The sequence below is a fragment of the Melanotaenia boesemani genome, chromosome 4 (assembly GCF_017639745.1).
Source record: "Melanotaenia boesemani isolate fMelBoe1 chromosome 4, fMelBoe1.pri, whole genome shotgun sequence".
Lineage (NCBI taxonomy): Eukaryota > Metazoa > Chordata > Actinopteri > Atheriniformes > Melanotaeniidae > Melanotaenia > Melanotaenia boesemani.
Genome location: NC_055685.1, coordinates 38,353,456 through 38,468,641, shown reverse-complemented (window position 1 = coordinate 38,468,641; position 115,186 = coordinate 38,353,456). Strand labels below are relative to the sequence as shown.

Sequence of the window (115,186 nt, the reverse complement as noted above, 5' to 3'; positions counted from 1 at the left end):
CGCCACAATTAGTAAAAAATAGTGGCAGTAGTAGAATTTTAATTTGTTTATCCATTTTTCCTTCACTGTTTGCTTTAAGTGTTTTGTTATAATTTCACTATATATATATATATATATATATATGTATATGTGTGTGTGTGTGTGTGTGTGTGTGTGTGTGTAACTTGTAGAAGTTATTATGGAAATTATTGAGGTTAATAATCAATTTATAATCAGTAAATTTGTCCATCACGTAAATACAACTGATCGGATCATTTTATCCTGTGTACATGTAAACATGTCAGCTGGACTCTCTGATCAGATTGAGTTCAGTCGGATAGATGGGATATTTGTCCATGTAAACAAAAATAATGTCAGGATGTGAAAGAACAGAAAAGGAACCGTATATTAGTTCATAGGAACATATTCATGAACCACTACAGTCTTTAAGTTGTTCTCCACAACGTCCATGGTGACTGATGCGTCTTCAAACCTGTGGAGTTGATCATTTGGAAAAGTTACTCGCAATACGTTGAATAGAAAAGACCAAATTTAACACCTGGGCATGAGTGAAGATCTTTCTTGACGTTGGCTAAAGCAGCTGGATTTTTGGCTCCTGCAGCTGTAAAGTCTGAAAAGACTGAAATCCTTTTCCCTCTGTAGAGGTGAGGAGCTAACGCTGCACCTTTACGCAGGACTTTGCTGAGTTGTTGGAACACTGAAAGGAACAACAAAGGGGCGGAGAGGCTCCCAGGACGGAGGGTCTGATGATCCCGATCCAGTGTAGGATTCTTGTCTGGGCTGAGTAAATCCTGTACCAGTGTGGCCACAATGGACGGGGTCCCTCAGAACCCTCAGGCACCCCAACGTACATTATGGAGTCTAGAGCGTCCCTGCAGGTCTTCACATTTTTTGGATACTGAATCAGCCAGACCTGCTAGCATAACAAAGGTAGCTTCCAGGCTAGTTAGCTTGCTATCGTGACCTTTAGCCTAGCGCTGAATACCCATCTGGTGTCACATGACTTAAGAAATGGAGCAATTTCAAAGTTTTTAATAAGTTTTAACGTCACATTCCTTCGGAGCTCCTGCAGGCACGTCCTACATGCTCAACAGCGCCCTCCTCATGATGTACATTTTTACAATGGATTTGTGATTTTCTAGTTTTATACGGCTTTGTAGACGCTAACAAATTAGCTGTTTTGAGGGCGATGATGCAGCTGCAGCGCCAGCTTCCTGGAAGTGGCATCACCTACTCTCTGCCACTCGGAATTATGGGACGACCATCAAGTTCTCTCAAATGTCACGAGATTGCTGCTACTGTGGTTGCCATGGGGATATGTGTAAACCACATTCCAAACCTGTGCTGGTCTGTCTGCCGGCTGCGGTACATTTCAAATTAGCTACCGCCTGACAGCGTGTGGAGTTTTTTAATAATAATAATAATAAATCTTTGCTTGTATAGATCCTGAGGATCTAAGGCTGCTTGGAGGTTCGTAGGGTGTCAGTAAGTCCGTAATGTAGCTGGGTGCCAACCCTAAACAAGATTTAAAAGTAATCAGTAAAACCTTAAAATCAACCCTAAAACGCACAGGGAGCCAGTGCAGCGAGGCTAAAACGGGGGTAATATGTTGTCTTCTATTGCCACCAATGAGAACCCTAGCTGCTGCATTTTGAACAAGTTGGAGGCAAGAGAGGGATTTATTTTCGAGACCGGAGAGGAGGGAGTTGCAGTAATCAAATCTGGAGAAGATGAGTGCATTGATGACTTTTTCTAGATCAGGTCGGGAGAGTACAGGTTTGATTTTACTGATTGTACGCAGGTGAAGGAAACAGGACTGGATGACTTTATTAATGTGAAGGTGAAAATTAAAACTGGAATCAAATGTTACACCTAGGTTTCTGGCAGATGGTGTGATGTTAGTGGAAAGAGACTGTCTACAATATGGGCGGTGGAGTGTGGAGGGTTGATTAAGATAATTTCAGATTTAGAACTGTTGAGCTGAAGAAAGTTTTGTGCCATCCAACTGTTCACATTGTTAAAACACTCTAACACAGCAGCTAGGCCTCCAGTGTCATCCGCATAACAGTGGAAGGACACGTTATGTCGGGCTATAACGTGTCCTAGAGAGAGCATATAAAGTGAAAACAGAATGGGACCTAAAAAAGAGCCCAGCGGTACACCACAGGCAATGTGGGCAGAGGAGGAAGTATAATTACCTATGGCGACCGCAAAGGTTCTATCTAAAAGATAAGAGTCAAACCAATCAAGCGCAGTGTCTGTGATGCCAACCCAGGTTTTAAGACGATCGATTAAAATAGCGTGATCAACAGTGTCAAATGCAGCACTCAAATCTAAATGAATTAAAATGCTGCTCTCTCCTCTATCTGAGGCTAAAAGAAACTCATTAGAGACTTTGAGGACAGCTGTTTCAGTGCTGTGTAGTGCTTTAAAACCAGACTGAAATTTCTCCTCATTTCCATTTATAAAACCTAAAATCTGACTAAAAACAACCATCTCTAAAACTTTGGATGAAAAGGGAAGCTTTGAGATCGGTCTAAAGTTGTTAAAATAACTGATGCTTAAATAAGGCTTTTTTAAAAGAGGTTGGACCACAGCAGGTTTAAAACAGGAGGGGACAACACCTTCTGACAAGGACAGGTTAATGATGGATAAAATGCTGGGCCCAACTGTTATAAAAACCTTTAAGGAATTTGGTGGGTATGATATCAAGACTGCACGTGGTTGTTTTCATGTGAGATAAAACATCAGCTAAAGAGGAGAGAGATAAACGAGTAAAATTAGTAAAACGATTAAAACACTCTGGAAATTCTCTTCTTACAGTGATGGTGTGACTCAGAGCAATTATTTGATTTCTTATGTCATTGACCTTTTTAACAAAGTGATTTAAAAACAGTTCACACAGTTCTGTAGATGCAGCATTAAAATGACAGGGCTTAGGGTTGCTGATTGAGTCTAAAACCTTAAAAAAAACTCTAGGATTGGATTAATTTTGTGTAATAATGTTAGAATAAAAAGCTGTCCTCACTTCTTTGACTGCTTGTTGATAGGATTTAAGACTTTCTTTCCATGTGAGCTAAAATACATTTAGCCTGGACTTTTACCATCTTCTCTCATTTTGCCTACAAATCCTTTTTAACAGTTGGGTGTGTTCATTGAGTCCGGGTTGGGAAATTAAGTTAGGCTTTCTCTCTTTAAAAGGAGCAACAATATTTAAAATAGAGTTTGAGACTTGATAAAAATAAGAGACCAGCTCTTCCAGGCTAAAATCTGTATTAAGAGCAGTCGAGGAGGCTGAGGTAAAAAGTTGAGAAAACCTAGAGGCACAGGATGAGTTAAAAACACGAGATCGGAAAGGTAAACCCTGGGAAATAGATTTATGAGATAAAATGACATTAAATAAAACAGCATTGGGATCAGACACACAGATATCCTTAGTAGAGAAATTTCCTGGGCTGAGACCAGAGGATAAAACCAAGTCCAGTGTATGGCCCTTAGAGTGAGTGGGAAAGTGAACTGCTTGCATTAAATTAAAAGAGTCAATAATTTCAATAAAATCAGAGGTAAAAGATTGCAAAGGGCAACAGACGTGAATATTAAAATCACCAAGAATCAACACTTTGTTGTAAAGGGCCATACACTGGGACAGCAAGTCAGGGAATTCTTGAATAAAAGCATTTTTAGGTTTCGGGGGTCTATAAATAACTAAAACGAACACAGGCTCTTTACATGATATGATAAAACACAGCTGCTCAAATGAGCTAAAACGGTTGTAAGTACCAGGACTACATTTAAAGTTGTCCTTAAAAATGGCAGCAACCCCCCTCCTTTTCCAGACAGGTTTTGTCTTTGTCATTTTTATATTTACATAAATATATGAGACAAATGTAAATATGTAAATATTCATGTAAATAGACAATCCTCAATATTGTCCACAAACTGCACATCAGCAGCTGCCTCCAACACATTTTAAAGTTTATGTGCAGATAAATTTCCACATGTTGAGCTTCCCTCTGCGTGAGAGTTGAAAATGTTAAAGTTGTGCAGAACGTTGTGAGAGAAGCTTCCTGTGGTTGCTTTCTGTGGAAATGAAAGCGGGTTTAAAGCACCGCGGTGATCTGCTGCTGTTGCTGCTGAACAACTCTTTCCTACATAACTCCATGAAGTGAGTCAGGTTGCGTTGTGGTTAATGGGACACAAACTAAACTAGTCTTCTTTTACCAGCCCTCTAGATTTAACTGGAAAAAGGCTCACCATCGCAAACAAAGGTGCATTAAAAGCACAAATACAACAAAAATACACTAAAACAGCTAAAAGTGCGACATTAAGAGGTGAAGTAAAACAGTTTACCTGTTTATTATTTACTGGAAAGTAAAGCTGCGTTCAGTTGGTTGAGCTGGTTATAGGACGGCCCCTCTTCATGGAGGCGGGTTATGAGCTCATTTCAGGCCGTTTCATGTCATTCTCAGCTGTTTGTCGGCTCTAACGCATGATTTCTTTTTTATCTGGAGATGAGGATAACCGCGTTCTTCTTCGGTGAGTTCTGCAATCGTCCTGTTTGCTGTGAGAGACGAAAAGTTTGGAAACAAAATAGTTTTCATCATCGGTCACTTCAGACTTTTTAATTCACAGGTTAAAAAAGAAAAATCAGATTAGATATGAGATCATTTTAGTGACTGAAATGCAGTCATTTAAAAGAATCTGTGCTTAAAAATAGAACTATGAAGATAAATGTAGAAGACTGGAATAATTTGCTATGTTTTTAGCTGTTTTTATCTTTAAACTGCAGAATTTTACGGCGCCCATCAGATTCTTTTAAAAAAAAAATGTTTATTTCTGTTTTAAATATTTCAGAAACTGTACAAGAACCGTAAGTTGTCATTAGAGAAGTTCGTACGAGTCATTGCAGCAGCTGGACCTCATGCTTCAGTCTAACAGGCCGCAGCAGATTTATTACTCCATTATTACTCGTTTATAACGGAGGCAATAAAGTACAGTGACAACATCACAGACAACACAAAACAGCAGTTAGCTTGATAAGATGAATGTTTTTCCTCATTAAAATAAGAATTTCCCACATAACTTCTTAAAGGTGGCATATTTACCTTTCTAGAATAAAGCTAGTTTTTTTAGGCTGCGAGGAAGAGCTGCCGGGCGGGAAGACATCAAAAGTTACGTAATAGTTTGGTTCAGGTCCAAAGTGTTAAAGCTGCATCGTTTCTTTAAGTTCCTGAACTAGACCGGAACTAGACCAGAACCAGACCTGAACCAGACCTGAACTAGACCAGAACCAGACCTGAACCAGACCTGAACCAGACCACAACCAGACCTGAACTCGACCTGAACCAGACCTGAACCAGACCTGAACCAGACCACAACCAGACCTGAACTCGACCTAAACCAGACCTGAACCAGACCTGAACTAGACCAGAACCAGACCTGAACAAGACCTAAACCAGACCTGAACCAGACCAGAACCAGACCTGAACTTGACCTTAACCAGACCTGAACCAGACCTGAACTAGACCTAAACCAGACCACAACCAGACCTGAACTCGACCTAAACCAGACCTGAACCAGACCAGAACCAGACCTGAACTAGATCTAAACCAGACCTGAACCAGACCAGAACCAGACCTGAACTTGACCTTAACCACACTTGAACCAGACCTGAACCAGACCCGAACCAGACCTGAACTCGACCTGAACCAGACCTAAACCAGACCTGAACCAGACCTGAACTAGACCAGAACCAGACCTGAACCAGACCTGAACTTGACCTGAACCAGACCTGAACCAGACCTGAACTTGACCTGAACCAGACCACAACCAGACCTGAACTCGACCTAAACCAGACCTGAACCAGACCTGAACTAGACCAGAACCAGACCTGAACTACACCTAAACCAGACCAGAACCAGACCTGAACTAGACCAGAACCAGACCTGAACCAGACCTGAACTAGACCAGAACCAGACCTGAACTAGACCTGAACCAGACCAGAACCAGACCAGAACCAGACCTGAACTAGACCTAAACCAGACCTGAACCAGACCTGAACTAGACCAGAACCAGACCTGAACCAGACCTGAACCAGACCTGAACCAGACCAGAACCAGACCTGAACCAGACCTGAACCAGACCAGAACCAGACCTGAACTAGACCTGAACCAGACCTGAACTAGACCAGAACCAGACCTGAACTAGACCTGAACCAGACCTGAACCAGACCTGAACTAGACCAGAACCAGACCTGAACCAGACCAGAACCAGACCTGAACTCGACCTGAACCAGACCTGAACTAGACCTAAACCAGACCTGAACCAGACCTGAACCAGACCTGAACCAGACCTGAACTAGACCTAAACCAGACCTGAACCAGACCTGAGCCAGACCAGAACCAGACCTGAACTCAACCTGAACTAGACCTGAACTAGACCAGAACCAGACCTGAACCAGACCTGAACCAGACCAGAACCAGACCAGAACCAGACCAGAACCAGACCTGAACTCAACCTGAACTAGACCAGAACCAGACCTGAACCAGACCAGAACCAGACCTGAACCAGACCTGAACCAGACCAGAACCAGACCTGAACCAGACCTGAACTAGACCTGAACCAGACCTGAACCAGACCAGAACCAGACCTGAACTCAACCTGAACTAGACCTGAACTAGACCAGAACCAGACCTGAACCAGACCTGAACCAGACCAGAACCAGACCAGAACCAGACCTGAACCAGACCAGAACCAGACCTGAACCAGACCTGAACTAGACCTGAACCAGACCTGAACCAGACCTGAGCCAGACCAGAACCAGACCTGAACTCAACCTGAACTAGACCTGAACTAGACCAGAACCAGACCTGAACCAGACCTGAACCAGACCAGAACCAGACCAGAACCAGACCTGAACCAGACCAGAACCAGACCTGAACTCAACCTGAACTAGACCTGAACTAGACCAAAACCAGACCTGAACCAGACCTGAACCAGACCAGAACCAGACCTGAACCAGACCTGAACCAGACCAGAACCAGACCTGAACCAGACCTGAACTAGACCTGAACCAGACCTGAACCAGACCAGAACCAGACCTGAACTCAACCTGAACTAGACCTGAACTAGACCAGAACCAGACCTGAACCAGACCTGAACCAGACCAGAACCAGACCAGAACCAGACCTGAACCAGACCTGAACCAGACCAGAACCAGACCTGAACCAGACCCGAACCAGACCAGAACCAGACCTGAGCCAGACCTGAACCAGACCAACGCTGGTTCATGCTAACCTGGTTTGAATCTTCGTGTAACACCAGCAGAGTGACGGCTGCACCATGATACAGTTTAGACTCATGAAACTAGAACTGATTGAAAGTTGCTGCATAATTAATGAAGATCAGTCTGAGTGAAACTGGTGCAGCTTAATATTATTAATCAAAGCTGTTTGCATCTTGTTGGTGGCGTTGAGGTTTTTTTTCCAGGAAGTCCTGCTTCTTACTCATGTGTTTTTCACACCTGAGCATCTCAGTTTCCTGTTTTTTACCAGTTTGCTCCTTTTTCACATCCTTTCTGCTCAGCTTTAGTAAAGTGGTCCAGCTGGTTCGGATCATGTGACTGAGTTCTTGTTTGACCCTGTTTCTAAAACCTGCTGGCATGATGGAGCTTAGATAAATTCCTGGTACTTTCTGGCTTCCAGTATTCAGCCTTCATCTGGAGATAAACTAATGAAATAAACGATATATTTAGCTTGTAACGAGCGACTGTTGTTTCTCTGGATGTTTTACAGGGATGATTCTATCTGCTGCTGAAGGCGTGCAGAACCTGGCGGGTGTTGTTGGAGGAAACATCACTCTGCCCGGCGCTCTGACAGAGACAGGATTTCTTTTACTGGGCAGTAAGAACATTGCTATGGTGGATAAAAGGGAACTGGAGATACTAGAGGAAATCTACACCAACAAACTTCTCTGGGACAAAAGAACTGGACTCTTTACCATCACCAACCTGCAGAAGAACGACTCAGGAGTTTATATTTTTGACTCTAAAAAAGGAAATGTTTTGAAACCAGCTAATCTTACCGTGTACGTACGGTGAGTCACATGTTTCCCTTCAGGTTAAAGATGGAGACGGAACAGCAGCATGTGTCCCTGTTACATCAGCTGGTTGCTGTTCGTCCATCATGGTTTTGGATTTACTGTTTTATTTTGTGCACTGACGTCTCGTTTCAGGCGTCTTCACTTCCCGTCTCCTGTAATCAGCACCTGCAACCCTGTGATGTCTTCCACCTGCGTCTCATTGTCTTTTCCTGTCTGAGTGTCTACATAGAGTCCTTCCCTGTCAGTTTAGTCTCAGTCCAGGTCCTCAGGACCCCCGCCCCGCCCGGCTTAGCTGTGATCCTGCTCCAACACACTTGATTCAGATAAAGAAGATGAACCAGGTGTTTTAAAGTAGGTTTACCTCTAAAACATGCAGGGCAGGGGGTCCTGAGGACCTGGACTGATCAACCCTGCCTGGTGTTCCAGCATTTTCTCCTGTCTTGCTTCTACTGTTAGGACCCTGCATGCTTTGTGTTATTGGCCTTCTGCCGCCTGGATATGTTTGCAGGCCTGTTTTTAACACTTGGGTCCCACGTTTTGGTGAATTTTACGCTTCTGTTGAGGAGTTTCGTTTGAGTTTCCTCCCTGAAACCGTTTTGTGGCTGAAACAAAGCTCGATGCTTCCTGCATTTCATTCTGCATCACCATGAAGAAAAATATACAAGCATGTAAATAACGTCTCTGTAGTCTGTTCCTGTGAAAGTTTGCTTGTTTTTCTGTTTGTTTAACTTGGTGGGATCTGTTGGGTCTTATTTCCCTCCATCCATTTTCTCCTGCAGACGCTGCTCCACCTCCTGCAGTGAGGAGACTGAACAGCTCTGACGGATGCTTGTTGGAGTGTTGGGTGAAGGAAAAGACGGAGCTGTCGTGGTACAAAGACGAGCAGATCCTGAAGCAGAGCAGCTCTGGTCTCTCTCTGCTTCTCACTGTGCAGGAACAGGACTTCAGCTCCTCTTATAGATGTGTTGCTGCAAACCCTGCAGAAAGTAAAACTCTTCCAGTCGACGCTGAGACATCCTGCAGAGAAGAAAACAAAGCTGGAAGTCTGGGAGGGACCGTCCCAGCACACGGTCAGATCATGATTATTACATGACAATGATTTTCATTATAAAATTTATTAGAACTCATGTTTTATTTCTAAAGTGCTGAATGGACCTGCAGCCCCACCTTCATTCAGTTATTAGACGTAATTATATGTTGCTGTCCCTTAATAATAATAATAATAATAATAATAATAATAATAATAATAATAATAATAATAATTTTTATTTCTGGGCAACTTTCCAGACACTGAAGGTCACTTTACAGTAAAAGATACATAAAATTAAATAAAATACGGTAAAATTTATTAGGTTAAAAGAACAAGAGAAAACAATAAAAGTGAAAATAAGGACACAGGAGACGTAGGAGATGATGTAATTATTCATCATCTGATCTGATGTCGTCGACCTGCCGAGGGACCAAAGATGGAAATTATTGGTTTTAATCTGCATATTTAGGTGAAAACGTGCGTTAATATGCTGGTCCTGGTATTAAATACATAAAATGGAACTGAAATTATTTTGATGTTTTATATTTTACACACAGCTCTTGTTGGGTGGCATCATTCGTGTTTTCTTCCACAGATCGTTTTGCTGTTGTAACTGGAATTTCCATCAAACTCGTGCTGGCTGTTGCACTGACTGCCTGGATGGTTCAGAGGGAACGTTTGGGATAAAAGTGAGTATCCGACAAACACAAGGCAGGTTTGTTTTCATCCTCAGAGCCTAATAACGTTCATCTTACCCTTATCACGTTAATATGAACAATTTATCAGCAGCATGATCAGTTTTTCTCTGACTTTGTAACAAAGGTTGGTTCTGATTTTAAAGCAGTAATTACATTAAATCCACAGCTGGGGTACTTAAACCACTGGTGGTTCTCAACCTCCGTCACGGGTTCTTAGGCTGATAATTCATGGAATAAAATCAGGCTCCTACAAGAACACATTTAGAAGCTCAAGTTGGGCTTATCAACACAATCTGCAGGAAGAAATGAGAGACTTGGAAAAAGATTGAAGTCTGATCAATAAAATGATGCAGTGATAAATTAATGAAAAATAATTGAAGGTTTAAATAAACTGTAAATAAATGTATGGTTTTAGAAAGATTTAGTTCTAGTTTTACTAACATTTTGCCTTCATTTTTTAATTTGTAATACTTCATAACTTTTGCTACAAGCTAGCAGCTAGCTGAGAGTCTGCTGCTTATTGGAGTTTGTTGGACAACTAGTTGAGCCAAAGGACGGATCCCTGTACCTGCCCAAACCCTACCTAACCCTAACACATCACCATCAGACTTCTCAGGTCTTGTGTCGGCACCTTTCAGCTGATTCCTGTGGATTCTGAGCGTGTGGATGGTGCACGCATGAAAACAGATGGAAACGGTCTAATGTAGCCCTCACACCAACGAGATGGGTTCTGCAGAGTCTTCACAGAGAATTCTTACTGGGAACTTACCATTAGCATTGTTAGATAACATGTATTTATATGAATATAAATATAAATAAAATTGTCATTTTTGTGTCTGTTTGTGTAAAAATGTTCAATTACAAGTAAAATTGTAAAAAAGAAAATTGGAATAGTTTGAATCAGAATGTCATTAAATGAAATAAAATTCAGAAATCAATTTTCAACCTGGGATAAAATTCTGTGAACTAACATTTCATATGTAAATAGTTTAAGTCAAAAGGTCAAGCAGCCCCCCCCACATCACCCATATTAATAAAAAATGTTGTCAGATGTTTGTGCTGCTAGTTTAAATATAAAGTTTGAAAGTTAATAGCTCAAAGATGTTCATTATGTCTTCTTACCACAGTCTTACACACCCATGGGGGAGCCTTGTCCTTAAAAACAGTTTGGTGGATTTAAAACCATTAACCAGCACTTACTGGCCTGTTGTGTAGAAAGCTGTTAATCCACAGGACCAGTGCTGAACATGTAGCTCCACAAGTCAGTGCATTAACATGTTTGGGGTTTACGCTAACGAAGTTCATGAATAGTCGACTAATCGATTAGTCTAAATGACACACAAAGTTGACAGCTTCTTTTAAAAGTAGACATTTTTTTAGCATTATGTGTCATTGTGTAGAAATGTGGTGGTGTTTACAGCGCTGTTTAAAAAAAACCAAAACATCGTGGCCCCTTTAAGCGCTACAGAGGAGGAGATGCACAACCCAGGGGAGGGAGGAAAGTCAGAGCAGTAGAAGTCTCTATAAGGAACTTACTGTTTAGCGATGAATGTTTTGCTACAAGCTTTACGAATAAACACCACCCAGCTCTGCTTGTTCTAGCAGAGTCCCTTGTCTGCTTCACTGCTGGGTAAAGTGAAAGGAGCTAACCCTGAAGCTAGCTGCTGCTAACCTAAAACTAGCTGCTGGGTAAAGTGAAGGGAGCTAACCCTGAAGCTAACTGCTGCTAACCTTAAGCTAGCTGCTGCTAACCTAAAGCTAGCTGCTGGGTAAAGTGAAGGGAGCTAACCCTGAAGCTAACTGCTGCTAACCTGAAGCTAGCTGCTGGGTAAAGTGAAGGGAGCTAACCCTGAAGCTAACTGCTGCTGACCTGAAGCTAGCTGCTGCTAACCTGAAGCTAGCTGCTATTAGCTGCTGGGTAAAGTGAAGGGAGCTAACCCTGAAGCTAGCTGCTGCTAACCTAAAGCTAGCTGCTGGGTAAAGTGAAGGGAGCTAACCCTGAAGCTAACTGCTGCTAACCTGAAGCTAGCTGCTGGGTAAAGTGAAGGGAGCTAACCCTGAAGCTAACTGCTGCTGACCTGAAGCTAGCTGCTGCTAACCTGAAGCTAGCTGCTATTAGCTGCTGGGTAAAGTGAAGGGAGCTAACCCTGAAGCTAACTGCTGCTAACCAGAAGCTAGCTGCTGGGTAAAGTGAAGGGAGCTAACCCTGAAGCTAACTGCTGCTGACCTAAAGCTAGCTGCTGCTAACCTGAAGCTAGCTGCTATTAGCTGCTGGGTAAAGTGAAGGGAGCTAACCCTGAAGCTAGCTGCTGCTAACCTAAAGCTAGCTGCTGGGTAAAGTGAAGGGAGCTAACCCTGAAGCTAACTGCTGCTAACCTGAAGCTAGCTGCTGGGTAAAGTGAAGGGAGCTAACCCTGAAGCTAACTGCTGCTGACCTGAAGCTAGCTGCTGCTAACCTGAAGCTAGCTGCTATTAGGTAGCTTGAAACACCTCTTGATTGAGGGACCAAGATGGCGCCTGTGCCTGGCTACGCCTTTGTTGCTGGTCTCCTTTGTCGACTTTTATTCATTATTTTTACTTTATGTACGGTCCTATCAGTCCGTTTTCCCAACGGATACGTTTCTGCTGTTTGGAGCTACGATCGCGGTGCTCTTTTGAGCATAAGAAAATCTATGGAGTCCTTATGTAATGACTGGGGAAAGTACAGGCAAACTTTTCCACCACCCTTCGTTTGCTCGACCGACTCTCCAGAGTTCTTGCTGCTGATTCGTGTCCCCGACAAAAAGAGGAGACAGAGGAAGCGTGGCTGTAGGTCCGGCATCCAAGCTAAGCGAAAGCGAATCTCGCGTCGTCAGGTTGACATCCCGGATCACATGGACAGGTGCTTGCGGATTGTTCCCCTCATCGACGTGTGCTCAGGTTTTGGTGTTCCCTCTTCGCTCCCCTTTTCCGATCCCTCGTCAGATGTCTGGGAGTTGGTGAAACGTCGGAATTGGGGCTACCAGGATGTTTTGCCACCGCTCGTTTCCATGTTTACATCTGACAATCTACGTGTGGCACCCCGACCCAGCTGGAGATCACGTGACCGCACTGCGTGCCTTCGGCAAATTCCGTTGAGCCGAGCTGATGTGAAGACTGTGACGTCATCCTCGTCTCGGGTCGGTCTATTGAATGTACGCTCAATTTCAAATAAATCTTTCTCATTGAATGACTTTTTTATCAGGCGCAACTTGGATTTCCTGTTCCTCACTGAAACATGGCAGAGTGAAGGGGAGTTTATTCACTTAAATGAACTTTGCCCTGATGACTGCTCGGTTTTCGGGATACCCCGCCCCTCTCGTCGTGGAGGAGGTCTTGCAGTGGTATTCAAGGATAAATTTACTTGTAAAATGATTAATTCTCAAACCTACCTTTCATTTGAATCTCAGATGTTTAAGATTGGTTCTTCTGATGTCTTTTATTGTGTGCTGGTTTACCGCCCACCAGGTCATGCTGCTGCCTTTTTAAAGGATTTTAGTGATTTTTTATCATTTATTATTAAGTTGGAAAAAGTTTTACTAGTTGGTGATTTTAATATTCATGTCGATGACCGAAATTCCTGTGCTGCAAGGGATCTTTTAACATTGACTGAAACTTTTGATTTGGAGCAACACGTTTCTGGACCCACTCACCATAAGGGTCATACCCTCGATTTAGTCTTTTCTCTTGGCATTAACGTGGCTGACCTCTGTGTAGAAGATGTCCACATTAGTGATCATTACTGTGTTTTATTTGATCTGCACCTCACTCCTAAACCTGAGCCCTCTGCGACTAGGGCCGCAAGGCGCATTATCACTGAGAATACAGCAGCTCATTTCTCTGCCTTGTATGACTCTAATGTGTTTAAGGATTGTTATGATGTGGACAGCCTCACCGTTAGTTTTAATAGTCTCTGTAAATCCATTCTGGATCAGGTTGCTCCGGTTAAATCCAATCTGGTGACCAAGAAGACCACCCGTCCATGGATAAATCATGATATTCAGGACTTTAGGCGCCTGTGTCGAAAAACGGAGCGCTTGTGGAAGTCTACTAAACTTGAAGTACATAGATTGCATCTTAGGGAACTTATGTCCTCATTAAATGAAATGATTAGAAACGCCAGATCTGAATACTTTCGTCAGCTGATCACATCGAATAAGAAGAACCCCCAGGTTGTGTTTGACACCATCAGTTCTATTGTATGTCCTGTTGATCCCCTTATACCTGTTTCTTGTAAAACCGACAGTAATGTATTCTTGAAATATTTCATTAGCAAAATTGAGGATATTAAGGCTAAGCTTCCTCTGCGCTCATTCTGTAACCCAATTGTTATTGATGAGCCTGTACTTCATAGGTGGTCATCTTTTAATCAGGTGACCCAAGCGTATATCTCAGACTTAGTAACTAAAATGAAGCCCTCATCTTGCCCTTCTGATGCACTCCCTTGTAAACTCCTTTTAAAAGTGTTAGATGTCATCGGACCCTGGGTTACCAATCTGGTTAACACCTCACTGTCTTCTGGCGTTTTCCCCAGTTCTTTTAAACATGCTTTTGTGGAACCTCTTCTTAAAAAATCTAACATGGATCCAAACGAACCAAATAGTTTCAGGCCCATATCGAAGCTACCCTTCCTGTCCAAAGTTTTGGAGAAAGTTGTTTCGGAACAATTGATTTCCTTTATGGAGAATTTTAACATCTTTGATCCTTTTCAGTCCGGTTTCCGTAGGCATCACTCAACAGAAACTGCTTTGCTCAAAGTGTCCAGTGACATTTTGATGTCTGCGGACTATGGGAAATGTACTGTTTTAGTCCTGTTGGATCTCTCCTCGGCATTTGACACTGTTGATCATGACAGCTTGCTAACCAGATTGCGCGATCAAATAGGAATGTCAGGCCCCGTTTTATCATGGTTCACTTCGTATTTGTCAGGTAGGAGTTTTTGTGTATCAGCTAACCAGATCCTGTCTGACTCAGCTGATTTGCGGTGTGGAGTACCTCAGGGTTCTGTGTTAGGTCCTTTATTGTTTTTATTGTATGTTCTTCCACTGGGAAAGATAATCAAGGACTTTGATGATGTTTCTTACCACATTTATGCTGATGACATTCAGCTGTACTGTTCTTTTAAGACTTCTGAGATCCATAAATTGGACTCCCTAATGAGCTGCCTAAAGCAAATTAAACAATGGTTGGGTGCTAATTCACTGCAGTTAAACTCAGACAAAACTGAGGTGCTGGTGATCGCCCCTGATGATGCCAGCCCATGTATTAAACAGTACCTGGGTGTTTTGAATGAGTCATCTAAATCCCACCTTAGAAACCTCGGTGTCATCTTTGACAAAGATATGTCCTTAGAACACCACTCTAAGCAGCTAACTAGGAACTGTTTCCATCAGCTAAGGAATATCTCTAAACTGAGAACTGTTGTTTCAAATAAGGACCTTGAATTGGTAATTCATGCATTTGTATCGTCTCGTTTGGACTACTGCAACAGCCTATTTACTTGTCTAAATAAAAAGGAATTGTCCCGTCTGCAGCACGTCCAAAATTCTGCAGCCAGGCTCCTGACTCGCACGAACAGATGGGCACATATTACGCCAATTTTAAAGTCTCTTCACTGGCTTCCAGTCTCCGTTCGTTTTGCTTTTAAAATCATGGTGCTGACTTTTAGAGCCCTACATGGCCAGGCTCCTTCCTATATTAGAGACTTATTTTGTCCCTACACTCCCTCTCGGAAGTTGAGGTCTTCGGACCAAAATCTTCTAATGATCCCTCGTACTCATTATAAGTCCCGGGGTGACCGCTCCTTCCAGGCCTTTGCGCCGAGGCTATGGAATGACCTCCCGCCATCCCTGCGTTCCCTCGACTCTATAGATGTTTTTAAGAGTAAACTTAAAACTCACCTGTTTTCTCAGGCTTTTAATAATTGACGTGCGAGGGCTGTGTTATGCTTATTATGTCTTTCAGATCTTAATGTATTTTGCTTTTTATTTTAACGTATTTTATTTGTATTTTATTACTTGTTGTGTTTAATTTATTTGTATTGATGTAAAGCACCTTGTGATGTTCATTGTCTGTGAAAGGTGCTATAGAAATAAACTTTACTTACTTACTTACTTACTTAGCTGCTGGGTAAAGTGAAGGGAGCTAACCCTGAAGCTAGCTGCTGCTAACCTAAAGCTAGCTGCTGGGTAAAGTGAAGGGAGCTAACCATGAAGCTAACTGCTGCTAACCTGAAGCTAGCTGCTGGGTAAAGTGAAGGGAGCTAACCCTGAAGCTAACTGCTGCTAACCTGAAGCTAGCTGCTGGGTAAAGTGAAGGGAGCTAACCCTGAAGCTAACTGCTGCTGACCTGAAGCTAGCTGCTGCTAACCTGAAGCTAGCTGCTATTAGCTGCTGTGTAAAGTGAAGGGAGCTAACCCTGAAGCTAGCTGCTAACCTGAAGCTAGCTGCTATTAGCTGCTGGGTAAAGTGAAGGGAGCTAACCCTGAAGCTAACTGCTGCTAACCCTGAAGCTAGCTGCTGCTAACCTGAAGCTAGCTGCTATTAGCTGCTGGGTAAAGTAAAGGGAGCTAACCCTGAAGCTAACTGCTGATAACCCTGAAGCTAGCTGCTGCTAACCTGAAGCTAGCTGCTATTAGCTGCTGGGTAAAGTGAAGGAAGCTAACCCTGAAGCTAGCTGCAGCTTCACCCATAAGTAATCGCCTTTCCTCAGCCTCCCAACATTGGTGTGGAGGCAGAAAGTTAACCAGCTGTTTCTGTCGGTAGGGCTGTGTAATACCACAAATTTTGGTTTGATCTGAAATCGAGTGAATCTAGACTCACTCCTGCTTTTTTACTTCACAATAATTTCATGATTTTGCCTTTACTCATCGATCATTATTTTTTATAATAAAACACAGTATGAAGATAAAAAAAAATAAAAATATAACATTTATAGAAAATAAAACATTTTATTAAACTGAATGGCACAATTAAAAAAACTTTATTTTTTCGTTTGTTAACTATTTAAAATAACATTACCAATGTAAAAAAAAAATTAAATAAAAATAAGTTTTTCCATTTTATTACACAGTTGTTGGCTCATTCACAATCTTTGGCTTCCCCCCCCCCCCCAAAGTCCTCTGTAGAAAAATATCGATCTCATCACGCTGGTATCGATCGATCCGCCGAAGTCTATCAGCTGGAGTTTTCATAGACAGTGGAGGCAACAGACCAGACCAGCATTACTAAATAAAGGGGTAAAGAAGGGCAGAAATAGATAAGGTTTTTAATTTTGGACTCTATAGCAACTGTGTTTTTTTTTTGTTTTTTTTTTAACCTCTTAAGCCCGACGGACCCACCGGTGGATCCAACAGGTGTAAACACAAGTTCATGTGTGTGAAAAAACGTTACCTGAGTGATGTAAGGATATTTTATTTCTAATGTGTCTCAAAGAAGAATACCTAATGCCACTAAATCAACTGTGCATTTAGTCAACAAAGTATTTGTTTAATAACAACTTAAAAATACGTATGCCACAAACAACCGTGAGTAACGAGTAACACCCGAAACAAAATGCAACGCGTGATCCATTCTCTCCACCCCAACATATTGGTATCAAATGAAACTAGAAAAGCTTAACTTTTATACGATACCAAGCATAAAAAGATATTCGCCAAGCACCTCACGTCAGTCTCAAAACAAACTCAAAGCTAACCTTCACATATCACAGCAGCCTTATCAGACAGCATGTTTATCACCAAAAACAGCACCGAACCCCAAAGCTATTCTCACAAACAGCGACATATTTTATTTCCTTACCTTTTTGTGTCCACACTGTTCTGTACTCACAGCGTAGTAATCCATAATGGTGAAACTGCGTCATGCGCTAACATGTCATATGCTCCCATTCACAGCCATTTTGTTGTCTTGTTGTGGGTCTTGGCAGTGTAAATAAAGTTTGGTCAAATTCTACATCTTACGAGCTTTCCAACGATATCTTACACTTGAACGACACTTTATCTGTCAGGTATAAATACTTGCGCGTAAACAAAGGAGCATCGTTGCCATTTTGCTGCAGTTACGCACGTGGGCGCACCGGAAAGAGCGAAAATCAAACAGCGTTCATTTCTTTGCTTCATTATAACTTTTTATCCATTTAAAATAAAGGATAAAAGCCATAAACATGTCCAAGAAATGAAGAAAAACCAAATACACCGTGTTGGAAGCTCTGGAGGAAATACAGACACAGCACAATTTGGCACAGTTTGGGTATCCAAGTGGCCAAATGGAAAGTCCACCTGGTTCTGTCCACACTAAAACCTGTATAAAAGCTATGAGCTTTGTTCTATTCTCATGAAACTTTGTACAGTTGTAGTCAAGGAGTTGCTGAATGAATGCAGTGGTATCTTTATGCACAGAATGATTTCTATCAGGATGTTTTCATCTGTGTAAATAAAAACTATTAGGAGAGGATCATTTTTTTTCATTTTTACCTATGGTTTATCACAATTTGCACAGACATATTAACATTCACAATGTTTCTGACACTGGATTTATATTCCATAGCGTCTTACCTATCCATTGAGACCAAGGTTATATTGACCTGAAAATTACAGTTATTGTGGATTTAATTTGGGTAGGTCTGTTCAGGCGAACTACACCTCCAAAAACCCCTCGGGCTTAAAGGGGTTAATCTGTGATTAATTTGTGTTAAGTCAAAAGGGCTTTACTTATTACCAAACAGGAAAGAAAACAAAACTATTTACCAGCCAGAAAACAAAAGGGAACACAAACCCAAACAGTTTTAACACAGTTGGAAAACATTACTCTTATTAAACTAAAGGTTAAAGCACCCGGTCACCAAACCAATGTGGTGGAAATCAGTAGTTAAACACTAACACAGGGTCTGCTGGGTCTCCAGGTCACCTCTTTCCAGACCGGAAACCTCATCAGGTTCTGAAGAATGTAGACAATTCTTCTCCTGAAAACAAAGAAAAAACACAGGAATTTAGTTTCAGGAACAGGCTGATGGACACCAGGAATCCAGGACGTCTCTGTTCCTGCTGCTCTCATCCAACCTGCTTTAACGCTGCAGCCGGGACGACACACATCGTTTAAACTAGACTCAGAGCCAAATTATAAAACTTCAGGGTTCTGTTTCTTTAACTTGGATGATTCTTCTGCATGTTCTACTTCTGTCATTTCCCTGTCAACTATCTGTTGCCATGGAAACCTGGCCATTAAGGAAAGAACTCTGGGAAAACTGTGTGTGCAGCTTCCAAAGTAGCTGGGGAGAAATTCAGTAGTCTGGACAACATGTTTAACATCCAGGTGCTTAAGAAACACATCCTCTGAACCAGGAAGAAAACGACTTCCTCCTGGTCTCAGCCTCTCTGTCCCCCCAGCTACTAAAACCTGATCCAGGTTTTCCTTTGAGTCTCTCTCCATCCGGGCTGTAAACGCTACGGAGAGGAGGAGCTAACAACCCTGTGCTGCTGCTACTTTGCTCCTCTACCTATTTATTTATTTACTCTGCTATGCACTTTGTTCTTAGAGGATTTTAGTTCCCGATTGTCTCTTTTTTATAAAAGTGTAATTGAATCGGTTTTATCCTTTTGTATTATTGCTTGGTTCGGGAGCCTTAGTCTGGATAATAAAAATCGCTTGGGCAGTTTAGTGAAACAGGTAAATATTGCTGTGTGTCAGGATAAAATGAAAGATAACTTCATGTCTTGGAGTGATGTGCTCCAGGGGAAGCATGAACAGAGACAATAACTGAACCTTTTCCCTGTCCACCCATACCCACCCACAGTCTGAATAAAGGACAGATTCTCTGGAGGATCGGTTACTTGTTCCAAATAGAAATTCTCCCAGAGTCATTAAACACAACTGTATTTTCACTGCTGCGATGGGCTGCGACCCGTCGGCCCGTCCATCCAGTTTTATTTATAAATCACTAATTCACCACCTCATTGGCTGAACGGCACTATGACTACGTTCACACTGCAGGCTGAAGTGACCCAAATCAAGTTTTTTGCCCCTATGCGACCTGTGTCTGATCTTTTCAAAGCAGTCTGAACAACACAGATCCGATTTCTTCAAATGTGACTCAGGCCTCTTGGATTTGTGGTCCTACATCCGATTCAGATCTTTTGCCATGCGACTTCAGTCTGAATGGCCAGGTCGCATTAATCCGACCTACACGTCGTACACGACGTTGTTTTTAAACTCTTATCTGTGGAGGCTCACATCACTCTCCACCACTCCTGGCTGCGACTCCGTACCCACAAGTTTCTCTGTACAGACGTTGCTGCAAACTTTAAAACTGCGACATACGCTCCGCTGTTACCGTCCATGTTTACTTCCACAAACACGAAGACGCCACACACACGCTCGCTGTCACATCCTCGTGTCTTCCACGCATGCGGGACACTTTTGGTGCACATAAGGTTCACACAGGAGATCACATTTTATTTTTTATTTTATTTATTTAACCTTTATTTAACCAGGTAAAAAAAAATGTTTGAGAACCAGTTCTCATTTACAAACATGACCTGGCCAAGAGGCCCCAGCAGGAATAAATAACGTACATACATATAAACAGACAACTGTGCATACACAGGACCACAATGCAACAATACAATACAAATTAAAAAAACGCAGAGTGAGTACAAATATATAAAAATGAAAAGGGGAAAGGGAGTAGAACACAGTATATAAGACTGATTTATGTGAGAGAAAAAGTAGTGGAGAAATGATTGTATACAAGGGAGAGTCAGCATCGTCAGCAGGAACAAGTATCTACAATAATCTGTTGAAGTCTCTGTCTAAACAGAGAAACAGATATCAGAGCTGGAAGTTTGAGAGTGTTCTGCAGTGTATTCCAGTCATATGCAGCCGCAAAGTGGAAGGCGTTACGGCCGAAAACAGTGGCGGTTTTGGGAATGATGAGCTTAATAAATTCGGTTGACCTGGTGTGATAAGTGCTGCGAGCGAGGTGGAGAAGAGATGAGAGATAGAAAGGTGTCTTGTGTAAGATTGACTTGTAAATAAAAAGAAACCAATAATGGAGTCACCGAGTGTGAAGGGAGGGCCAGCCCACCAATTTATAGAGATCACAGTGGTGGGTGTGGAAAGGGGCGTTTGTGGCAAAGCGTATGGCTGAGTGGTAGAGAGTGTCTAGTTTTTTAAGGGCTGAGCTTGGTGCCATTTTATAAATGATGTCGCCATAGTCAAAAATTGGGAGTAAGGTCAATTTGACTAAAGTGCATTTGGTTGCGTGAGTGAAAGAGGCTTTATTACGGAAAAGAAACGCTAGTCTGGCTTTTATTTTGGCTTGGAGATTATTTATGTGGGTGACGAATGACAGAGATGAATCCAGCCAGATGCCCAGGTACTTATAGGAGTTGACATAATCCAAAGCCGTGCCGTCTAGGCAGGTGAGTATTGGTAGGGTGTCAGCGCCAGTTTTCCAACTAAAAAGGATGCACTTTGTTCTATTCTATTCTATTCTACAGTCATTTAGCAGACGCTTTTATCCAAAGCGACTTACATTTGAGAGCAAGAACAACACAAGCATAATTTCAAACAAGATGGGACGTCATAATTAAGTGTCAGACCACGTTTGAGTCCAGTTGGACCCAGGTGCCGTCATGTAGTGCTAGTGCAGTGAATTAATATATATATTTTTTTTTGTAGTCATTTTAAGTAAATACAGGATCACGATTCATTCATCAAACAATATCAACGTGGTCATAAGTGCATGATTTCATCACGTAATATCAACTTGGGCATAAGTGCATGATTTCATCACACAATATCATCTTGGGCATAAGTGCACTCAGCTTCTTCAGTACTTGGTTGAGCCAAAAAGCTGGACAAATCTTTCTAGCTTATTTAGTTAAGCTAAATGTGGAAATGCTCCTTAAACAACTGAGTCTTTAGCTTGGTCTTAAAAGTGGATACGGACTCTGCGGATCGGACAGAGTTTGGTAGATCGTTCCACCACCGGGGAACAACAGAGGAGAAGAGTCTAGCTACTGACGTTGTGGTGGGAGCACTAGGCGTCTTTCGCTGGCAGAGCGTAACTGTCGAGAGGGAGTGGAGCTCTGGATTAAGGAGTAAAGGTAGACCGGAGCCGCTTGGGTTATTGTTTTGTAAGCCAGAAGCAGAGCTTTGAATTTGATGCGTGCTGCAACTGGAAGCCAGTGAAGAGCAATTAGCAGTGGAGTGACATGAGCTCTTTTAGGCTGGTTGAAGACCAGACGTGCTGCTGCATTCTGGATCATCTGTAAAGGTTTAACTGAGCATGCAGGCAGGCCAGCCAGTAAGGAGTTGCAGTAGTCAATGCGTGAAATGACCAGAGCCTGGACCAGGAGCTGGGTCGTGTGTTCAGTCAGGTATGGTCTGATCCTCCTGATGTTGTAGAGAGCAAATCGGCAAGACCGGGAAACCGAGGCAACATGGTCCTTAAAGGTCAGCTGGTTGTCTACCATGACACCAAGATTCCTGGTAGAAGATGTAGGCACAAGTGTGATTGAGTCAAGCTGCACACTTATCTGTGGCGGTAAAGAAGGACTGGCTGGAAAGACAATAAACTCAGTCTTGGACAGATTTAGCTGAAGGTGGCGATCCTTCATCCATGCGGAGATATCAGCAAGGCATGCTGATATTCGCATTGAGACGGTTGTGTCATCAGGTGGGAAAGAAAGGAAAAGCTGAGTGTCATCTGCATAGCAGTGGTAGGAGAAACCATGAGAGCTAATGACTGCACCGAGTGAGGAGGTGTATAGTGAAAAGAGAAGAGGGCCGAGCACCGAGCCCTGAGGCACCCCTGTTGTCAGCCCATGTGATCTGGATACGCCCCCTCGCCAAGATACTTTGAAGGATCTCCCTGTGAGGTAAGACGTAAACCACGAGAGGACTGATCCTTTGTTTTACTGGAGTTGAGGCGAAGGTGAAGGTTGTGGAAGGACTGCTCTACTGAAGTGAGGCTGAGTTGATGAACAGCTGCAGCAGCTTGTGGGGAGGGGCCGACTGAGTACAGAATGGTGTCATCGGCGTACAGGTGGATCCGAGAGCTGCCAGCAGCTTTATCTATGTCATTGATGTAAATGGAGAAAAGGGTGGGGCCCAAAATAGACCCTTGAGGCACACCTTTCGAAATAATGAGTGGTTCTGACATGATATTTTCTGCTTTCACTAACTGGGCACGGTCAGAAAGGAAGCTGGAGAACCAGTCACAGCAGGAGATGGACAGACCAATACTGGAGAGCCTTTGTAGAAGGATCTTATGGTCAACTGAATCAAATGCCTTGGCATGGTCAATAAAGGTGGCTAAGCAGACCTGCTTGGAGTCTAGTGCTGTGATGACATCATCCAGGACCTTCGCGGTGGCTGTTATACATCCATGGCCAGGCCGAAAGCCAGACTGCAGGTCAGATAGAATGTGGTTTGAGTCAAGGAAGCAGTTTAGTTGTTTGAGCACTAGCTTCTCCAAGACCTTGGCTAAACACGGAAGTATGGAGATAAGTCGGTAGCAGTTTGGATCCGTGCCGCAGCCACCTTTGAAGAGTGGAGAAACCATGGCTGATTTCCAGTCGGAGGGGAGGATGGAGTACTGTAAGGACCTATTAAACAGACTTGAGACAGGTGCTGCAATAATGTGAGCAGCTGCTTTCAAGAACCTGGGATGAAGACCATCAAGGCCAGCAGATTTGTTTGGATCCAGCTTAGTGAGCTCATCCTGCACTTCTAAGATGGAGAAAGGTGAGAAGGAAAAAGGTGTGTTGTTCAATGGAGAAGGCTGAGAATCTAATGAGGCTGAGTCGACCTCACTTGCTGAAGCCAAATCTGGACCTGAGACAGGGGAAACTTGGGTCGCATTGACGAAGTGATGGTTGAGAAGTGAGGCCATGCGAGCCTTATCAGTAATAACAATGTCATTGAATATCATAGAGATTGGTAGCTGAGGGGAGGCAAGCTTATTCTCCATGATCTTGACAGTTTTCCAGAACTTCCTCGCATCAGAGCCACAGGTGGAAAATTTCTCCTTAAAATGGGAGATTTTAGCATTCCTGATGGCCTGTGTTGTTTTGTTCCTGAGTTGCTGAAAGGCAAGCCAGTCCGCCGGGGATTGTGTGGAGCGGGCTTTCCGCCAAAGGGTGTTCTTATGATGGATAAGTTCGGCCAGATCATTGGAAAACCAGGGGCTATAACGATTCTTAATTCTGCATTTTCTCAAAGGAGCATGTTTATTGACAATTAGACTGAGTGTATTTTTGAAAAAACACCATGCCTCATCCAGGGAGGGAGCAGAGCCAACTCTATCGCAGGTCACCGCCTCAACATCCTGAAGAAAGGCTTGCATGTTAAGATTCTTGAGAGAGCGCTTGGTTACAATGACTGGGGGTCTTTTGACTGAACAGCCAATGCGTACACAAGCAATAGCACAGTGATCGCTTATTTGGCTGAAAACACCAGACTGATAGTTAGATGGGGTGTTGGTGAGAATGAGGTCAATCAGCGTGGAAGATGAGGGAGATTTTAGATTTGGTCTGGTGGGCTCAGATATGAATTGAGTAAGATTTAGAGCATCAAATTGCTGCAAAACTATGTCAGGAGGGTTAACCATATCCCAGTTTAGATCACCCAAAACATACAACATACAAGTCGCATTTAACTGGAAACGGACTCTCAAAAAAATGGATTTGAGAAAAGTATCCAAATTGAGCATTATGCCCTGCAGTGTGAACGTAGCCTCAGTCTGACTGCAGAGCTGAACAGAAACCTGGGCTGTTCTCCTATCAATGATCAATAATACAAGAAAGTCTGAGAAAAACAGGCAAAAAAGATTATACACAGAATATTCTACAATCTGTCCACACATTCATGTATTTGATGATAAAATAAATCTGTTACCTGCTTTGTGTTTGTCTGATTGTTCCTTTGTTGCCCCAGAAATTTCCTCTTTATCATCCAGGAGGCCAGTATGACAATCAGCACAGATACGATGGAAACTACTATAACCCAGTCTGTCAAAGAAAACATAACAATTAATGTTATTAAGAGGAGCTGTGTTTAACCTATAAAACTTCTATTTGTAAAGTAACATCAGAGTGGATCTTACGATGTCCCGAGTTGGTCCCTTCCAGACTTCCAGCTTTGTTTTCTTCTCTGCAGGATGTCTCAGCGTCGACTGGAAGAGTTTTACTTTCTGCAGGGTTTGCAGCAACACATCTATAAGAGGAGCTGAAGTCCTGTTCCTGCACAGTGAGAAGCAGAGAGAGACCAGAGCTGCTCTGGTTCAGGATCTGCTCGTCTTTGTACCACGACAGCTCCGTCTTTTCCTCCACCCGACACTCCAACAAGCATCCGTCAGAGCTGTTCAGTCTCCTCACTGCAGGAGGTGGAGCAGCGTCTGCAGGAGAAAATGGATGGAGGGAAATAAAACAGTTAGGCTGACTGAGTCAGGACCAGGCTACTCTGACCCTCTTTTCTCCAGGATAAAGTTATTTCTCCTCATACGCTGCATCTTGTTCTGTGTATGGGGAGTCAGGTATTTTGTGATGAGAACATTCAGGTGTGAGCTGGATGCCATCAGGGCTGCCTTCTGCTGCTGCTGATGGTCACAACCTCTATGGACAGAAGTTCTGGTGCAGCAGAAGAGAAAATTTGTCCACAACCAGACCGGGAGGGAGGGAGATAGAGATAGATAGATAGATAGATAGATAGATGGATGGATGGATAATATTTAATGACAGGCTTGATAATATCTATTACTTTTAGGGCTGTCAAAAATAACTCGTTATCAGCGTTAATTAATTTATGTAATGAATTGCGTTAAAATTTTTAACAGAATTAACATGTGAGGCTTAACAAGCCCCATACATCCGTCATTTCTCTGTTATGACGTCGGGACGTGGAGCGGCACGACGTAAAAGATCAGCCGGCTGGTTCTTATCCTGCATGTTGTGCCAACGTGTCTGTTCTAGAGGATCTCTGGTCGTCTCCGCGTTTGTCCAAATTAGACTTTTTTTAGGTCTAGATTTTATGAAATATTGAACTGATTATTAGAACTAAAGTGATCATCTGATGTAAAAAGTGATTCAGTGAGTTTGGGTGAAGCTGCTGTAGGACTTTTATCATGGCTGCACAAACACACTTCAATGATAAAAAGAAAAAGCTGTTTTTATCCAGATCATCAGTTTTATCAGAGTTTCTTCATCAATGTCGGCTGTTTAACTTCAGTCATCACATCTGCTGCTTTTATATTTTTATTGTTATAATTAATGAAAAAAAAAGTTTTAATTCAGAATTATGATCTAGAACATTGTAGAGATGATTTAGAACAGCATGTGGAAGTACATTACATGCTGCATTTACTGACCATTGGACATCTGACGTTTACCCAAGAGAAGGTCAGTTAACACTAAATAATTGAAAACATTGGCTCTTTCTGTTCATACAATACAGTAAAAACGGTCAAATTTTAGGCATAGTCGCAAATGGTGAGTAATCATGATTAATTCATTTGAAAGCTGTGATCAATCTGATTAAAAATTTTAAGTGTTTGACAGCCCGAATTATTTTATCTCCTTTTCTTCTTCTCTTTTTACATCAGCTGCAGCTTCAGGCTGCAGCAGAAACTGATAAAAAATATGTTTTAAACTAAAAATATTTAATTTTTTACCCCGACAACATTCTGTGATGAGCATCTGTGAACATCTGTGTTATCCCAAAATACTGTTTGTGATTTCTGAGAAGCATCTGCTGAAATTTAATATGGAGTTAAGATTCTGGTAGAAGGACAACCATCATCAGACTAACCGTACACCGTGACACGATAATCATGGAAACCATTCCCATCTTTACAGTCTACGGTATAATTTCCTGAGTCGTTCTTCTGCAGGTTGTCGATGGTGAAGAATCCAGTTTTATCGTCCCAGGATATTTTGTCTGTGTAGATTTTCTCTAGTATCTCAAATATTCTGTTTTTCACAGAAGCAATATTTGCTGAGTTATATATTAGAAATCCTTTATTTTTCACAGGGTGGGGCAGAGTGATGTTTCCTCCAACGACACCCGTCATCTTCTTCTCTCCTTCAGCAGCAGATAAAATCATCCCTGAAAAACATCCAGGAAACAACAGTGAGCTCCAGCTGTCTCTTTATTTCATCCTGGGACTAAATGAAAAGCTGCTTCTAAAGGAATCTAAGACTGACAGCCACTAACCAGTGTTGTTTTTGGCAGCATCTCAGTTTTAGTCTCATTTTTAGTCTTCAGGACGAAAATGTTTATTAGTTTTAGTCACATTTTAGTCGTTTTTAAGTTTAATAGTTTTAGTCAATTAAAAAAAAGTATTAGTTTTTAACAAATTAATTTAGGTCAATTTTAAGTATTAAAAAGTGGAATCAGGGTTGACAGGTTATAACAAGTAATCCATAAAACAAGTTAACCTTTTACATAACAACCAGATCCTTTACCAGACTTAAAGCTTTAGCCGAGACTTTCCCATCAACATGGAAGCGATGCTGCCGTGTTACTTAACTGCTGCTGGACAAAAACCTTTTATTTCTATATTTCAGCTTATTTCATGAATCGATGCCCTACTGCAGGGCTACTCAATTCGGTCCTACGAGGGCCGCAATCCAGCAGGTTTTCCATGTATCCCTGCACCAACACACCTGAGTCAAATTAATGAGTCATTGTGTAGAACCTGATTGGCTGTTAGAGCCACCTAATTTGACTCAGGTGTGTTGATGCAGGGATACATGGAAAACCTGCTGGATTGTGGCTCTTGAGGACCGACGTTGGCCACCCCTGATCTACTCTGTGTTTACCTGACTGAATCGAGGCTGTGGAACTGAAGGGATTTGGGGCACATTTGCTCCAAGGAACACAAGCATCTATTAATTAATTTATTTCATAAATAAATTGTTACAGCAAAGCCCCCCAACAATATATTTTGTTGTTATATAATTGTGTTCCTCTTGTAATACATTTTTATTTTTCAAATACTGTATTCCCATCCCCTTAAAGGTCCCATATTATGCAAAATTCACTTTTTAATGGTTTTGGAACAGTCATACTGGTCCCCCCGCATGTGTAGGAGACCCGTAAGTGTGAAACTCTTTCAGGCGCTCTCTCTCCCCCCTGCTCCACCTCTAGGGAAGTAAGCGCTGAAATGAGCTTGTTTGAAAGCGTGTACGTTATGACGTCATAAGGGACAATAACCACTCCCCACAGAGCGATGGACCCGTCTACCGGCTCTCAAAGCCCGCCCTCTAAAAATCACCTAGCGCCCAGTGTTTTTCCCTCTTCGGCAACCCTCGTTAGCGGACATGGCTAAGCGACAGAAGCACTGTTCTGTTTGTGGCTGCATAAATGAACACGAAAACGTTTTTTTACTTCCATCCACTGAACCCACGAGGACTGAGTGGATTAATTTTATTTTTGGAGGAAATGTACCCGGAAAACTTCCAAAGGTTTTGCATGTCTGTGGCCAGCATTTCAAAGAGGACTGTTTCCACAACATGGGGGCATGGAAAGCAGGCTTCGCCAACCGTTTGAAGCTGAAGCCAGGTTCAATACCAACTGTCCGTGACACAGCTGGAGAGGTAAGAGCTGGCAGTTATTTTATCGTTTCGGCCTTATTAGTCTGATAGCTTGAAAATATATTAACCTGTCAATCACCTCATGACGGGCGATGCGATGGGCGGAGCCAACAGCTGAGCTGCTCCACCAGGGTTCCGCCCACCATAAACGGCACATTTCTGAAGCTGCTAAAAAGAGGGAGGTGAAGAGAAGCCGCTGCACTCAAACTGAGGGTCGATTTGTCCATACCATGGCGGAAATATTTCATTTAGATATTAATGAATGGTCTCAGATTGGGAATAAAGTGTATAATATGGGACCTTTAAGACATAGCACTGACGATCATGCATGACTTCCCTACCTCACCACCAGAGGGAGCAGCCCAGGACGGGAACCTGTCAGGGCCAGTTGTTGCATGAAACGCACGCAGACAGTTTAGCTGTGTTTCAAGCAGGTTATTTGTGGTGCTGCTTTAGTTGCTGGCTGTATGGCCAGCGAGCTCATGGATAATGTACTTGGGGACAGTTGTAACATGTGTTCATGGGGAAGGTTGTAACAGTTTAGAAAATGTGATTTGAATGACAGCATTTTGTTTTAGGGAGCATTTGCACAGGACCGTCGGGGGACTTTGTTCAAGGGTGGGGTGGTGGTGGTACTTTGAGCTGCGCTTTGTCTGATCCCTCCCCTAAACACCTGTTTGCCATGGGTGACACTACCAGGGGCATAAAGCCCCCAACAACATAGCTCCTAGGATCGTCTGGACGTGAAAACTCCTCCACCACGATAAGGTGGCGGCTCAGGGAGGAACATCTTCTATATTTGTTATTACTGTATTAAGACATAGACACAGAAAATACACATATGTTGTGCCTGTTTTGTCCCTTTCTCTCTTTCTTTTCCTCTCTTCCTTCGATAATGTCTTCTTGCATTTCTTTGCTGAAGTATAAACGGTTGGTGTGTTTATATCTGTTTGCTAGCATTTTTTGCTTTTCTTAGACTTCTTTTCATGTAAATGGTAATGGTCCGTATTTATATAGCGCTTTACTGTACCTGGGATGATACCCACAGCGCTTTACATCATACACACATTCACACACTGATGGCGGAAGCTGCCATGCAAGGCGCTCAACCACGATCCATCAGGAGCAATTAGGGGTTCGGTGTCTTGCCCAAGGACACCTCGACATGAACTCGACTTGGCCAAGGATCGAAACGGCAACCCTCAGGTTACAAGACGACCGCTCCACCTTGCTGAGCCACGCCGCCCCTTATGAAATATATATATAAATATAAAATAATTTATATTGCACCGTCTTGTTGTGATGCATGTTCACCTTATTCTGTCTGCTTTCTGCACTTTATTCTGTAACAAGAGCTGCTGTAACAAGTGAATTTCTCCACTGTGAGATTAATAAAGTCTAATCTAATCTAATCTAATGTGAAGAGAACCATAAGACCAGACTCCATGCCTGTCTGCCACCAGTGTGAAGAGGACAAGCTCCACCATCAACACCTGGAAGGCAGCAGGTCCAGACAGCATCCCTGGCCGTGTGCTGAAGGACTGCGCAGAAGAGCTTAAGGAGGTCTTCATGGACATCTTTAATACTTTTCTGAGGCAAGCTGTTGTTCCATCATGTTTCAAAGCTGCCACCATCATACCTGTGCCAAAGAAATCATCCCCATGATCCCCCCGCTGGACCCTTTCCAGTTTGCATACAGAGCTAAACAGTCTACAGAGGATGCAATCTGCTCTGACCTCCATGCAGCCCTCACCCACCTGGACAACAAAGACTCCCGTGTGAGAATGCTGTTCATAGACTTCAGTTCAGCATTCAACACCATAATACCACAACACCTCATCTGCAACCTGGACAAACTGGGCCTCAGCGCCTCTGCAACTGGCTGCTGGACTTCCTCAGTCAGAAATCACAAGACACTGGTCCTCTGCAGAAGCAGAGTCCTGGAAAAGGGCACAGGTTTTTGGATTTTTCCCAAAAACTTCATAATCACAATTTCAAGACCACTGACAACATTTTAAATATAGCAGTGGAGTGGGTCTTTAAATCTTTACACTTTATTATCACTGTGTTAATGTTTGCCTTTTTTTTTAACTGATAATTTTTGAATAATAGTTTGAGTTGATTAGGAGAACATCGCTTTGGAAGTTTGCTTTCTTGCTGTTTAGACATTTTCAGTTGCATTTGTTTCTATTGGCAGTTTTATCAATTTGCAATAATCTCAGTTTTTCTTTTTCTCAGATATTTGTTATTTATTTATTTTTAATGGTTACTTCAGTGTTCAGTCTTGAAATGTCTTGTCCTGTCTTCACGGCGGGAGAGTGGGAAACTTAATCTCGATTCCTTTGTATGTCGTGTACGTGTGAAGAAATTGACAATAAAGTTGACCTTAACTTAAAAGTTGTAGTTTTCCTGATGAAACATCTGTAAAACCACAGAAACCAAATTTAACTGCTGACACGTGAAAGAAAACCAGGTTTCTAATTGTACAAACCCACAAAAGTTGTGAAAGAGCTGAATGGTTTCTAAAAATCAGACCACAGGAAATGAGTCAACAATAGAAAATGAGGTTAATTCTCTATATCAGCTGCTCTCCTCTGATTCTCTGATCTCTGAGCTGCTTTTCACGTCACAATCAGTCGTTTGAAAGTTTACAAAGAAAGAAAAGGAAATATATTCACAGGAAGCAGCTAAGGTTGAAATCCTGAACGTTGTGATGCAGAGAGCTGATTTCCTCATTTTGTGGTTACTAAGCTGTCATTCTGATCATAAAAACGATAAAGAATCTTTTCATAGATGTGAAACAACCACTGCAGCCTCAGGATGATATAAACTGCTTCACAGATAAAATGTGGTGAATTCTCTGCTCGACATCAAGCAGCAGACACACACTGATCATGACTGCTGAACAATAAGTAAAATGTATTTATAAAAACCACAAAATAAAATATAACAAGTCACAATAAAACAGAAATGAAGAAGAATCAGAAGCATGTCTGAATAAACCGTCTTCATCTGCTTTTTAATGTGACGTCTGCACAGCGTAAAGACGGTAGACGGTTCCACCACCTCGGCCTGAAAAGCCCGATCACCACCAGCAACCTACGACCTGATGACCTAAGAGCTCAGGAAGGTGTTTCAGCAGGTCACAGACATACTGGGGAGCTTCACCATGTATGGCTCTGATAGGAGAAAACCAGGCTTTTAAAATGGACTAAAATTCAGCAGCAACCTACACAGAGAAGCTAAACCAGGAGGGATGTGTGACCTTCTGCTGGAAGAGGTTAAAAGTCTTTCTGCAGCATTCTGCTCGTTTAAAGGCAAATTAAAACTGATTTATTAAATCAAGTAAACAGACCGTTACAATAATCTAAATAAGAAGAAATACCAGCATGGATGATCACCTCCAGTTCAACTATAAACACTTGCAGTCTGAGTTTTTAAAACATTTCTTAAATGATGAAATAAATTCCGAATATGTTGCCTAAATAAGGAGCCAGTCTGCTGCCAGCATTTGCTCACCTTCCATGAAAATAGCCAAATACAACCGTTCACCCAGGTCATTTTCCAGGTTTAACAGATGTGTACGAGCTGTTCCCTCCTCTGTGGCGTTCCCAGCACTACCTCATCACAGTGAGAATGACTTTTCTTATACCATGAACCCCTTCTACTAGGCTAAATGTCCAAAAGAAAACAAATATAAAAAAAAACACATCTCTTTGCAAAGGTATAATTCATACAGAAATAAACCTATATACCAACTTTTATTTCCCCTACTTATTATTAGCAACTCAAAACACCTTGAAACCCAAGTCACACGATCCAGGAAAAAGAGGAAGGCGGTAAAATCCTTCCGCTCGGCTGCCTGGATGCAGCCGGTTTACCACACACCGCACAACTGGTGAGTGTGTGTGTGAAATGTATGAAAGGTGAGAGCCACCAACGTGCACCCTTGGCTGTGCTACTCATACAGAAACGGGTAATAAAAATAAATGAGGAAAAATTATGATTTCTAGCAACGGAGAGAGAATAAATAATGTGTGCTGGTACTAGAGTATCCCTCAGAGAGCTATGTGTGTAAATGTGTGTGTGTGTAGACAGGGTTATTTTTAATAATAAACCATAAGGTGACTCTACGCTCAGCATCAAACAGCAAAGTCATCAGAGCAGCTTTCAATGTCAGTCTCCATCTTTCATTCCTGTTTTCAGACTTTCTTTCAGCTCTGATTTACAAAAAAGCTTCTAAAATATTTCTACAGACTTCAAACTGTCAGATTGGGATTTTTTCTGCAGCTGATCAGATCAGTTCTGACCTTCTGTTTCACCTCAATGACGCTCCTCTCTGTTAAGAAAGTAACAGGCAGACAACATGTTTGTAAGTCAGAACTCACCTAGAACAGAAACCCAGATCCAGCCGTCCATTAGAGCAAACATGGAGCAAACATGGAGCTTTACAGCAGCTACAGAAGGGAAAGAAGTGAGAGGAGCTCCGCTCTGTTCGGCTGTCCAGCTGTAAACTAGTGAAACATTCTTCAACCTGCCGTCTTTTACTCTCCCTCCTTCCGATCTGCTCGCCCCCTCATGAAACCTGATCTGCAGAAACTTCCTCTTTCATATTAAGAATATGTCCCTTCAGCCTGCAATCCACATATTAGTAACACGTCAAAAACACAGAGAAAAAAAAAGCTGTTATCAGGAAGATCATCCTGGACAACGTTGTTCAGCAACGCTGGATCTGGAAAAGGAAACCTGGAAACCTGGAATGTGGTCCGACCAGTTAGGATTCCAGATCTTAGCAAATCCAAAAGCCTGGTTCTGTGATGATCTGGGTCCAGATCGGGGTTCTGTGACAGTCTGGATCTGATCAGGATTCTGTGACGGTCTGGATCAGGGTTCTGTTGGTCTCTTTTTCATTGATTATTTTTAATGTTTGGGGACGGGGGGGGGGGGGGGGGGGGGGGGTGTTAAGGTGAATAAGCGAATGTTTGAGTAGTTCTTTGTAGAGGAGTGGTGACACTTTATTGTATGAGATTCATGCAATGCAAAGGTAGGAAGGAAGGAAGGCAGGCTGGCTGGCAGGCTGGCTGGCAGGCTGGCTGGCTGGTTGGTTGGTTGGTTGGTTGGTTGGTTGGCTGGCTGGCTGGCTGGCTGGTTGGTTGGTTGGCTGGCTGGCTGGCTGGCTGGCTGGCTGGTTGGCTGGCTGGCTGGCTGGTTGGTTGGTTGGTTGGCTGGCTGGCTGGTTGGTTGGTTGGTTGGTTGGTTGGTTGGTTGGCTGGCTGGCTGGCTGGCTGGCTGGTTGGTTGGTTGGTTGGTTGGTTGGTTGGTTGGTTGGTTGGCTGGTTGGTTGGTTGGTTGGTTCTGCTCTGTTCAGGCAACCCTGCATCCAATCTAATGATGTTTAAGGTGATAAAACATTGTTTAAACTCAAGAAACAGTAAAACATGTTAAAATCCACAGAATGAAATGAGGAAGCAGGTCCACAGATCCAACACACAAAAACCACACACACCTACAGGATGATCCCCACCCCGCTCTGTCAGGTTTACATGACACACAGCTTCCTCTGCAAACCTGCAACACTTCACTTGTGGAAAAGCCAAGTTCTCCTGAGATTTGTTGGACTTAACCTGAGTTGTCATCTTGATTTGGAACGAGGCGAATCTTGGGTTTTTAACCGGTTTGAAAGTCTTTCATAGCGTTTTTTTTTATATTTTTCCACTTTTTGTAGCACTTTCTTCAGAGTTTTTTAGCCTTATTTAAATCTGCGTACAGTTTACTTTTGTTTCTCTGGCTTTTTTTTGTCCTCTTTGTTTGGGAGATTGTTGTAACGTGGGTGGCATGGGACTTGCTTCCAGACACGGTATAGGCATAGCATTTTGTCCCTCAGGCTGGTTTGGGGACACCTGGGGGGTATTTGAAGAAATGTAGTTGACAATAGCCTTTTGCTTTTTCTTATTTGCTCTTGCATTTGCTTGATTTTGTCTCCATTTACGCCGTTGAAGTCTTGGTTCTCGCTTAGAGAGATCCTTAATACCCTTTAATTTCCCATCTCGTTCCTTTTTCTATATCTTTCTCTTTCCTTTTCTAAAAACCTTTGGTATGCTTCAGGATCTTCTTTAATTCTATCTCTGTAGGACTTTGATCTCGGTGCCACTGCCTGAGCCATTTGGGGGCAGACACACTGGAAACACACACACACGCAATAAAATATTGAAACTTTTAAATACAAATGAGGCCAAACACAAGTGGAAAGTTAAAAAATACTATTTTCTTACAGGTGTACAGAAATATACATTGATTATGCATCTGAATGAAATAACTGCTTTTTGTACACAAACTGACCACATCTGTGAGGTTGGGGGTAAAAATCTGTTTGCAAAACAATGTTAGTGCAGTTTGTGATGCGTGTATGTATAAAGTTATTTTACACGTGTTTAGAGTCCTGGATGCTGAAGAGGAGATGATGCTGCTGTTCCTGTGCGCGTACGTGAGCGCGCCCTGCAGACCAGCAGAGGTCCTGCATCCCTCCCAGTCTGGACAGCACAGCGGAAACCTGAACGCTCTGGACAAGTGACTTTAATGTCTTCTGTGTTTGGTTGTTTTCCCTCCTGGAGGTGGAAGAGCAGCAGCAGTGCAGGGAGCAGGAGTGAGGTTAATGAAGTTTCTGGCCTGTACGCGGCAGGCTCAAGCAGCCCTGTGTGTGGCTGCTTCTGTCAGTAAACATGCGTAAGAAGCCGCTTTAAGCTCCAATAGCGTCTCTTTCATCCAGCAGCTTTCTCCTCAGAAACAATTGCAATAAATCTAAGGTAATCCAGACGTGATATTTCCAAGGGACAATGTCTCTGACAGTCAGGTTTTCTGTTGACAAAGTTGTTGCAGTAAAACGATAACTTATTTGAGGGCAGCTATGGACTAAACTCTGTGTTTTCTGCCAGACGCGAGTGTCAAAATATTCCCAAGCACTTCTGTCAGCAGCGATACGTTTATTCTTTCCATTCATGGTTCCTAAACACATCCAGACAACGAGTAAACGATATTCTAACTGAAACACAGAAAATGTGACCACCACCGAGCTCACCCCACTTCCTCCATTCATCCAACACACCTGTGAGTTGGTACCTTTCAAACTTCGTGACACACACAAGCCCACAGCAACACACCCACCACCCAGATGCCGATGCTGCATGTCACCTGTGCCACCTCATAAATATGCAAATATACTAATATGGGTCCTACAATCCGTATCCAACCTAAACTGATTTCAGACAGATTACTTGAGGATGAAGGTCAGTCCCATGGCAGGATGGTACAGACCATTTACACCTGAAGACTAATTATATTTTAGTAAATTACAAATCGCAGCTACCTAATTAGCATTTATTAAAGGCTAGCTGAGCTGCAAGGCAATAAGACCAAAGACAGGCAGCCCTACCTTTATTCTTTGACTGTATTTCTTACTCCGTGTTTTAGATTTTCCAGCCCCATGAGGAAAACTTCCACTTTGTTACCATCAGAGCATCTGGAAGCTTCTGGAGTGATGGACCTGTCTCACCCGTCCGGAGTCCGGAGGATGCTGCTTGCTGGCTCCTCACAGTGGAGGTCGGTAGCTAGGTGTGTGTGTGTGTGTGTGTGTGTGCGCGCGCGGGGTGGGGGGGTGCGATGCCATGGAAATTCATAACGTCACAGGTCAGGAGGCGCGAGTGTATAAAACTAAATTCCTAACGCTTCCTCATTTGGCTGTGAAGCTGGAAATATACTAATTCTAGAAAATAACTTTGAAGCAAGCGTGGAAAGAAGAAAATCTTTAGAGAAATTGTTAGTATTTATTCCTACTAAATGCGGCAGCTATCTGATCGAGGAATCCCAGAATTCTGGAGTTTTTGAAGACGTGTTTAAATGCACGAAAATGGACACCCAGGAAGTTTAACAGTTACAGCTGTGAAGGATGAATATCACTATATCACTATATAGGCCATTTGCCACGCCACCACATTCAACCACAAGGAATTCCCAGACAGCACCCACGTATAATACTGCTCAGAGAGACCCAGAAAGAACAAGTTTACCATCAGACATCATTCCATCATTCAGTGAAGGTAGAAGGCCTGGACAGGCTGTCCGCATCCAAACGGAAACTGAATCAAACAGACGAAATGACTCAACTGGCCTCAGGCCTTGCAGCATGACTTTATCAGAAAGGATTACTTATGTCCTAAATGTACTGACTCATTTATAACGCCACCACATTCAACCACAAGGAATTCCCAGGTTGAGACGTCTACTGAAATCATATCTACTCAATGCGGCGGTTATCGGATCGAGTGATCCCAGAATTCAGGCCTTTTTGGAGAAGTGTTTACCTGCACAAAAATGGACACCCAGGAAGTTGTATCAGTTAAAATTGTGAATATTGCGATGTAGCGATAAAAGAGTGTGAAATGTTAGAGAAAATCAGACAGCTGGACCCTGACAGGAACAATTTGGTCAAGTTTTGCGAATGTTTCAGATACAACAATCAAACCTGCTTTGCTTTTGAATTATTGGATCAAAACCTTTATGACTTTATGCATGATAGGAACTTCACGCCGCTGTCTGTCTCTGAGCTCAGACTTATTGCTGAGCAGATGCTGGTTGCTTTGGATACACTGAAGAACCAGGAAATTATTCATACTGACATCAAGCCAGACAACATTATGCATGTGAACCATCAGTTACAGCCTTTTAAAGTTAAACTGATCGATTTCGGCCTAGCTGCTATGAAACCAGAGTTAGCGGTGGGAGCTATGCTTCAGGCTCCTGCTTTCAGGTCTCCAGAGGTCATTTTAGGCCTGCCAGTGGACGAAGGTATTGATATGTGGGCTCTTGGCTGTGTTTTGGCTGAATTATTTACTGGTCAGTATATGTTTTCAGCAAGTTCTGGATATGAAATCATGAGAAACATCGTAAAGTTATAAGGAATGCCCCCGCAGGATTTAATCGAGAATGGATTTTATGCAGGGAAATACTTTACTCTCTCTCAAGACTCTACTGGCTTTGTCTGGCGGCTAAAGTCACCACAAGAATACTACGCCAGCATGGTAAGACAAGAAAGGGATTATAACAACATTTGCCATTCAATAAGATCTCTTGATGACCTGCCATGGTTGCACGAGACAGATGATGACCCTGTGGACACTCTGGCTTTTATTGACCTTCTCAAGAAGATGCTGGAGATAGATCCAAAGAAACATATCACCCCAGGTGAGGCCCTGCAGCATGACTTTATCACAGAGGATTATGTATTTTCTGAATCTAATGACCCCATTTGCCACGCCACCACATTCAACTACAAGGAATTCCCAGACAACACCCAAGTATAATACTGCTCAGATAGACCCAGAAATTTACCATCAGACATCATTTCATCATTCAGTGAAGGTAGAAGGCCTGGACAGGCTGTCCGCATCCAAACGGAAACTGAATCAAACAGACGAAATGACTCAACTGTTGGTCTCTGTCAGGATTCTAGCGCTACACAGAACTCAGACAATTCATTCTGTTTTACAAACAATGATTTATGGTGTTGTGCTGAATGGAATTGTGAAAATGTGTTTTTCACGCCAATTTACAACTTTTTTTCAAGGATAGTTGAGTGCTTCACATGCTGCACCGCAAGAAGCTGAAAGACACAACGCTTTCTCACAGCAAACAGCTGACCCACCACTGAAACTTTGCCTCCTGTTGCAGGCGCAAATGTTGCACCGCTGGACGTGGGGGTGGCTGGTAAAAGGATAGAAATGATCACAAGGGAGACTCAGTGATGTTTCCTCGTGAACAGATTTACTCAAATGAGGAAATCCGCTGAATCCCCTTGTGAACATGCTCAGCGAGACAGTCGATCCCAGAGTAACGGATCGCTGTGAAACACGGCTTAAACAACCTCTTAGATAATCGTTTTAACTATTATTTCAACCGTTTTAACTCAGTTTCCAACCATAAGTAATGAATTAATAATTTTTTCCACCACAAATAAACATTTTCTCACCTCCTCAGTAAGAGATCATATTACAACTTATCTCACAAAGACAACAAATATTTTTATATAGAAGGATCCCTCGGAATCCTCAGATCCCAAATTAATCATCAAAGCTCAATATTCAATCTGGACAGATATCCACACACAGCTTTAAGCTCCCAGACCAGGATTTCTCTTTCCGACTCTCATCAAAAGACTCATTACAACAGTCACAGCAGGACTCCATCATTCATCTCATGATCTCATGTTAATCTAAAACACCAATGAGTCATTTTGTCAGCAAATAATCGAGATGCCAGTTTAGCATAAATATCATTTGTTAACAATATTTGCTGCAACAGTAAAAACGAGAACAAGCTTCACCTGATGGGATTCTACTAACATTAGAAAAGGAAAAAGTCAACTCAAGCCAACAAGCATAAAACGCAGTGTTCTCTACTACAGCAGTAGTACCAGGGTCAGTACTACAGCAGTAGTACCAGGGTCAGTACTACAGCAGTAGTACCAGGGTCAGTACTACAGCAGTAGCACCAGGGTCAGTATAAAAAGAAAGGAAAAGAAAAGAAAAGAAAGAAAATAGGATCCTTAAAGTTCCTGAGTTTATCAGCTACTTTGAAAGATGATGGTCCTTACATCTAGAAAACCACGACTTACCAAAAACTTCAGCGTGTGTTCTAAATAAATAAAGAATAAATAAATAACACTTTTATTTATTTATTTTAATGTTTTAAAAGGGTTAAGGTTAACAAAAGAAAACAAACAAAGAATAAATACATAACGCTTTTATTTATTTTTTATTGTTTAAAAAACTAACAAAAGAAAAACAGAACAAAAGAATAAATAAATAACACTTTTATAGATTTCTTTAAAACATTATATAAATCAAAACTAAACACAACAGATGAGAATGTTCAGTGTGTCCTAATTCAGGTTTCTGCTCACTTCGAAGTGCGGATTCGTCGACCACATACGTCATCGCGGTGCGTGAAGTTCTGTCCCAATTCACAGAATTTGAAGGATCTCCGAATCCACCCTTCAACTCCGCACTTTGTTTGACCCCATAAAAGATTTCAGTCTGCAGCACTAGAAATGTCTCTGTTCCTACTGCAAAGCAGGAGGATGAGTCCCGAACTACTGACCTGACCTACATTACAGGGACCGCTGAGGAGTTTCTTCACCATTCACATCCTTTAAAAAGAACTACAAACTGTTTTGTCTTTATTATTATTCATTCAGAACCACTGTATTCATCCAAGTCAGTAAAGGCTTCCTATTCTATTCTATTCTATTCTATTCTATTCTATTCTATTCTATTCTATTCTATTCTCATTACAGAAGTACAGTCTCAAACTGAAACAGCTTTTCTGTGGCTCTCAGGATTCAGCCGGCTTCATAAATATGCTAATTCCAGGACTCTTATTGTTTCTTCCGTAGGCAGCAGATGTTCTGGGTGAGGATCCTTTCTGCACGGAGACTCATGAAGATTCTGCACATCTGCTATCAGAAGGTACCGATTGGACAGAGCTGCATGATGCAACAAGGACATCTACTTGTGTAAGTGTCTTAACGTTAAGAGTTAAGATGTTATTCTAGGTGACATCTACATAGAGACTAGACTGATTTCATTTAAAAACACAACAAACAAACAACTTTTCCCGACTAAAGCACAACAAGAAACGTGCATTAACACACAAAATTACTGGAAATGTTGTAGTATATACTTGGTGTGTAAGTGGTGTTATAATGCATCAAAATCATCGTACTAAATTTAAGTATATTTTGAAAAATAAAAACAAACTAATAAAACATCTCTCAACATATAAACTGATTTAAAAAAAATAAAGGGACCACATGAACATTAGCATGTAACTCAAAGTCAGTCCCATTTCTGGGATTTCAGTCTGTCCAGTTAGGAAGTAACAGTAAGCGTTTAGCAAGACAACCCTATAAAGGAAGGTCCTGCAGGTGGAGGCCACAGGCCATTTCCCTGTCTTCATCCTTTCTGGGTGATTTTTGGTCATGTTTGCATTTTGTGCCCAAACCACTAGAGGTAACACGAGGCGATGTCTGCAACACACACAAGCTGCTCGACCAGGATGGCTCACCAAGACTTGCAGTGTCTCCCAGCACCGTGTCCAGAGCATGGAGGAGTTACCAAGAGACAAGCCAGCATACCAGGAGACGTGGTGAGGCCGTAGGAGGACAACAACCCAGCCGCAGGACCTCTGTCTGCTCCTTTGTTTGAGGCTAGGATCAGGGCCCCGCATGGCCATGGCCTTGACTTTCTGTTCCTTCAGACTCCTCCAGCATAAACCAGCACACACATGCACAAAGAATGCTGCTGAGTACTTTTTCTAAGTCTTAATACTTAAAACATAATGACTGCTACAAAGTAGGGGAGGCCGGGACTTGTTGTTACACTTTTTACACTCTTTTATGTTTCTCTGAATCAATACATCATCTAAAATAAAAATGTGTACCAGATGAAAGACCAACGTCTTAGATTTTGTATTCATATTATTTTCATATCTTTTGTCAGTGCAGAGTTATAGGCAATCAAATGGAGAGTGTGAACATGTGACATGTTGCCCCACCATGGGGTAAGTTGTCTCACTATATGGTGTAAGATGCAGGGCTCCAGACTAACTTGTTTTACAAGGAGCACAGCGGATCCTAACTTAAATTTTTAGGAGCTGAAGTTTTTTAATTGTTGGCTTTAAAAGATTTGTTCATCACCTGTAAATAAATCATCAGAAGGAAGAGTGTTCAAAAATCCACATTTTTAAAAGGAGGCAAAAACACCAGAGATTGAGTAGAATTGACAATTCTTTGTTAAGCCAGTAAGGTAAGAAACAATACATATCTCTGTCAGAGGAGGCCTGTTAGCTTAGCTTCTGGTCCACTAATACATGAAGTGTCGGGACCCTTCGGTTCAGCCAAAAGACCCGCCTACAATGCAAAGCATTGTGGCTATGTGCGTGCATGTGGTGCGCATTCATGTGAATGTGTATTTTGCAAGGTGGTCCCTCCTTCTTCCGTCACTTTTCTTCCCAGGCTGTTTTCTTCTTTCCCACAGTCAGTTGGGTGAGATCTGCAAAACAAGTTTTATCTTCCCTATTTCTGCTTATTTGTTATCTTCTCAGTAGCTTTCTCTTGCTGGGCACCAGAACAATTTCAAGGTCCCTTCCCACTTTCCCAGCATTGTGAATGCCAGACTCAGTAGCCCTGTATGAGTTTATGGGAATACACTATCTGTAACCTGCAAAGCAATGATAACAATTAAGCTGTAGTTCTATTAATTAAAAGCAGAGCCTAATGCATGTTACTAAAATCTAAGGATAAAATGTAAATAAGTAAATGAATAAGAATGCTTAAATGAGTAAATGAATAAATGAGTAAATGAATGAGAATGCTTATAAAATATTTGCAACAGAGCACAAGCAGAAAATTTAGGGGCGCACACTGAAATCACCATGCATAGCAAATATTCACATTTCCTCTCATTTTCACTGTATTTGTAATAAACACTTTAACAATAAAATCAGACATTACAATGTTTACAATTCACATTTTTTGTGCAGCAGTTGACACAACATACAAAAAAACATCTTACTGGCTGTACTAATACAAAACAAGTACACATAGAAGCTGTCAAATCAAATCAAATCAGATGATGGGGAAGAGGCTGATTGTTTTCCTCTTTTTCAGGACTGTACCATCTGAATGGAGCCCTTAGGGGGGCCGTCTGGATACAAAGGTCCAGGTGTGGGTCCTGTTTCCAGAGCAGAGTCAGTGGGGCGACTGGCACAGTGTGGACACCAGTACCACTTCCAGTGTCTGGTGGCGATGTACAACAACGGCAACAAGGACGGCAGGTAGGTCTCAGGAGCCTTCAGCCATCTCTGTTCCTCTATGTGTGAAATCAGCTCCATAATGAGGAATTCTTTGTCCTTTTCCTTCAGTCTTCAGTGTCCAACATGTAAAACCATCTACGGCGTGAAGACAGGCAACCAGCCAGCAGGGAAGATGGAGTACCACATCATCCCTCACTCTCTACCCGGCCATCCCGACTGCAAAACCATCCGCATCATCTACAACATCCCACCGGGCATTCAGGTGAGCCACGAGGCTGCGCCAGCGGGACGTTTTGTCATCACCATGGTGACCTGAACCGTGTCCGTCTGCTTTCAGGGACCAGAGCATCCGAACCCAGGGAAGCCCTTCACTGCCAGAGGCTTCCCTCGACACTGCTACCTCCCAGACAGCGAGAAAGGACGCAAGGTAAACACAGCTCGCCCTGTTTTTACAGTTATTTAACCTTTAAAACCTCCCAAGGTCTATCTCTATTATCACCATCAGTGTCTCAGGAGTGGTAGAGTGTAGCTCTATGGGGTAAACTGTGATGGATAGCTACCCTTAAGGTGATCTACCGAAGTTTTCCAGACATTTCTATCCCGTCCAGGAGGTTAACAGTCCAGCCACTAAATGTAGTTTTATGCAGAGACCTGGGAGGTCAAACTCATTTTAGTTCAGGGGCCACATTCAGCACAGTTTAATCCCAGCTGGTCTGGAGCAGTAAAATAACAGCATAATAACCTATAAATAATAAAAATGTCACATTTTCCCTTTGAGTGCAAAGACGTGTAAGTACATTATGCAGATGTTTGATGTTTATGGTAAACTTGAAATTTCTGGAGAAAAACAACTTGCCTTGAAAATGTTTTAGAAAAAATGAACCTGATGTGGACACATTAAAGATTACAGTTACTTTTATTTAAGAATGTCGTAGTTAAACCAAATTCATCCCACTGTCCAGATTGGACCCTCTGGTGGTCCGGTTTTAGCCCCTGGGCCATATGTTTGACACCGCTGCTCAATATGGTAAATCCACAATTATCCATGATAACAGCATTATTTATCACTTTTCATCGTAAAAAGGCCACTATCCAGGGCTCCAGACTAACTTGTTTTACAAGGAGCACAGCGGATCCTAACTTAAAGTTTTAGGAGCACAAGCAGAAAATTTAGGGGCGCACACTGAAATCACCATGCATAGCAAATATTCACATTTCCTCTCATTTTCGCTGTATTAGAGATAAATACTTTAACAAGAAATTACAATGTTTACAATTCACATTTTTTTGTGCAGCAGTTGACATAAAAAACATCTTACTGGCTGCACTAATACAAAACAAGTGGACATAGAAGCTGTCAAATCAAAATTTGTAGTCGAAGCAGAACGGCAACTTTGTCCCATCATCCCCCACAGGGCAGGTATGACTCCATGTAGTTCCTGGTAATAAACAGCCTCAGGGACTGATGCTCCTCTCCAGCCACTGTTCCCACTCCTCAGTAAGAAAAGTAGCTATTGGCTGTCCTCAAAGTCGCTAATTAGCATAATCAGCCTCGTACATATAGTTGTAATGGATGCTAAATAAATAAATAAAATTAAATAATAATTCTGTCCATTTTTCTTTATTTTTAGTTCAGTTTTTTTTGTGTATTTTATGTTTTTTTTAATTAGGAGTCTGGAACATTTCACAACACTTTTAACTTTTTAAATAGTTTTGTCCACACTTCATTAAAAGACATTACTCTGACGGTAAACCAGCGCAGGATCCTCCAGCAGCAGCGTTGTACGTTTCATGAAACAGAGCTGAACGTCGTCTGAATGCAGCTGGGAGCTCCCGTGTACAGGGAGGGGTCTGCACAGCACCCGCTCCTCATTGGGAAGCGTAAACTACGTTTCATTCACGTCAGTCTCCAGAAGTCTCCAATAATACCAGAAAACGTCTCTAGATTTGTCGCTAGTTCCTTTTTTTTTTTTTTAAGTCACTAGAAGGTCTGAAAACTCGCTAAATATAGCGACAAAGTCGCCAAGTTGGCAACACTGAAAAATAATAAATTCCCCCAAGACCGCCTCTTTCCACACATCAGCCAATCACAGTAGTCGTTCGTTCCCGCTCACACGCACATTGGCTGTCGTCTTCTTCGTTGGTGTTCGTCTCCTTTTCTCGTATTAAAGTTAGTTTGAGTCGGCAAACCAGCAGCTAATTTGTGCTTTACTGTGAAGTACTGGGCTGAAGAGGGAAGCAGAAGTTTGTTAGTGACAAAATAAATTAAATTATCACTACTACAAGAAAAAGACCGGCAAATGTTTGGTCACCATTGCGTGAGTAGATGAAAAATTCACTCGCACTGTCTCACATTTTAGTCTGAAGCCCTGAGATGTTACACTGGATTTGGCAACTAATGAAACCAGGACACAATTCTTCTTCTTTTTTTACTTGAAACTGAACATTGAAGTCAGGCACACACAGTGTTCATCATTGACTTTGAAGAAGTCGTTTAACATGGCCACTGAACAAACATTCACACAAAATAAAATGCACTGGATTAAAGTCCAGACTGCCTTAAATGCCTTTTTAACCTTTCTTAAACTATTCACTAGTCAGACTCACCCGAATCACAGTTCTGGTTAGAGTGCCTCTAGAGAGAGAGAGTGGCGTCATCTCCGTTCACTGCAATGGTTCAGTTTTTTCACAGCAATGGCGGCTTATGGAGCCCCTCAAAAGTTCCCGGAAGTTAGCAAAAGCTAAGGGACGGTCAATGTATTTCAATGGAGCAGACTGTCGGAGCTACACTTCTTCAAGGTAACATGTTTTAATAGTCATATTTCCATATCAGTTGTGCATCTAAATCAACTTGACAGGAGTAATTAAATATGTTGGCGGATTGTCACCGTCTAGATTAATATATTTAGAGATTACAAACCGATAAAAGTTTATGCTAGCACACTGATAGCAGCAGATGCCACAGGCTGATGAATGTAAATTCTGTTCGTCAATATAAATTGATCCAACACCGTTGATAGCGAGGTTAATGTGTAGGGGGAGCAATTGTAGTTACGTTTTTATTTAATTTTAATGTATTTATAAGGCTGTGGAATTATGGACAAAGATATGAAGATGATTCTGTATGTGGGTCATAATGTGTGACCACCGCATTTCACACATTTAACACTATAGGCCAGGCCAATAATTACACCGTTCATTTTACATAATAACTAGAAAGTGAGCTGTTTTGTGGAATAGTGCAGCCCATACAACTATACAATATTTGGGCTGTCATTTGATATTACAGGGTGAAAAGTTCAGTCATATATATTCACTATATATTATACTATTATATATTAATTATGTTGTATTATTATAGTTATTATAGTTCTGGGGTTGCCTGACGTTAACTGGGATACTGTTCTTCTTCACCTTCCTGCTTTGGCCACTTTTAAGTGTTGTTTCCTGTCTTTTTTCTACATTCTGCAACCTCAACCATATAAATCTCCCTGTGATGTGTTCTCTGTGTTTAATTTAAAAATATTAAACTTCCCAATGATATGGTCTTTGAAAATGTGTAAACGCATTGTTTTAATATGATTACCTCACATATTTTTTGTTTTTACAGTCCCTGATGGTGGTCAAATGTATCCTGCTGACTTTGTCCATCCATATTTTCCTTCTGTCCCTGTCTTTGGGGAAGCCATACATACGCAAGCCTTTCTCTGAGCGATTGGAGCATCCCCATGCAGCACAGCATACCATGGTGAAGACTGTATTCAAGGATAGCAGAGAAAAGAAATGGCTAGACATGCTGATTTAGTCGAGTTTTATGCTATTGTAAAGGAATTCTTTTAGGTATTAAATGCATTTGGAAAACAAAGGGTGTTTGTCTGATTTATTGTGCATAGGGAGTAAGTCTTGGGATAGTTAACAAATAGTGATAGAAAGCCATGTATTTTCCATGAATTGAAATCAAAATTTTATTTATTTGCCATGGATTTTCTGTAAGAACACATTATATTGTGAGTCAGTCTGCCTCAGTCAAAATAAGTCTTAAGACTTAAAAGCAATTCACACAAGTAGATAGTAATAAGTAAGAATAGATAACCCATTTATTTGAAATGAATTGGGATCTAAATTTTATTTATTGGATATAGATTTCCTGTAAGAACAGCTATCATTATGCTGTGAGCCTAGATTTATTGTGTAGTCACTTGGTAAATCATTGTCGTCACCTGTTGGTATGCCTCAGTCTGAAAGATAAAGTTAAAAAACAGAAAATATTACGATTTACATGCTGTTGATGTCAAACAGGTTTAGTTAACATGATTCATATCAATGAACACAACTATAAAAATATTGCAAAGCAAAGCCTTCATTGATCATTATTTACTGATTATCGTAGTTTTCTTATTATTTTGTATTGGCCACCAAGCACTTCCTGGAACTTTTGGAGGCTACATGGACCACGTGATCGGCAAGCGTTTTGAGCTTCCGGTGGCGCCACTCTCTCTCTAGAGGCACTCTAGTTCTGGTATAAGTAGACTGATTTGACAGGGGTGCATTTTTCATGGGTCCCTTCTTTGCATCTTATGCACCCAGATTTCTTCTGGGTGGATGTTTCCAAATGGCTCTACACAGACCAGACACATGGACTCATCTTCTGACGAGGAGTCATCTGGAGGTTTTCTTTCTGTACCCATCCTCTTTTTTCCCCTGTGCTTTGCTTTTTTGGTATTTTAAATTTGGTTGCCTTGCGTTTCTTTTTCAATAGACTTTTTTTCCCCCTTGTACCTGCTTTTCTGCTTCAAGTGCCTCCTTCACAGGTGTGTTGGTGAGAATAGCAGTTTTTTCTCTTTTTCCTCAGTGACAGAGTTAACATGCTTTTTAAGTGGCCCAGAAACATTTCTGTCCAACGGCTGCAGCCACATGTGACAACTTACCACAAAATGATTGAGACAAGCTGCCCCAAACGTCCATGTTTGTTAAAGCTAGCTCTAGCTTAAGGTTAGCATAAAACAGAACAATGACTGAGGTGTGACAGGACGCCTCAATGTGTCCTCTAACAAGTCTGCATTTATCATTGTTAGAATTCTTCCTGAAAGAATTTTATTTTGAAATATATCATGTAATTTTTTTTTACTTTGGCTTGTGCAAAATGTTTAATTGGTGCTCACCTCAGCTCACAATGTGCTATTTTCTCCTCAGACAGTACATGACATCTGCCCATGTAAAGGAAGAAAACTAGTATTCCACTTTTTTGTTGTGCTTCCTGGTGGAGAAAATAAATGCAGTGTGATAACTTACACATGTGACAACAAGCCCCGGTCTCCCCTATAATGAATCACACGTTATAATAGTAAAACATAATGATAATATACATGATTTTTCTTACAATCTAGCAGATAAACAATTATTTTTTCATATTTGTTGCCTTGCCAGTGTCAATTCATGACAAAGTTGTGAACTGACACTGTACAAATAAAGCTAAATTCAACTGAACTGAATTAATCCAGTTTATTTCCAGCTATATTTAGACTGAGGCTGATGAGATTCCTCTTACTTCCAGAGTTGGAAATCCACCTTTTAGGAACATTTGAGTTGCATTTTCCTCCTTGAAGCTGGACATGTGACTTCCAAGTACAACCAATGAGGAGAAATTTCATCTTTTAAATGGAGCTGGACCCTCTCAGCGTGGAGTCGGTGGGTTTCCGGCTGCTGCCTGTAGTCAAAGCATCAGCGGTGGAGAGCAGAGGACCAGAGTGAAGATTTCCTTTTATTTATTTATTCTCACACAATGCTTTTCTTTTCTATTTCACACTAGATGATCAAATACACACAAACAGTTTTGGTCTTTCCTACGTTGCTCAGGGCTCCATCTGATGTTCCTCTGGAGGAACGTCAGTGTGTCTTCAGGTGTGTCGGGTTTGCCAGCTTGAAGACAAAGTAAGTGCAGAAGGCAGAGATGATCCCTTCCTCAACATCGTCTGCTTTCACAACGTTTGGAGCTCTTTTGGTGAAGAAGGACCTTTTCCAGTCTTGACCAGTCAAGAGAATAGTTGGGTGTGGAGATAGAAGATCACGCTACAATCACATGGATCAAACTAAACGAACCACATTAGAGCTCATCTGTTAATCGTTTGTGGTGTAAATAAAATATTGAGTGTAGTCAAATCTAATTAAATAAAAAAACAGCATAATTTCAGTCATACAATCAATAAGAAAACGTAACTTGCTAACTTTGTTGTGTGTGTTTGGTTCAGTTAAACACCACATGTCTGCATTAGAGTCTCCAAGAGTGATAAAAAGATTTATGTTCTCCTTATAGACGTATGGGAGAAATATAAAGAGTCAATACCTGCAAGAGAAACAATACATTTAAGATCTAAACGATGTTTTAATGCTCCAAATTCTTGATCGTGTATTTCAAAGGTTTCAGAAACCTGAAGACAGCAGGAGGGTTAAGTTGACAAAATGTTGGTTCACTGGTGTGGGTGATATCATTTAATATGCACCCCGGCCCAAGATGGCGGCCGTGTTGCCTGACAAGCCCGACTGCGGCATCTACGTGTATGTTGAAGAAACAAGTGCAGGAGCTGTGTGCGTCCTTGGTTTGTTGAGACTGGTGTGCGTCACATGAAAGTAAGCTACTGCTAGTTCTTTCATATAGTTTATACTGCAGTGCTGTTAATAGGTCTGAGTTCAGGTTACTGGTTAGGTTTCTAATTTGTCAGGAATATAATCAGCCATATGTTCGCTAATTTCTGCTTGTATTAGATGTGTAGTAGTGCTCATGTTTAGTTTCTTAACTATGTTATTGCTATGGTGAAGTAGAGCATGCCTGTTATTTAAGTTGAATCTTGGGCAGCCCAACCGCTTCTCTGTGAGAACGCAGTTTTCTGGTGTTGGAGCGCCCTCTGCTGGCGGTTTGTGGGAGCTCCGCCCATCAAAGCTTATTCCCATGACCGTGTAGCTGTAATTTCATTGTAATATGGCTGTTTGAACTGATTTTCACGTTGGTGATTTATGTTGTCTGAGCTCGTCCCTCCCGACTTTTCTCGCTGACCCTTTAACCCCGCACGCGCCCTCCAGATCGCTGAGGTCTGCTGACCAGTCACGTCCTGTGGTCCTGAGCTCCAGGCTGAAATGAAGAGGTGACAGAGCTGTTTTTTTTGTCAGCCCCAAACTGTGGAACAGCCTCTCCATTAATATGATGGTCTCACCAACTGTGGACATTTTTAAATCTCATTTCAAGACACCTAAAGAATCTCAAGTAAACGGCGTTAACTGGCTGAGCGCGGTCTCGTAGCCGCTAATCAGCGTCTGTCACATGATCGCTTGTTTTGCAGGGACAACAAAAGTATTGCGAGGTAACACAAAAAAGTGAGTCCTCCAGCCCGCTGGACATCTTCATATCCACATGGGAGAAAAATGTAAACAAAGCACTCGTTGCCATGGTGGTCGTCATCATCCCTGGTGGTCTAGTGGTTAGGATTCGGCGCTCTCACCGCCGCGGCCCGGGTTCGATTCCCGGTCAGGGAACACGGCTTTTGTTCCTTTTTAAAATTCGCCTTCATTTTATTACTCACACAGTAAAGCAGATTATGTTTCTGTAACTCAACAAGCGGCGTGTTTGCTGACCTACAGGATTTATTCTGGACTTTCAGAGCAGCTTGTCTTTGGCATGTCTTTTGTAACGACGTTGAAAGCCTTTAAAAAAATAAAATATTTCTCCTCCTTCGAGCCGGATTCGAACCAGCGACCTAAGGATTACTGATTTTTACACCTACAGTCCTCCGCTCTACCAACTGAGCTATCGAAGGGGACGATGGCTCAGGGCGGTAGATGACTTTTTCAGGAACCGAAGCAGAATCGGGTCTAACGTGTTGGTGCGTGGGTGCCAAGGACAATTTAAAATATATATTTATGTATTAATAGAAACAAAATACGCCACTAAAGAAAATTACAATAATAAAAAAAGGATTTGTGCAAATAATGATGGATAACCTGAAGGACCGCAGCCTCTTTCCAGACGGGAGCATCTCGAAGAGTTTGTGACCAGGAGGTTCAGCCACCGTCTTTCCTGCAGGCCTCAGGGACCTGGCGGTGGACAAGTCCTGGAGGGAAGGTAGACTGCAGCCAATCACCTCTGCAGAGCGAATGATGCGCTGCCGTCTGCTTGGCAGGGGCAGCAGCGTACCAGATGGTGATGGAGGAGGTGAGGATGGACTTGATGGAGGTGTAGAAGTGCACCATCATTGTCTTTGGCAGGTTGAACTTTGGGAAGTTCATCCTCTGCTGGGCTTTCTTCCTGAAGGAGCTGATGTTCATCTCAGGTCCTGGCTGATGATGGTGCCCAGGAAGCAGAAGGACTGCACAGTGCTGACTGGGTGATGGAGGCAGGTGGGACAACTGTCTTTAGAGCATTGAGCTCCAGGTTGTTCTGACTGCACCATGTTTGTGTTATCGGAATATTTTGTTCATTTCAGAGGGAAATTACACATGAAATACTGTTTTCCTGTAAGGCTGAGAGTAAAATTTTATAGGACACAACAAATTTGCCAAAAAAAACCCACATAAGTTTCATTCAATCTTTATTTTTTCCTTGTAGTAATCATTCATACTCCAGCAATTATTTTGAGATATTTACACTTTCTCTTTTCTCATCTTGTTTGATGCTCTCGCTTCCAAACCAGCACTCTTCACCACGTCTCATTCCCTCCATTAATCACACGTCTGGGTTAGCGCCTCAAGGAGGGATGAGATATGGTGGCGGGAACAAAAAAATAATACACATGTAGATGTAAAACAGCTCAGCTGGCCTCAGACTCTGCACACGGTCAGATCAGCTCATCCATAGGACACTTTATATGATATCGAGGTTACAAGACAAATTTAACTGATTATACAAAATCAGGCTGTTGTGCAGCGTCCGAGCCTCAGAGCCTGAAAACTGCTGTGGCACATGAGGAGGTTGTGGTTCTTCTAATATTTTATAAAAGCCAACACGTCCCTCTACACGTCTGCTGTGAAACGATTCTCCGTAAAAGCTCAGTGCAGAACAGCATCAGGACCGATATGTCCAGAACAAAAACATCCTTTACCTCAGAGAACAGCAAAGGTTTAAGTTCGGTTCGGTTAAAATGCATTACAGCTCACACTCAGAAAAGTCTACCATCAAATTCCTTTTCCAAAGAAAAGAATCGGCTTTACGCCTGTACTCAGAGAAAAAAAGACACCGTATATAATAATACTGTCTGTAAACAAACGGTAACAAATGAAAAAAAGGGCTTAATTAATGAATTAATTCAACATACATGTACAAAATGAAAACAAGGCAATTCGACCTATAATAGTGTCAAGAAAAAATGCTATTAAAAGCAAAGGTGTAGCTACAGTTCATTAAAAACATAATAAAGACAATACCATGGAGGGAGTACCATCATCATCATCGCTTACAGGATGATGTCATCCCCAGAGTCCCAGTCAAACCCTGGACTGGGAGTGTGTTGGTGTGAGACTGGGTAGGGTGGAGGAAGGACAGAAGAGGACAGACTTTCTTTTGGTCTATAAAACAGCATCTTTGTGTGAAGGAGTTTCTGATTGGATGAGAGGCAGATGTGGTGCGTTTGTGTTCCTCAGAGTTACAGAAACACCGGACGAACAAGGCTGACATTAAACTACCCACGAACCAGAGAGCTGGAACTCAGAATCCAGATCCTGCTGTCACAGAAATCTGACTTCTGATGGAGTTTGCTTCGATTTCTCCTCATAAGACGTCAGAAATTCAGAGTTTCTAGTCAATGAAAGCAAAACAAGACAAGCAAGCTCCCTGATGATGCATTCAAGGGCAACCGGAAAGTCAGAATCTCTTGTTCAGAAAAAGAAAATTCCTCAATAAGTTAGATTTTAAAAAGTTTCCCAGCTCTTATCAAACAGCAAACAATTGATGTTTTTATTTTTATATAGATCTTGATTTGTTTCGGGTAAACTGGAGAAAGCTGTGTTTCTTTTTTTTTAACTAACTTTGTTAATTAGAAGTCAAACATGACTTGATGGTGACTTCCAGCTGAATTCAGACACATTTTAATATGAACCCTCCACTACTTGTACCTTTAGCCCCGTCCCACAGGACTCAACGTCAGCATCACCTTCAACCAGGATGAAACATTTATACCCAAACTGTTAAATCAGGTCACACCTGTACTGGCTGCAGGTGGGCTTGTACCAGTGGCTCATCAGTAAGACGCCAAACAGGCCCAAATGTCAGGCGGTGGTTTGGTCTTTAGTCATTTCACACAATGACTAAGAGAAAAGGTAAATAATGGAAGATGAGGATAAATGATGGACTCTGATGTTCCAGCGTCTCTCTTCCGACTCGCCACCAGGGGGCGCAGCATCGCCACACTTCAGCCACAAAGCCAAAGCCACGCCATTCACGTACCTGAAAGTACCACACAAGTTAAATTTACTCTACTGCTACACTACTCTACATTCATACACCATCTTCATCCCTCCTCCTGCTCCTCCTCCTCCTTGTCCACACCCCTCCCCCTCCAGCTTCTTCGCTCTTTGTCCTTTCTGATCTGCTCCATCGTTTTACCATCTTTTTTTCGTCTTTCTCTCAGTAAAGTTAACTTGTTTGTGTCTTAGGTGTTAGTACCGACTCATTCTCACTCATATTTAGTACCTAGCTAAAAACCATGCACCCTTTTTTTCTGTCCTCTTCCTCCTCCTCCTCCTCCTCAGTCTGGCTTTGCTTTCAGAGCTGCTGACTTCTACTCGCTGGTTTGGAAAACGGTGACGTTTGAACAGTTATCGTCTCAGAGGACTGACTTCTCCGAGACAAAACCAGCATCCTCCATAGTCCCCAGCGTCCCCCACCCCCTGCACCCCTTCTAAGTGCTGGCAGTCTTTCTCAGTCCAGGAGCTCCTCCTCTTATTTTCCTCATCAGGCCCCACATCTCCTCCTCCTCCTCCTCTTGTGCTGGTGGTGTTGACCATTCACTTTTCCACCAGTGCGTCATCCTCTGTGATGCCCTGAGCACGGAGCTCTTCCAGGACGTTGTCCAGGTGTCCGGGGTCGGGGAAGCCGTGACCCGTCAGGTTGGAGCCGAACTCCGTCTTGTGGTGGACCTTGAAGGGAAGCGGGAGTGTTAGCGTCAGCAGATCGGACGTTTGTTAGCGTACGTCACAAACGCTCGGGTGTGGAGTTACCTCGTTCCAGATGACGGTGTCGGACTCTCCCGTCGTGCTTGAAGTCCCGACTGAGAAGATGAGCCGGCGGTCCCACGCCACCAGGAGCAGTCTCAGTACCTGCACACGGGTTGGGCAGGAAGATAAATTAACACTTAAAATCCAAGCTATTCCCTACTTTTTTTTGATGGAGCTTTTAATCCCAGTCAACCGAGCCGACCAGAAGAAGAAAGCAGAATTTATTACTAACAGAACTTTGTAGAAATAACACACAGATCAACAGTGACCAAACTTTTCTCATCTCATCGTTCTCTCAAGTCGTGGCTTCCAGGAGAAAAAATATTTGCACTGAAACAAACACACAACAGAAACTATTTCCATGTTTCCACTTTTTCCTCATTTCCAGTTATTCCTGCTACTATTTACCTGCTATCCTCACTAAACCAACTCCAGCTCAGCTGCTTTGTGGCGCCACCGCGCATCAGAAACGTCTTCTTGGCTTTATTCCAGCCATGGAGGAGCATTATTTTTCTTCTTTTCACACACACATAGAACTTTCTGCTCACTGGTTGATCTTTGGCTGCTCCTGATTGGACGTTACCGTCAATCTAAGCTCTCTGATTGGTGGAAAGTCTGACAGGAAGTGGCTTCATCATCATGTCCAGGTCTAAATAGAGGTCTCTTAGCAACATAGTAGTGATGGGAGGGCTCCAGACTGCGACCAAATGGTCGCATTTTGCGACTAAAATGTGAGACAGTGCGAGTGAATTTTCCATCTACCTGCACAATGGTGACCAAACATTTGCCGGTCTTTTTCTTGTAGTAGTGATAATTTAATTTATTTTGTCACTAACAAACTTCTGCTTCCCTCTTCAGCCCAGTACTTCACAGTAAAGCACAAATTAGCTGCTGGTTTGCCGACTCAAACTAACTTTAATACGAGAAAAGGAGACGAACACCAACGAAGAAGACGACAGCCAATGTGCGTGTGAGCGGGAACGAACGACTACTGTGATTGGCTGATGTGTGGAAAGAGGCGGTCTTGGGGGAATTTATTATTTTTCAGTGTTGCCAACTTGGCGACTTTGTCGCTATATTTAGCGAGTTTTCAGACCTTCTAGTGACTTAAAAAAAAAAAAAAGGAACTAGCGACAAGTCTAGACGTTTTCTGGTATTATTGGAGACTTCTGGAGACTGACGTGAATGAAACGTAGTTTACGCTTCCCAATGAGGAGCGGGTGCTGTGCAGACCCCTCCCTGTACACGGGAGCTCCCAGCTGCATTCAGACGACGTTCAGCTCTGTTTCATGAAACGTACAACGCTGCTGCTGGAGGATCCTGCGCTGGTTTACCGTCAGAGTAATGTCTTTTAATGAAGTGTGGACAAAACTATTTAAAAAGTTAAAAGTGTTGTGAAATGTTCCAGACTCCTAATTAAAAAAAACATAAAATACACAAAAAAAAACTGAACTAAAAATAAAGAAAAATGGACAGAATTATTATTTAATTTTATTTATTTATTTAGCATCCATTACAACTATATGTACGAGGCTGATTATGCTAATTAGCGACTTTGAGGACAGCCAATAGCTACTTTTCTTACTGAGGAGTGGGAACAGTGGCTGGAGAGGAGCATCAGTCCCTGAGGCTGTTTATTACCAGGAACTACATGGAGTCATACCTGCCCTGTGGGGGATGATGGGACAAAGTTGCCGTTCTGCTTCGACTACAAATTTTGATTTGACAGCTTCTATGTCCACTTGTTTTGTATTAGTGCAGCCAGTAAGATGTTTTTTATGTCAACTGCTGCACAAAAAAATGTGAATTGTAAACATTGTAATTTCTTGTTAAAGTATTTATCTCTAATACAGCGAAAATGAGAGGAAATGTGAATATTTGCTATGCATGGTGATTTCAGTGTGCGCCCCTAAATTTTCTGCTTGTGCTCCTAAAACTTTAAGTTAGGATCCGCTGTGCTCCTTGTAAAACAAGTTAGTCTGGAGCCCTGGATAGTGGCCTTTTTACGATGAAAAGTGATAAATAATGCTGTTATCATGGATAATTGTGGATTTACCATATTGAGCAGCGGTGTCAAACATATGGCCCAGGGGCTAAAACCGGACCACCAGAGGGTCCAATCTGGACAGTGGGATGAATTTGGTTTAACTACGACATTCTTAAATAAAAGTAACTGTAATCTTTAATGTGTCCACATCAGGTTCATTTTTTCTAAAACATTTTCAAGGCAAGTTGTTTTTCTCCAGAAATTTCAAGTTTACCATAAACATCAAACATCTGCATAATGTACTTACACGTCTTTGCACTCAAAGGGAAAATGTGACATTTTTATTATTTATAGGTTATTATGCTGTTATTTTACTGCTCCAGCCCAGCTGGGATTAAACTGTGCTGAATGTGGCCCCTGAACTAAAATGAGTTTGACCTCCCAGGTCTCTGCATAAAACTACATTTAGTGGCTGGACTGTTAACCTCCTGGACGGGATAGAAATGTCTGGAAAACTTCGGTAGATCACCTTAAGGGTAGCTATCCATCACAGTTTACCCCATAGAGCTACACTCTACCACTCCTGAGACACTGATGGTGATAATAGAGATAGACCTTGGGAGGTTTTAAAGGTTAAATAACTGTAAAAACAGGGCGAGCTGTGTTTACCTTGCGTCCTTTCTCGCTGTCTGGGAGGTAGCAGTGTCGAGGGAAGCCTCTGGCAGTGAAGGGCTTCCCTGGGTTCGGATGCTCTGGTCCCTGAAAGCAGACGGACACGGTTCAGGTCACCATGGTGATGACAAAACGTCCCGCTGGCGCAGCCTCGTGGCTCACCTGAATGCCCGGTGGGATGTTGTAGATGATGCGGATGGTTTTGCAGTCGGGATGGCCGGGTAGAGAGTGAGGGATGATGTGGTACTCCATCTTCCCTGCTGGCTGGTTGCCTGTCTTCACGCCGTAGATGGTTTTACATGTTGGACACTGAAGACTGAAGGAAAAGGACAAAGAATTCCTCATTATGGAGCTGATTTCACACATAGAGGAACAGAGATGGCTGAAGGCTCCTGAGACCTACCTGCCGTCCTTGTTGCCGTTGTTGTACATCGCCACCAGACACTGGAAGTGGTACTGGTGTCCACACTGTGCCAGTCGCCCCACTGACTCTGCTCTGGAAACAGGACCCACACCTGGACCTTTGTATCCAGACGGCCCCCCTAAGGGCTCCATACAGATGGTACAGTCCTGAAAAAGAGGAAAACAATCAGCCTCTTCCCCATCATCACCGTCAGCGTGAAGCATGCGGAACGGCTCTGACCTCCTCTGGTGGACTTTTTACTTTCTGCAGGTACTTCTTCACCACCTCCTCTGGAGTTTTACCTGTAAACAGAAAACGGAGCGTGAGGGTGATTCCCGAGCCGATCGGTGGCGTTTCAGACAAACGACGGCGCCGCTCACCTTTGCGAGCCTGTTTCTTGGTGGTCTTCCTGCAGCAGTGGCCGAAGCCTGGCACCGGTTTAATGTCGCTCTTGCTGACGGGTGGAGGATGCAGCACCAGCTTCGGAGGCCTGGTCAGACACACGGGCAGCGCGGCGGCGCTCATCAGGATTCCTGTGATCCCTGAAAGAAGCCAGACCAGAGTCCGGTCAGAGGATGTGATGGGTCTACGGTCGGCGGTGTCTCTCAGGTGAGTGTGTGTTCTTACCGGCCAGCGCAGGGTGGACAGGACTGGATCCATTCAGGTTTTTCACAGGGACGGTGGGCACACTGCAGGAGTAAACACATCATTTAATCCAGATTTTACCACATGAAGCAGAGCACTGGCAAAGCCACAGAATACTCACTGAGAAAAACTGATCACCGTCATTTTCCACACCGAAACTCACTCACACAAAAACTGGGGCAACAAAAGGTCCGTTTTTTTACTCCAACTCCCCCAAAAACAACAAAACTGAAGGAAAAGTTTTACGTTTCCCTCGTCTCTCTGTACCGTGTCCCCCTCCTCAGACTGGTTTCCTGGTGTCTCTGTCCTAAGTCCCCCTCCTCAGACTGGTTTCCTGGTGTCTCTGTCCTAAGTCCCCCTCCTCAGACTGGTTTCCTGGTGTCTCTGTCCTAAGTCCCCCTCCTCAGACTGGTTTCCTGGTGTCTCTCTGACTGTATCGCTCAGCTCACCAGCGCATGAATGACTATCCCGAGCCGTATGTGTGTTTATGAGCACTAATCCGCGGAGTTTCCATCTGCTCAGTGAGCTCAAAGAGATGGACGTCATGCAGCTGCTTGCTGAAGATTACCTGCTTCGTCACAAAGCCCATCATGATCATCATCTCACACCATCTCAATTAACCCTTACATACTGCTAGGGTCAAATTTGACCCATTTTAACATTTAAAAGCAGTAAAACTACCCTAAACAACATTCTTTCAGCCTGAAATTTGATGACTTTTCCTTAAAAAAAAAGAAAATGTTTCAAACTTTTAAACTTTCACTCAGGTGCTGCAGCGTTTTGTACAGTGAAACTGTTTGGGGCCAAATGTGACCCATGTCTCGTGTGACCTTGAGGTCTTTCTCCAGAAACGAGTGATGTAAAACCAACACACATAATTCAGATTAAATGGATTTTGGCTTGTTGCCAAGTTCTCCCATCTGCGGCTATCTGACCCACGTTGACCCATTCAGGTGATGAACAGGAAACATCCAAACCCTGCGGGACAGCAGCCCCCGAGAACCGACTGGACACCACCGTCTTACACACTGCTACTGGGAGAAAAAAACCTCCTTCGAGCCGGATTTGAACCAGCGACCTAAGGATGTCAGTGTCCCCTCTACAGTCCGCCGCTCTACCAACTAAGCTATCGAAGGGGCGGTCATAAGAGACCTCTTATCACGCAGACAAAAACTATTCAGGTCTGGTTCTAGTTCAGGTTCTGGTTCGGGCTCAGGTCAGGTTTGGGCTCAGGTCTGGCTCAGGTTCAGGTTCGGGCTCAGGACTGGCTCAGGTCCAGGTTTGGGCTCAGGTCTGGCTCAGGTTCAGGTTCGGGCTCAGGTCTGGTTCAGGTTCAGGTTTGGGCTCAGGTTCAGGTTCGGGCTCAGGACTGGCTCAGATTCAGGTTCTGCTTTGGGCTCAGGTCTGGCTCAGGTTCAGGTTTGGGCTCAGGTCTGACTCAGGTTCAGGTTCAGGTCAGGCTCAGGTTCTGCTTTGGGCTCAGGTCTGGCTCAGGCTCAGGACTGGCTCAGATTCAGGTTCTGCTATGGGCTCAGGTCTGGCTCAGGTTCAGGTTTGGGCTCAGGTCTGGCTCAGGTTCAGGTTTGGGCTCAGGTCTGACTCAGGTTCAGGTCTGGCTCAGGTTCAGGTCTGGCTCAGGTTCAGGTCTGATTCAGGTTCAGGTCTGGCTCAGGTTCAGGTCTGGCTCAGGTTCAGGTCTGATTCAGGTTCAGGTCTGATTCAGGTTCAGGTCTGGCTCAGGTTCAGGTCTGGCTCAGGTTCAGGTCTGATTCAGGTTCAGGTCTGATTCAGGCTCAGGTCTGGCTCAGGTTCAGGTTTGGGCTCAGGTCTGGCTCAGGTTCAGGTTTGGGCTCAGGTCTGACTCAGGTTCAGGTCTGGCTCAGGTTCAGGTCTGACTCAGGTTCAGGTCTGGCTCAGGTTCAGGTTCAGGTCTGGCTCAGGCTCAGGTCTGGCTCAGGCTCAGGTCTGGCTCAGGTTCAGGTTCAGGTCTGGCTCAGGTTCAGGTCTGACTCAGGTTCAGGTCTGGCTCAGGTTCAGGTCTGGCTCAGGTTCAGGTCTGGCTCAGGTTCAGGTTCAGGTCTGGCTCAGGCTCAGGTCTGGCTCAGGCTCAGGTCTGGCTCAGGTTCAGGTTCAGGTCTGGCTCAGGTTCAGGTCTGACTCAGGTTCAGGTCTGGCTCAGGTTCAGGTCGGAGGGGCGAGTGTGGAGATGACCTGCTGTTTCCTGCGGTGGGTTTAGCTCTAACAGGCTTTCTGTCAGCGCTCTAAGCTGCTTTCACTTACACCCGCTCAGCGACACCACACCGGCCGTGCACGAGGAAATGTGTGTGCGTGAAATGAGTTTCACAGCTTTCAGAGAGAAACAACAAAGAGAAACCGTGAGGAGGGAAACGGACAGAGCGCTGTCAGACGGGAGAACTCAGGGCTAAGTTTGATAGTGAAAGTTAGAACATTTCCACATGCATCCAGAAAAAAGGCTCCAGGTTGCTAGGCAACATAAAGACTGGACTCTGGAGACAAGGAGGAGGGTCATGTGGTCTGATGAGTCCAGATCTACCCTGTTCCAGAGTGATGGAGCATCAGGGTAAGAAGAGAGGCGGATGAAGGGATGCAGCCATCATGCTACTGGTCAGGTCCAGGTTCAGGTCTAAGTTCAGCAACATTATGTGTCCAAAGAATGAGGTCAGCTGATGCCTGAATATACCGAATGAGCTTCTTAACATTCTTAGCATTCATGAGACTGTGAAAGAGTTGTTCAGGGAACAGGAGACATTTCCACTCCGGGATCGGCCACCACAGAGTCCAGACCTGAAGCCCACGGAGAATCTTTGGGATGTGCTTGATGTCTGACTCTCCCATCATCACTCCGAGATCTAGAAGAATTAATGCAACTCTGGACGGATAATGCCAGAGAGAACTCTGCAGTAATCAGAGATAACGGAGGTCCAAGAGGACAAAAAAAACCTGATGAAGACCCTGATTATCTGCTCAGGCTGTCTTGAGTGCATTGTTTTTACAACTGGAAACCATCTGATATCATTTCCTCTGAGAATCCAGACACATTTCCCGACTTGCCCGTCATGTCCACGCCAAGCATCAGTCAGATGTGGCAGCGACCACGTTTGGCTCACGTTGATGAGCTGTCGTATATGTAGGCACGTTGGTTGAACACAGACTGACCCACTCATCAACGACGAGCGGGAAACACCGACATCAGATCAGTGACGGCACTAATCACGGTGCAGCCCTTCACATTTGCAGGCTGCTGCGTTAGCATGGAGGGCCTTAACAGCGGAGCTCTGAGTCAGGCCTGATCCTGGATAAGCCGCCATTCAACACACTGTCCAAGTGCTCCACTGACACGCACACACACGTGCACGTTTTCAGGCTCTGTTGTTGTTTATACGCGGTTTCCTCTGCTTGTGCACACCTACAGCACAGGCAGGTGGGTGGAGCCACATGTTGCCTTGACGACTCTGACGCGACGTGGACAGGATGAAAACCTGAACCCACTGTGCACGCTAAGCCAAAACAGCCGTGCACGTGACAAGTACAAGTTCATTATCAATATGTCAACATTTAATGATCTATCCTTCAAATACTAAAAATAACCTTAAATTTATTGAGAAAAATTTGTTTTGCCTCAGTTACACATTTACATATAAATATACATACACATATTTTAATACATTTTTATTTTATATTTTTTATAGATTACAAATATGTCTATTTAAATTTTTATAAAGTTATAAATTTATAAAATATTTTTTATTTAAAATGAATTTATAAAACTGATCAATTTAATATTTTATAAAGTTAATATATATTAAAATATGTTATATTTATACATTATTATATACATTATATTTCTGTTTTTATTGTAATCTATTTAACCTTATAACGCCGTACCTATCATATTCGACATACAGTTTCTGAGACCTTTGGCATCATTTTATGGTAAAAAAAAATCTCATTCTTGTCTTGTGCCCCCTGGTGGAAACCAGGCGCCAGAACACTATAAACCAATTGTTTTGACATACCACAAATTATATTAAATATACATAGAACTACAATTAATTACATATTAATATTACATTTTGTTAAAGAGCCAAATTATAGATTAAATACATTTAATCTCAGGATGCACCTATACCGATACCAGTGTCCGTCCAGTAGTCCAGTGGGTGTACTTGTACTCCATGTTCATAAAAGTATTCCAATACTAAAAATGAATCTGTTATTGCAAAGAGATTATTTTTTGGAAGTTACATTTTGAATGTGGCATCATCTTGGCGTGAGAAGGTCATTTTGGGCATGTAGTTGCAGGAATCAACCAAAAACCACTTTATCCTCTTTATTTCTGTTTTTCAGCCTTAAATTTGAGGACGCTGCAGGATGACCCATCTATTCTCACACAGTTAACCACTCAGCTGTGGAGGAGTGGGGGGGCGCGAACACCAACGGATGTTATCTACATTCGCTTTGGCTCAAAACGTTTTGGAACCACTGATCTAGCAAGTTCCAGTTTGTGTTCACATGGACAGGACGGAGCTCGTTGTTAAACCTTTGCTATTTTGTCAACCCAAAACTCTGTTACCATGGAAACGAGAGGACAAAACTCAAAGAAAGAAAGTAAGAAAAACACCTTACGTATCACTGTCTCAGCATCGCTGTGTAAACGGGGCATTATTCTCCCGTGTGTTTTCAGTAGCAACGAGCTTTTGGACCTGTTCCTGGCAACGGTCTGGACGGTCCATTTAATCTGCTGAAATCATGATGAGACTCCCCCTCCACCCATCCTTTGTCTCACACACCACCTCCACCCCTCCTCGCCTCCTCCTGCTCCCTCCACCCAAATGGAAATCAGCTGAACTCACTGAGACAGCAGACAATAACACTCCCAAACGTTCTCACACACACGTTGCCTCCAACACACATTCTCACACACACGTTGCCCCCAACACACATTCTCACACACACGTTGCCCTCAACACACATTCTCACACACACGTTGCCTCCAACACACGCTCTCACTAGTGATGGTTTAATGAAGCCCCGTGAATGTGTTGAGTCTATAAATCTAGTCCATAATCTATAAATATATTAAAATACATTAAAATATATTAATAAAGTAATCTATCTATCTATCTATCTATCTATCTATCTATCTATCTATCTATCTATCTATCTATCTATCTATCTATCATTTATTTTAGCAGTTTAAAGTTAAATCTTATCTTATTGGAATGTATAATTTCTTGCATTTTCCACTGCTTTTTCATCAACTGAATCACACGAGACACTCGTGTGATTCTGGCCCTTATTTGTCTTTGGTCACGTGATGCTCATGAAAATAATATGGAGTTTGCCTCAGGCTTCATTTGGACACGCCCCCTTTACTCGATGCAGGCTTTGGGGCTTTTGTGTCAGACGTAACTGGTTCTCACACACAAGTTGCCTCCAACACACAATCTCACACACATTAAAAAAATACTTGTTTCTGCTTCAGTAAAAACAAATGACTGTTGGTGTGACAACTGACAGCTAGTCTCCAGGTTTTAATCTGGATCGCACCAACACGTAAAGTTCTCAGAAGTGGAGGTTCTGAAATACTGATCCAGACTTTTGTCAGTTTCTGAGGAAGCTGATTTAGCCATGGGACCGAACACAGTTCAAGTTTGAGACGTGGGGCCACCAGACGAGCGTCGAGGCATCAGCATGAAGCCGCCGTCGGCCTCAGACACCAGACGATTGTTTGGTCTGGCTGTCTGGTCTCTTGAACAGAGACCTGATCTGGTATGCTGTCCCATTCTTCACAGAGAATAAAGGACAGCATTAATTATCCAACAGCCTCCACATCGCATAAGATGTGTAACGTGTTCACTTCCTCATGCAGAATCTGTTTTTTCTCCAATAATAATTTAGATTATTTTATCTAATAAAAAGCTGATTTTTATTTTTTTTCCATCAACTGTGTTGTAACTGAAACTGCTCCCATGCATTTCATTCACCTTCTCACTCACAGCGCCCCCTGTTGGCCTCACATGTCTCCCACAGCAGCCTGTGGATCAACTAACAGGTGTCTCCTGCTCGGCTCTGTCCAAAATGAAGTCAAACCTCCAGGACCTCTGTCTACCAAATCCACCCCCCCCCCCCCCCCCACACACACACACACAAACCCACATCTTCATCCCACTCATTCATTCTCTTTGTCTTGTTCTCATCATCCCCCACTCCACATTCTTCCCTGCTGCCCTGTTAGGATGGCCAATATTTACTTCTGCTGCATGTGAGAGGGAAGGACAATGTGTGTGTGTGTGTGTTAAATGCCTTCACAGCCAGCCTGCGCTTTATGTGTGCGCTTTATGTGTGCGTTTTGTGTGCGTTTATGTGTGTCACCTCCCTCTTTCTCTGCTGTTGGCCTGATTTCTGAACCAGTGTGATCAATCTTTGACAGTCTGCTTACTCGTCTCTTTGTCTTTCACCCCCCCACCACCACCCTGTCCCTCAGCTTGTCTCAGGCTGTCTGAGTTGGATCTTTTCGACACCAACACACACACACACATATATTCATATATATCCATATATAACCCTACACCCCTCCCCTCAGGACTGTGGATGTCTCGGGGTGGCGAGCAATGGCGCTGCCTGCAGCAGAACCACTGTTCAATCCCCCACTTGATAAATATGCACATTCTGAATAAGATGCCCCTCCACCCCCCAAAAGTAACCCCCAACTAAGAGATGCTTTGAGTTCTGGAAGTGAGGCGTGTTTATTAACTGGGATGCTAACGCTAACGTAACTGCCCTCTGGTGGATGCATTGGCTACAACTGTGCTAACATAAAAGACTCATAAGAGATGAGGTCAGTGATGTTTGAAATGGTCCAACCTAATTATGTATGTAAAAGGAGCAGAAACGGACCTTCACATAAACCCTGGCCCACTTCATGGACAGTACGGTTTGCTTGGTGTAGCGTGAACATGCAAACGGACCATCCAACGAACCAACAACAGGAAGTAAGATGCATCGTAGCGCAACATGCTGGATAACTTGCTGCCTCTGCTGCTGCTCATACTGGACAGATTCTGGTTAAAAGCGGATCAGGTTTGAACATCAAAGGAAAAACAGAGACCAGACTGCAGAAATTGATGGAGCAACAATAAATTTCTGCAGTCTGGTCTCTGTTTTTACTTGTTTTTACTGATGTGTTTTTACTTGGACTATTTACTGCTGGCTGACTGTTTTCCATCCAGGCCAATCAATGAGCCAGGTTTTCTTCGTGTCTTTCCTCCCGGGTCAGCAGTCGTTTCGGGTGATATTGCATTCTAGTGAGCAGCTGTTGTAACTGCGTGATGCTGTCCATGTGGTTCGGTCAGCTTCAGTAAAGCGCAGTGTGAAAGCAAACCTGAAAAATGTTTTCTGCCCAATCGAATCGAGACCACCCGGACTGCCCTGGTGTGAATGCGTCCTTAAACAGACTTCAGAAACAAGCTGGCCTCTCTGGAAGTGGTCTAAATTGGTTCAGGTCCTATCTCAGACAGAGAATTTCTTATTAGCATTAATGAATTGGCTTCAAAGCTATATAAACTGATTTATGGAGTTCCCCAAGGCTCCATTTCAAGTCCAGTTATTTTAATCTCTACATGCTGCCCCTTGGGGACGCCATCAGGCGACATGGCATGAACTTCCGTAGTTATGCAGATGATACTCAGCTTTATACTGCTGTCTCTCCTGGTGACGCTTGTCCTATTGATGCCTTTTTATACTGTATTTTACACAATAAGACATGATTGGCAGAACATCCATGCTGGTGCTATCATCGGTGCTATTTCCACTCGGATTCAAGTTTCAAAACTCATATCAGAAAAATAACAAAGACAAGAATATTTCCAGAGTGAGACAGTTTGTCCTTAAGCCAAATACAAAGGTAATGATCACTGCTTTTGTCTCCATAACCATGAATTATTGTAATTCTCTTCTTTCAGGTTTTCATAAAAACTATATGAATCCACTGAAATTGCGACCAGCCAGACTGAACAGCAGCTTCTCTGATCAGCAATGAGCCGATACTGAGGACAGTAATCTGTCTGCAGCGCTGCCAGAGTGTTCCCAGACTATTCACATACATCCTGCTTCCCTTTCAACTCATTCGATTGGACCTTAAATATTAAAAACAGGATAAATTATAACTACCTTTGTTTTATTAAGAGTATGAAGCAGCTACAGACATCGTCTTTGATTTACTTTAGAATTTTTTTTTCTCATAAATTATTTTGGGAAAACATTTAAACAGGATTCATTTTGTTAATCAGTTGCTCTCTTTTTAAGAAACGATGTGTGGTTTGCTTCAGCCTAATAATGACCATAATCACAATAATGTTCACGTAAAATGATTTAGTATCTGACAACATCCAAACTCAGATTCCAGAATCGGCCCGTCTGTAATTATTATCCTCCTCTTTAATGCAGAGCTGAGGGCAGCTGGGAGTGCTGACATTTAAAAACACTAAAGACTTAGTCAAGTTTTTAATTCAATAACATTTGATTTAAAATACATAATATTTAGTGTCAGTGAGGGTTAAGATAGTTGAGCATTGTTTTTATATATTTGCATATGTGTGTGTGTGTCTCAGGCTGGTGGTTGGTTAGGTGAAGCATCGTGGCTGCAATGTGCTTTTATTTTTCATTTTAATTGTTGTGTTTTATAATGATGTTGCGAATCTTCTGTATGAAAAGTACAAATAAACTGCTTGATGGAGAAGTTCAGGCTGCTAAAGGAAAGCAGAGACAGAGATGAAAATAAAAACAGGAGGACGGAGAAGAGACAAAATGGCTGGAAAGTCTCAGAAATAACTGGGAAGGGAAACACGGAGAGAGGGGGAAGGAGAGGGACGCAGAAAGAAGTGAAAAACTCTGCATTGTGCTGCTAATGTGGCCCAGGCTCGGATAATCCAACAAAGGTTACTGTGGAGACCAACAATGGGGCTTCGAGGGGCCCCAAGCTCTGAGATGGGACCGGAGAGGAGGTGGAGGGGGAGGGGAAGAGAAAAAGAGGAGGCACCACCAGAAAAATCTCACATCTGACCAAAACTTTAGCTGGAAGCTTTTTTATCTGCAAGACTAAAAACACATCACTTCCTGCACAGGATGACAAGAAGAGTCAAACAGAAGGAACCAACAAGCAGCGTGGAGGCTGGCAAATGCTTTTTACAAGCAGTAGAAGAAGAAGTCAAACTGTGACTGAAGGCTGATTGAAATCAATCACTTCCTCCTACGAGAGTCTAAACACTCCTTCAGACGAGAGTTTCTGCTCCCCCCTGAGGTCTGAACCACAGCCCGAGCAGCAGGAACTGAGCTGCAGCTGAATTCTGACCATGTGCATGTTTTTATTTGCTCTTCACAACTGCCAGGGCTGTATGTCTAATCCGGCCTCTACAGAAAGCTGAGACGCGTGAGATTACTACAGACGGTTCAGAATCAAGATACGTGCGTCAGAGTAAATTCACCTGGAACACAGTAGAAAATCTACTTTTTATCTCTGACTAAAAAAAAAAAAAAAAACACAATCCTTCGAGTAAAAATAATTTTCAGTCACGCCTGACTGAAAAAACGCCTGATGAGCTAGGGCAGCTTTTTCTTCAGCAGCCCCCTGACTCTGGAATTGTCTCCCTCTTTCTATGAGATCTGCCAGAAACCTGAATTAATTTTAAAAACTCATCTTTTTACATTGGCTTTTAACCCCAGAGAGCACCATCATTAGGTCGGGCTTTTCTGTTAATTTTATTGTTGTTTGATGTTTTGTTTTCTATTATTATTTTACCTGTCCAGCACTTTGGCTACCTCTTGGTATGTGAAAGCCCTAAATAAATAAAGTTTGATTTGATTTGATGCTACATGTGCAAAAAGTTGTCTGTGCTGCGGACTCAGCTAAAGTTTGTTCAACACAACCACCAGCCTGCATGAGCGATTCAGCTTTGTTGTTTCATGTGGATTCTTGGTGATGCCGTTTATCTCAGAACGGAGGGAAGCTTCCACCTCATCTGACTTATCTGATTTTTTAAACTTCTGCGTCTTAAACCTGAGCAGCAGCAACAGAAACTCCAGCAGGACTGAAGGCACCTCTGGGATAATTCCCTCACAGCCTGACGTTCATTACCACCGTACAGACAGGGAGGGCTGGGACGTGTGCACGTATTTAGCACGTCCTGCCCGGGCGTACAGTATTTTTGGCGTCTTTAAACTTGTCCGGGTGCACGTGCAGATGTTTTTCTCAGCATGTCTAAGCAGACTTAAATGTGTGAAAGAGTTTTAATGCTGCTGCTGCTGGTGTGTGCGTGCATGCACAGTTGTCAGCTGTTGGTGTGTTTGTTTACTCACCCGGATGCGATGAGCGCTCTGGACTGTGCCATGGCGATCCTCTGTAATGCCGGCCTGCTCAGCCCGGCTAAGCTGGATCGCTGTGGCAACGGGGCGTGGCACACCGTTGCCGCTGACGACGGCGCACGCTGCGGCTTCATCACCACAGCTGATGGAGATGGCACTGGGGAGGGGGGTGTGGTCACGCCACTGGCGGGGGTTATTAATGTGGCAGTTGGCACCGATTCGCCGGCTGAGGATGAGGAGGAGTGTTTGGGCGGAATGGACGGAGGGTTGAGGTTTGGGTTGGAGGAGGGGGGCTGAGGCGGTGGTAGGGATGGGGGAGGCGGCCTGTTGGAGGAAATTCCCATGGAGGAGGCACCGGCGGTGAGAGCCACCAGCGACTGGGCGAAGAGCTGGGCGTTCCTCCGCGGGGAGGCAGTGTTTTTGGTGATGGCGAGGCCATGCGGCAGCGTCTGGTAGTAGTTGGAGTTGGAGTTGGAGTTCTGCTGCTGGCCTCGTCCCAGAGTGGCGGATTTGGATGGACTCAGAGGTTTGGAGGTGGGTGGTACAGAGTTCTTGGGCCGCTGGATGGTTAATGAGCGTCTTCCCAGAGTCTGTATCGCCGCTCCTCCACCCGTGTTGGTCTTCACACTGAGGACCAGCATGCACTGCTGGCAGGAACAAGGCTGGCCAAGGCCAGCAGCCTGCAGGCCCCCGTTAGAGGTGATGGAGCTTCCGACTCCCATGCTGGCCCCCGACACCCCGACACCCAGAAGGGCTCCGGTCAGCCCTCCTCCAACACCTCCACCTTTGGGTACAGGGAGAGGCCCGGACACTAAAGGATAGGCCATGTCAGCACGCCTCTGGATCCTGCGACACCTCTGGCTCTGTCTGTTCACCTGTGGGACAGAACCGTTTATGACGTTTGGGCCTGAAGCTTGAAAACTTCACATCACCTGAAAAAGTTCTCCAACCAAACCTGGGTCATGTTCTGGAAGTCGATGAGGTAGCAGAAGCCGAGCGGAGTCAGGTCCAGGCAGGTCTGCGGCCGGCTATGGGCGCTCTCGATGGCGATGGCCACCTCCATGTCGTACGCCGTCCACGTGCCCGCATCGTTTTCCCACTCCCACTGCCAGCCCTGACCCGGCGCCGAGACGGGATCATAAAAAGTCCTCCGCACCGGACGGATGGTTCCTGATCCACAGAGACACAGATAAGGACAATGGTTAAAGAGATGAAAATATATTTAAAAAAAAATACTGAGTTATTTTTTTTATTATTTTATCAAATTTTTATATATGTTCTGACTTTTGATCTCAAAACTTTAACCCTCTAATGCTATATGTAACATCTGCACACAGAGACCTTCTGCATCACTTTATGGTAAAAAAAACCCCAAAACCGCATTGAACAAAAATCTAAAACTTGTCTTCTGCCCCCTGGTGGACTTTTTTGGCAATACAATCATTTTGACATGTCAATATAAAAGTTTTTTTTACATTTTGTTAAAGGGCTAAACACATACTTCAGATTCAAACCATTTTCCGTGGGCTGGGCTTTAAAGGGTTAAAAATTCTGATTTAGTTCTCAGAATTACATCTTATTGTTTCAGAAATAGTTACAAATATTTTCACTTAATTTAATGTTTTTTTTATTCATTAGAAATTATTGAAAAGTTTTTAAATTGAAAGTAAGAAAATTATTTTTGTCTCAGAACAAAAAAATTATTTTACATTTCTTACTTTGTGTTTCCACCAGTTGGAAAAACAAGCTTCCATAATTTTATCACAAAATAAATAAACAGAGATAGGAATAAAAATATTTTTGAATTTATTATGAAGCAGAATAAAAAGAAAAACACGAACTTTAACACTAATACGGCCTGTTTTTGGATCCAGATTTTGACGAGATGCAGTAACGAACTCTGAGTGAACAGATGAACGTGCCTTTTCTTCATCAGTCTATCTTTCCACATGTGTCCACATCATGGTGTAAAGGAACTAAAATGATCTTGAAACTCTGGCTGAGCTCCATGCTGAAACTCTTGGTGCCACGTCTTTCTGCCAGCCTGGAGAAAGACGCTACGAGTCTGAAAAATCAGCTCTTATGCAACAACTACTCTTCAGAGCAACATGTGTCCTTTCCAGCTGCATGCATGACTTTCATTAAAATACTTGGAGGGTGGATGGAAGAGGGGGAGGATGCCAGCTTTGTCATACTGAGCCCTGCAGAGTGCTGGGCTGCAGTATAAAACACTTCTCAGACGTGCTCTCATCCATTTATTCCTATTTTTTCTGATTTTACAGACAGATCAACATTACATTTAGAATAAAAATGCAGATAAAAACGGTGACAAATCAAGCTACATCTTTGCATATTCCTTCTTCATTTTAAACCAATAAAACCACATGAGTGCTCATATTCTCTCCATTATGCACATAAAAACGGAATAATGTGCAGCTTTATTGATCCCCTTAGGGGGTTTGTCTGTGTGGATGTATGAATACAAGAGGAGGCATCATGGGAAAGCCACTTCCAGGGTTCCTGTAAACAGCATGTGCATTATATGTAGTTAAAGGTTCATCTGCACTGTGCTGGCCAAAGTTTCGTGATTCTTAACATAACTTATAGAAGGTTATCCTTGTACTGGTAACCAGTAGGGATGAATAATTAAATCCATAATCCAGTGATCTTTCAGTATAATCCTGTTTCTTAGCATTTATGTTGTACAGTCGTGCAAGAAAGGCTTGCAGTGTTGGTTTCTGCAGCTCTCTGAAGGTCCTGCCACAGCATTTCAGTCGGAATGAGGTCTGACATAGACTGGACCACACCAAGACCTCCTCCTCCAGCCTGTCTGGTTCCTGCAGCCAGGATGAGATCTGGATTTTAACTGGATCATGTGAACACCTGGTCCTGGTGTAGATCTGCTGCTGTGTTTGGGATCATTGTCCTGCTGATGGACTCACATCTGACTCTGGAAGACTTTGGTATCCAGAGGAGTTCATGGTCCACTCAATGACTGCAGAACAAGCCCAGGTCACCATCCCTCCACCACCGTGCTGGCAGCTGGTCTGAGGTGTTGGTGCTGATACGCTGTGCATTCTGACCAAACATGTCCACTTTGTTCTGGCCTGTCCTCATTCACCAAAATCTTTATAAATATTTTATCAGGTTATAGGAAAATCCTCTGCCAAGTTCACCACTGTGTTTGCAGCTTATCTTAGATTGGTGAATGCCAATATATCGTAAACTGAAGGGACGGACAGCTGCTCCTAATTTGCAGGTAAACATCCAAAAAATGTCCATAAAAGGGCAAGACTTACGGACCGTGTGTAAACAGAGAGACAGAGGTGAGAATGAGAAAGGAGTTAATAACAAGAAGTAATAATAAAGATATGCAGTGAAGTCTGATTTTTCTTGTTTTGTTAATAGAACTGGTTTTAAATGATGACATGGTGAGATTCAGATAATATAAAAGCAGTTTATGTAAAAATGGGTCATTAATTCCTGCTGAACCTGCAGTCTGGTCCATGAACGCATCCGGCTGTAAAAGGAAAGTGATACACCGTAGGATAGATGTTCATTACATAGCCTACAGTTCCTTCTACAGCTGGAAAAGTAGATTTCGTTGAGATGACAGTAAGATTTTGCAGCATCGGTTATGACATGACTGATCCAGATGAACCAACACGATGCACTCTGTATCGGTGCATCAGGCAGGTCATCGGATCAACTCCTGTTATGCTGAACAGATTTTACATTTCAGAGGATTATCTCCATAAGAACAGAAGTTAATACTAGAAGATGTCACGACTCGTGAAGATGGGAGATCTGGTTTTGATAGAAACAAACTGAAAAGAATGCAGCATGTCGAAGTTTACCAGGAAAAACAACCACAATGCCAAAAAAGTTGGGACGCTGTGAAACGTTTGAATAAAAAAGCTGAATGCAATGATTTATAAAACTCATCAAGTCATATTTTATTCTCAGTAGAACATAAACAACAGATTGTTGAAACTGAGACATTTTACCATTTCATGGAAAATATGAGCTCAGTGAATCTGATGCAGCAACACGTCTGGAAAAAGTTGGAAAAGGAGCAACAAAAGGCTGGAAAAGTAACTGGTATAAATCAGAAACATCTGGAGGAGCATTTCACAGCTAGTCAGGTTAACTGGCAACAGGTCAGTAACATGACTGGATATAAAAGGAGCATTTCAGAGAGGCAGAGTCTCCGATGGAAAGATGGACAGAGGTTCACCAATCTGAGAGAAACTGGATCTAAAAGTTGTGGAAGAATTTCAGAAAAATGTTCCACAGACTTTGAAGATCCACCATCTACAGTGTAGAATATCATCAGAAGATTCAGAGAATCAGGAGGAATCTCTGTATGCATGGGATGAGGCTGAAGTTGGTGATCTTCTGCATTAAAAGCAGATATGAGTCTCTACTGGAAATCACTGCATGGACTCAGGAAGACTTCCAGAAACCACTGTCTATGAACACATCCACAAATGCAGGTTAAAGCTCCATCATGCAGAGAAGAAGCCAGATATGAACAAGATCCAGAACGATCAAAATGGTCTGAGGCAAAGTGGAAACCTGGATGAAGATGTGAACTAGTTTGTGGAAAGCATGGACGGCTTGTCCTGCAGACTAAAGAGGAGAGGGAGCATCCAGCTTGTTATCAGTGGACAGGTGAAAAGCTGCATCTCTGATGGGATGGGGCTGCATTAGTGCCTATGGCGTGGGCAGCTTCCACATCTGTGAAGCTCCATCAATGCTGAAAAGTACATGGAGGTTTTAGAGCAACATCTGCTCCCATCCAGACAACGTCTCTTTCAGGGAAGGCCTTGCAGATTTCAGCAAGACGATGCTGAACCACATCCTGCATCCATCACAGCAGCATGGCTTCACAGGAGAAGAGTCTGGCTGCTGAACTGGCCTGCCTGCAGTCCAGACCTTTCACCAGTACACAACATCTGGAGCATCATGGAAGCAGAAATCCAGCAACCAAGGTCCAGGACTGTAGAGCAGCTAGAATCCTGCATCAGACCAGAATGGGACAACATTCCTCTCCTAAAACTCCAGCAACTGGTCTCCTCACTTCCCAGATGTTTCCAGACATGTTAGAAGAAGAGATGCTACACCATGCTGAACACCACCCTGGAACTACTTTTTACACCATGCTGAACATCACCCTGGAACTACTTTTTACACCATGCTGAACATCACCCTGGAACTACTTTTTACACCATGCTGAACACCACCCTGGAACTACTTTTTCCACCGTGCTGAACACCACCCTGGAACTACTTTTTACACCGTGCTGAACACCACCCTGGAACTACTTTTTACACCATGCTGAACACCACCCTGGAACTACTTTTTACACCGTGCCGAACACCACCCTGGAACTACTTTTTACACCATGCTGAACACCACCCTGGAACTACTTTTTCCACCGTGCGAACACCACCCTGGAACTACTTTTTACACCATGCCGAACACCACCCTGGAACTACTTTTTACACCATGCTGAACACCACCCTGGAACTACTTTTTCCACCGTGCCAAACATCACCCTGGAACTACTTTTTCCACCATGCTGAACATCACCCTGGAACTACTTTTTCCACCGTGCCGAACATCACCCTGGAACTACTTTTTCCACCATGCTGAACACCACCCTGGAACTACTTTTTCCACCATGCTGAACATCACCCTGGAACTACTTTTTCCACCGTGCCAAACATCACCCTGGAACTACTTTTTACACCATGCTGAACATCACCCTGGAACTACTTTTTCCACCATGCTGAACACCACCCTGGAACTACTTTTTCCACCATGCTGAACACCACCCTGGAACTACTTTTTCCACCATGCTGAACATCACCCTGGAACTACTTTTTACACCATGCTGAACACCACCCTGGAACTACTTTTTCCACCGTGCCAAACATCACCCTGGAACTACTTTTTACACCGTGCCGAACACCACCCTGGAACTACTTTTTCCACCATGCTGAACACCACCCTGGAACTACTTTTTCCACCATGCTGAACACCACCCTGGAACTACTTTTTCCACCGTGCCAAACATCACCCTGGAACTACTTTTTCCACCATACTGAACATCACCCTGGAACTACTTTTTCCACCGTGCCGAACATCACCCTGGAACTACTTTTTACACCGTGCTGAACACCACCCTGGAACTACTTTTTACACCATGCTGAACATCACCCTGGAACTACTTTTTACACCACGCTAAACATCACCCTGGAACTACTTTTTACACCGTGCCGAACATCACCCTGGAACTACTTTTTACACCATGCTGAACATCACCCTGGAACTACTTTTTCCACTGTGCTGAACATCACCCTGGCACTACTCTACACCATGCTGAACATCACCCTGGAACTACTTTTTCCACCGTGCTGAACATCACCCTGGCACTACTTTTTTATTTACACTTTACACAGAGTCCCAACTTTGGGACATATCAAGTTGCTGCAAGAAAAACGTAGAAAATACATGAGAAGGGTGGATCTGAGAGCACAGAAATGCCTGAAGCAGGTGGAGAAAGAAGCTGACCATCTGGTCTTTATTGTTCTCTTTATCACGGACCCCTCCCTTCACACACTCGGCTGCAGACTGACCAGCAGGCGAACACATGTCAGGGTCAGGTCATGCTTCATGAATAAAGGCGTTCTCTCCTTCTCAACGTCAGTCACTTGGTGGGAAAATCTTGCATCCGGGTTGAGCCAGCACTTCCTCTTCTTTCCTCTGTTCATCCACTTCTCACCACCGGCTGGTTTAGAACACCAGCTTCCAGCTCATAAAACTATAAACAAAGTTTTTTAAAGCAGCTGTCGTCAAAGAATCTGTTCAGGGAGATACATCCATAATTATGTCAGACTGAGATCTCCCTCACCATCTAGTCTTTTATCTCTCACCCTTCACGCCCCAGTTTGAGTCCAAAGTGTTGCAGCATTAAAGCATGTTTCTTGACCTGCAGCTTGACTTTTCTATTCATCATCTTCAAACAGCCCCGAGGTGGCGAGGGATGCTCCATAAAAAGACCGGAGCAATGAAGCTTTAAATCCTACCTGAGGAGACCACAGAAACAACCTGTGGCACGTTTTTAACAGAAATGAGGCCAAAAAGCCAAAGAAGACGTAGAACCACGAGATAAGTGAGGCACATTCAGACCAACGGGCGTGGGGTGAGTTACCGAATCACGTGAAAGGTCACTGAGACGCAACCTTTTCACACCAACATCGTTTCCTCTTTTTGATTCCTTTATCTGGACTTCTCAGCTTCCTGCTGCCTCATGTCACCTCCTCCTCCAGCAATGATGTGTTCATACACCGGGTCTATCTCCCGCTTTCATCCGTCCAGCAGAAACCAAGTTTTGTAATAAAAAAACACTAATTATGAGTGTTTTACATAAGCTGGGACTTTTCCTCCTGAACTTTACACACATCAATAAAAGCTGAAAGATAACAGATATCCTGCCTTTCAATCACAACTACAGTTTAAATCAAATTTCCCCCACAATGCCCTGCACTTTGCGTCTCATGTACCTCGTCCTTGCTGGCTGTACATTTCAGACATTTACTCTGATGCTGCTTGTGAGTCGATAATAAAGTCATAAATTCTTGCTGTGACTGGTGCTGGTGTGAAGCATGCACGTCCAACTTTTATTCATCTTTATGCTTTGTTTAGTTAAGAGTTGCATGAAAGAATACCTTACCCCCTGACTTTAAAGTACAACGCTCATCTTTACTGCAGTTAGCAAATTGTGCCACTAGATGTCACTATAGTGGTCCAGTTACTGGTGGGGGTTTATTATCTGGAGTTCTTCTGTTCTCTGTGGTAGTTAGACATCCGTTCGTTAATGTAAACTATTATCCATCAGACACAAACGGCTTTCAATAACTAAAGATTTATACTAGCTATAATCTGGTTATAGAAAGTTATCAAAAGTTGGTAAAGAAATAGGTTTTTTCATTGTTTTGTTATGAAGCTGCACACACTGTGTAGATGTATTATTAATGTTTTATTTTTACATTAGTAATTTATTTAATTATTTTTATGTATTAATTGTTATTCACTTATTTTATATTTAATAATATTTTCTTGTTTCCAAGTCTATTTATTTATTTATAACTGTAAATAAATTCGAGCATTAAAGGGTTAATTTAATGCAGGTTTTTGTGAATGATGTCTTATAATATTTTTCATATATTAATACATTAATTAATGCATAATATTGTGAATTTCCTTTAAGGAGCAGAAAGAACCATAAGCTAATGATATCAGAAAGTAAACCAGCTGAAAGGCAGCTGCAGTGGACTCCGACAAGGATGAAGAAAGAGGAGGAAGAGCTGGAGGCAGGAACCTGAGATAAGTGGGATTAGTTAAGGAATCATCCAGGAGGTCAAACTGACCTGGAATCAGCACAAGAGTCAAGAAAAGTCCTGCAGACGTCTCATTTTCTGTCTGAAACGACCACCTAACCCTCAGTGTCTGACTGGAAACTTGACAAAGTTAAAATTTCTGCAGCTGAATCATTTCTGAGTGATTCTGGATTCATTTGCTCCACAAATGCAACCAGAAAGACGCCTCAGCAAACCCCCCAGAAGTGTTTAAAAGCGCCTCATCGCTCATGTTTTCCTACATTTACCATATTTCCCTGTAAATCCCATCACGAGTCTTCAGCCTCGGGCATGTGTGTGTGTGCTGCCGACGTCTGGGCTGGTTTCAGTCCTGACCCGACCAACGAGCAGAGAAGCCGGGCGGCGACGGTTGAAGTGCTGCTGCGAGGGATTTACTAGAAATGGATGTTATCAGATTTGTGTGTTTGAAGTCGTGAAATGAGAGAAATATTGACTGATCTCTGGTTGTGCTTCGTATTCGCTGGTGTGAGGGTGGTGTTGAACAGGCGGTGGGTGGTTTGCCCCCACAAGGCCTCACAGTCGCAGTAACCCGACACCCAGAGTTTCACAACAACAACTCGGAGGAAAATCCGAGCTCTGACCCCCTCTTACTTTCTGATTCTACACAGAAAACATCCAGAACGTTTCACTCCACCCTCTTCTTTTCATTTTCCCACCATCACCTCCATCTTCCTCCGGACCTCATGCATCCTCAGCTGTTTAGCGCCACGTTTTTCCCGACTCTGCTGGGACACTAACTCCCTTCAACCCCCTTTTTTCTTTCCGTCTTTTGTCTCACCTTGAAAGAGTCACATCCCCTGAGTTTTAGAATAGAATAGAATAGAATGCCTTTTATTGTCATTATACACATGTACAACGAGATTAAGCCATCCCCAGTGTCAGTGCAGAGAGAGCAGTATAGAAATAAATAATAAATAAAAGATCTAAGGTATAAAATATTTACAGAAATAAAACAGATGTGCACACTCTAGTTATTTGCAGATATAAGTATGATGTCTATGTCTGAAAAAATAAAATATATTGCACGTTCAAAGTATTATTGCACGGATCATGATATGTTGTACATGTCATGTGACAGAATGTATTGCACATATGTTGTTAGTGTCCAGCGTATTTCAGATTTGAAGTCCTACAGGAGTTCAGGGCAGTTATTGCTTTTGGAAAGAAACTGTTTTTGAGTCTGTTTGTTTTAGTCCTGATGCACCTGTAGCGCCTCCCAGAGGGCAGCAGGGCAAACAGATCAGAGCCAGGGTGGGAGCTGTCATTTATGATGTTTCTGGCTCTGCTGAGGCAGCGGGAGGTGTAAATGTCCGTCAGGGAGGGGAGAGGGCAGCCAATGATCTTCTGTGCTGTCTTTACCACTCTCTGTAGCCTCTCCTTGTCTGCTACAGTGCAGCTGCCGTACCACACTGTGATGCAGTATGTCAGCAGGCTCTCAATGGATGAGCGGTAGAAGGTCAGCAGCAGGTTGGAGTTCAGTTGGTGCCTCCTGAGGACTCTCAGGAAGTGTAGCCGCTGCTGAGCCTTCTTGGTGATTGACGTGATGTTCTCTGACCAGGAGATGTCGGCCGAGATGATGACGCCAAGAAACCTGATGGTGTGGACCCTCTCCACACACTCGCCATTTATGTAGAGGGGGGCTGGGTCTGTGCTGAACCTCCTGAAGTCGATGATGATCTCCCTGGTTTTCTTGGTGTTGAGAGCGAGGTTGTTCTCAGAACACCAAGCAGCCAGCTTCAGGATCTCCTCCCTGTAGGCAGCCTCATCACCCCCGGAGATGAGTCCGACCACTGTAGTGTCGTCAGCGAACTTGACGATGAGGTTGTCATTGTGGGCCGGCCTGCAGTCATGGGTGTAGAGGCAGTACAGGAGGGGGCTCAGCACACAGCCCTGTGGGGAGCCGATGCTCAGCGTGCTGGTGGAGGAGAGGTGGGGACCTAGTCTCACAGTCTGGGGTCGGTCTGTTAGGAAGTCCTTTATCCAGGCACATGTGAGAGGGGGGAGGCCAACAGTGTCCAGTTTTGTGCATAATCTGTCCGGGATTATTGTGTTGAACGCAGAACTGTAATCCACAAAGAGCATCCGGACGTAGCTCTGCTGCTGCTCCAGGTGGTTCAGCGCAGAGTGAAGAGCTACAGCTATGGCGTCCTCAGTGGATCTGTTCGCGCGGTATGCAAACTGGTGGGAGTCGAAGTCTGGGGGGAGATGGTCCTTGATGTGCTGAAGAACAAGTCTCTCAAAGCACTTCATGATTACCGGAGTGAGGGCCACCGGTCGGTAATCGTTCAGGCTGGTGATGGGAGATTTCTTCGGCACCGGGACAATTGTGGAGGATTTGAGGCAGTGTGGGATGACTGCCTGAGCCAGGGAGAGGTTGAAGATCCTGGTAAGGGTGGGGGCGAGCTGGTGGGCGCACGCTCTGAGCACCTTGCCAGGTACTCCGTCTGGGCCAGTAGCCTTCTTGGTGTTCACCGCCAGGAGCACCCGTCTGACATCGTGCTCCTGGATGGTGAGTGGGGTGGTGCGGGAGCCAGATGGGGGTGTCGGTGTGGGTGGGGGTGGGGGCATGGTTGGAGCAGATGCATGCTGCTGAGAGTCGAACCGGGCAAAGAAGCAGTTTAGCTCCTCTGCCAGTGTTGCGCTCTGATCTGCTGTCGACACATCACAACCTCTGAAGTTAGTGATGTCCTGTATGCCCCGCCACACCTCCCGAGTGTTGTTGCTGGACAGGTGGGACTCTATGCGCATCCTGTGGTCCGCCTTGGCTCTTTTTATGCCTCTTTTCAGGTCAGCACGAGCAGCACTATACAGTGCTCTGTCCCCTGACCTGAAGGCAGCGTCCCGGGCTCTGAGGAGTGCGCGGACCTGGCTGGTCATCCAGGGTTTCTGGTTAGGGAAAGCCCTGATGGTTTTGTCCACAGTCACATTCCCGATACAGAACTGAATATAGTCCAGTACCGTTCCTGTGAGTGTCTCCAGCTCCTGTTATTCAAAGATGTCCCAGTCTGTCTGTTGGAAACAGTCTTGGAGTTTGGCGAGGGCATCTTCAGGCCAGGTTGTTACAGTTTTTGTGGTGGGCCTGTTCCTACGTCTGAGGGGGGTGTAGGCTGGGGGAAGCAGGAGGGAAAGATGGTCTGACTGTCCGAGGTGGGGGAGGGGTACGGCCCTGTATGCATGCTTGATGTTAGTGTAGACATGATCCAGGGTGTTCTCCCCCCTTGTAGCACACTTAACATGCTGGTAGAACTTCGGGAGTACAGTCTTTAAGTTGGCCTTATTAAAGTCCCCTGCAATAATGTGAACACCGTTGGGATGAGCCCGCTGTTGTTCGTTTATGGCGTTCAGCAGGAGAGAGAGCGCCGTGTTTACACTGGCGTCGGGTGGGACATACGCAGCTGTGACGATAACAACAGACAGCTCTCTCGGCAGAAAAAAAGGCCGACATCTAACAGACATGTACTCTATGTCCGGACAACAGTGTTGGTCTATGATTGTCCCGTTGTTACACCAGTTATCGTGCACATAGATACAGAGCCCCCTTCCTCTGCTCTTACCGGAGTCCTCAGTCCTGTCCCAGCGTAGAAGAGTTCGGCCTGCGAGCTGCACGCTAGCATCGGGTATGTCCGGGTGAAGCCAGGTTTCAGTGATGATCAGTACACAACAGTCCCGGACATAGCGGTTTCCAGCGAGTAGTAATTCCAGGTCGTCCGTTTTATGTACCAGGGATCTGGCGTTGGACAGGTACAGGCTCGGAAGAGGTGGCTTGTGAGGTTGTTTTCTTAGCCGTAGCATAACGCCGGACCTGCAGCCCCGCTTCTGCTTCCTCTCCCTCCTCCGTCTGCGCCGCCTTCCAGACCCGATAACAATCCACGGAGAGTCCGGTGGTCTCGCTATGTCGTCTGGGATGTTGTGCGTGTGGTGGAAGTCACTCGAAATAGATATCTGGTGTTGGTATCCGATATCCAAAAGCATCTGACGGGTGTACGGGATGTTCGCACGGCCAGTCGTGCACAAAAGACAGAAAAACGACAGAAAAAGAAAGAGAAAAGAGCACTGGAATGGGGAGCCGTAAGCCGCTGCATCCATGCGCGCCGCCATCTTCCCAAGATTTTTGAGTCCAGAGTCAATTTTCAGCTTCAGAAGGAGCGCGAGAGAAAAGCAGAAAAAGAGGGCGATGGCCGAGTGGAGGGAAAGAACAGATGATCCAGAGGAAGTGCAACATGAAACAGAGTGTGAGACAAAAGAAAAGACGAGAACGAGGACGGCGGATACCGCAGGACACGTTCTTACAGTAGTGCTGGAGGGTTCGTCCTTTTTATTTTTCCTGTGACACTCACCGCTTTAAAAAACAATGTAGACACGTGACACAGCGGGAAGTGTTTGAAGGGGAACCTTTTTCACTGCTGCACCACTAAACATGCATAGAGCAGCTGAGTTATTGGAGGTGTTGAGCATAATAACGCTGTGATAGCTAACTCTGTTCATACGCTATCCTACCGGAAGCATCTTTACACACTCCTCATGAAGCAGCGTGATGTGGGCGTACATGATTCAGGATGCAGGACGGGGACATCATCTGTTCATAGAAAGAACAAGCACGTTTATGAGGTTATGCCAGTGTGATTCATTTTTATGTGACCCTGATGCAGGTATCTAACATGCATCGTCCATAGTTTTACAGCATCACTCCTTCACGGTAGGGATGCACGGTATATCGGCATTAATATCGGTATCGGTCGATGTTAGTCATTTTTAACATATCGGTCCGAAAAGCAAAAGTGGGCCGATATTAACAGCCGATATTTATTTTCATATAATTGCTATTGTGTCGGAAGGTTTGGCCATGCAGCCATGTTTGGACATGTGACAGCGATGCAGCACCACGTTGTGGGATGTAACTGAAACAAGAAGCAATTTCAGCTGTGTGGTAATTTTTACAGTGTAGAAAGGAGGTACTCGAAAAGGAGTATGCAGTATCTGCAAAGTCGAAGTAATGCGAGGAGGATGCCGTGTGAACTCGTTCAGCACCACAAATTTGATATGCCATCTGAAAAACTGCCATCATTAAAGTTGAGTAGTTGCATGGCGCCTCTGGTTTCCAGTCTGTGTTGTTTTGTGGTGAACTGTCCTTTTACATGAACCTCGTGATCTCAGTTACGTCATAATTCATCCCAAGATTTAAATAAAGTGAATTAAATTGAAATGATCCTCCTCACATACTTTCATAGCCATAAAGTCCCACATATAACCTATGAACACATGGTCAAAGATGGATATATTGTCTTTAGACTCCATCTTTATCTCCAACAACTTTACATCATGCAGCATTCACTGAACCTCGAACGTAGGAATTTACAATTAGCTGTTACATTATTTATTATTTTAGAAATAAGTGAGCTAATAATTATTTATTGGTACTTTATCTGGTGTTTTATTAGATAAAGAATAAATTCTGTGCAGCTTGGTTAGCTAACGCTGAGGGGAATGGTTTTATATGAGGAAGTCAAGGCGGATAAACTGTTGGGAGGAACCTGATCTTGAACTGAACTTTTCTCAGCCTGAAGTCACCATGACAACACAAACCTGAAAGCGCTGATGAAGCGACGATTTTTAAAGCTAACTCAGAGGAAGCGAGCAAAGGAGGAAGTCTGAGCTCAAACTGAGGACGAGGAAAAGGTGAAGTTAGGTTGGTGTGTGCTAGTCTGAGCTCTCAGTCAGTGTCATGATGGTCACGTCCTGGTTGCTGCAACAGAAAAAGCTTCGACTTGAATTCAGGAACCATCCGATTACTGAAACTGTAAACAAACAGCCTTTCCTCATCAGGTTTTAGAGGTTTTTCATGCTGTAGCAGCAGAAACAACTCAACCCTGGTCCATCGGAGCTTCCGTTTGTGAACTTTAAGCAGAATCTACACAGAATTAAAGCTAATCTGCAGCTGCAGACGAGCAGGTGCAGCTTCTCCTTCCTGTTTATTTCCTGCCATATAAACTCTGCTCGTTCCACTAGGTTTGTTGTGCATGTAAACAAAGCCAGTGTAAGTGTTTGGTGCCATTCCCTCCCACCCCACCACGATCCACCCCCACCGTTTGCTCCCCGGAGACCTGCCCTGTCCCCTCCCTCTGCCATGACCCCGGCACCCTCGAGGCTTTGTGGGGGTCTGGGAATGTGTCTCCTTCAGCAGGACCAGCTGGAGCTAGAGCAGCAGAAAAAAGATGCCTTCAGTGTCTGGAAACAGACCCTCAAAGAAAGCGATGACGAGTTGCTGCTGAAGGACGTTCCGTTTCAACCCGGATTAAAACTCACCGCCCGGATCTTGTTTCTGTGAAGTCACGCCCTCCTCTCTGTTGCTGAAGCCAGAGAAAACGTCATCTGGACTTTGTAGATGGTGAAACGTGTTATTAAAGTTTAGATGTGACACTTCTTCTGACGTAAGCCAGATTTTTTTATGATTCAGCCATGAAAAGTGTCAGATTCTAGGTTTTAGGTTAAAGAGAAAAAGTCCCTTTTGGTGCCACTGGTGAAGTTTAGGTGTGAAGACATGAAGCTGAAGCAACAAGAGCTCCCAAACTCTTTCTATCGCACAACCTGGAAGCAAGTTCAGAGTAAAATCTTTCTTTTATTCATTTCAAATACGTGTTCTACTTCATGTTGTATGTAGAGGAATGTTGCCATGGTAATCTGTTCTTGTAGAACCACCTTAATTTCCCACTTCTGTGGTGGTTTAATATCTGAATAATTAAAGCCACCATTTTTTTATTTTCCTGCTTTGTCAGACTGAAAATGGTTCATCAAAGCTGTAGCATTACATTTTTTATTGTTTGGGTTAGAGGACATTCCCAGAAGGTTAACCATCCTGATATCTATGAGCGGGAACGCTTTGCAGGGATGTGCTGTGGGAATGAAGCTTTCCGGGAACGTGGCCTCCAACCTGTCACACATGCAGTTGCTGTCAGCCGCATGTCGGAGCGGCAGTGAGCGTCTGTCCGGCGTTTATCAGCAGCCGTCATATTTAACCATGTACATGCTAACATCCACCCCGCGTGACCGCGTCATGTCTGCTCTGGCTCCGATCAGCTGTGACAGCTGGCAGCTCGCTCAACAAATCCTAAACCAGCCCCTCATCAGAAGAAGGTGTGTTGGTCAGAAACGGTTGTGGACCACGTTCTGTAGGAATCAGAGGAATCTGACTCCTCCGTGGCGTCTTAGATCCAGGCTTGTCGTTATGGTACGGGGTCAGGTTAAAGGGTCAGTCCGAAAACTTACAACCACACTGTGAACAGTGTCCACTTCAGAGTAAACAGAGAAACATCTTTCTTTTCCAAAGCTTCTCCGCTCCATCTGCTTCCAGTAAACTTCAGTGAGTTTCAGAAAATACAACAAAGTCATCACTTTTCAAACAACCCATCACCATGGTTACCAAGTACCCGGAGGAGGAGCAGTTCTGGTTGATCTGCTGTTGATAAATGTCTGAGTTAGCAGGGGGGGAGGGTCGGTTTCTCAATGCCAGCTGGTCAAGTTTGACTCAGGAAGTAAAAACTTCAGAGCACAGAGGGATGCAGGCACACATCCTGCATGTGGAACTAGGGCTGCAGCGATTAGTTGATGTTGTCGACAACAGTCAACAATAAAAACAGTCGACAACGAATTCAACCGTCAACTATTGTCAGCAAAAAAAAAAAAAAAAAAAAAAAAAAAAAAAAACACAGAGTGAGACATCGTCGTCTTCTTTCCTATCTCTGCTCCGCCAGGGGAAAAATATGGCGACGGAGCAGGGAACAAAACGGCAGCAGAAGACGCCAAAAGTCTGGGACACACAACTTACAAAATAAATAAAATAAACGTGAGGTTTGTAAAGCGGACCTTGTGTACCACGGAAGTACGTCTGCAACACTCGAACATTTAAACAGGAGGAACGTCGGACTTACATAACAACCTCATGCAAGTTTTCAAAGCTGAAAGTGAAATAAGATCCATTTAATAATGATGAGATCCATAATTCGATTAGTCGACTAGTCGTTTTAATAGTCGGTGACTGATCGACCATCAGTGGTCTTTGGCCATGGTCTTTAGTTGCAGCCCTACTTGGAACGTCGCGTACTTGATGACGTCGACGCCGTTTCTGCAGAGGAAAACTCACATTTGCACAACTAAAACAAAAGAAAAAGCTTAAAAGCGGAGCGAGAAGCGCTCGCGACCGCTGCTGGTTCGATCCCCCTGAAACTGAGGAGGAAACGGCGAATCTGGGCGGGGGGTGCGTGACGCTCATTCCCTTCACCTGAATAAAAAACTGTTTCAGTTATAAGCTTCCTCCTCTGCAGTCTTTCCGTTTGTGCTGCTTTGCACATAAATAATATGTAACAGTGGAGATAAAGAGTCAAGCCCTCATATCTGGAACTAAATAAACTTTCTACAGACCACCACACGCTGGCCACACATCGGCCTCCCCTCCACCTCGTCTCTAAAACGCCGCTCAGCTCGTCACGTTGCCGTAACCCAGCCTGAGTCGTACAGCACAACTAAACTCCAGAAGACACGCTAACATCATTCCAATGCAGCGTTCAGTAAACATTAAAAATGCTGCTGCAGGAGGTGAAACATGTTGGACGTTTCTCCTCTTTTATGTCCTGCTTTACAGGCTGAAACGTCCTCCACCATCACAGCTCGGTCTTTTTTTATTAACCAAAGAAATACGACAAGGATGATTTAACGTTTGCCCACGTTTGGGAAAATCCAACAATTATCTGCCTCCTTCTACATCCCCTCACACATTTCTTTCTGTCTCTCCCACGTCAAAGCAAACACCGACAGGCTCTCGGGACTCCTGCCAGCTGACGAAATCTCTCGGAGAAGAGCGAAGGGGATTGGGGGGAAGGGGTGAGACACCTCAGGAGGAGGAGGACTGAGAGGGAGGGCAACCAAAGTGAACTCTCTGCTCATTAGGCCTTGAAATATTCCATTCTCTGCACAGAATCAAGGTCTCTGTTTCTTTTCTTTGTGTGAGGAGGGAGCAGCTGCTGTGTGTGAAGGAGTGTCAGGGCTTAAGAATGCAGCCGGAGCTGCGGTGGTCATTTACAGCTGCTCCAGACCATCATAGCGCTGGATCTCCGCCCGACACCGAGCCGCAGACACTGAAGCCGTTTTCTTTTTCTTACCCTCACTTTCATCAGTTTGAGTGGAAGTCTGAAGTTGTGCAGTCATGGTAACAGGAAGGAGTGCAGCTGATAGCCGAACACGAGAATTCATCCAGCACCGCGTCACCGGAGAGGAATGCAAAATCAGGGTGTGAAAACCACCAAGCCAACGTCCACCTAGGACGGGGGGGAATCCATGATAACAGCATTATTTATCACATTTCATCATAATAAGAGACCTCTATTTAGACCTGGACATGATGATGAAGCCACTTCCTGTCAGACTTTCCACCAATCAGAGAGCTTAGATTGACGGTAACGTCCAATCAGGAGCAGACAAAGATCAACCAGTGAGCAGAAAGTTCTATGTGTGTGTGAAAAGAAGAAAAATAATGCTCCTCTATGGCTGGAATAAAGCCAAGAAGACGTTTCTGATGCACGGTGGCGCCACAAAGCAGCTATCATCTCAAGAAACCTGAAGCCATACTTCAGCATATCGTCTAATGTTTCCTCTCACTTTGAGACACGCTGAAGCCACTTTTCAGAATTTCTTTAGCAAAATTTAGTCCAAAGTTTGAACCCAGATGAAGAGAACCATTTCAATGAACTAACCACACCCAGAGCTGTGTGCTCATAGAAAAGGAGGCTCCTGCACAAAGCAGCTCCATGCCGCTGGGTTACACATTTCTGGGCTTCACCGCACTTCAAACCGGTTCTTCACACTTCACCAGTCAAAAGGAACTCCTACCAAGGTTTAAAACCAATATAAGCTTCCCAAGTCCAGTAAGGCCTGTAACTCCCAGCCAGCATGTTTATATGATGTCAGATAAAATCCAACTTTAAACTACAGGTTAGTCCAACTGAAACCAAACTCAGCCAAATTTCTCAAAGCCGGACTAACACACTCAGATTAGATTAATATGTTTAATTTACCCAGTCACTGAAAAAATAAATCCACTCCTCTCCCGTGCACATATACCAGGACAAGGACAGCCGCCCACCTGTAACTGCAGCTTGACTTATGGGCACGCAAATTTACTAAACTGTGTGAACAGCTCACTCTGAGCTGGAGCTAGAAAAAAAATGTTCAGTTTCAACTATATTTAGCCTCAATGTATTTTTTATATGTGCAAAAAACTTCCAGATCGTGCTGGACTGCTTTGGACCTCGGGCCGTATGTTTTACTTGATGTGAGCTAAACTGGGGGTCTGCAACCTGCAGCTCTTGAGCTGGTTGCGGCTCTTCAGCCCTTCCTCGCTGGCGCTAGAGAAATGTCGCGTGTACGCCATGTTTCAGAGAAGTGGATCGAGTCACAAAACTCAGCTGCTGCAGGTTTTGTGCTAATTCTATAGAAAACCTTTCACAAGCGGAGAATACTCAAAAGAATAATTCATTCAAATCTCAGAGCTCTATCCTTGGATTTAGGAAACAAACCGAAGCACGTCTCTCTCTGCAAAGACCATCAAGGACAAACATCAGGGCTCAGCAAACTGATACATAAAAAGCCAAAAACATCTTAAAGGTTTTCTTTATTCCAAGTTATTTTTAAAGGTCAAATAAGTTTTGTGGCTCTTAACTATGTTTATTTGGTGGGACAAATGGTAAAAAGTGGCTCTTTTATTAGTAAACGGGGCAGACTCCTGGGCTAAACCAGCCGTCAGTTTAGTCATCAGCAACTTTGAGCTCCATTATGAAGATAAACCTGAACCAGTAAAATTTCAGTACCTGCACTGATAATAACCCAGCTTGTGTCTTACAGCCAGATGTAAGAGTACAAATGAAAGCACACATCTGGCAGTTCCTCCACACTGACCCACATAGATGTGCCAACATCTGGCAGACTGCTGTTGGACAACATCAGGATCACAGGGCAGAAAAACAGTTTTTTTCCATGATTTATGACTTTTCTGATGCTCAGTAAACGTAGTGGTCCAAACATCCAGACACCTCACGCCCATCACCGTCCTCCCTGTCTTACCTGTGTCCTGTCTGAACTGGTGCATGGACTGGAGATCTATGATGTACGGGGAGAGCCGACTGTCGACCTGGCCGAGGACCACGCTTCCTCCGCGGGGGTCGCTGCTCCGGATGGCCGCCTCTATCTGGTGGGAGACGGCGGGGCTGTAGGGCCGCCACCGGCCGTGTTCATTGAGCCATTCCCACACCACCACAGCAGAGGCCAGGAGCATGTTGTTACTGTTGGCCCTGGGGAGTAAATTAAAGATGAATTGTGTGTGGAGTGTGTGTGTGGGGGGTGGCTGTTAGCTAAAATCCGGACTGGCTGCTGGAGGCTAACCACACGGCAGACAAACAAAACAATCTTTTATTTGGGCCACCAGTTTTAATCTCACCCTCTGTGTGGAGAAGCGTTTTTCTACCTCGTGATGAATAAATAAAGACAGACTGTTTCCCAAAGCTAACACAAAGCCGTGTGTTTTGGGGGGTGGGGGTCTTACATGGAGCAGCGGCGGAGCTAACGCCGGGAGAAGGCGACACATTCTTCCACGGAGGTCCGAGCTCTTCGCATCGCCGCGGGTGGAAGTAAATCACGGTCCTCGCTGGAGTTTCTGTGTTATAACACCGTGATAGGCGGTTAAATCCGCCCCGGAGTGAGCGGACAACAAGGCGGCCTGGTTGTGGTGGCTCCTCCCGGTCCAGACGGAGGAACAACCGCTTCTCTCCAGCCGTTTACGGCCTTTTTGTCCCCCCCACCGCGCACCGTCAATAACGTACCGCCTCCGTGGTTCCGTGTCAGCACATCGGGGTCTGATCCACGAACATAACCGGGCTCGGCGAGGGTGTAAAAGCTATGGGTGGAGTGTTTTTCTTTGGGGAGTAGCAAAACGAAATGCTGACAAAGTGGCTGCTTCCAACAGCGCAATCTCACTTCTCCCCAACCCGGAGGGCGCGACCGCAACAGGTTCAACTGGTCTGGTTCCCGGGAACAAAAACCCTGGAGCCATTCAAGAGATGGGTCCAAAACGACGCTTTTATGTGGTGCTGCCAAGTCAGCTAATTAAACATGCGCACAACTTTTATTTTAACTAAAAGAAAAAATATGAAGACCTGAATAAAACATTCACCTGTTGATGTGATCTTCCTCGTCCTCCCTCCTAATCCAAAACTTGTGGAACAAACTTCTTCATGGGTAAAATCTACCCTTTTGGCTCCACCATGGTTCAGTTTGTCTCTCCCTCTGTCCCACGAAGACAAGTGCTCCTTTTTTATTTAAAGTAAATTAATATAAACTCCAAACAGAGAGGAAACAGGTCAGAAGACGTCTATCTTTTAGCGTCCATGTTCATTTCGTCGAGGGAGAACTCGATATGCGAGTGGAGGGCACGAGGACAGCAGCCCCCACCAGCTCCCACCACTTACCACGCCTTCAGGTCCACCCGTTGGGATCAGGGAGCGAGAACAGATCCCAAACAGCGCTGCCAAAACATTCCCACACCAACTCTGCGCTAAAGCGGTTGATTTTTGCGGTGATTTGACCTCATTTTGAACGTAACTGCGTTATTTCTTTGTAATCTACTCCTGAGTTAGTTCACTACTGCAAGAGAAAAGAGAAATGCACTGATGATACACGCAAGTTAAACTTTATTTTCATTTTCTTTTCTTCCACTACGTTTCTTGTAGCATGAAAACGGTGAAATCCTGCCACCTGGTGGACAAATGTGGAATGGATTTCAGTTGCTTATGATGCCAGTTAGGAAAACCATGTTTGAGATGTTTTAAACTCTTAAAATATGAAAACCTATCACGCAACTAGTAAATTAATAATATCAACAAAGTATGCCATAATTATTTGATTTATAGTAAAAAACTAAAACGGCGTCATTATGAGATAAAAATGAATAATTAGGGGATAGTCATTTTAGGAGCTAAAAGTAATTTTTATGCAATAGAAACTCATCATTATTCGATAAAAACTTAGTGTTATAAGATAGAAAGTCACTATTATGTGATTAAAAGTCATTGTTATGAAATAAAAAGTAATTTTAATCTCATACTTTAAATCTCATATTGACCTTTTATCTCATAATTATGACTTTAAATATCATAGTCTCATGGTTCTTACTCTCAAATTTAAGTCGCTGAGGATAAAAGCGTCTGCTAAATGACTGTAGAATAGAATAGAATAGAATAGAATGGTTACTTTCTCACTATTTTTAATTGACAAGCGGTGGTACGGCTTAAATACTTAAAATGGACTAAAACTTAACTAAAAACTTAATCTGGATTGTTGTTGTAGTTGTTTTAGTAAGTTATTGGGGTTTGTTGCCTGTAATTAACATTGTACCACAACAATGCATAAGTCGATTTTTAAAGATAAAAAAATTTATCAACATTTATTTTAGAAACACACACACACACACACTAGGTTACAATACATACAATTCTGATTTTCAGCCCAGTTCTCCTGTAAGGTGACACATGTAACTGTGACAATCACGTTGTCTAAAATACGTATTTTATTGTATGTTTGTGTTTGTATTGTAAAAAGTAAATAATTAAGAATTTTAAGTTTCATTTATTACATAGCTGAAGAGGGGGTAAAGTATTTGTGCTTTTATTTTGACACACCCCAAGTTTCATCCGGTTGTGCTGCGCTCGTGAAAGTTACAGTTGGGCAACAGACATGCACCTGTAACGGTAAGAGAGATATGCTGCAGGGTGTGAAGGATTTCGATATTTCCTGAAGACTGGAAAATTCCTTTGCAGTGAGCATGCGGCCAACGAGGTCATTGTTTGTTTCGTCTGTATTTTTAGTAAAAGCTTATTTTACAAACTGTGCAGGTTATTTTTATGTCAAACTGACACTTATTTTCTTTTGTCTTTTAATACTTTGTTCAGTTTTCACGGCAAAATTTGGGGAGAAGTCTTCAAATAATCCAGTTACAGGAAAGCCACTTGTGTCTGCTTGTGCTTCGAGGGAATTATGCAAACTTAACCTTTTATTTACAACACACAAGCGATCCTTACATTCGTTCCGAGAGCAATTTTAGAATGAACAAATAACATGATCAGACCAGACGGTGGAGCAATAATTTAAGGAAAAGTGACGTCATCTTTAGTCGACACAGGCTCCATAGCTCAGGGGTTAGAGCACTGGTCTTGTAAACCAGGGGTCGCGAGTTCAAATCTCGCTGGGGCCTGTCCCACTGTTTTTTTGATATGTGAATTTTTTTTCCCAACACTTTGACCTGATTTGCAGTAAAACCCTGCAGGCACGTTGTGTCCCACTGTTTTGAGGAACCTACAAATACAAATAAGCTTTAACTCTTTGTTTCAGGTATTTTCTAATGTCACTAACATGTTACAAATGTTAAATTATTTTATAGGTGCTTGAAAAGACAAGATTATTACAAACTGATGAAGTACTTTTCAAGCTTATTAACGTTTTACGTGCTTGTCAAGATGAATCTGAAAACACTGGAGAGGTAGGTCAAGCTACATTTGTCAGTTGTGGCTCTTTTTCTACGTTCCAATGGAAATCATGACCGATAAGTGTCTGCTAGCTAACGACAGCTAGCAAGCTGAGGATTTTGGTACGACGGTTTAAGTTAAAAGACGAAATGAATTACGTATTTATTGTGCTAAATGCTGTTTGTATCCATTTGTATTTTGTTTTTTTTGCCAAATGTTTTCCGAAACAATATCAAACAAGCTGAAAAACAAAAGAAACAGCTCTGATGAGAGAACTGCGAATTCTTGACGACACCCCGTTCTTTTGCCTCTCAGAGCCCGGATAGCTCAGTCGGTAGAGCATCAGACTTTTAATCTGAGGGTCCAGGGTTCAAGTCCCTGTTCGGGCGATGCTTTTTATTTTATATTTATTTATTTTTAATGTTATACTTTTTACTGACTAGTGATTGTGGAGCTGCAGAATTACTTACTACTTCAACACTGAACAACTGGACCATCACTATGCACTTTAAAACAAAAATGATAATTTTACCATCTATAGTTATTATATTTTTCTCTTTGGTTTATAATTTTTTGTTCTCTTATTTCTCTTTTTTAAAATTTAAATCATAATGCCTTTCTATTTATGCTGCTTCACTGTGCCTTTTAAGTAATTGGTCCTGTGTAAAGTTTAATTTAATGAAATATAAATAAATAAATTAATTAAACTGTTACAATCAAGACATTGACACATTGCAGAAATACAAACCTTTATGACTTTGAAAATGAAATAATGATTTAACTAAAACAAAATAATTTAATCACACTCCCAGTTATTGATTCCTTTGTTGCTGCAAAACTAGTTGCAAACCAGTTTATACATCTAAAGTACAAAGTATACCTTCTGTAAAAAAATATAAGCCCATTTGGTTTATGTGGATTCTTAACATAAAATAACAGATGCTTTGCAAAACACATAAAAGAAATGAAGTACAAGGAAACAGAAACATTGAAACAAAAAGCCCAGATATACGAGTTGGATGTGTTGTGGATGTTGTCTTTTCATTATTATCCATGCTCGCAGTGGCTCGTGTTTGTCTTCTTTTTGTTCTGCTTAGTGATGCAGACAGCCACCATCATGACCAGCACCCCAGAACCCACAAATGCCCCGCACCAGCGTTTGGAGAGGATCTAAGAGGAACCTGGAACTGAGATGCAGGATCAAACTGATCAACTGTGCAACACATTTTCCCCTAAAACAGCTTCTCTGCAGAGAATTTCTTGTTGTTCTGGATAAATTTAGCCTTTGTTCAGCTCTTGTGATGTGCCTGTAAACATGTGCTGCTGAGCCAGTTACAAAAGTGTGAATGTTAAAATGTTGTCAGGGGGGTTGTAGCAGTTTAGGAGCTTTGCCATCAGTGCATCTTCACATGAAGTACACATCAAAGAAGAGCCGGCTGGCTGAAGCCCAAGGATGCCTCCTAGCCAGATGGCTACTACCATCGACGGTCTGCTGTGTGATGCAACCATAAGACAGACGCATGCAGGGAAATCTACAGCTTTAGGGGTAGGCCACTATAATCCCTACACACTGTGCATGACACATTCTGGAGAGAGGGAAGGCTGCCTTCCCTTGATCACATGATCAAAAAAGAAAAAGTTGGGACACTGTATGAAATATAAATAAATAAGGAAAGCAAAGATTTATGAATCTTATCAACTCAGATTTTATTCCCAATAGAACATAAACAAGAGATAAACACCTGGAGGAGCATTTGACAACAAATTAGGTTAATATGCAACGGGTCAGTAACATGACTGGGCATAAAAGGAACATTTCAGAGAGGCAGAGTCTCTCCGATGGACAGAGGTTCACCAATCTGAGATAAACTGGCTCTAAACATTTTGGAAGAATTTCAGAAAAATGTTCCTCAGACTTTGATGATCCACCATCAGAAGATTCAGAGAATCAGGAGGAATCCCTGTATGCATGGGATGATGCTGGTGATCTTCTGCATTAAAATCAGACATGATTCTCTACTGGAAACCACTTCATGGACTCAGGGAGACTTCCAGAAACCACTGTGAACACAGTTCACCCTGAAATCCAGCTGGGGCAGATAACATCTGCTGTGTAGACACTATATTTCTGAGTGGTTGCAGAAGACAAATTATTGCTGTCAGTTGCTTGTTTTTACATTGTGCAAATTACAGCTTTGCATGAAAAGAACGTAAGTACAGGCTGCAGGGCGTGGTTGGCTGAATGGCTGGGTAGTGACTCAAGACCAAGTGGGTCCTGAAATATTTGTAATCGGATTGTGCATTAAAAGAGGCAGTTATAAACATTATGTTAGTGATGTCTTAAATTTGGAACTAATGTTGAACAGTGAAACAAATAAATTATTTAAATGATAAATTTTCATTATCTTAGACGAAATACAAAATCAGAAGACGATCTTTGACAGTCTATGAAAATGTAAATTTTAAAAGCTTTTTTTTTTTTTTTTTTTTCGCCCCGCCTCCCCTGATGACGTAAGAGGCGAAAGGTCAACCCCGCCTTGGCATCACGAAGCAGCTGTATGCTGTTCGGACGAGCAGGAAGGAAGCGGCAGCAACAACATCTCCGTGTCGTTATCGATTACTTGGCGAGTATTGACAGCCTCCGCTGCTGGTTTTTAAAAACCGCCTCTCTGCCTGACCGTCGGACTGAAATCACCGGGAGGAATCACCGCGCGTTCACAGGTGAAACACCAGCTAGCATTAGCATTAGCATTAGCATAAGCTGGCTACCTCTCAAATCAACTGTCAGCGAAATGTTTGCCAACTTTGGCGCTGTCAGCCACTTTTTCTTTTCCCCCTATGTGTGATATTTTCAGGAAGAATTAATTTGTGGTTGTGCTAACTTGCTTTTGATTTATTCTCCACTAAACCTGGTTAAACAGTATGCTTAGAATAAAATAATATTAATGTGTAACATGAGTTCAAATCTCAGATCTTTACAAAGATAACAACTCAGGCTTTGTTTTAATCTCATTTCTCTTTTTTTTACTTCCCCTTATAACGTTCCCAGATCAGGTGCTGGTAAGGTTAACTTGATGTTTTGGGGCACACTTATATGAAGTTTAGCTAGGAGATATAAATAACTTGGGGAAATGTTTAAGAAACGTATTGTAGTATAAGATAAAATATAAAAAACATTAATATATTGTTAAATATATTAATATAATTACAAATCCTGCAGGTCTCACACTGCACATGAAGTGTCAGGCTTTCTTTTTTTTTTTTTTTACACCATCGTTCATTTAAACAGAGGTTATCAAAGAATTGATTTTTCCACTTTTCACAAAGATTTTGAAAATCTGCTTTTAGCTGTTAAGCTCATTTTTAAAACTCAATGGAGGCCTGAGGGACTCTAACAAAAGCCGGTCATGAAATGTAGTCGCAAACAGTCTGTTAGTGCTGCTACATACGATATTATCTTTCCAATCAGGGCGTTACAGACAAACATTGAGTGTTTGTTTCAGCTCTCTGTCTCCTCAGTGTTGTAGCGTTGAATGTGCAGAGTTATGAACCTGAATAATAAACAGAATCATGGAGAAGCATGTGTATGATAATACAGCAGTATGAAAATAATAAACTGTGGCTTTGAATGTTGTTGCTTCATCAGAATCCTCTCCTCCCCTCATAAAAACATCCAGTGTTCCTCTTCCTCAGAAAGTGAAAAGCCTGGCGAGTATCTGAGCCTCTGTAAGAGTTGATATAATTCTCTTAATGCTCAGAAATAAGAGCCACAGTTTTTTCTTAATGAGCTGTACATTATTTAACACTGGAGCAATCTTTATGAAAGAAATGAGATTATTCTGTCCCATAATTCAGCTAAAGCTGTCATATTTCTCCTTCCATCTTCCATTAACCTCACTATGTTTTCCAGTGCTTCAGACATGATTATAGGAGGTGAATCTTTGGGCTGTTGGATTGTGTCCTAGATGATAAATTAATGATTTTCCTAGAGCTTCTTATTTCTCACACAGTACGTCAGGTTGAGGTCTGGACTTTGTCTGATCATACCAACATCCTGGTCCTGGTGTAGATCTGCTGCTGTGCTTTCGCTGTCGGACAGATGGACTCACATCTGACTCTAGAATACTTTGGTATCTAAAGGAGTTCATGGTCCACTTTAATGTCTGCAGAGCAAGCCCGGATCATCATTCCCCCACCACCGTGCTGACAGCTGGCCTGAGATGTTTGTGTTGATTCGCTGCTTTTGGTTTTCTTCATTCTAACCAAACATCTCCACTCTGTTCTAGTCTGTTCAGAGGTCTTTGGGACTCATTCACAAGCCATTCTTACGAACAAATTTGTTCTTAAATCCTACTTACAAACTTTTTACGAGGATTCCTGGAAGTCTTCGTATCTACAAACATTCAGGAGGACTCTAACCAACGTGTTGACATGTTTAAACAAAGTAAACTTTTGTGTTGTTTTCTGCTGTTCAGTTAATTAAAATTAAATAATAAAATAAAATTGCAGTAATGATTTGGTCAGATTTTAAAAATATCTTTTGGGAATTCATAGAGCTTTTTGTTATTCTAACATAAACATCAAAATATTGCAGCTCTTGTTCCAACGTTAGAAATGTTCTTTAGTTGAAAAATAGATATATTATAATATTATATGTATATTAAGTAAGAAATTGGTGAATGAGGATGTTGTTCCACTAATCTTGGGGTTTGTTAGGGGCAGCTTTGTCATCCTAAGCTGTGTTGCCATGTTGTTTTTAGTGAGAAGAGTCAAGTCATACTGGTTCAGTCTTTTTCTGACTGGACTGTCATGAGCTCAAACATTTCACATATTGATATCCTGATAAATCCTATGATGTTGATGTAAAGCTCCAAATCTCAGTTTTCAGAATGGGAATTACATTGGTGGTGTGGATGGTTGAGGAATTACGGCGATGTGAATCATGCGTTGGACTTTCTGGTCACATGGCAGGATTTGAAGGGTTATGCTAAGTGAAACCTGGAGCGTCTAAGATGTAGCTCTTGGGTTGGTTTGCAGTTTTTCCGAGCGTCACACAGTCGTCTCTTGGGCTGAATTTGCTGGTCTGTCCACTCCTGGGAAGATTGGCTTATGTCTTGTGACTTTCTCTCTATGGAATGATGGACTCCAGATAGTTTGGAAATGACTCGATAACCTTCCCAGATTGATAGGCAGCTTCTCCAAGATCATTCTGATGTCTTTCCTCCTTGGTCTTGTGTTAACTCAGCACCTGCTGCTACTGATCCTCTTTATTCCTGTGGAAACGGTAGGAGTGGACACACCCATTCTGACTTTTAGGTCATTTTTAGGTAAATGGAAACGGACAGATTTTGATATGTTGTTGTTCATCGGTGGTTGTATTTTGATCATTTTCAGGACCAGATTGTTTTTATTACGTCCTGATATGGACAGAGGTTTTTTTTTTTTACATGACTGTATGTTGGGAGCTGAACTTTGTTGTCCGTCATTCCTCAGTCGGGTGAAGCGTGAAGGAGCCTCTGTCTGACTCTGCTGTCTGTGATTCAGGATGGCAGGCGTGTTTGATATCGACTTGGAGACTGAAGACATCAGTGACACGGAGGTTGGTATCCCAGTCGTTTGAGGAGACGGCTGCTGATCAGACAACACATTCACATAGATGCTGTAGTTCTTCTGTGGGTGATGTTTCTTTAACCGCTCTGTTCCCATCTGTAGGAAGATGTCTGCGACTTCACAGTGACAGAACCTGAGAAGTAAGTTTATTCACGATGACATGAAAAAATGAAGAAATGGTTGTTTTCGTGTAGAAATGATTTCTATGTTGTGTCTTCCCAGTGTCCAGACGGAGGAGGTGGAGCTGACCAGTGAAAGTGTCAACAGGGGCTGTGAGAGAGTCGGACCCGACTGCTTTGAGCTTCTCACTGTTCTGGGAAAAGGAGCCTACGGCAAGGTGTGTGGGCGTGATCGTGCACTGAAACGTGCACGCTGGTGAATGAAATTTGAAGAACTCCTTTCTTTTCACGTTCCCCAGAAATGTAACTGCCGACCTCTGTAAAGTAAAATTTAGTGTAAATCTTATTTTAGACGACACCTGTGCAGGATGGGGAGGGTCCTCAGATGAACCTGCTAAACCTTTAACCCTGTAAACATGATGATGAATAGAAATGCAAAACAATCTGTTTTCCTGTCTCTTATTATTCCGTTAACTATTTCATCATCCTTCCACCTATTTCAACCAGTCATATATCAGGTGTTTAGCTATTTGAAGACATTTGTACTGGTATTTATCTTTTTAAAGTCTTTGTGTTTCTTTAATTGAGAAAGCTTTAAACTCTTCAGGAACTTGAAGCTCTTTCTAACCGAACTACGTCAGCTGCTATTGGAGACCACATTTAAACTTTAAAGCCTTTTACGTGTGTGTGTTTTTTTGAAATGTCACCGTTTCAGGGTAAATCCACGCTAAGATGGAACTGATCTTGTTTGAAAAAGTTTTCTCAAAAAATTTAATGTTTCAAGAAATGTGTGCATCCACACAAATTCACTGAAAACCTGTAGTATACCTGCCAGGCCTTTAGGTGGCGCTGTAACGGTGCCAAAAACAAAGAATAGCGCATTGAGCATGGGAATAATAATAATAACAAGACAGTTGCTTATTTTTATTTTTATAGACTAACCTGTAAATCCACCATCAGTGTGGCTGTGGGTGGTTTTGTACATGTGGGTTAAGGGGAAGTGGAGCTATGGCATCATGGATTCAAGAAAGATCCATATAGGTTGTAAACAGGAAACAAAAAGGTGATGTTTTTTAGATTTATTTTCTTTTGTAACCGGTTTAAAAAAAAAAAAAAATGAAAATTTCACCTTCCAACTTTTTTTTATTTTTGTTCTGTTGTGATCTTGATGTTTTTATCTGTTCAACACCTGTTGAAACAATTCCTTCTAAGTCCTTTTAACCTTTACTTTTCAGATACAAATTACACATCACAACATTGGAAAATTTGCCCTCTTTTAGCTAATGTTACTACCAAAGACCTGCCCCTTAAGCTGGGCACACATACAGATTATCGGGCTGCTTTTGTTCTGACCGACCAAGGACCACCGATTATCTTAAATCTTATCCTATAAGATTATCCTGTAGTCTGAGGTTAGTTAAGAACGAATTTGTCCCAACAATTGGCTCCGAAACAGGTTGTGGTCGACAATCGCAAATATTAAACTTGCTCAATATTTGCGATAAAAAATCTTCACGTGTGTGAGGAAAGCCGATGACTCCTTGTTGTTGTGACTGTGTGGATGGCGATGGACCAAAACCAGCTTTTATGCTGCTACTTCAGGTCTCCAGCTACTTTTATCGAGATCTATACCTCTTCCACAGATTTGCTAGCTTTTTTACGTTTATCATGAAACTTTTCATCATTGCCCTGTTTCTGTCTTTTCTTTAAGGTGTTCCAGGTGAGGAAGGTTCAGGGCGCCCAGACAGGGAAAATATTTGCTATGAAGGTCTTGAAAAAGGTAATATGATGCTGCTTCCTGTCCACTGCATCCTCTCTCTGTTTTTTTTCTTACTCTTGCCACTGTACCCATAACTGCTGTCTGTATCCTGAAGGCTAAGATCGTGCGTAATGCTAAAGACACGGCGCACACACGAGCGGAGCGTGAGATCCTGGAGACGGTGAGACATCCATTCATCGTGGACCTGCTGTACGCCTTCCAGACTGGAGGAAAGCTCTACCTCATCCTGGAGTGTCTGAGTGGTAAGATAACAGAGGATAAAATAATCACATGAACCAGAACTGGCTTTCATGTTTGTTATGACTTGTTGTTTATCACCAGGAGGGGAGTTGTTCATGCAGCTGGAGAAAGAAGGCATCTTCATGGAGGACACAGCCTGGTGAGGGTCCCCTCCCTGCAGTGTTGCTGACATTGAGCAGCTTTAGCATAGTGATGCTGTGGAATAAGTTCATTGTTCATGTAGGTGATGGACTAAAAACAACTGTTTGTGTTTAGTTTCTACCTGGGAGAGATCACGTTGGCCCTGGGCCACCTCCACTCAAACGGGATAATCTATCGAGACCTGAAACCTGAAAACATAATGCTCAGCCACCAAGGTAAAGCAGCACGCCCTGTAAACAGACTGAGATGTGTTGCAGTGCGCTGAGTTGCCTCACAGCTGACGTGTTTCAACTGAAACTTCAGTATTCTTCAGAGCTTTAAAAATCACTTTTATTTTTTGTATTTTAAGGACACATCAAGTTGACTGACTTCGGCCTCTGTAAGGAGTCAATTCACGATGGCACCGTGACACACACCTTCTGTGGTACCATCGAATACATGTGGGTAACTAAACACACCATACATCCACCACATCAGACTTTACTTTATTGTGTTATAGTGGTGAAGGTTTCTTTGCTGTATTTCTCACCTGGTCTCCATCCTGTCCAGGGCTCCAGAGATCTTGACCCGGTCGGGTCACAACAGAGCGGTGGACTGGTGGAGCCTCGGGGCGCTGATGTACGACATGATGACCGGATCGGTGAGCTGCAGCTGTGAGACACAATGGGAATGAATTAAAGCCACTTTACTTGGTGGAGCCACTTCTCCAGTGTTCCGATGACCACTGGTACTACCGTTGCCTTCACCTTCCAGGCTTTCTCCAGCTCTTGCTTGACTCCTTGGTATTTCTCCAGGTTGTCATGCTCTTTCTTCCTGATATTTCCATCGTTGGGAATGGCTACATCCATCACTACGGCTTTCCTTTGCTGCTTATCCATGATCACTATGTCCGGTTGGTTGGCCACCACCATGTTGTCAGTCTGTATCTGGAAGTCCCACAGGATCTTAGCCCTCTCACTCTCCAACACCTTGGGAGGTGTTTCCCATTGTGACCTAGGGGTCTCCAGTCCATATTCTGCACAGATGTTTCTGGACACTATGCCGGCTTCTTGGTTATGGTGTTCCATGTTTTCTTTGTCTGCCAGCATCATGCACCCTGCTGTGATGTGCTGGATTGTTTCTGGTCCCATTGCATGAGACATTTATTCAGTGTCTCATCCCTTGGGGCCATCTTCCTGATGTATTCATGGAGTTTGGATGTTTCATCTTGGATAGTGGCCCTGATGCTCCTCAGTCCTCAGCCTCCCTCTTTGTGCTTAGTGTGTAGCCTCAGGACACTGAATTTGGGGTGGAACCGTCCATGCATGGTGAACAGCTTCCGTGTTTTAATGTCTTTGGTCTGAACTTCCTTCTGTGGCCATCTGATTATCCCAGCAGGGTATCTGATCACTGGCAGGGCATAGCTGTTAGTTACCCGGATCTTGTTCTTGCAATTAACAGCTATTTTCATATATATTCTAACACTTGTCTCACATCACGTGAGTTTAAGTGTTTAATAAATGAGTGATGGAGGAGAGACGGCTGGTGTGTTACAAGCTGCAGACTTTTATCTGAACATAACATGATGAGCACTAGTTGAGCTTCTCTCTGATTCAGCACCCAGGAGCAGTTGGAGGGTTAAGGGCCTTGCTCAGGGACCCACATTGGTTCACTGGCTACTTGAACCTGGGTTCTCCTGACCCAAGCCCATTAGTACAATGTACCAAAATCCAAAGCCATTTTAACATCCGCACATCACATCCCCGAATCCATCTTTCTCCACAGAACTCATCAGAACCAGGTCTTTGGCTGTATGGATTGTGATGTCACTGGTTACTTTGATCCACTTCTGGCATTTGTTGTCGTAGTCCAGGGGTGTCCAAAGTCGGGTCCTCAAGGTTTGCTGTCCTGCAGGTTTTGGGTGTTTCCTGCTGCAGCACCTGAATCAGATTAAAGGGTCAACATGCTTCAGCTGAACTTGACAATAAGCTGTTGACATCCATTTAATTTGAATCAGGTGTGTTGGAGCAGGGAGCCATCTAAAACCTGCAGGACCAGAGCTGGACACCCCTGTCTGTCAGTCACGTCTACAAATGCCATCAAGTGTCCTCCATCTTTTCCTGTTTTAGCTGAGCGTGGAGATCTTTGTTTCAGATGTTCTTTGTACTTCAGTGTGTTTGCAGCTGAGGCGGTGCAGCTAATAGCTCGACATCATCCCCCCTTTTATTTACGTAAAAGCTTTTCTGTCATCTGTCATGTTCAACTTCGTCCCGTGCAACTTCACCTTCTGAACTTTCTCCGTCCATTTTTACAGCTCAGCTTCTCTGCGGCAGGTTTAGTGGTACAGCAGTGAAAAGGGTCCCCCCTCAAACTGTTGCCCATTGCGTTGGGTTCCCAGTGTTGTTTAGGCTGTTTAAACCGTGCTGTGGTAATAAAATAAGAAATATAAGAACCAGTATACCACTCAGTACTAATGGGAAAAGTCAGGAGATGAGGCGCAAAAGGTGGTGTTCTGGTGGATTCTTCAAAGATGGACTCCTGGTTAGGATCAATCTCCAGAGTTCAAATTATTGATCTCTGCGTCTGGTCTGTATTTAAATCTGTGTATAATAATTGTTGGCTGGAAAAAAGACTCGGCTGTGAGTAGGAGAGTAACCGAGAACATCCTCAGTCATGTTACCCCTCCTGAATCTCCTGAATGCATCAAGTACAGTTTTACTTTTTATGTTTTCAGAGTGAGCTGTGTTTTTATCGAGGAAAAGGAATAATGTGGAAAACCCAGAGGGGAAGTGATCATTTATTTAAGAGAAAAAGTCAGACTCTTCGAGGTGTAAAGGAAATAAAAAATGTTCAAAAAAACAACTCAAAGCTGTGGTTGGAGAATTTCTGCAGGTGTTGGATTGAGACTGTGTGGAGAACAGAAGACTTAGGATGTAAAAATAACGATATAAACAAGTCTGTTTCCCCATCAAGCTGGATTTTCAAGTGTGGGGGATTCCTCTGAGTGTGGTGTCAGTGTGAGTCAGTCTGATGGCTGTAAACATAAAACCACGGTGGTGTGTGATTCTGAATAAGTCTTCCAGAACCGCAGACGTTTCCGGCCTGTAATCAGATAAACTGCCACCAATGCGAAGGCTTGTTGTGCAGAAATATTCAGAAGGTGCTCTGCTTTGGCCATGTTGGTTAAACTCTGAGGTATAAAATCTAGAAGAGCTGTGACTTGAAAAGAGAAATTTACCTAAACATGTGCATGTGTCCAGAGTATTATCAGTCACAGACCAGCTCAGGATTTATTCTGATGGCAACTTTCCTAATTTCTGTTTTTGTTTTTTGTTAAGCTGTAAAGTGAAAATCATCTCCAACTCGCTTCTGAAAAAAGGAAACTTTAATCATTGCACCTGACAGCAAGATTACACAAATTAAACACAGTATCAGAGCTTCAAGCCCGTTTGTCCAACCAAGCCTCAGGCCTGGAACATCGTTCTAGACGTCTAGTCAGAAATAATTCCTTTCATTTGAGGAACTGAGAACTTTGGTGTGAAAGGCTGAGCTTGAAACGCTGTTTAGATGACTGTAACGTCCTTTTTACTTGTTTGAATAAGAACAATGTCAGCTGCCTCCAGGCTGCACGGCTCTTATCTGCTTATTAGCCAGGTTTTAGCCTCTCTCCACTGGTTTCCCCTCCATTTTATTTTAGACCTTAACATGGTCAGGGCCCTCTCTTCATCAGCTGCAGTCCTCAGGTGGTCTCAGACTCACACTTTAGGACCAGAGGGGATCGAACCATTCAGGTAGAGCCACCCAAACTCTGGAATGAGTTGCTTCTCTCTTTAATCAAATCAAACTTTATTTATAAAGCAGTTTTCATGCCAAAGGTAAGAAAAGATTAAGAAATTTTAGGATCCCGACTCTGTGGAAGCAGGCTTTTAGTTAGACAAGGGTTCGCGTGTTTTATTGTCCGTTATTTTATTGTAACGCACTTTTTAACTGGAAAGGTGCTGTATAAATAGAAGTCCCTTCCTTCCTTGATGCTCCTCGGTAGGATGGAAACAACTCTGAATCTCATCTGACCCGACAAACAAACCAGCTTCTTCCCAGATGTAATATGATAGGACAGGGTGCTATCGTCTATAACTAACACCACCATAGATAGACAATAGATATTTCGATGTTTTGAAATCTTCTTTAAAACACTGTAAATGTTGAATTCAGCATTGATGCATAAAAAAGACACCAGATGGATTTAAGTAAACTCTGTTTAAAGGAGAAATTTGTGAATTAAAACTTTTATTTTCTATCATTTCTCAGTTCAATTATTTTATATTCAGTCATTATTTTATTTATTATTGTTAAGGTAGTTTTTATTTTGCATTCAAATAGAAGTCATTCCTTTTATAATTAGTCCTTTTACCATAAAAACTAAACAGCCTGATTTTTTTTAAATCTTATTTACATGATAACATGTCATTACATCATGTCATGTCTCTTCAGGTAAGCGATCCTCCCACCAACAGGCAGAAAAAATTATTTTCTGTCAACATGTGAAAAACAGACAAAAATATCTGCGTTTTTAAACGTTCAGCGTGAAAATACTTACGTCAACTTTATTAATAAAACACTTTGGTCAACACTTTTGTTTTTGTTTTAAAGTGCTGCAGAAGTTTTAAAGACAATAGAAGTAAAAAACGAAACAACAAAAACAAGCATAAATAAAAGACCAGAATGGCCGAACTGTCTGGTTTAAATGCAAGAGAAAGCACTGGCTCTTCAGGCGGGTTTTAAAGATTTCATCTGATTCTGAGGTCTTGACGTGAAGCGGGAAGCTGTTCCACAATTTGGGAGCAACAGCTGGAAAAAAAAAATCAGCCTTGATGAGGTAAAAGCGTGGATAACCTTCTCAGAATCGGACAAAAATAAGAACAGGCTTGATTTTAGGTTTAGAATTAGATTTAGGTTCTAAGCTGGAAGAAGCTGCTCTCACCACAGAGTTTGTTTTATCAAATAAAAAGGTATCAAAAACTACTCCAAGATTCCTGATCAAGCCTTTATTGTAAGGGTGTAAGAGGCCTAGGTCAAGTTTCTGGGTGGCAAGGTGGTCCGGAGGCCTAAACGACAACATTTCAGTATTGATTCCATTTAGATTAAGGAAGTTAAGGCCCATCACTCTCCTGCGAGGAAGAGGAGGAATTGTCCTGCTCCGGTGGGCTGAGAACTTCACGTCCATCACGGGAACGCTCACAGCTGAACAGTCGGACTCTCCTCATCATTTCTGAGGCGCATTACAGCTTAAAATGGACGTCTCACATTCAGCTTCCGCCTCTTCGCGCTTGTGAGCGAGCTTGATGCGAGTACTCGTCTCCACGCTTCTTTCCTGCCTCCTGAAGCAACAACACGCTTTCTGTAGAGACCAAGATCAGACGTACAGCCTCGTAGTTGGACACAATGCAGAAATAAAACTCCTCATGATGAAGAGGTTAAGGATGAGTCTTTAAACAACAACAGTGGTCGGTCCAGGGCATGCAAACCTTTCTCAGAATGGTCACCATGACGATGAGTAAAAATCCCGTCTGTGTTGAGGTGTTACTACCTGGAGAATGAAATGCTTTGTTGTGGTGTGTTCTGATCTGTGGAAGAAAAGTAATTAATGCTGGTTCTCCTCTGGTTTTTCCCACAGCCTCCATTCACAGCTGAGAACAGGAAGAAGACCATCGATAAGATCTTGAAGTGTAAACTCAACCTCCCCCCGTATCTGACAATCGATGCCAGAGACCTCATCAAAAAGGTGTTTACACGTAAAACACACACACTAATCTGTTGTTCTTCTGTTTCACTGGATCAGCAAGAATCTATCCCAGAGGCCGGGGGGGTTGAACCAAACACAAACACAACTACAATAAAATAAATGTGTGCGTAACTGCTCATTATGGCAGACTGTTACTGCATCTAACGTGATGAATGTGGACATGTTTAAGGTGTTTTTCATCCATCATGGCTCCTTTGTGCATCTGGGAGTAATTATGGTGGACATATTCAGTGTAATGGTGTGTATGTGTGTGGACGTTAATGTTCCTCAAACACACCACCAGCAAATGTTAATGTTTCCAGATTCCTTCAGGTTTCTCTTGGCAGGATCTGCTTTTGTTTGTTCTCTGGTGAACGTAAGAAGTCCAGATCAGAAGGAGGAGCTGGATCACTTTTCTGGCATTTTTCTGTGGAGGACAACACACACTGTGGGTTTTTATTGTTTGTGGAACAAACAACGGCCTTGTTCTCAATTTTATTTTGTGACCACAAACCAAATAAAACACTTAACAAAAGATAGAATGTATGAGGGGGCGGATGTGGTGATTAATGTGGGCTTTAAGTGGATACACACTAAGACTGAAACTCATTTCAGGTCAGCTGTCGTCCTCCAGCATGACTCACACCTATCTGGTCCACTCCATCAATAAAACTTTATTGATGACTTGCAGTTTCCACAGTGAAGAATGAACTTTTCCAGAGTTAAAGATGTCGTTTAAACACATTGTAAAACACATTTTGAAGCTTAATAGATCAAAGTTTTGGTACAAAAGCATGATGGTTGTCTTCCTGTCTTCTGTCAGCTGTTGAAGAAGAATCCAGCCCAAAGACTCGGCTCCAGCATAGCGGACTGCACGGACATCCAGGTAACCCACCGTCACCTTTCGGGTCAGACTGGGTTCAGTAAAACAACCCTTAGAACAGGATTTGTGGATTTTAGAGGCTGTTTTTTAATGCAGTTCAGTTCAGCTTCATTTGCAAAGCACCAATTTACAAACAGTTCATTGTGTCCAGTTTTAATCCAGTTAAAACAAATAAAACACTTTATGATCCACATTAGTGATAACTGAGTTAAAAAAAACCAGTTCATGAGGAATAATAGCCTAGCTAGGGACGAGGGAACATCCATCAGAACCAGGAAGGAGAAAACTATAGCTGAGGGGTCCTGACCTAAGACCATTCACTTCCTGAAGCTAAACTGGGACCTGGTTCTGCTTCCTGCAGCCAAATTGGGATCTGGTTCTGTTTCCTGAAGCCAAACTGTGAGCTGGTTCTTCTTCCTGAAGCCAATCTGGGATCTGGTTCTGTTTCCTGAAGCCAAACTGGGATCTGGTTCTGTTTCCTGAAGCCAAACTGGGAGCTGGTTCTTCTTCCTGAAGCCAATCTGGGATCTGGTTCTGTTTCCTGAAGCCAAACTGAGAGCTGGTTCTTCTTCCTGAAGCCAAACTGGGATCTGGTTCTGTTTCCTGAAGCTAAAATGGGAGCTGGTTCTTCTTCCTGAAGCCACAGTGGGATCTGGTTCTGTTTCCTGAAGCCAAACTGGGAGCTGGTTCTTCTTCCTGAAACCAAACTGAGAGCTGGTTCTTCTTTCTGAAGCCACAGTGGGAGCTGGTTCTGCTTCCTGAAGCCAAAGTGGGAGCTGGTTCTTCTTCCTGAAGCTAATCTGGGAGCTGATTCTGCTTCCTAAAGCCAAGCTATGAGCTGGTTCTTCTTCCTGAAGCTAAACTGGGAGCTGGTTCCTCTTTCTGAAGCCACAATGGGAGCTGGTTCTGCTTCCTGAAGCCAAATTGGGTGCTGATTCTGCTTCCTGAAGCTAAACTGGGAGCTGATTCTGCTTCCTGAAGCTAAAATGGGAGCTGATTCTGCTTCCTGAAGCTAAACTGGGAGCTGGTTCTGCTTCCTGAAGCCAAGGTGGGAGCTGATTCTGCTTCCTGAAGCTAAACTGGGAGCTGGTTCTGCTTCCTGAAGCCAAATTGGGAGCTGATTCTGCTTCCTGAAGCTAAAATGGGAGCTGGTTCTGCTACCTGAAGCCAAAGTGGGAGCTGATTCTGCTTCCTGAAGCTAAACTAGGAGTTGATTCTGCTTCCTGAAGCTAAACTGGGAGCTGATTCTGCTTCCTGAAGCTAATTTGGGAGCTGGTTCTGCTTCCTGAAGCCAAATTGGGAGCTGATTCTGCTTCCTGAAGCTAAACTGGGAGCTGGTTCTGCTTCCTGAAGCCAAAATTGGGAGCTGATTCTGCTTCCTGAAGCTAAACTGGGAGCTGATTCTGCTTCCTGAAGCTAAATTCGGATCTGGTTCTGCTTCCTGAAGCCAAACTAGGTGCAGGTTTTATAATGGTAGGTTCTGCATTCTTTGCTCTGACCCAGAACAGAACCTTTGTAGCTGGTTTCATGCATGAAACTGCAGTTTGGTGCTGTTCAGGGTCTGATGGAGGTGGTGCTGTTATTCATGTGTGATGTTTAACTAGATTATTTTATTTTTCTTTGCAGAAACATCCGTTCTTTAAACACGTCAACTGGGACGACCTGCTGAACAGGAGAGTGGAGCCGCCATATAAACCACAGCTGGTGGGCCACCTGATTATGCTTTACAGCATTCATCTTCTTAATCTATCGTATTAACTTTTGATAATCTTTTCACTAAAAACAAAAAAATTGCTTTCTTTCCCTCCACCTCTGGGTTTTTGGCATCTTTGCAGCATTCAGACGAAGACGTGAGCCAGTTTGACACCAGGTTTACCCGACAGACGCCGGTGGACAGTCCAGATGACACCACACTGAGCCACAGCGCAGAGCTGGCCTTCGCTGTGAGACTCCTCCTCCTCAACGCTCAGATTAATGCAACAGCAGTCGCCTTTTCTCTAAAATGATCATGTTTTCCATCAGGGTTTCACCTACGTAGCTCCATCAGTCCTGGAGAGTCTGAAGGAAGGTTTCTCATTCGAACCAAGATCACGTCCTGTACGCCGCCACAACAGCAGCCCACGCACACCCATCAGGTAGCGCACGAGTAAATCCAGTCCACGTTATTTATACAGGCAGTAACTGGCCAGTGTGTAATGATTACTGACATCTAGTGGTGGAGGTGGGCGTAGCACTAGTTTCATGTAGAGAAGTACTGCTGTGAATGTACGGTGGCTGTCAGTGGCCAAATTTCCAGTCAAGTCTTCTCCTTTATTTATTGTCCCTGAAGGGGAGCTTGCTTTACATACAGGTCCTCAAACATCAAACAATAAAGTCTCCACTCACTTCCACCAAACATGACAAAAACAATCAAATGATATGATCCTTCAATAAAATAATAAAATGTTGGGCCAACGCATTTTTGGTCAGGCAGGAAAACGACCCACACAATGATCATGTTAAGTCTTTATTTATCTCTTTAAAATCATACAAAGATTATTTAAAAATAAAGTAAATAACTTTCTCGGGACATCATAAAACATTTTTCTTATTTTGTTTTCTTTCAGTCCTCTTAAATTTTCTCCTGCCGGACCCTTTAAGTCCAGTCTGGACGGAGAGTTGGATCCTTTCTCGCCCACCTCTCCACCGGCAGCTCCACCTCCTGTCCCGCTGGAGAACGGAGCCGCCAGCCAGCCCATCAAGACCCCAGCAAGGAACAAGAAGAAAGGACATCGGAGATGAGGAGGAGGGGGCGGAGCTCCAGAGACCCCGCCTCAGTCACATGAACTTATTCTGCTGTTGTGGCCGAAGCATCGATGGAAGGATCTTTTATTTTTTTCTTCTTTTTTTCAGTTTGCTGCTTGGGTTTATTGTCCCACACATGCTGCTCATCATCATCATCATCATCAGATTGTACTGGACCAGCATGAAGTCGCTTTAACTGATGTCTCTGATGCATAGGAAACGATAACTTCTGCTCTCTGACGGCAGAAAAAAGGGCGAACAGGCCGTCGAGTTGAGTGATGGACTACCTGGTCTCCATATTTCATCCTGTAAACCTGCTGGTTCAATTACAGCAAAGAGAAGCTGCCATGTTCAGTTTCTGGGGTTTAATTTTCCATCTGAGGTCGACTATCACAGGCTGACGTTTTAATTAGAGACCAGTTGAAGGATCGCTGGATTTAAGTTCCGGTTCCTCTCCACCAAGGTTAGAAACTGAAGCTGAGCTCATCGTGAGCAGAACAGCCACGGACGGGTCACTTCAGGCTTTTTGGGTTGGTTGTTGTGTTTGTGTGTAAAATGTCTGCAAAGTTATAGAGTTGCTCTCTTCCACAGAAGCTCCAGAGTTACCTCTAACGCCCCGTTTGGTCTCCAGGCTTTCAAACAATCACCTGACCAATCAGAGCAGACTCTGGGTTTTAGGAGGCGGGGCCTTAAAGAGACAGGAGCGTTTGAGGCAGAAATCATGAAGCATGTTGGGGTCTTCTAACGGACTTATGAGTAGATTATAAAATATATTAACCCGAGTTAAGCATTAACTGGCTCAGGAATGTCGGCTTTGAGTGGTTTTTGACGACATTTTCTCTTTGTAAACAGAAAATCTACATGTCTGCTGCCAAAGTTTTTCTCACCAGATATCCTCATTTTTCATTTCATTTGGGCCAATTAGGAGGTTTTACTCAGCGTCTCTCCTCTGGCGTCCAGATTTCTAGTTCTCATGTGTTCACACGAAGCACCGAAGCCAGCTGAGAAATCGGTGCTTTCAGTAAACAAAAAGCTTTATAAAAAGAATATTTTTGCAAAGAATGACAGACTTGACACCAGAATGATTCCAACTTTTTAAATGTTTTTATTTTCGATCATTTCCTTATAAATGATTAACCTGAAGTTGCTTCGTGTCGCCTCAGAGGAGAGCAGATTTTACTGAATAATTCAGGATAACGGGACGTTTCGGGATTTCAGGGACTTATTTTCCAAATTCATGCATCTGTAAAGTTTCTAAAACACATACCTTTTTAAACTTTTAAAATTTCTTCTTATTGAGAAGAGTTGGAGGATTGGTGAAACACAAGTTTCTTTCGTTCACGTTAAGTTTGTTTTTAAGCTTAAACCAGGAATAATTAGTGAGGGAATAATAGGAAATGTGTTTTTCCTTCATCTAAAGGTTAAACAGAGGAAACGTATCTCATCACTAGATAGTGTGAAACGCCTTATTCGTGCTCATAAACGCAGCGCTGTGCATCGTATCGTGCTGCGTTCACCAACTGACAAGAAGAAAATGAAGATGGAGACGTTAGTTGAAGCTCCGCCCCCTCTCACCAGCGTAAGCGTGGAAACAGCTGCTTCCGAGATGGACGCTGTCTCAGAACCGGAACCAGAAACTGTTTGTGGATGTAAAACCACCCACAGACGAGGAGGAGTCAGGGAGGGGTGGAGTTACTGCCTCTGTCATGTTGCCTCTGCAGACATGTTGGAATTAATGCCAAAAACTTCCAGAAAGCTATTTGATTGTTTGGGTGTGTGTCCTGAAACACAACCTGTGTCATTACCATGGAAACGCTGTGTTTAATGTGTATCAGAGCACATAGAAATGTGGAAAGATCTAGGCTTCATTTTGGAGGAGAAGTCGGTCACCATGGAAACATGTCAGCATCCGTCAGACGGAGCTGATGATGTTTCTGATGGTCGATTCTTCGTCTCGTCTCCTGAAACTGGTTTCTGGCTCAGATACACCTGCAGTAAATTTACTTTCATCCGGACGTAAGATTGTGTTAATAAAAAAAACAAGTTTCATAATTTCATGACTTCTCCAGACATGAAAGCTGGAGTTTTTCTGATTTAAATGAGCATTTTTAAAGAAGACGCCTGTTTTCTGCTCCCGTCTGTTTATTTTCAGTCACGTTTTCAGACTTTAATTCGGCTGCTCTTCTTCATGGACTCTGACGAGGATGCAGGAATAAAGTCTGAACTGTACTCAACATCCAGTTTGACAGCAGAAACGTGGGTTCATTGTGTTCTGTTTTGTATATTTATTTATATAATGACTTCAGAGTGATATGTATAAGCAGTGTTGTGAAGGGAATTGTACAAATGTCTAAAAACGAGGGGAATTAGTATTAAATCTGCCTTTTTTCTGTCTTCTTCTGAAGAGTGTGTGCTGAATGAAATGATTTTGGTTGCTGGGGGGTTGTGGTGATCATTCTGTTCATGCAGAAATGGATTCAAGTGGAGGAAAAGTGGTTCATTATCTCGTCTACACTCAGCGGCCACTTCGATGGGCACAGATTCAACCAGGTGGTGGAAACCTTCCTCAGAGGTTTTCTCCATATTGACATGACAGCATCACACAGTTGCTGCAGGTTTGTCGGCTGCATCCATGATGAGAATCTCCCTTTCCACCACATCCAAAAGCTGCTCTACTCTCTAAATTTCATCACAGGTGCATCCCAACTAGCAGTTTGGACAACTGGGAAGAATCGTATAAAGAAGCGGGATCAGAAGATGCTCTGTGGAGGCTTGAAGTAGAGTTTAAGTTTTACAAACTGGTGGGAAGTTTTGCTCAAATCTGGGAAGAACAGGACGTGCTGTGGTGCTCAGGCTGATGAGACTGGAAATACTGGAATTAAAAGGTCACATTAAAATGAAATAACTATTTCTTTCTTTTGTAGGTAAGAGTCTATAAACGCTCTAAAGAGATCCAGATCTAGATTTATAACTGTCATCTGAAGCGGATTTAATTTTCCTGCTTTCTCAGGTACAAACCGCAGCCTTCTGCTTCTCAGGTATTTTTTTTTATTAATATCCCATTTTTGTTTTCAGGATACTTTTATTTTCTTTAATTTTCTTTATTTATGAAATCTTTTGTATTCATGTCTTTGATTATTTCTTGTTTCCTTTCATGAAGAACATCTTAATTTTTTTTTGAAGTGAGCTTTATTACATAGACTTTAAATTAATTATCTCAGAGTTGTTGACGTCCAGTAAAGGCGACATGTTTTTATTTGAAGTTATTTCTCACTGCAGACATGAAAATCCCTGATAGAGATGGAGTTCTTTTCCTCCTGGACCTGTGGTTCTGGTTCTGCAGCAGTCATCACTGGCTCAGAGCGTTGACTAAATGTGTGCGTAGCTGGTCACATGACCACCACATGTGGCCCACAATGAAACTGTCACAAGGAAGGCATCCATGTCCAGGCCGACACCTGACACCTGGACCACATGTGGCCCACAGGAGACTTGCCATAATCCAAGCCACTGGCAACTGGTCCACCCACACAACACATGCCAATGCTGTAACTGAGCCATAAGTGCCAGAACTGGCCCGGATTTGGCCCAAACAAGTCTGCTATCTGGGCGTGAGTCTTCAGTCAGCAGCATCTGTGACTTCTTATGGTAAAAACACACATGTAGGGGTCCAGGCGCACCAATGACATGCAACTTAAATGAGTTTAACAGAAGACAGACGTTTCCAAATGACTCATGACATGAAAACAGAAAACAACACAACTGTGAGAATGTTAAAACTGGTCCCACATGGTCTTCATTTTTATTAGGAACGGCAGAAATCCAGGCTTTGGCACGCTTGTTGGAGTTTGGTATTTATTATCTGCTTAGTTACACAACACTCCACTCCTTCACTTTCTTAACCTTTTTCTAAACTGTTTCTGTGCAGATTCATTTCTGAATGCAGCAGCTTTTTTCATTCCATTTCTATGTGTGGTCTTCAGCGTGGGTCCAGCCGTTACTCAGCAGACATGCAGAATGAAGTCCCGTGAAGCACAGAGTCATTCTGTTTACTGTTTGTCACGAAAACCTGTGGTCGTTGACTCGTTTTTCTGGCTTCAGGGCAGTGTGTCTGCTGCACCACTGAACCTTCATGCCCCTGAATCACTGATCCAGGATCTGCTTAGAGCAGATATGAGCCACTGCTTTAATCTGATGCTGCTGCAGGATGTGAAGGAAAAAGAAAGATGAGCTCTGAACAACAGGAGTTTAACCTGGTTTTATTCCAGTGTGAAGCTGTCACTGAGGAATGTGCTGGATGTGGGAGCTGCAGCTGTTTTATTTAATCTGTCTTTGCTTTGCTGGAGGATAAAACAGTTTTTCAACTCAGTTGCAAAACTTGCTTCAGCTGCACAATCTTTGTCTTAATTAGCTCAGAACCTCTAGTTTCAGACTGAATGTCTGGCTACATGTTGCTTTAAAGATATAAGATGTATTTTATAGAAAATCCATTGTGATTCGTCATAGTTTCTGTGCACATTTACTTTGGGCAGCTTGGTGTAGTTCTGCTTTCTGACCAGCTGAGGGCAGTATACAGCTACTGCAGTTACAGGGGGAGAAACTGATCATTTGCTTTCATTTAGCATGTTTTGTCAACTTATTTTCTGTATTTCTCTTCATTGTTTATTGTGTTTGTTCTTTTTTTCTCTGATCTTTTCTTTCCTTGGAGACCCAGAGAGAGAGAGAGAGAGAGAGAGAAAGAGAGAGAGAGAAATGGTTTTCCTCTCAGCATTATCGTGGTGTTGACTTGCCACCTTTTGCAGAAAAATTGCTCCTCTTCGTCTGCTTGACCTTTAAACTTTGTCCCAACAGATATGAGTTTGTCTCCCAGTTTAACAGATAGTCGTTAAAGTGACAGCCTGAGCGTCTCATGTTCATGTCTCTGGGGAAATAATCCCTAACAGCAGAGACCTGTGGAGTTATCCTACACCACAGATTACATCCCATCCCAGCTGGAAGCAGCCAGCTGGCACCGAATGCTGGAAAACTGCAGATTCTGAACCCAGTCTGGCTCAGGTTGGATGGATTTGAAGCAGTCTGGGATGAGAATTTGACTACTTTTAACCTTTTTAAATAAACTCTTCACTTTCATTCATTCAGGTATCTATTAATAAACAGACAGCATAATGAACCAAAGTGATGAAGGAAGAGAAAGGAATAACAATCCTTTGTAAAAACTAGGATCCGGGCGGCGATCTGGATCATGCCCAAAATCAAATCACTGGTTCCTTCATTTGCTTTCTAAGACGGAGAAATTAGGGCCACATTAAGAAAAGATCATTTATTTCACAAGCTTCAAGAATAAAGTCGTAAAGTGAAGTATCTCCTGGTTTTTGAAGCCTGTGCTGAAGCACAACTTCATGAAGTGCTCCACCGCCCTCATGTCAGCAGCTTTCCTCTTCTAAAAGGACTGGGTAAAATATTACTTTATTCTCCTAAAATTGCAACTTCAATTTTCATAATATTACGACTTTGTTCTCAAGCCTTTAAAAAAATATTTTCCTTAATGTGGCCTAATAATCCATCATACAAAATAGATAAACTAGATCAACACGGATTAAAACACACGGGGCGGCTTGGCTTAGTGGGTGGAGTGGTTGTTCTGCAGCCCAAGGGTTGCATCAGTGTGTGAATGAGTGAATGTGATGTACATGTAAAGCGCTTTGGATAAAAGCGCCATATAAGTACAGGCCATTTACCATTTTACATGAAACCCACCTGACTCCCTGTTTCTACAGTCCTGAAATAAATGTCCATTTTCATAACAGATGTTAGTCCTGTAATTGTCCAGTCTCCTCCACCAGCTAAAATTTAAGATTCCAGTCTAAGAAAATATCTTTCCATTAGTTCAATGTTTGTATTTGGGACAATGCTTTTAAACTCTAAACCAGTACATTCACTGCTTCCACATAATCAGTCCAGCCACTCCAGTATCTCTGACATTTTTCACCCGTATGTCGAAGAGACGGCGCCATTTTTAATCAGGTATTTTTTAAATGTACAGAGAGTAAGAATTACTGACATCTAGTGGTAAAGAGGGGAATAGCACAGTAGCGTATGTACGGTGGCCATCAGTGGCCAAACTTCATCCTGACAGAAAGATGCAGAACAGGACAGAAAATTTTATTTTTATGTTAAAATATCAATATTTTGGTAATTTGTAGTTTAAATATGTAGTTTATCACTAACTGGAACATAGGCATGTAATAATGTTTTCTAACACATTGGGTGGTGGGTGGTTATGCAATAATCGTTGCATACCAACCACCAAGAAGAGAATAAGAAGTTTTGGATGTAAGTAACGTCTGGTTGTGAGCAGAGCGTGATGGAGGGTCCCTGCTTCAGAAGTGATTTTGTACAAAGTATCTGTATCAGATCAGTATCGCCGATACTGGCTTTAATTTTACTTGGATTGGAAAGAGAGTTTGTGGTATCGTACATCACTAATCTGTACTGTCTTCTTCTGTGGTGCTTCTAAGACGTTACTCATCGCAAACGGTGCTCTGGCTCCTATCAAACTGCAGTTTCAAAGCTTCCCACAGAGTTGTTTGTCCATTCAGAGACACCGTAATAAAATAGTGGCAGCTGCCATGTATGTGGACCCATGGCAAGATAGATATATATAATCCTTTTAAGAAAACATTCAGGTAATTTTATTATATATATAAAAAAATAACACAGTCTTTGCTGATACATTAAAATTTTCTGTCACTCTCCAGCTTTGATGTCTAAAACCAACCAAACACCAGCTGAAGTGGAGCTGGGTTTCCTGGCATTTGTGTCCATAACGCCATCCTCCTCCAGCCTTTAGAAGACTCAGAGAGGATGCACAAACAGGTCATCTCAGTCCTCTTTAGTGACCCATCAGGACCAGCAGCACCCCTTTTAAACATGGGACCTGTGCCCATCTGTTGCATCAGGTCTTAATCGGTTAGCTTCCTTGTGCCGGCAGGTCTCAGGTCTATTCTTTAACCCAGCAGCAGCTATTTTCAGCCTGGCCCTAATCTCAGGGTTTACTGTACGTTGAGCTGCGCTGACAAAGAAATGTTCCTCTAATAGCACATTAGCATACAGGCTGGCTTTTTACAGTCAGCCGAGGTCTCAGCAGAGATGAGTGTGAGGTAACGGGTGTGTCGTTCCCATCGTAGAGAGCAGGGTTAATGCAAATTCCTGCCATTTATTTCCATTAAAACCTCTATCTGTCCACATAAAAATAACTTTAATG

The 115,186-nt window shown here is 43.0% G+C and overlaps 4 protein-coding genes and 5 non-coding genes across 12 annotated transcripts; 5 read left to right on the top strand and 4 right to left on the bottom strand.

Moving 5' to 3' along the window:
• Nucleotides 1–18,442: 18,442 nt before the first annotated feature.
• Nucleotides 18,443–32,942, bottom strand: LOC121638506 (CD48 antigen-like). Of its 2 annotated transcripts, none has more exons than XM_041983349.1 (5): nucleotides 32,830–32,942; nucleotides 26,655–26,951; nucleotides 24,955–25,245; nucleotides 24,747–24,859; nucleotides 18,443–18,807 (listed from the first exon to the last, which is right to left on the bottom strand). In XM_041983349.1, exons 1-5 carry the CDS (start codon nucleotides 32,870–32,872, stop codon nucleotides 18,721–18,723), a joined length of 831 nt encoding a protein of 276 aa, XP_041839283.1. In that variant the 5' UTR covers nucleotides 32,873–32,942; the 3' UTR covers nucleotides 18,443–18,720. The 2 variants fall into 2 exon arrangements, with proteins under 2 accessions (XP_041839283.1, XP_041839284.1); XM_041983350.1 differs by lacking the exon at nucleotides 32,830–32,942 and adding an exon at nucleotides 28,783–28,798.
• A 9,232-nt stretch (nucleotides 32,943–42,174) lies between these two features.
• On the top strand, nucleotides 42,175–42,785 carry LOC121638512 (E3 ubiquitin-protein ligase DTX4-like). The gene is made up of 3 exons (XM_041983360.1): nucleotides 42,175–42,328; nucleotides 42,416–42,569; nucleotides 42,645–42,785. The coding sequence occupies exons 1-3, from the start codon at nucleotides 42,177–42,179 to the stop codon at nucleotides 42,768–42,770; spliced, it is 432 nt and encodes a 143-aa protein (XP_041839294.1). The 5' UTR covers nucleotides 42,175–42,176; the 3' UTR covers nucleotides 42,771–42,785.
• Nucleotides 42,786–49,762: 6,977 nt separating this feature from the next.
• trnae-cuc lies at nucleotides 49,763–49,834 on the top strand. The gene has a single exon. It is a non-coding gene; the product is annotated as a tRNA-Glu (tRNA).
• A 193-nt stretch (nucleotides 49,835–50,027) lies between these two features.
• trnay-gua lies at nucleotides 50,028–50,115 on the bottom strand. The gene is given in 2 exon segments: nucleotides 50,028–50,063; nucleotides 50,079–50,115. It is a non-coding gene; the product is annotated as a tRNA-Tyr (tRNA).
• Nucleotides 50,116–50,869: 754 nt separating this feature from the next.
• Nucleotides 50,870–88,713, bottom strand: LOC121638486 (E3 ubiquitin-protein ligase DTX4-like). Of its 2 annotated transcripts, none has more exons than XM_041983318.1 (12): nucleotides 88,258–88,713; nucleotides 87,153–87,379; nucleotides 68,552–68,766; nucleotides 67,591–68,471; nucleotides 57,196–57,257; nucleotides 56,949–57,110; nucleotides 56,809–56,870; nucleotides 56,569–56,735; nucleotides 56,328–56,481; nucleotides 56,163–56,252; nucleotides 53,510–53,608; nucleotides 50,870–53,428 (listed from the first exon to the last, which is right to left on the bottom strand). In XM_041983318.1, exons 2-12 carry the CDS (start codon nucleotides 87,361–87,363, stop codon nucleotides 53,297–53,299), a joined length of 2,235 nt encoding a protein of 744 aa, XP_041839252.1. In that variant the 5' UTR covers nucleotides 87,364–87,379; nucleotides 88,258–88,713; the 3' UTR covers nucleotides 50,870–53,296. The 2 variants fall into 2 exon arrangements, with proteins under 2 accessions (XP_041839252.1, XP_041839251.1); XM_041983317.1 differs by lacking the exon at nucleotides 88,258–88,713 and adding an exon at nucleotides 87,631–88,075.
• On the bottom strand, nucleotides 58,264–58,349 carry trnay-gua. The gene is given in 2 exon segments: nucleotides 58,264–58,299; nucleotides 58,313–58,349. It is a non-coding gene; the product is annotated as a tRNA-Tyr (tRNA).
• A 1,547-nt stretch (nucleotides 88,714–90,260) lies between the features above and the next one.
• trnat-ugu lies at nucleotides 90,261–90,333 on the top strand. Its single transcript has one exon. It is a non-coding gene; the product is annotated as a tRNA-Thr (tRNA).
• A 587-nt stretch (nucleotides 90,334–90,920) lies between these two features.
• trnak-uuu lies at nucleotides 90,921–90,993 on the top strand. Its single transcript has one exon. It is a non-coding gene; the product is annotated as a tRNA-Lys (tRNA).
• A 2,124-nt stretch (nucleotides 90,994–93,117) lies between these two features.
• On the top strand, nucleotides 93,118–110,358 carry LOC121638492 (ribosomal protein S6 kinase beta-2-like). 2 transcript variants are annotated; one of them, XM_041983327.1, is made up of 16 exons: nucleotides 93,118–93,325; nucleotides 96,149–96,203; nucleotides 96,317–96,354; nucleotides 96,437–96,551; nucleotides 98,045–98,113; nucleotides 98,208–98,355; nucleotides 98,435–98,492; nucleotides 98,609–98,709; nucleotides 98,844–98,934; nucleotides 99,044–99,134; nucleotides 104,148–104,255; nucleotides 105,079–105,141; nucleotides 106,765–106,842; nucleotides 106,974–107,081; nucleotides 107,161–107,273; nucleotides 107,745–110,358. In XM_041983327.1, the coding sequence occupies exons 2-16, from the start codon at nucleotides 96,150–96,152 to the stop codon at nucleotides 107,917–107,919; spliced, it is 1,410 nt and encodes a 469-aa protein (XP_041839261.1). In that variant the 5' UTR covers nucleotides 93,118–93,325; nucleotide 96,149; the 3' UTR covers nucleotides 107,920–110,358. The 2 variants fall into 2 exon arrangements, with proteins under 2 accessions (XP_041839261.1, XP_041839262.1); XM_041983328.1 differs by having other exon boundaries at nucleotides 96,098–96,203.
• The last annotated feature ends 4,828 nt before the right edge of the window (nucleotides 110,359–115,186 follow it).

Excerpts from the sequence above, each read along its gene's own strand:
- LOC121638506 (XM_041983349.1), bottom strand. The coding sequence starts at position 32,872 with ATGTTTGCTCTAATGGACGGCTGGATCTGGGTTTCTGTTCTAG. Across the intron at positions 26,952-32,829 it reads GATCTGGGTTTCTGTTCTAG|GGATGATTTTATCTGCTGCT; the intron begins GTGAGTTCTGAC and ends GATGTTTTTCAG. Across the intron at positions 24,860-24,954 it reads AGGGACCAACTCGGGACATC|ACTGGGTTATAGTAGTTTCC; the intron begins GTAAGATCCACT and ends TTTCTTTGACAG.
- LOC121638512 (XM_041983360.1), top strand. The coding sequence starts at position 42,177 with ATGGAGCCCTTAGGGGGGCCGTCTGGATACAAAGGTCCAGGTGTGGGT. Across the intron at positions 42,329-42,415 it reads AACGGCAACAAGGACGGCAG|TCTTCAGTGTCCAACATGTA; the intron begins GTAGGTCTCAGG and ends CTTTTCCTTCAG. Across the intron at positions 42,570-42,644 it reads ACATCCCACCGGGCATTCAG|GGACCAGAGCATCCGAACCC; the intron begins GTGAGCCACGAG and ends GTCTGCTTTCAG.
- LOC121638486 (XM_041983317.1), bottom strand. Across the intron at positions 68,767-87,152 it reads CCAGTTCAGACAGGACACAG|GAACCATCCGTCCGGTGCGG; the intron begins GTAAGACAGGGA and ends TCTGTGGATCAG. Across the intron at positions 53,429-53,509 it reads ACACCGTCATCTGGAACGAG|GTCCACCACAAGACGGAGTT; the intron begins GTAACTCCACAC and ends CTTCCCTTCAAG.
- LOC121638492 (XM_041983327.1), top strand. The coding sequence starts at position 96,150 with ATGGCAGGCGTGTTTGATATCGACTTGGAGACTGAAGACATCAGTGAC. Across the intron at positions 96,552-98,044 it reads GAAAAGGAGCCTACGGCAAG|GTGTTCCAGGTGAGGAAGGT; the intron begins GTGTGTGGGCGT and ends CTTTTCTTTAAG. Across the intron at positions 99,135-104,147 it reads ACGACATGATGACCGGATCG|CCTCCATTCACAGCTGAGAA; the intron begins GTGAGCTGCAGC and ends TTTTTCCCACAG.